We start from the raw sequence: 140,807 nt of genomic DNA, 5'->3' as shown, positions 1-140,807 counted from the left end.
ATGTACTCAACAGCCTCACGACCATCGAGCTGTTCTGTCAAAGTCTACACTTTGTTTCCATACATGGATCCTCTCTCGGATTTTATGGCCTCAAGCCATTTATCGGAATCCGGGCCCACCATCGCTTCTCCATAGCTCGTAGGTTCATTGTTGTCTAGCAACATGACTTCCAAGACAGGATTACGTACTACTCTGAAGTAGTACGCATCCTTGTCATCCCACGAGGTTTGGTAGTGACTTGATCTGAAGTTTCATGATCACTATCATAAGCTTCCACTTCAATTGGTGTAGGTGCCACAGGAACAACTCCCTGTGCCCTGTCACACACTAGTTCAAGAGACGGTTCAATAACCTCATAAAGTCTCCACCATCCTCCCACTCAATTCTTTCGAGAGAAACTTTTCCTCGAGAAAGGACCCGACTCTAGAAACAATCCCTTATTGCTTTCGGATCTGAGACAGGAGGTATACCCAACTGTTTTGGGTGTCCTATGAAGATGCATTTATCCGCTTTGGGTTTGAGCTTATCAGCCTGAAACTTTTCACATAAGCGTCGCAGCCCCAAACTTTTAAGAAATGACAGCTTAGGTTTCTCTAAACCATAGGTCATACGGTGTCATCTCATCGGAATTACGTGGTGCCCTATTTAAAGTGAATGTGGTTGTCTCTAATGCCTAACCCATAAACTATTGTGGTAATTCGATAAGAGACATCACGGTATGCATCATATCCAATAGGGTGCAGTTATGATGTTCGGACACACCATCACACTATGGTGTTCCAGGCTGTATTAGTTGTGGAACAATTTCCACAATGTCTTAATTCTGTGCCAAACTCGTAATTCAGATATTCATCTCTATGATCATATCATAGATCTTTTATCCTTTTGTCACGACGATCTTTCAACTTCACCCTGAAATTACTTGAACCTTTCAATAATTCAGACTCGTGATTCATCAAGTAGATATACTCAACATCTACTCAAATCATCTGTGAAGTAAGAACATAACGATATCCACTACACGCCTCAGCACTCATTGGACTGCACACATCAAAATGTATTACTTCCAACAAGTTGCTTTCTAGTTCCATTTTACTGAAAACGAGGCTTTCAGTCATCTTGCCCACGTGGTATGATTTGCATGTCTCAAGTGATTCAAAATCAAGTGAGTCCAAACGATCCATCTGTATAGAGTTTCTTCATGCATATCTACCAACAAACATGGTTCGCATGTCTCAATCCTTTCAAAAATGAGTGAGTCCAAAGATCCATCAACATGGAGCTTCTTCATGCGTTTTATACCGATATGACTTAAGTGGCAGTGCCACAAGTAGGTGGTACTATCATTACTATCTTATATATTTTGGCATGAACATGAGTATCACTATGATCGAGATTCAATGAACCATTCATTTTAGGTGCAAGACCATTGAAGGTATTATTCAAATAAACAGAGTAACCATTATTCTCCTTAAATGAATAACCGTATCGCGATAGACATAATCCAATCATGTCTATGCTCAACGCAAACACCAAATAACAATTATTTAGATTTTAATACCAATCTCGATGGTAGAGGGAGCGTGCGATGCTTGATCATATCAACCTTGGAAACACTTCCAACACATATCGTCAGCTCACCTTTAGCTAGTCTCCGTTTATTCCGTACCTTTTATTTCGAGTTACTAACACTTAGCAACCGAACCGGTGTCTAATACCATGGTGCTACTAGGAGTACTAGTAAAGTGCACATTAACACAATGTATATCCAATATACTTCTATTGACTTTGCCAGCCTTCTCATCTACCAAGTATCTAGGGTAATTCTGCTCCAGCGGCTGTTCCTCTTATTACAGAAGCACTTAGTCTCGGGTTTGGGTTCAACCTTGGGTTTCTTCACTAGAGCAGCAGCTGATTTGCCGTTTCATGAAGCATCCCTTTTTGCCCTTGCCCTTCTTGAAACTAGTGGTTTCACCAACCATCAACAATTGATGCTCCTTCTTGATCTCTACTTTTGTGGTGTCAAACATCGCGAATATCTCAAGGATCATCATATATGTCCCTGATATATTATAGTTCATCACGAAGCTCAAGCAGCTTGGTGGTAATTACTTCGGAGAACCATCACTATTTCATCTGGAAGATCAACTCCCACTTGATTCAAGCGATTGTTGTACTCAGACAATCTGAGCACAAGTTCAACAATTGAGCTTTTCTCCCTTAGTTTGCAGGCTAAGAAAATCGTCGGAGGTCTTATACCTCTTGACGTGGGCATGAGCCTGAAATCCCAATTTCAGCCCTCGAAACATCTCATATGTTTCACGACGTTTCAAAACGTCTTCGGTGCCTCAACTCTAAGCCGTTTAACTGAACTATCACGTAGTTATCAAAATGTGTATGTCAGATGTTCGCAACATCCATAGACAACGTTCGAGGTTCAGCACACTGAGCGGTGCATTAAGGACATAAGCCTTCTATGAAGTAATGAGGACAATCCTCAGTTTACGGACCTAGTCCGCATAATTGCTACTATCAACTTTCAACTAAATTTTCTCTAGGAACATAACTAAACAGTAGAACTGAAGCGCGAGCTACGACATAATTTGCGAAGACCTTTTGACTATGTTCAGGATAATTAAGTTCATCTTATGAACTCCCACTCAGATAGACATCCCTCTAGTAATCTAAGTGATTACATGATTCGAGTCAACTAGGCCGTGTCCGATCATCACGTGAGACGGACTAGTCAACATCGGTGAACATCTTCATGTTGATCGTATCTTCTATACGACTCATGCTCGACCTTTTGGTCTCTTGTGTTCCGAGGCCATGTCTGTACATGCTAGGCTCGTCAAGTTAACCTAAGTGTTTCGCATGTGTTCCGAGGCCATGTCTGTACATGCTAGGCTCGTCAACACCCGTTGTATTCGAACGTAAGAATCTATCACACCCGATCATCACGTGGTGCTTCGAAACGACAAACTTTCGCAACGGTGCACAGTTAGGGGGAACACCTTCTTGAAATTTTAGTGAGGGATCATCTTATTTACTACCGTCGTTCTAAGCAAATAAGATGTATAAACATGATAAACATCACATGCAATCAAATAGTGAGATGATATGGCCAATATCACTTTGCTCCTTTTGATCTCCATCTTCGGGGCTCCATGATCATCATCGTCACCGGCATGACACCATGATCTCCATCATCATGATCTCCATCATCGTGTCTTCATGAAGTTGTCTCGCCAACTATTACTTCTACTACTATAGCTAACAGTTAGCAATAAAGTAAAGTAATTACATGGCGTTGTTTAATGACACGCATGTCATACAATAAATAAAGACAACTCCTATGGCTCCTGCCGGTTGTCATACTCATCGACATGCAAGTCGTGATTCCTATTACAAGAACATGATCAATCTCATACATCACATATTATTCATCACATTCTTCTTGGCCATATCACATCACATAGCATACCCTGCAAAAACAAGTTAGACGTCCTCTAATTGTTGTTTGCATGTTTTACGTGGCTGCTATGGGTTTCTAGCAAGAACGTTTCTTACCTACGCAAAACCACAACGTGATATGCCAATTGCTATTTACCCTTCATAAGGACCCTTTTCATCGAATCCGTTCCGACTAAAGTGGGAGAGACAGACACCCGCCAGCCACCTTATGCAACTAGTGCATGTCAGTCGGTGGAACCGGTCTCACATAAGCGTACGTGTAAGGTTGGTCCGGGCCGCTTCATCCCACAATACTGTCGAAACAAGATTGGACTAGTAACGGTAAGCATATTGAACAAAATCAACGCCCACAACTACTTTGTGTTCTACTCGTGCATAGAAACTACGCATAGACCTAGCTCATGATGCCACTGTTGGGGAACGTAGCATAAATTCAAAATTTTCCTACGTGTCACCAAGATCAATCTATAGAGTCATCTAGCAACGAGGGAGGAGTGGATCTACATACCCTTGTAGATCGCGCGCGGAAGCGTTCAAGAGAACGGGGTTGATGGAGTCATACTCGTCGTGATCCAAATCACCGATGATCCTAGCACCGAACGGACGGCACCTCCGCGTTCAACACACGTACGGAGCAGCGACGTCTCCTCCTTCTTGATCCAGCAAGGGGGAAGGAGAGGTTGATGGAGATCCAGCAGCACAACAGCGTGGTGGTGGAAGTAGCGGGATTCCAACAGGGCTTCGCCAAGCGCTGCGGGAGGAGGGAGATGTGTCATGGGAGGGAGAGGGAGGCGCCAGGGCTTAGGTGCGGCTGCCCTCCCTTCCTCCCACTATATATAGGGCCAAGAGAGAGGGGGGGCGCAGCCTTGGCCCTTCCTCCAAGGAAGGGTGCGGCCAGGGAGGAGTCCATCCTCCCCAAGGCACCTAGGAGGTGCCTTCCCCCTTTAGGACTCTTTCTTTCCCTTATCTCTTGGCGCATGGGCCTCTTGGGGCTGGTGCCCTGGGCCAAGGCGCACACCCCTACTGCCCATGTGGCCCCCTGGGGTAGGTGGACCCACCCGGTGGACCCCGGGACCCTTCCGGTGGTCCCGGTACAATACCGGTGACCCCGAAACTTGTCCCGATGGCTGAAATAGCACTTCCTATATATAATTCTTTACCTCCGGACCATTCCGAAACTCCTCGTGACGTCCGGGATCTCATCCGGGACTCCTAACAACATTCGGGTTACCGCATACTAATATCTCTATAACCCTAGCGTCACCGAACCTTAAGTGTGTAGACCCTACGGGTTCGGGAGACATGCAGACATGACCGAGATGACTCTCCGGTCAATAACCAACAGCGGGATCTGGATACCCATGTTGGCTCCCACATGTTCCACGATGATCTCATCGGATGAACCATGATGTCAAGGACTTAATCAATCCCGTATACAATTCCCTTTGTCTAGCGGTACGATACTTGCCCGAGATTCGATCGTCGGTATACCGATACCTTGTTCAATCTCGTTACCGGCAAGTCTCTTTACTCGTTTCGTAACACATCATCCCGTGATCAACTCCTTTATCACATTGTGCACATTATGATGATGTCCTACCGAGTGGGCCCAGAGATACCTCTCCGTTTACACGGAGTGACAAATCCCAGTCTCGATTCGTGCCAACCCAACAGACACTTTCGGAGGTACCTGTAGTGTACCTTTATAGCCACCCAGTTACGTTGTGACGTTTGGCACACCCAAAGCACTCCTACGGTATCCGGGAGTTGCACAATCTCATGGTCTAAGGAAATGATACTTGACATTAGAAAAGCTTTAGCATACGAACTACATGATCTTGTGCTAGGCTTAGGATTGGGTCTTGTCCATCACATCATTCTCCTAATGATGTGATCCCGTTATCAATGACATCCAATGTCCATGGTCAGGAAACCGTAACCATCTATTGATCAACGAGCTAGTCAACTAGAGGCTTACTAGGGACATGGTGTTGTCTATGTATCCACACATGTATCTGAGTTTCCTATCAATACAATTCTAGCATGGATAATAAACGATTATCATGAACAAGGAAATATAATAATAACCAATTTATTATTGCCTCTAGGGCATATTTCCAACAGAGGAAAGTAGAACTTGATGAGGTAACTGTACCTGCTCCCTTATTGGAAAGTAGTTCATCACAGAAATCTGTTCCTGTGACTACTACACCAATTAGTGAGGAAGCTAATGATGATGATCATGTAACTTCAGATCAAGTTACTACCGAACCTCGTAGGTAAAACCAGAGTGAGATCCACACCAGAGTGGTACGGTAATCCAGTTCTGGAGGTCATGTTACTTGACCATGACGAGCCTACGAACTATGAGGAAGCGATGATGAGCCCAGATTCCGCGAAATGGCTTGAGGCCATGAAATCTGAGATGAGATCCATGTATGAGAACAAAGTATGGACTTTGATTGACTTGCACAATGATCGGCGAGCCATTGAGATTAAATGAATCTTCAAGAGGAAGACGAACGCTGATAGTAGTGTTACTATCTACAAAGCTAGAATTGTCGCAAAAGGTTTTTGACAAGTTCAAGGTGTTGACTACGATGAGATTTTCTCACTCGTATATATGCTTAAGTCTGTCCGAATCATGTTAGCAATTGCCGCATTTTATGAAATCTGGCAAATGGATAAACAAAACTGCATTCCTTAATGGATTTACTAAAGAAGAGTTGTATACGATGCAACTAGAAGGTTTTGTCGATTCTAAAGGTGTTAACTAAATATGCAAGCTCCAGTGATCCATCTATGGACTGGTGCAAGAATCTCGGAGTTGGAATATACGCTTTGATAAGTTGATCAAAGCATATAGTTTTATACAGACTTGCGGTGAAGCCTGTATTTACAAGAAAGTGAGTGGGAGCACTACAGCATTTCTGATAAGTATATGTGAACGACATATTGTTGATCGGAAATAATGTATAATTTTCTAGAAAGCATAAAGGAATATTTGAAAGGAGTTTTTCAAAGAAAGACCTCGGTGAACCTGCTTACATATTGAGCATCAAGATCTATAGAGATAGATCAAGACGCTTGATAAGTTTTTTCAATGAGTACATACCTTGACAAGATTTTGAAGTAGTTCAAAATGGAACAGTCAAAGAAAGAGTTCTTGGCTGTGTTACAAGGTGTGGAATTGAGTAAGACTCAAATCTCGACCACGGCAGAAGATAGAAAGAGAATGAAAGTTATTCCCTATGCCTCAGCCATAGGTTCTATAAAGTATGCCATGCTGTGTACCAGATCTATTGTATACCCTACACTGTGTTAAGCAAGGGAGTAAAATAGTGATCTAAGAGTAGATCACTGGATAGCGGTCAAAATTATCCTTAGTGGAATAAGGAAATATTTCTCAATTATGGAGGTGACAAAAGGTTCGTCGTAAAAAGTTACGTCGATGCAAGTTTTGACACAGATCTGGATGACTCTAAGTCTCGATCTAGATACATATTGAAAGTGGGAGCAATTAGCTAGAGTAGCTCCATGTAGAGCATTGTTGACATAGAAATTTGCAAAATACTTACGGATCTGAATGTGGCAGACCCGTTGACTAAACTTCTTTCACAAGCAAAACATGATCACACCTCAGTACTCTTTGGGTGTTAATCACATAGCGATGTGAACTAGATTATTGACTCTAGTAAACCCTTTGAGTGTTGGTCACATGTCGATGTGAACTACGGGTGTTAATCACATGGTGATGTGAACTATTGATGTTAAATCACATGGCGATGTGAACTAGATTATTGACTCCAGTGCAAGTGGGAGACTGAAGGAAATATGCCCTAGAGGCAATAATAAAGTTATTGTTTATTTCCTTATATCATGATAAATGTTTATTATTCATGCTAGAATTGTATTAACCGGAAACATAATACATGTGTGAATACATAGACAAACAGAGTGTCACTAGTATGCCTCTACTTGACTAGCTTGTTAATCAAAGATGGTTATGTTTCCTAACCATAGACATGTGTTGTCATTTGATTAACGGGATCACATCATTAGGAGAATGATGTGATTGACATGACCCATTCCATTAGCTTAGCACCCGATCGTTTAGTATGTTGCTATTACTTTCTTCATGACTTATACATGTTCCTATGACTATGAGATTATGCTACTCCCGTTTGCCGGAGGAACACTTTGTGTGCTACCAAACGTCACAACGTAACTGGCTGATTATAAAGGAGCTCTACAGGTGTCTCCAAAGGTACATGTTGGGTTGGCGTATTTCGAGATTAGGATTTGTCACTCCGATTGTCGAAGAGGTATCTCTGGGCCCTCTCGGTAATGCACATCACATAAGCCTTGCAAGCATTGCAACTAATGAGTTAGTTGCGAGATGATGTATTACGAAACGAGTAAAGAGACTTGCCGGTAACGAGATTGAACTAGGTATTGAGATACCGACGATCGAATCTCGGGCAAGTAACATACCGATGACAAAGGGAACAACGTATGTTGTTATGCGGTCTGACCGATAAAGATCTTCGTAGAATATGTGGGAGCCAATATGAGCATCCAGGTTCCGCTATTGGTTATTGACCGGAGACGTGTCTCGGTCATGTCTACATTGTTCTCGAACCCGTAGGGTCCGCACGCTTAAGGTTTCGATGACAGATATATTACGAGTTTATGAGTTTTGATGTACCGAAGGAGTTCGGAGTCCCGGATGGGATCGGGGACATGACGAGGAGTCTCAAAATGGTCGAGATTTAAAGATCGATATATTGGACGACTATATTCGGACATCGGAAAGGTTCTGAGTGATTCGGGTATTTTCGGAGGTACCGGGGAGTTACGGGAATACGAGGAAGAAGCAATGGGCCTTAATGGGCCTTAGTGGGAAGGACCAGGAGGTGGCGCGCGCCCCTCCCAAGCCCAGTCCGAATTGGACAAGGGGTTTGGGGCGCGGCCCCTCTCTCCCTTCCTTCCCCTCTTCCCCCCTTTCCCCCCTTCTCCTAGTTGGACTAGGAAAGGAGGAAACCTACTCCAACTAGGAGTAGGAATCCTACTCCCTGGCGCGCCCCTCCTAGGGCCGACCTCCACCCCCTTGCTCCTTTATATACGGGGGCAGGGGGGCATCCCATAGACACACAAGTTGATCCACGTGATCATATTCTTAGCCGTGTGCGGTGCCCCCTTCCACCATAATCCTCAATAATATTGTAGCGGTGCTTAGGCGAAGCCCTGCGACGGTAGTACATCAAGATCGTCACCACGCCGTCGTGCTGACGGAACTCTTCCCCGACACTTTGCTGGATCGGAGTCCGGGGATCGTCATCGAGCTGAACGTGTGCTAAAACTCGGAGGTGCCGTAGTTTCGGTGCTTGATCGGTCGGGCCGTGAAGACGTACGACTACATCAACCGCGTTGTGCTAACGCTTCCGCTGTCGGTCTACAAGGGTACGTAGATCACACTCTCCCCTCTCGTTGCTATGCATCACCATGATCTTGCGTGTGCGTAGGAATTTTTTTGAAATTACTACGTTCCCCAACAGACGAGTGGCTCGCTGTGGACGCCTGCATCGTCAAGTGGCTCTTCCTCACCATCTCCGGCAGCCTCTTCAACATGGTGAATGCCCGCGATCCGTCCGCATATGCTATGTGTACGCGCCTGTGTGATCTCTTCCTTGACAATCAACTGCAGCGCCGCGTCTTTCTTCAAGGGGAGTTCTTCACTATGCAGCAAAACGATCTTTCGATCGACGAGTACTGCACGTGGCTGAAGGTTCTCGCCGATGAGCTACGCGACGTCGGCATGACAATCGATGACTCGGTCCTCCTCACCAACCACGTCCGCGGCCTCCACCCTGACCTTGGCCAGTCCGCCGCCAACCTCTCCCTCATCACGCTGACGTACGCGAAGGTGGTCACATACCTTCGCATGGAGGAAAAGTGTCTCCATCACACCGCTCGGTAGGCGACCCACGCCGCTCCCCACGTCGGCCTCGCCGCCGGCCACGGCTCTACCCCAATCCAGCCGGGGCCGCGCGCTCCCGCTCCTGCCCCGCCACCCGCGCCTGCGCCCTCCAGCGGCCGCAAGCAAAAGGGTCGCGGGGGCCGGGGCCGCAACTCCAACACGACGTCGCGCCCTCCTGCGCCCGCGGCGGCTGCACCTCCCCCGCCTTGGCTCTCGGGGTATAACCCATGGACGGGAGTAGTGCATGCCTACTCCATGCCCGTCCCCCGCCCACCAACTCCGAGCATCCTCGAGCCATGGCCGAGCACCCCTCAGGCGCTGCTGACCGCACTGGTTCCTGCCGCGTATGGCGCTGCCGCGGCCTACGATGGCCCGTCGGCCTATGGTGGCCCCTCCGCATACGGCGGTGTGCCGGGCTATGGTGCATATGGTGGCGCCCCTCCGGTCTACGACCCGACGCTTCTCTCCGCCCTCCATGCTACCCCCTCGCCGAGCGCCTACAACGGAGGCGGCGATTGGTACATGGACACCGGTGCCGCCGCTCACATGGCCTCCAACCCCGGTATCTTATCCCGTTCCGCTCCCTATCCCTTCTCCTCCCGCATCATGGTTGGTGATGGCAGCTCTCTTCCCATCACCCATCATGGTTCATCCTCTCTTCCGTTACCCTCTTCTTCTTCTTTAACTCTCAATAATGTGCTTGTTTCACCATCCTTAATTAAAAATCTTTGTTCTATTCGTACTCTTACTCGTGAAAGTCCTGTCACTTTTGAGTTTGACGCTCTCGGTTTTTATGTTAAGGATGCTCGCTCCCGGAGGGTTCTGCACCGATGTGACTCTCCTGATGATCTCTACCCATGCGGTGCTTCTACTCGCAGTGGCCCGGTTGCTCTTCATGCCGACGTCTCGCTTTGGCACGCTCGTCTCGGTCATCCCGGCGCCGACGCTCTTCATAAATTTTTGAGAACTTTTCCCTTTTCATTTAATAAATCAGCGGCTCACACTTGTCATGCTTGCCGCATCAGAAAACACGTTCGTCTACCGTTTTCTTCATCTTCATCGATTCCAACTTTTCCCTTTGATGTTATTCATTGTGATGTTTGGACATCCCCAGTGCCTAGCAATTCAGGTTTATCATATTACCTTGTGATTTTAGATGACTTTTCACACTTCACTTGGACTTTTCCGTTACGCCGCAAATCCGACGTCGCCTCCACCCTTCACTCATTTTATGCCTATGTCAACACCCACTTTCATCACACCATTGCTCATCTTCAAACCGATAACGGAAAAGAATTTGATAATCTCGCCATTCGCCATCTTCTATCCACGCATGGCACTATTTTTTGCTTAACTTGTCCATACACATCCCAACAAAACGGCCATGCCGAACGTGTTCTCCGCACCCTCAATGAGAGTGTCCGCGCCTTGCTCTTTCATGCACACATGCCACCTCGCTTTTGGCCCGATGCGCTCGCCATCGCCACTCTCCTTCTCAACCTCCGGCCGTGTAAACCATGTTGGAACTATACCCCTCACCATCTTCTGTTCGGGTCTCCTCCATCATATGATGATCTTCACGTCTTTTGTTGTTTGTGTTATCCCAACATCACCGCTACTGTGCCACACAAGCTCGCACCACGCTCTCTCGCTTGTGTCTTTCTTGGCTATCAACCCAACACCAAAGGCTTTCGCTGCTTCGACCCGATCTCTCGTCGAGTGTTCATCTCACGACATGTTTACTTTGATGAAGCTGTTTTTCCCTTTGAGTAGGTTTCATCGACAGCAGCTCCAACCTTGGACGCTCCCACTCGACGGTCTCGGGGAGCCCTTGCGCTTCCTTCGCCGTGCCCGCCCTCTTCTTCCGTGGGCCCCTCAGGCCTCTCGGCAGGGTCTCACTCACCGGCCCAGGAGGAGCCGGCTTTGCCTCGGTCGGCGTCACCCATGCACGTCGTGGCCTCCCCGCCACCCGCGGCCACTCCGCCACCCGCGGCTCCACCTGCGGCCCTGTCGCTGTCACCGTCGCGGCTACCCATGACCTTGTTGCCATTGTCATCACGGTCACCCGCGGCCTCGTCCGCGGCTTCGTCGCCGCTGCTGGTACGGTCACCCACGGCTTCGTTGATGGCCCCGTCGCCGTTGCTGACGCTGCCAACCGCGGCTTTGCCCGCGGTTTCGTCATTGCCACCTGCGGCCTCGCCGCCCTCATCACCCGCCGTCTCGGCCGCGGTTACTCCGTCATCATCGGCGGTCCCATCTCCGGCTTTGCCTGCCACCTCGTCACCGGATGTCACTATCGCCTCACCTTCTCCCGAGGCTGTGGCTCCTCCTCGACGGCGGCCTTGGCCACCACCTCCGCCGCCTCATCATTCTATGGTGACACGCGCCAAGTACGGGATCCGGCAACCGAACCCTCGCTATCATAACCTCAGTGTCACGGTCGTCTCACCCGTGCCGTGCTCGGTGCGCTCTGCACTGAGTGATCCGCATTGGCTTGCCGCCATGCGCTCTGAGTATGATGCCCTCGTCGCCAACCGGACCTGGACGCTGGTTCCCCGTCCCCCTGGTGCTAACATTATTACTAGCAAGCGGGTATTCCGGCACAAGTTTCTTCCGGATGGCTCTTTGGACAGGTACAAGGCCCGTTAGGTTGTTCGTGGCTTTGCGCAACGTGCCGGCGTTGATTTCTTGGAGACCATTTCTCCGGTTGTCAAACCGGCCACGATACGCGATGTTCTTTAGCTCGCTGCATCTCGTCATTGGCCTGTTCATCAGCTCGACATCAACAACGCCTTTCTTTATGGTCATCTCCAGGAGCGTGTTCTATGTCAGCAGCCCACTGGTTTTGTTGATCCCACTCGGTCTGATGATGTCTGCTTGCTCTCACGGTCTCTCTATGGTCTGAAGCAGGAGCCTCGTGCTTGGTATCACCGCATTGCATCATTTCTCACTGCTCTTGGGTTTTGCAGCACCACCTCGGACACGTCGCTCTTTGTGCTTCATCGAGCTGATCATGTCGCCATGCTTCTCTTGTATGTTGACGACATTGTCATCACCGCCTCTCGCGCAGACATACTTCGCGACATCATCGGTCGTCTTGGTTCTGAGTTTCGGCTGAAGGACTTGGGCGCATTGCACTTCTTCCTCGGCATTAATGTGCGACGTGATGCCTCCGGATTTTTTCTCCATCAAGGACAGTATGTTCTTGATCTCCTGGATCGTGCTGGTATGACCGACTACAAGCCTGCTGCCACCCCTGCCGAGGCTAAGCCGAAGCTTTCTGCCACTGTTGGGCAACCTGCTACCGATGCCGCTCTATACCGCAGTATTGTTGGTGCTCTTCAGTACCTCACGCTCACCAGACCAGACATTCAGTTTGCGGTCCAGCAAGTTTGCTTGCATATGCACTCGCCCCGTGACGTTCACTGGTCCTTGGTCAAGCGCATTCTTCGGTATATTCGTGGCGCACCGACCTTCGGTCTTCGTCTTCGTGCTTCTACCTCCACCGAGCTGCTTGCTTACACTGATGCGGATTGGGTTGGCTGTCCCGACACTCGACGGTCCACATCGGGATATTGTGTCTTCTTCGGTGACTCTCTCATATCTTAGTCCTCCAAGCGGCAGCCCACCGTCTCTCGCTCGAGTGCCGAGGCCGAGTACCGTGCCGTCGCCAATGTTGTTGCCGAGACATATTGGCTCCATCAGTTACTTGGCAAACTTCGGGTTTCCATCCCGAAAGCCACGGTGGTTTACTGTGATAATGTTTCGGCCACCTATCTCGCGGCCAACCCAGTGCAGCACAAGCGCACCAAGCATATTGAACTTGATGTTCACTTCGTCCGCGAGAAGGTACACTTGGGTCAGCTTCGTGTTCTTCATGTACCGACCACCCAGCAATTTGCCGACATTATGACCAAGGGGCTTCCAACCGCTACATTCCAGGAGTTTCGTTCCAGTCTTTGCATCGCCGACGTCGACGCTTCGACTGCGGGGGGGGGGGGGGGGGGGGGGTGTTGAACGTGACATATCTTGTATTTCTAATCTTATCTTCTCTAGCCTTGTATAACTAACTCCTAGAGATATGGTAGGATTAGTTACCTTGTCACGCAAGACATTCTGTGTATATAATGTAACCTACTCCATGGAATACAATGAGTTGCACCAAATATCCTCTCTACAGTGACGAGGCGCTAAGGCCCAGAGGGGCGCTGGTGCGTGGCCAGGCGGGGTTGGTTGCACGCAGGCAGAGGTTGCCTTGTGGCTCAGACGTGAGCAGGCTGGAAGGCTACAGAGCAAAGTGCTAGCGAGTAGTGACACGAGATTTGTGAAGAAAAAAACTGCAACGTGTGGTGTATACGTGTCGTGGACAACAATGGTATAAAAAAGAGGAGCAATGGGACTTGTTGAGGCATGCATGGTGCAGCCACGGAAGATACCATGGAAGTAACTTTTTTTTGGGTTGCATTGCTAATTGCACACGTGGTTTTACCAGGAGGTTTGCAGGTTGGTGACACGTGCATAAGGTTCGGAGGAGCATGGAGCGCATCAGGTTCATGCATACACAGGGCGTTAAAACAATGCACGGAGATGTGCGGGCGGACAAGATGCGGGGTGGAGCATGGTTGCAGTCGAATAATTTCGACTGGGTCGGACTGGATAGTCTAATGGATCGACGTGGATGTCGGTCAAAGTAGAAGATGGCAGTGATTTCAACGACGACGACATAGGAGCGTGATGCTGATGGTGGCCAAATTCTGGGGCGTGGAAACACGTGGTGCAGGCCTGAGGGTTTGTGCGGCTTCGACAAGACTGTGGCGCAGGGTTGATTCAAGGCAGTGTACACATGAGAGCTTGAAGTCGACGGAGCGTGGGATAGCATAGCGCAGCTACATGGAGTCATGTTGAAGGTGGAGCTGGAGTCTGACGGAGGACTTCACTCTCTGCTGATGGAGGGGCTACGACGTAAATGCATGGAGAGTCGAAGCCTATTTTAGCGGGATAACGAGAGACACGTGGATCGGACTGGGTACCAGTGGTCTGATGAAGACGTGATACTCGGCATCGGTCGGTGATGATCGGTGGTTCTCTGTAGTGGGGGTTGAGTGGTGTGGGTTCGCGACCTTGGGAGACTCGACCAGGATAGTAGAGGCTCGACGCAGTGATAGCGGCGAGGCGTGCGGTAAGCACGGGACACAACGACAGACCAAGGCACTAATGGTGAAACATGTGGTCACACAAAGTGTGCAGGGTGCTGAAGCAGTGTTGACGAGTACCAGGTTCAACTTGGTGACTAGATCTATCGAGTTTGACATGTCAGGTGGATTAGAGTGGACCATAGGGAATCTGAGAAAGTGTCGGAAAATTTGAAACTGTCAAAGGCTGAGAGAGTACATGGTCGTATATTCTGTGGTGTTCGGTGCACATGAGAAAAGTGCGAATGACAAATACAGAAGGAGGTGGAGTGCTATAGCCGTGGGACATGTCAGAGACTATCCAGGAAAAGGGTGAGACAAGTGTGGATTTGACTCAGGGTGAGACAGGGCGACGGTGAAATCCCTTCGAGTTCCAAACAAGCAGTCAAGAAAGAGTGGTGACGTTGAGTTCAGATAACTCTTATATGTGGTGTCCAATATGTGAGTTGTTCATTTTCACGCAGACAATGGTCGGTGTGTGATGGCGTTGAACGGATTCTCCGAAAGTTGAGAGCACAAAGTAGAGTAATGAGGAACTTAATTTTGCTCGAGTGTTGACTGTGAAGAAGACGAGAAGGGACTACAGTTGCAGGTGGAGTCATATGGAGTCTGGGAGTAGCAGCGGTGCTCATGGTGTATCTCAAGTCCAATGTACATGGAGGTTCGACGCATGGATGAATCCAAGATGGTGAAGAATATTCGCCAATGTGGAGTTTGTTAGAGTTGTGTCGAATATTATTGTACAAGGTAGGTTACAGTTGGATTTGTAGTTGTATTGTGTTTAGATAGGATATGGAGTTGGTTACAGTTGGATATGTAGTTGTATTGTGTCGAGAGTTGGTTACAGTTGGATGTAACATATATCCTAGGCCTCTCATATATAGCGAGGGTAGACACATGATGTAACCTATGCCAACATAATAGCACAGGCACGCGGAGGAACCGGCGGCGTGTGTCGGCGCCCGGGTGGCCAGGGTGCGGTATTGTGACGGTGCCACGGGGAGGAGCGCCCGTAGTCAGGCCCCGGAAATGTAGCCATATCGGTGAACCTCGTTGACAAATCTCAGTGTCGTGCTTCGTGTGATTGCTTGGTTCTTGATAGATCGACGGTGGCTTCAGATTAATTCTAACACCCCGAAGGGCCAACCTGGTATCTTGGCACCCCTCCCCCCTCTCCAAATTCTCCTACTGCTTTTTCAATGAAATTTCTCACTGTATGAGAGGTGGCTTTGTTCACCCCTCTCTCTTGGATTTGGGAAGAAATCGTCTGCATGCCCAACTAAACTACATGAGAAGTAAAGTATGGTAGATTTTCATTAGTTATCATAGAACACCCGCCCCCTCATTCGAGCTAACTTGAGTTGCACCAATCTTATTAATGGCTCATTAACATTGATCTTCTTACCCCCAATGACTCACCATAAGCGAATCCTTTAGCACTGACATCGACTTTAATCACCTCACCTAACATCTCCACAATTTTTAGTGGCAATGGATGATATCGAAGATTAAATGTCCGCTTAATAATTCTAACTCATATCTACAATTTCTCAAATTTTCAATCTGCTGGGCAAGACCAGTGATAAAAACTCTACAACACACATTTTCCCTCTATCCTATCTCTATCCTATTTTCCCTCAAGATTGGCCACACACATTTTTCTCCAACTGAGTTAAATGAGAAACCTCTCGGGTTACCCCACCCTAGGAGTAGGGAATCTACAATTGTGTTCACATGTAGCATTTTCGGTGCAGAACCTTGCTAATCAGCGCCCACTACGGGAGCCCCTGATTCTCCACCTGGTCATCCACTATCAATTATGTGCTTTACTTCTTCGGCGAAGGCACCCTTCCCACCATTCTCTCCACTCCCCCACCATCCTTGCCCCGATTATCCGAGCTTACCATGTCCGTCGCCCTCCACCAAAACCCTAGTTCTCGACGTGCCCACCAAGGTTGGGTGGGACAATAGGAAACCCCCCACAATCAACCTCAAGTGCGACAACCCAATGGATGAGGCGGGCACTGACCTAACAGGTCAGATAGCACTACCACAGGAATCATGATCGTGCCCCGGAGATCAGAAATCACCATCCATGTTGCCGCTCGGAACCCTAACAAAACGATTCAGGGCTTGCCTCTGGAACAGCCTTGTTAAAACCCAGGAACTTGTAGAAGCAGCGACTGAGAAGTCGTCGATGTAGAGAAGACACTCACGATTGGGTTATGGATAGACCGTCTCTCCTAGAGAAGCTGGTACCAAGGAGGGTCTGAAGCTAACCCGAACTCCATGGGACACAAACCTCGTAAGTTCCCTGGCGGAGCCATATTGGGTCGAGCTTCATCGAACTAAAATGAAACTAGAGAATCAAAACACGTCGCGACGCCATCCCCTTTGCAAGGAGCCGCTGCCGTGGACGTCAGACTGAATGTGTGTTGATGGACACCATCCTCCCGTTACCACTATGAGGAAGGGTATCGACATGAGGAAAGTTGAGGAACCATTACTTTGATAGCACCCGTTGTCCCAACTTCATCGTCGATGAAGAACACAATTTTTTTTCGTTCCCCCATCCCCTCCCGTCGCCGTAGAGGCGAGAAGAGGGCAGGGAACCCATGCCGCCGCCAGCGGGCCGAGGGCAAGTGTTGGGCGCTTCCTACAAGCGAAACCCTATAAAGTTACTGTGCAACACATGACATTACGAGAAACAACATAAACCCATGACAATCTGTGGTTAAAATCGCGAAAACCCACCGTTTCTCATTTGTTTTTCTAGAAAAAAAAAACTACAACTCAGACGCAATGGCCGAGAAAATTTTCTCACAGCTGTCAGGCTAGAAGAGGTAAAATTGCATATAGCAGTGTGGAAAAGGAGCTCGGAATGCTACGGGGATCCGCGTTGCCGTCGGGCTCTGCGCTGGGAAAGACCGGGTAGGGACGTGCAGGTGCATGTAGCACAGTGGCACGATGCCCGCCCTGGCCCTGCGCACCCGGCTGTCTTGCGTGCACAAGCATGTGGCGGATCATGCGTCCATGTGCATGTGCTGCTGCTTCCGCTGGCTGGCACTGGCAGCTGCGCAATCTCACACACACTCACAGCGGCAAAGAAGTTCCCAAAGAAAGGCAGGCGGGCAGGCGCACGACGCCGTGGGAGCACCACATGGATCCGTTGATTGGCGATGCCGGTGCGCTGATCTCGCTACAGCAGAACCAAACCGATTCGTCGCCGCAGAAAGCCAGAAAAGGCTCTTTAACAGAGGGACGAAGCCGAACCCGGCCTTTTTCCCAGAACTGACGCCGAATCCCTTTCCGTGCCCGCCCAACTCGCGCCCCCTGCAGTCCTCCGTTCCAGGTCACCTCTGAAAGCTTCACGAGACTGACCACACGAGCGATGCTGGAGACCACGCGAGCTTGAGAAAATTGGGAAAACCGGGCGCACGAAGCACACCACGGGGACGGGGTCCGGGCGAGTCGACACGTCGCGCGGCATTGATGGGCATGGCAAGATAAGAACTGAAAATGTGGATGTGCAGATCTTCGTGGTGACGTGCGAGTGCGACCGCTGTGTATGTTTACGGGCGGCTGGCCAAGTCTGAGACGGCTGCGAATGGGGTGGCGCTACGCTTGTTCGGAGAAGAAAACGCCGTGGCTCTGCTTGATTGCTTACAGTTACAGACAGTCAAGGTTGCCGGTCTGGTTTGGCGTCGTGCCAGACTGACGTGACGACGGGCCGGGTCAGGGGAGTGGGAGCGGCAGCGGGAGATGGCGGCTTCGATGATTGCGAGGAGGGGAATATGAGACGAGAATATCCGTTTGGCAGGACGCGGATGGCATTGGTAGCAGCATATCCTGATCCTAGTGGGTGCCCAGCTTCTTTCTTTCTCACTCCTGGAAGTGGAACGGGCCAGCCAATCGGTGTCCGTGTGCCCGTGCTGTTAACTCGTTTGGCACCCTGTTCCTAGTTGTTCCTGCGCGATCTCCAAACTCGGGGTCAACCAATGACGGCACCGGTGGTCTTTTTTGTTGAGATGGAAGCACCGGACTACTACCACGTATAAGATTTGTCTAAAGTCAAACTACAAAATGTTTGTAATACTCCCTCCGTAAACTAATATAAACGCGTTTAGAATACTAAAATAATGATCTAAACGCTTTTATATTAGTTTATAGAGGGAGTAGTTGTTTGATACGTACTTGTTCCAATTCACTTTGATTATTTGTTCTACTGTACCTCACTAGCTGCTTTTTTTTTCTCTTCTTCTTCTTCTTTTTCTTTTTGAGCGGACCTCACCTCACTAGTACGTAGTAGCTGCTTGACGGCTGTTACACAAAGCATCAGACTTCAGACAAGAACCTGCGTTCAAGCATGGAAGGTCGTCCGCTTATTATAAGGGAGACGGATGGCCCAGGCCCAGCCCAACAGATGAAAAGGCCGGCTACGTGTCACAGTAATCCGTGAATTAGCACTAACAAAAGTAATCCGTGAATTTCGCTCAAGGATCAGATTAGCACTGTCAGGTCCCTTCAAAAAAAGAAACTAACCGTGGAACGTTCGGTTAAACTACTTCTCCCTCCATCCCATAATATAATATAAGAACATTTTTAGCTGTTACTAAGAAAAAGAACATCTATAGCTTGAAAAATGTTCTTATATTATGAGGCAGACGGAGTGCTGATCTAAAAAAAAGTTCCACTCCTAACTTTTGCTTACCGAAATTTCAAGGGCTAAATACACACCGAGTCACTGTCAAGCACCCAAACAGAATTATAAAGTAGCGCAGTATAATTCTAAATAGCTGACAATGAGTCCAAATGTAAGCATGCCGTGCCTAAGCGCTTTTCGGGACAAATTTTATGCATGCAAATAGTGCACTTGCGACTTCAAATAATGGGCGATCTTGAGCCTTCACATACAATGGAACCTTATTCCTCCGACAGAATGACCACAATACAGCTGAGCTACCAGTTCCTCCGCAAAATGGGGAGCGTCACGTCAAAAAAGATCTAACCATTATACACTGACGGTCAGGGTACACACAAGGAACAACACACGGTGTGGGGAGAATTTCCTATAGCTATGTGCACTGCAAAGCGAGGCGTAAACTATCAACAAGCCGGGGCAAAATTTTACGCGTTGAACAGCTTACGGAACGGCCCGTCCTTCCGGTCTTTGGCCGCCTCTGTCAATGCTAGGAACCTCTTGAACCCCGTCGTGGCGGCGCCGCGCCCGAGCGCTGCGGCGCGGGCGAGCACGTCCTCCCGGTTGGCCAGAGCGCCCGTCAAGGCGGTGGACATGCTCGGTGACGCTGCGACGGCTTGGGTTGGGAGCGGGACTGGTGCCATCGGGACTGATGCTGTGGCTGTGGCAACTGGTGGCGCGGCTGTGGGGGTAATGGTAGGGTGCTTGATGCTGGGACTGTGCTTGTTGAAGTCTTCCAGTATAGCTTGTTGGTCTGCTTTCTTCAAGCCCTGTGGCAACGCGCAAAGAGCAACAGAAACAATGAAGCTGTGTTAGGCAACCATACCGATGGAAAGCTGCACCTGGCGTATAAGGAGTTCAAATTTTTAAGCAAAAACCTTAAGCTCAAGTATCCGCTGAAACTCAAGAGGCGTGCCTTCTGGAAGGAGAGCACGGTAGGTACTGGCAACAGAATCAACTGGTGACAAAATAACCTGCATTGAGTAATGTTATTAGCTTGATCCTATCTGGGTGTAATGCAAAGTGCCTTTCCACAGTACTCATGTAGACCATCGAAACCTAAATTCATTTTTCCCAATTTACCTTGAGGAGTGCTTCAGCTTTGCTCATTTCCTGGGTTACAAACTTTGAGTAGCTAGCCGCAACTGTAGTCTGTTACATGCAATACAAAAAACCAAGTGTGAGGTACGAAAAATAACGCAAAAAAAAAGTCTTTTTGCAACCAAGTATAAAGTGCAAATATGCTGCCTTGTGAAGCCAACAAAGCAAATTTATTGCACTCATTGGCTGCCAACCTTCTTTGAGTAACATTTTGAATTTGAACAATTCTAAACATATTTTACTATTTGCATGGCCAAATTTCTTTCAAAGATTCAATGAAGACTTAGTACAAAATAATTACTACTCCACCTGGCTGGTTTCCTAAACCAGTCACTGTTAACTGAAAATACGTAGGCTATGCAGTATGGCGTGATGATTTTGTTCTGGCAAGACGAGGTTACCTGTTTCCCAAGAGCTGGGATGTCCAATAGAACAGTCTTAACCGCTTGAGTATCCAAAAGCATCTGAAGAAACAATGCAAAGTGATGAAATCTGTGCTAAATAGTAGTACTAAATAGCTTTTTTAAATTCATACGCACCTGCTGTGCACCAGTTTCCGATATGTGCTTGCACTTGTATATATTGAGATAAAACCGAGGACCAAGCGAGGCAGCCAGCTGCAGCACAACAATGAAAAAGGTATAATAAACAACGTTGATAGAAAAACAAGTGATAAGGACCTACAAGGTTTTATCTATAATAAAGAAAATGCTGAACTTACTTTGTCGAGGAAATACTGGAAGTAAGTAGGTGAAAGCAGGCTACCTAGCGCAGGAACGGTACTGGACAAAATAGAGCTGATACCATTCACGTACCTGGAATGGAACAATGTAAAACTTAGCTTCAAATAGAGTAGGGAAAAACTCAGTGAAACCACTTAGCAGTTATTTATAAAGTTGAATAAACTGAAGAATACAGCGTTCCAAACTTTCAATGAACTGATTTTTATGACAATAAATATGTAGTGCAAACATATTTGTGCTCGAGTGTGCTAGTTTTAGCATGAGCCATTGGTTGGACTATTTAGAAAAACCCGATGGGGCGATAACTTCGAATTTTAGGGGATTGCATGCAAATTCTGCATCCATGCTTCTGCCATGAGAGTTGGTGTATATGCATCTCTTTACAAGTAACGGCATGCCGCTTCCCATAATACAGACCCCAATTGGCAGTTCATATCAAATATCCTCTTCTTTTCAGTCAGAGAAAACCAACTACATCAGCTATGAGATATGTGACATCATTGCAATTTTATGGAACAGATACATTTTTCACAGCCCATGAAATATAGGCCATGGGGCAGTGAGTGGCTTAGCATAACTTCATATTACTTTCAAATATTAGTGGGGTGTGTGCTATAAAGGGGATTTGGCAAAATCCTACTCGGATTGATCGCCGACACTTTCAAGAGTCGACCATGGAACGCGAGTCATTGCAACCATTTCAGCGTCAAATTTGGTTTCTACGCCATGCACAAGTGTCATCAATGCTTTTGTGATCACAGCTGAGAATTCATCCTGCAAGCATTGAAGTATTAAGATATTTCCTAGAAATCTAATAGTGATATTAGAATTAGGTAGAAAGAAGAATAAAACAGAAAGATCAGTCACCTGAACGTCAGACACGTCCACCTTGTCAGAAAACTGAGAACTAATTATCTTAGCAACATTCTCAGCTAGCTCACCAGACTGCCAAATTTACAGAGAAAGTTAATTCACATGAGCATACAGAGGCATCACACACATGCAAGCACAGACATAAGGAAAGATTAGGTACATGCTGCTCCGTACTAAGCTTCCCTCTCCTCCAACCAACTTTGCACCGAGACTGACAACAGGCCAGCTATGCTGACAAACCAGCATATATGATGCCGTTTTTTGCTCAATTGCAATCAGAATAGTATACCATCTTTTTTTAATCAAGAAACGTAAAGCTATTGAAGGGACTTTCACCCAGGAAGCACTGTGCGGCCCATCTCTGGTGCCACCCACTTCCAATGCCAGCTTTCCGATGTGAAATGCATGGTGGCTGGGTCTTATGACGAGGGACTGGAAAAGTGCCAGGTGTTATGCTATGGGCATCACAACATGGTACGCTTGGAGAACTGTGGAGAAGGGCTAGGTAACTGAAAATATGCAGGGGTTCGATTCCAAAAGTAACCAATGTTGGCAGCATGTGTTACACACTTGTTTGCAGTGGTTTTTTTTTTAAGTGCGGTAATAATTTATGACACATAGCTAACTTTCCCCAGAAGGGGAAGAAACGTTTTGGTGAACAGCAGAACTGTAAACATTTACTGGAGAATAGAACGCTACTACTTGAATGCATAAACCTAGAATTTATTTAGTCCGAACATGTTGTTTCTGTCTCTCCAAGCAAGTTCCATAATTCTTGTCGTGGACAGTAATTTATTTCTGTTTTCTTCTACACCTACCAGCTATGGCTTAATAGAAAGAAAACTTACCGTTTGGTGACAATATTCTGCGGTATTTACAATGTAACATATCATTTTCTCGTCCCTGTCAGAGGTCTGCAGTGCCCACAGAACATAAAATGCTGTTACCAGATGAGGAAAACAAGTGATCGAAAAGCAACCGGTGCAATGATGATTGTCATACCCTGATCTGCCCGTCGGTGCCAGTAGCAGCTGCAACAATGCCAGTACCACCTTTTGGCAACCTGGCATATAATTTTGCTGCATAGGCCTTAAGTATTCTTTGAAATACCTAAAAACAAATGTATTTCATCATCAATGAATCTGTTTAAATTTATCAGATGTGATAACTTATAAAATCGGCAGACAGAACCATAGTCGCTGAACTAATAAACGTGTGTTCAGTTGAAACATATGGTTGATTATTCAAGGTTATTTCATGGCGCATTCTTGTTCTGTAGGATGATACCTGTCCTATACTCTTTTTAACAATTGAACGGTGGATAAGAATCAACATTAGACATTGCAAGGAAACATATATGGTTCTCCATATGCAGCAATTTTCGGTGATGGAAATGCCAAATCGCCTAATGTCGAGTCCATATTAAATTTTAGCACACCTGGATCAAGCATCATTATACATAGCAAAACAAAATGCTCAATAATCACATATGGAGAAAGTCGATGGAATTGGAAAATTAAAGAAAATCTGAGAGGTGCGCAAACAGTATGCATGAAGGCATAACATTTGGAAAGAACATGGAATTATCCATACAAAGGAAAACTGTTAACAAAATCTGGAAACACTGTATACCTGAAACAAGTTGAATAATGTTTGGTTCTTTGTCAATGCACTGCACCTCTTTAAGCTTCTTCTAATTACCAAGAACACCTGCATAAGAGAAATTGCAAAGCAGATTAACATAATGTTTTGAAATATGTTGTGGACCATCAAATGCAGATTTGCACATGAGATCTGCTACGGACGGCTTCAGGAAAAACAAACATAGTTATAGCACACCGGCAAAGTTTTGACCAATCTTGAATTGCTATTTGCTATCAGTCACATGTAGTAAATTTGCCAGAAACAAGATTTCAAAGTAGCAAGAATTATTTCCCATACCTGCATGCTGCTTGATAGAATGTTTGTTTGACTCCCTTCCTCAATTTCCCATTTTTCTTCCTGCCAGCATAGAAGGGCGAAATCAAGCTAAGCAGGCTCAAACACCAAGAGTTCAAACTTTTAAGTATGTCTATACTTGTCTAGCGTACCTGGATAAGTTTATCTAATTGTTCGACCAAAGATTTCTCCTCTAGTTCTATGTACACAGCCATGTATGGCTCAAAACAAGATGATATAATCCCATGAAAGTTGAACTGCCAGAGTACAGAGCAAAATATGATATATATGAGTATATGACACATAGCTCGTAATTCAAAGAAGTAATAAACATGCACTGGCCCATAGTTGATAAACTACTAACCCCAGCACCAGGAACTGACAAATCTTTCTGCTTCTCTTTGTCCTGCCAGTAAAGAATTGCAGAAGAGTTGGAAAGAAAATATCAACAGAGGAAGAAAACAGTTGAGACTAAGCAAGTAAGCAGCAAATACTTGTTCAGCTTCATCATTGGGCACTCCCAGTTTCTTCTCGTATTTCTTCCGTATATCTGAAACAATTTTATTGTGTTCCGTACCCTCATTTTCATCATCACTTTCCAGCTCTTTATTCCGAGCAGTCGTGGTTCCTCCACTGAATTTCTCAGCCAGTTCTTCCTCAAATTCAAGGGTTCTTTGCAACGCCTGCATTGCACGAATCTCAGAGTGTTTGGCGCAGAAGTTCCATATCGTAAATGAATGATTGCACACTCAGTTAAAACATTCGACATATGTAGTATGACACAGCTCATAATCCAAGATATAAGCTGCTACGGCATTAATGCATTATGTTGTACATAATTCCGTTACTTCATTGATATTTGTCGCATTAAAACCAACAGAAATCTAACAGTATACCAGAAGCAAGATGAAACCAATAGAAAAATCATCCAAAAGATAAAATGATTTGATATGATATAGGTATCAGTCGTCTGCACAAAATGGTAAGACAAAGGGCACATAGTAATTCCCATCTGTCACCCATACTTCCAAGAAATAACAAGCAACTTACCAATAATAAAGTTGCAACATCTGGCTTTTCTTTGAGATTATTCAGGATATCGACAAGTTGGGTCCTGGAAAAGAAGCAATTTGTTACCAGTAAACTAATTCGTCCAGCAGAAGATAATAATTGATCTGACATCTGAATAGTCAAATATAATTAGTGACATGATGCATAAAAGAGGATGTAAACTAAGTTAAGTGATGGTTGCTTTAGTTCTATGTAAAACTCCGTGCTTGGCGAAGAAAAGTAGGAAGTTCATAAAATGCAGAAGTGGAGAAGCAAAATCAAACCTTGTAATCTTGCAGAACTGGATACACAACAGATAATCAACATGCCAGGAAGGTGGAAATATTTTCCAGGTATCTTCATTTGACCGCAATCGACGCTTAATCCATGCATATCTCCTTTCAGTCTTGTCTAACTTGGCCAATTCTGTTCCCCCAAAGAAGCATCAGAATAATAATGGAGCAACATGTACACACATTTGTAATAAAGTGAACTAGACAACTGATGTATGTAACATATACAAGGTTTTGACCTGCTCCGTCAAAGATCTGCTTATACGAGATAAGCTCCTTGCTGCAAAAATTCTTTACTAGTTCTTCCCTCACGGACGGTTCCAGAGCATCAACCACCAAACAAGCATCAGATAGCTGCTGCAATAGATCCTCATCTTCTGTTTCCTTCCCAGTCCCTAAGCTGCAAAGTTATACTAATTTGTGGATCTGTTTCATAGTTTGAATTATATAGCAAACAAAATAGTTGGTTAATAAATACTCCCTCCATCTAAAAATAAGTGTCTTTGATTTAGTACAATTTTGTACTAAAGTTGTACTAAATCGAAGACACTTATTTTGAGATAGAGGGAGTACAACTTTGGCAGTGCTTCAATGTGTTCCCATTTCTCAGGCATGAAATAGTCAGGATTCCCAAACTGCCGGTCCAGCAGGGAAAGTATTTGATAAAGTAGCCTATTTAGGGAATATAAATTTTTATGGCTTTTTCAATCAAGTTATTTGCTATTCACTGGATTCGAACTATAGCCGCTGATAAAACCTCACTCATTGAGTGATAATACTTGAAAAATGACGAGGAAATGAAAAGGTGCCACTTCCCAAGTTTGGACACCTGTTTCTAGCTTACTCAGGGATTAACTGTCATTTGCATTGATCTTACTTGCAGTACCTGACTGGTTTACTACTCCAGATAGTGTTGCTACCAAGGACAAAATAAAGTTCATTTGTTGTGTACCTTGTAAAATCTGAATATACATGAGATTTGAGGATTTTCTTGATGTTCTTGAGTTTCTCTCTGAGCTCTGATATTTTTGGCACATCCCGATAGGCTTCAAAATGACTGCACAGCTGGTTCACTGCCTGAAGGAAAAAAAGGGTAATGAACTTTCCTGAATAACATATGCACACAAATAAAAGCACCAGCATGCCAATTCAAAATGGTTACAGTAAGAGGTAGCATGGAGATCAACGCTAGAAAGTTTGCAGATGTATCGCCGATTAATGTGTCCTACACGCTTACCTCGAGTTGTGCAGCTGCTTCTTTGTACTGACGCTTTGAGGCCATGACCTGAAGTTGCTCGACAGCAGAAACTGGACATGACATATGCACATTATGAATTAGCTTAGGTAGATGTATTTTTTCTGCTGAACATTTCTTTTTAAGCACAGTAGCGCGTACTCCAAATAAAGGGAAGTAAAGAAACTAACCAAGCATAGTAAGGCGGTGAAGAGCCGTTATTGTAGTTGTTATATGCCTCTTGGCGCAATCCAACTTCTTTATGTCCCGGCAGATTTCTTGAACCATTGTTTCACTTTGTTCAGCCTTCGTTTTTATTTCACGTATCTTATACATTAGTTCCTGTTAGTACAGAGCAAAGTTAAACTCCAATCATTCCATAAAGTATTCACTCCAGTACCTGATTAACATCCTACCCTTTTCCCCTAAATAGACATCCTACCCTTTCCAGAGCTAATCCAACTACAGCTTAGTAAGACTTGCCACTCAATCGATTATCGAGTAAGTTCATTGTGGGCAAAATGCAAATCATACAGAAAGGGGGAAGTATAACCTGAACAGCATTTGTGGCTGCAGCAAGTTCTTCCTTGGCCTTGGTTCCCGAGTTACTCTGTGGAGTAGCAATATCTTCCCGTTATCAGATATAGTATAACCATAAGCAACAATAAGCAAATACCAAACAATTCTGGAGCATATTCAAAGTAAATTCACTGCAATTGCATCATCATAATACCACACTACTTCCTCGTACCAAAGTACATAACACATCAGTTCTAAATGCAAAGAGCGTGGATATTGCGAACCACAACACTGCTACAAATGGATCACGAGATAACGAGCCCGAACCTGCTGCCGGACGGCGGCGAGGATGCTGGCGTCCACCCGGCGAATCTCGCTCTGAATCTTCTGCATCAGCGGCTCGACCCCCGACAGCGACGCCTCTGCCAAGCCGCAGAAGAACAAACGCAAGCTGTAAACCCTATAATCCTCGAGCAACCAATGCTAAATCTCGGGACAGCGAAGCTCGAAACGAGCACATTGCCGCCGCCGCAGCAGCAGCATCGCGAGCGAGCAGCCTAGCCGAGGAAACGGGAATCGAATTCGAGCGGCGGGCGTACCGGTGGGGAACATCTGGTTGATGTACTCGAGGGCGCTGGACTTGTCCATGCCGGGCAGAGATCTCGCCGCCCCGAGCGCTGGCTCCCCGAGGATCTGGAGGGTTCTAGAAGGATCTGGGAGCAGGGGAGCGCGACTGGAAGGGGGCCGATCCGATGGGACCCGGGCGGTTGGGGAGCCGGGCTCCCTCCCGCGTGCGCGGGGGAGGAAATGGAAGGCGGGGACTCGTCGGCGGGGTCGTCCGCGTCGGCGTCGGCGTCGCCCGCTCGACCGATTTGTGCTCGGCGGCGGTGGGCGCCGAGTCGTGACGAGTCGGTTGCTGGCAGGTGGAGCCCCGGTATACCCGCTTTCCTGCTCTGAACCCGAACTTCATCACTGGTAGTCAGGCTATTTTTTTTTTAACTTGTTGGTCGAGTAAAATGAAATGCACGTAGTGACTTTCTTGCTAGTGAGGGGGGCATGCAGAATTAGTGAGCTAATAATGGTACGAATATTCAAATATACTTCCTCCGTCCCAAAATTCTTGTCTTAGATTTGTCTAAATACAAATATATCAAGTCACGTTTTAGTATTAGATACATCCGTATCTAGACGAATCTAAGACAAGAATTTTGGGACGGAGGAAGTACATAAGCTTCTAAAACCTACACTTAAAGTTCAAATTTCAAGGTTGGCGAGTTCCAATGAGGTTAGGGTTTGGTGGAGGAAGAGCCGAGCACGTAGCTTCTAACGCATTCACAAAGTAAGGGGGAAAGCCGATTACCACAACATCATCAAGCCCTCGCATGAATGCGTTGTTGATCAATGCTACCGCAACTAAGATCATATAGATGGTAACAAATCCGCTCGTTGCGCTCGTCGCTTTCCCACAATAGTGACTAGGCCCTAACAGTGACTTGGTCTAATTTTTTGAATTTTGCGTGGACTGCAAAGCGGGTATTTGGTGGACTTGGCTTTGCTCATGTAATTGTTGTATGGTCGTCCAAATCTTGGTGGCATAGTCGATACAAGTTTTCATTGTGTCGATTGTGTAGTTCATTTGGTACTGTTCATTGCTCGTGTTCATCTGTATGCTCATATAATTGCTTTTCTTGTTGATGTGTGTAGTTGATGCAGAGGAGAAATTGTTTACTGTGTAGTTGAATATTTCATTTTTTTATTGTTGCGTAGTTGATGCAGGTTTTTTTGTGCAATTTTTTTTTAGTTTCACAGATGGATCGATGTGTCATCTGATCGTAATTTAACTCATGGATCTATGATATGTCATGATTTTTGTGATATATGGTGATCGCTGTGTATGCATGCAAGTTGTTATGCCAGATTGGAACAAAGATTAACTAAAGTAAAATCAGTGAAACATGGCTAAAATAGTGTGAAACCAATACCAGTTAAACAACACACCATTTCAGTTCAGTATAAAACTCAGACGGCAATAACTGAAAAGGACAGGGAACTGGACTTGGTGTCAAATTAAAAGAGCAACAGAGGAAATTTGGTGGAACAAAGGCACCATATGTTGTGGGGAAATAAGTTGCTTCCATAGTACTCCCCCTGTTCACAAATATATGATGTTTTAGATATTTCAAAGACTGCATACGGACTGAAATGAGTGAACACACACACTAAAACATGTCTATATACATCCTATTCAGAAAAGAATTAGAACATCTTATATTTGTGAATAGAGGAAGTAGTGGGGAACCAGGAACTCATACAAACTCTCAGGTGATACTCCCTCCGTCCGGAAAAACTTGTCTCAAGCTTGTCTCTCAAATGGATGTATCTAGCACTAACTTGATGCTAGATATATCCATTTGAGGGACAAGCTTTTCCGGACGGAGGGAGTACTACTGAATACTGATACTGGTGTTAACACAACTTCAAACCGGAGATGGTGTCGCCAAAAAAAAAAAAGAGACGGCGTTGTGACAACTGATCTTACAGTGAAAGTGAGTTGTGTTTGTAGCTAAAACTTTGAGGTGTTATGTACAGGGTACAGGTACAGTCGGTTCATGTTCATGTCGCATGCCTGTTACAAACTTACAGTCAAATCCTACTCCAGAATTTCTTCAAACTCTGCCCTTTCCGAGTGACCGGCCACAGAAAACCTACCAGCGCAACTGCGGAGCCTGGGGGCTGATCCGCTGCACACGGATGGGAGCAGCCTTAGAGTCACCAAGCATAGCTTCTGAGTTGGCCCCTTGAAAGTTGACATTCCAGATACGAGGTTTGCATGGACAGGTCCTTCCTGTTCGAAGCTCCAGCGCAATGGATGAAAGGTCATCACCGTTCATCATCTCTTGCTCTACTGTTTCTTAACCAACGCAAGGGCTTTTGCCAAGTTCGATTTGGCAGCATCAAGCAAGTCGTCAGACTTGACAGCCTTCTCGAAACAGCTTACAGCATCCTCCCAACGGCCCTCCGCGACAAACACAAGCCCCAGGTTGTTGTTGGCTGGGGCGTATCCGGGACAAATTTCCAAAGACCTGGATAACATCTTTCTTGCAAGTTCATACAGCCTGTGCTGCCGATAAAGGATCCCAATGTTCGAGAGGATTGCGTACGACTGCTGGCTTGACGATAGCACTAGTGCCCGTTTATACACAGTTTCAGAGGACGGATCATTCGATAACTGCAACGCAATACCTGTGTAAACAGCCATCGGTGCATACACATTAGTCATGCAGTTAATTCAGAAATAATGTTTAGGGAATCACAGATAATGATTGGGAGTTCTGGTAAATCAACTATGGCGGTGAAGTTCCTTTTCCAAAGGTATGACTTAGAGAGCATTGCTAGAATAATCAGATAACTTGATAAAATTTGAAGATTGATGGAACTTTAACCAAGTATACTAACAAGAAAATGTCAGACCGTTTATTTAAGCATATGACACATGACATTGACAAACATAAAATAATAACATTCTGCTGGCTTGCTTACTCAAGATATATACTCCCTCCGTTCGAAATTACTTGTCGCAGAAATGGATGTATCTAGATGTATTCTAGTTCTAGATACATCCATTTCCGAGACAAGTAATTCCGAACGGAGGGAGTACATGACTAAACTGAGCTTCAAACTTACCGAGATTAGACCAAGCATAGCAGCATTCTGGGGAACGAGCTATTGCAGCCTTGAGAAAATTTACAGATCGACTAAACTGAGTTGTGCACATATTGTATAAGCCAAGCTGATGCCATTGAACAGCATCATCTGGGTCCTCTTGGATTGCCTGCAAATAAGATGTCAATATAATATTATCAATTTTTGCTGCTGTTTTCCAGTACCCATATTTTGCACTTTGTCAGTTCAGGATGAAGTGAATGGTTTCGTGGTGGTGATAGTTTGCAAACGTCACCTGCTTTAGTGTATAAAGAGCTCGCTCTTCTGCCTCATTTAGAATTGTCTGTTCACCATCATAAGCAGCTGCAATTTCATGCTGTGCCCTGTGAGCCATTGCCAACCCCGCCCATGCAACTGGGAGATCAACTACTGAAGTGTCTCCTTCTTTTAGAACCGTTGCCATCTCATTTGCAGCCCAGATAAGCTGATCATCAGAACATTGCAATCTTACAGCACCTCTGATACGGTGAACTGCAATAGCATACCGGGCAGGCATATGATTGGGTTCAAATTTTGCTGCCTGCAAATAATAGAAAAAAAAAAGAATGTGATATCTACTTTGCCCATTTACCAAACCATCAGCAACTTCGTCACAATGAAATGTTGTAACACTGGGACCATCTAGTAAGTAGTACCATAACAAAAAGGAAGTACTTCATGGTATTGAGTACGCTACAGTGTTAGGCAATGGTGGAGCTGGAGGGAGATTGGCTGGTGGACAAGCATTTCTCAACTTGAATATTGTAAATTTCACTGAAGTTACTATACCACAAACTCAGTGATAACAGCCAGGATCCACAGTTTAAACCAGTTGGAAGCTCCGTGACTAGTCCAGTTTGAGGTACTGGCAGGGCAAGCGCCAAGAACTACTACCTCCGTCCCATAATATAAGACGTTTTTGCAAGCTATGTTAGCTTGCAAAAACGTCTTATATTATGAGACGGAGGGAGTAGCTAATAACTCCAATATAACAAGCGCAGGACATCATGTCACAACACACGTGCTAACCAGCTGGCAAACAGGCCACAGTTTATTTGGATGAACCATAGTAGTGTTCTTAGCAATGGACTTCATGCACCTCCCCTCCCCCCCACCTCCAAAAAACACACATACAGAAATTTGCACACGGAAAAGAGACAAGACACATCAAAGAATGAATTGTCATTAAAAAATTACTAAAAACTGGTACCTAGTGTGCTTATAAGATATACAGTATCAATAAACAAGTGTATATGACAACTCATTTCAGCAACACTAAATAACAACAGTTGTTACCTGCTCCAAACACCTCTTCGAATTTCTATGTTCACCAGCCATGTAATATGCATTTGCAAGATTGACCCATATCGATGCAGCTTTAGGATCAGACCTCACAGCTGCAAGTAAGCACTCTTTTGCAGCAACTAAGGCTTCTTTCTGATGCAGATAAGACCCTGCACTGACAGTACCACTTGCCCCTGCTATGTGACAATGTATTAGGCAGCAACTAAAAGTAATATCCACTCATCAAAATACCATGATATAGATAAGCTTGGTTCTAAATGGCGACCACACAGCTTTAAGATAAGATATGAAAAGACTAAAAAGAGAAGACTATGGCAAAGACGTTGCTCGTGTACCTGCGGCCAAAGACCCATATTTACATAGAAGGAGAGCACCGTAGTTCACCAGAGCAGCTGGGTGACTTTGATCTTTCAGAACGAGCTCTTGAAAGCATTTTGTGGACAATTCTAGATCCCCACTGAAAATTGATAAATATATTAACAGTGTGAAACAAAGGAAAATGGGAATGGTAATTTCAAGTTCACACCTTTGAATATATGCAACACCAAGATTGGCAAGCGAGTCCAGGTAATCTGGAGCAACAGTCGTGAGAGTAGAAAAAACTGAGATAGCACTCTGGACAGGGTGAACAATCAGGTAGTATTCCAAGAAATTTCCTTTTAGGCACTGACATGTGACAAATCGAAAGAATCGCACCACAATCAGCATATTGGTACCTGAAGTTGACCACCCCGAAGAAGAACTAAACCGAGAATGTTCCAAACAGCGGCCTGCCTGGGGTCCAATTCAACTGAACTCTTCAGCTTAACAAGGATTTCACTCAATTCACTAGTGTCAAGCTCTTCGTCAAAACTATCACCCATGCTTGCTTGCAAAATACACTGCATGAGAAATAGCTGCATCAAGTGGCAGTTGGGGGAATACACAGCCAGAAGAAGAGTAGCAAGAAAAACATAAACAGAAGGTAGGCTGATGAACCTGAGCATGGTGAATCCTCACTGATGAGAGTAAATCAGGCCTCCGCACTTCTTGTTCATCTTGTAGCAATATTTCAGACGACTTATCATATGCTATTATTGCCTGGCAGATTTCAGGAGTCGATTAAGCTCTATGCATATGTTACAGAGTTTAACTTTCCGAGGTGAAGGAACATTTACCTTCTGTGGCTGACCAAGCCTTTGGTACATCAAACCCAACATAAAATGGGCATGAGCATTCTTAGGCATCTTCCGGGCAACATTTACTAGAGCCTGCAAAACGAACATTAAGTTTGTAACCATAATCATACTGGGAATTCCCCTTCAAATCACCAACTTGCACTCAAAGCGATGGGATGACAACCCCGTGGTCGATACAATATTAAATGGAGTCTAAATGCAGTTTAACCTTTTTTGTATTAGAGATATAAAAAATAACTATGAATGCTCATTCTCCGGTGGCATCTCTGATACTCACAGCTTTCAGGTTGCTAACTTTCTCCTCGCGTGAAACGGAAGCCCCTGGACAATGTTGCTCGACATCTGTTCACAAAGAACCCTAAGTAATCAATTCACTACAGAAAACTTTCCTTCCACTGCTTAGCATGCCTTACCTTCGCATTCAACAGTATCAGGCTCCTTCACCACGGTCGTGTTTTTTGCCAAACTACCCTCCTCGTTGCAACTCCTGCAAGTAAAATATACAAATTATCAATGCATATGGCCTAAGCACTCAACAGAGAACCAGGAAATTACCAGGCAAGTGATAATAAAGGTCATCAAGTGCTGAAGAGATGTGTGCTAAACTGCTAATTCTAAAAGACTGCTAAGCAAGCTTCGAACTTCGTTGGATGAGCATGTGCAGTAAACCTAGCAGTCCATGTAAAGGGATCGTGCTGAACTCAACACAATTCGCCAGAGAAGTTCAATGTTATGGCAGGATCACCCTCCCACGCAAAAAAAGAAAGAGAGAGCACATCCTAGGGTTATGACCTACGAGTGACGACCGTGAGTGCGCGAGGAAGAACGCCCAATTCGAAACTATTTGCAGGGGGGATGAACCCACGAGTAGCAGCAGTCCAGCACAGTCAGATCGAATTCGAACTCTATGCTCGTACCTAGTGGAGGAGTCGACGGGGACCACCGGAGCAGCGGCGGCGGCTGCTACGGCCGCGGCGGCGATGGCGGGGTTGGGTTTGGGGGTTGGTGGGTGATCCTCGCCGTCGCTCTCCGGCGGGTCGACGTTGAGGTCGGCGAGCATCATCGCCCTCGAGGGCGGCGGAGGCTGGGCCTCCAGCATCGTCTCCGCCCGTGTCTCCGGCGAGGGGGCGAGCTCCGGCCTGCGGATGCGCTGCCGCGTACAGTAGCGACGAGATGTCCTCCCTGTGGGTCGATGGGAGTGAGGCCGGGTCTGCGGTGGTACGTCGCCGTGGACTGCGTACAGTGGGCCGAGTGAGACTGCTACGGCGTGTAGCTGTGATGGGCCGCACTGAGGCAGGCCCAGCTACTCGTTGAGGCATGAACAAGGTCGAATGCATGGCAGCAACCATTTCTCAAAGAAAAAACTATTCCCTTTTCCTTGCCTAAAAAAAACCACTGCCTTTTCCGGTTCTAAAAAAAACTGACTCAGCTCGACGTTCCACAGGCATACTGTAGTGTGTGTGCGCCTACATTATAATTGGTGTTTCTAAAAAAAAATGACCGACTCAACTCAACATGAAGCAGACACTACTCGGGTTTAACATGAACTCACTCAAACACACACATCCTAATGCATAAGGCTTACTTATTTAGTACAACGTTCACATACCCATGTCTGTGCGAAATCGATCAACAAGCGTCTGCCTAGAAACTGACGTGGCCTCAACCAACATCTACAGGTTCTCGAACCGCCGCTGCTGGACATTGCCAATGATGCTGATGTCGTTGATGGTCGCAAATGCAACGCATCCTTCGTCCATTAGTGACAGAACTACACAAAAATCTGAGGGAGGCAAAACATGAAATAACTTGTTTGGAGTAAGCAAAACACTTTCATTTTTCTACTGTATTTTCTGTGAGGCTGGGGCAATTGCCCCCCCCCCCCCCCCCCCCCCCAAAAAAAAAAAAAAAAAAAAACAACGTCACACGTTGTGTCATGATGTTGCTTTTCCCGACAAAATCAAAGTAGGTGTTCAAGATGTCGCTCGGTGTTTCGGCTGATAGCAACTGCATCATCTCATCCTTGAAGACCGAGGAGAGCACCACGTACGCCATGGTTGTCACCCGAGTGATGACTGCTCCATGGTGGAGAATATGAACAGATGAATGTCGACCCGCTTCTCAGCCACATTGCTCACTGGAGAAGCACGAAGTTGAAGGTTGGTGACTCTGTCTTTCTGAACATGCGGTCAATGTGAAGGTCGACTAGTCGCCGAGCGCACGAAGTGTGAGGAACCGAAGGAGAGGGGGCGGCGGGAGGCGGTAGGAGAATTGCCTTCTGTAGATCTCATTGTCTGTGACAAGAGCTATTGCCGCCACCAAGCCCTAGGAGACCGTCGAGTTTGTATAATTCTAAAAATATATAAATAAATAAATAAATAAAGTGATAATTCAATACAGACTCAAAGTTTACGAAGTTTGACTTTGTTCCAAAGTATCTAAAGTTTTAGCATTGTCCCAAGTCAAAGTTTTATGAGATTGCCTAGTCTATAGAAATTTTTTTTGCTACCTTTTACTCCTCCATTCCTCTTCATATGTGTCATATGTAAAAAAAACAGGTGTTTAGATTTCGGATCTCTCGTAATATTTGGTAACATATACTAGTATCATAATACTCCTAGATATCACCCCTTGATGCATTGAAGTCATATACTAGTATATATTGAATTATCATTTTGTTTATTTATATATTTGTAGAATCCCAATATAAAGTTATGTCTATGATTTATTTGTTATTATATTTTTCTCGTTCGACACACTATACTATTTTACCACAACGCCTCCTACCTACCAAATTATAGTGTGCATACAATATTTAGATAAAGTCAAGCTTTTTGAACTTTGACCAAGTTTATAGACAAAATGATAAACATTTACAATACCATATGAACTTGGTCAAGTTTTGTTCATAATTATATTTTGTGGATGATACCACATCATATCATAGACCATTTTAGATTTGTCTTAAAATATTGCCTACAATTATATTTTATGAAATGTATCATCAACACCAATAAAAAATAATTTGTTAATAGATGTCGGACACTATATTTCAATAATTATCATCTGAATACATGGTTCATATACTATTTAGATAACTATCAACCCCATTATAACAAACGTTTAGCTTTTCCCATAGTTTTGGTTCCGCCTCATCTTCTTTGCCGTGGGTATGAGCAACAAGGCTGGCCATGTTCACCTTGTCATTTTCAGAACCGAGTGAGGCTGCTACGGCTGTATCAGTGCACTGAGGTAGGCCCAGCTACTCTTTGAGGCGCGGCATGGGCGAATGGATTTTCTGGCAGCAACTATTGCCTTATTCATTTGTTGTTCACAAATGCCTCAAAAGTATTGTTGTTCACAAATACCCCTAAAAAACAAATGACAGTTTGTTGTTTTCTAAAGCAATGTGGGCAGAGTCGGAAGAAGTATATTTTTTGTTGGATTTTCATTAGTAGAAAAAGGATCAAATGTGAAGCACATTAGTGTCGGTTTGAATTTGAGCCGGCACTAATGTGACCATTAGTGTCGGTTCCAACGGCTAGGCGGGCGAACATCATTAGTACCGGTTCGTGGGCAACCTTTAGTACCGGTTCATGCCACGAACCGGTACTAATGAGGCCAGTGCGGCTGTGGTCAGGCTGGGGCCCCCACGAAGACCTTTAGTACCGGTTCATGGCATGAACCGGTACTAGAGTTTCTTATTAAGCTGATTTTTAGTCCCACCTCGCCAAGGGAGAGGCAGTATGAGCGGTTTATAAGCCGTGAGTGCAGAAACAATGACGAAGAGACGCAATGCTCACCTGCACGTTGATAGCTCAGTGCAGTCTACACTATTCCGAAAGGCTTGAAGCAAATTAACCAGCATTGCACATCTTTTTTATTTTTAATAACTTATTTGGACTCTGGACTTCTTGTGTGTTCATTATGCGTCATTCAAAGCGACGTCATCAATTTCCAACATGTTATGACATTATTTGTTATTTTTCAGTCATTTACCTAATTGTTTAGAGAGCTAAATGACCGTGAAATTAAAAATCACTACAAAATGAACTGTGAAAATGTTGAAACTTAGCATGGTATCATCATTTCACCCGCATAGCATGTGCGAAAGAGTAGAGAGGGTCACGGCAAAAACTAGACGCACTTCGTGTACAAACTGAATAATCTCTTTCGGAGTATCAGGGTTTCGGACGAGAACTCATCTGTTACATGGGCACTTCAATGTTTTTTTAAACTTATTTGAACTCCGGACTTCTTGTGCGTTCAGTACGCAGCATTCAAAGCGACGTCATCAATTTCCAGCATGTTCTGACATCATTTGCTGTTTTTCAGTCATTTACCTAATTGTTTAGAGAGCTAAATGACCGTGAAATTGAAAATCACTACAAAATGAACTGTGAAAATGTTGAAACTTGGCATGGTATCATCATTTCACCCGCATAGCATGTGCGAAAGAGTAGAGAGGGTCACGACAAAAACTGGACGCACTTCGTGTACAAACTGGACAATCTTTTTTGGAGTATCAGGTTTCGGAAGAGAACTCTTCTGTTACATGGGCACTTCAATGTTTTTTAAAATTATTTGAACTCCGGACTTATTGTGGGTTTAGTATGCAGCATTCAAAGCGACGTCATCAATTTCCAACATGTTCTGACATCATGTGTTGTTTTTCAGTCATTTACCTAATTGTTTAGAGAGCTAAATGACCGTGAAATTGAAAATCAGAAAATCACTACAAAATGAAATTGAAAATGTTGAAACTTGGCATGGTATCATCATTTCACCCGCATAGCATGTGCGAAAGAGTAGAGAGGGTCACGGCAAAAACTGGACGCACTTCGTGTACAAACTGGACAATCTCTTCGGAGTATCAGGGTTTCGGACGAGAAACTCATCTGTTACACGGGCACTTCAATGTTTTTTAAACTTATTTGAACTCCGACTTCTTTTGTGTTCAGTATGCATCATTCAAAGCGACATCAATTTTCCAACATGTTCTGACATCATTTGTTGTTTTTCGTCATTTACCTAATTGTTTAGAGAGCTAAATGACCGTGAAATTGAAAATCACTACAAAATGAACTGTGAAAATGTTGAAACTTGGCATAGTATCATCATTTCACCCGCATAGCATGTGCGAAAGAGTAGAGAGGGTCATGGCAAAAACTGGACGCACTTCGTGTACAAACTGGACAATCTCTTTCGAAGTATGACGGTTTCGGACGAGAACTCATCTGTTACATGGGCACTTCAATGTTTTTTAAACTTATTTGGACTCCGGACTTCTTGTGTGTTCAGTATGCATCATTCAAAGTGACGTCATCAATTTCCAACATGTTCTGACATCATTTGTTGTTTTTCAGTCATTTACCTAATTGTTTAGAGAGCTAAATGACCGTGAAACTGAAAATCACTACAAAATGAACTGTGAAAATGTTGAAACTTGCATGGTATCATCATTTCACCCGCATAGCATGTGCGAAAGAGTAGAGAGGGTCACGGCAAAAACTGGACGCACTTCGTGTACAAACTGGACAATCTCTTCCGGAGTATCAGGGTTTCGGACGAAAACTCATCTGTTACATGGGCTCTTCAATGTTTTTTAAACTTATTTGGACTCCGGACTTCTTGTGTGTTCAGTATGCATCATTCAAAGCGACGTCATCAATTTCCAACATGTTCTGACATCATTTGTTGTTTTTCAGTCATTTACCTAATTGTTTAGAGAGCTAAATGACTGTGAAATTGAAAATCACTACAAAATAACTGTGAAAATGTTGAAACTTGCATGGCATCATCATTTCACCCGCATAGCATGTGCGAAAGAGTAAGAGTAGAGAGGGTCACGGCAAAAACTGGACGCACTTCGTGTACAAACTGGACAATCTCTTTCGGAGTATCAGGGTTTCGGACGAGAACTCATCTGTTACATGGGCACTTCAATGTTTTTTAAACTTATTTGGACTCCGGAGTTCTTGTGTGTTCATTATGCATCATTTAAAGCGACGTCATCAATTTCCAACATGTTCTGACATCATTTAGAGAGCTAAACGACCGTGAAATTGAAAATCACTACAAAATGAACTGTGAAAATGTTGAAACTTGGCATGACATCATCATTTCACCTGCATAGCATTTGCGAAAGAGTAGAGAGGGTCACGGCAAAAACTGGACGCACTTCGTGTACAAACTGGACAATCTCTTTCGGAGTATCAGGGTTTCGAACGAGAACTCATCTGTTACACGGGCACTTCAATGTTTTTTAAAGTTATTTGAACTCCGGACTTCTTGTGTGTTCAGTATGCAGCATTCAAAGCGACGTCATCAATTTCCAACATGTTCTGACATCATTTGCTGTTTTTCAGTCATTTACCTAATTGTTTAGAGAGCTAAATGATCGTGAAATTGAAAATCACTACAAAATGAACTGTGAAAATGTTGAAACTTGGCATGGTATCATCATTTCACCCGCATAGCATGTGCGAAAAAGTAGAGAGGGTCACGACAAAAACTGGACGCACTTCGTGTACAAAGTGGACAATCTTTTTAGGAATATCAGGGTTCCGGACGAGAACTCATCTGTTACATGGGCACTTCAATGTTTTTATACTTATTTGGACTCCAGACTTCTTGTTTGTTCATTATGCATCATTCAAAGCAACATCATCAATTTCAAACATGTGTTGACATCATTTGTTGTTTTTCAGTCATTTACCTAATTGTTTAGAGAGCTAAATGACCGTGAAATTGAAAATCACTACAAAATGAACTGTGAAAATGTTGAAACTTGGCACGGTATCATCTTTTCACCCGCATAGCATGTGCGAAAGAGTAGAGAGGGTCACTGCAAAAACTGGACGCACTTCGTGTACAAACTGAACAATCTCTTTCGGAGTATCAGGGTTTCAGACAAGAACTCATCTGTTACATGGGCACTTCAATGTGTTTTAAACTTATCTGGACTCCGAACTTCTTGTGTGTTCAGTATGCATCATTCAAAGCGACGTCATCAATTTCCAACATGTTCTGACATCATTTGATGTTTTTCAGTCATTTACCTAATTGTTTAGAGAGCTAAATGACCGTAAAAATGAAAATCACTACAAAAATGAACTATGAAAATGTTGAAACTTGGCATGGTATCATCATTTCACCCGCATAGCATGTGCGAAAGAGTAGAGAGGGTCACGGCAAAAACTGGACGCACTTCGTGTACAAACTGGACAATCTCTTTCGGAGTATCAGGGTTTCGGACGAGAACTCGTCTGTTACATGGGCACTTTAATGTTTTTTAAACTTATTTGGACTCCAGACTTCTTGTGTGTTCAGTATGCATCATTCAAAGCAACGTCATCAATTTTCAACATGTTCTGACATCATTTGCTGTTTTTCAGTCATTTACCTAATTGTTTAGAGAGCTAAATGACCGTGAAATTGAAATTCACTACAAAATGAACTGTGAAAATGTTGAAACTTGGCATGGCATCATCATTTCACCCGCATAGCATGTGCGAAAGAGTAGAGAGGGTCACGACAAAAACTGGACGCACTTCATGTACAAACTGGACAATCTTTTTCGGAGTATCAGGGTTTCGGACGAGAACTCATCTGTTACATGGGCACTTCAATGTTTTTTAAACTTATTTGGACTCCGGACTTCTTGTGTGTTCACTATGCATCATTCAAAGCGACGTCATCAATTTCCAACATGTTGTGACATCATTTGTTGTTTTTCAGTCATTTACCTAATTGTTTACAGAGCTAAATGACCGTGAAATTGAAAATCACTACAAAATGAACTGTGAAAATGTTGAAACTTGGCATGGTATCATCATTTCCCCCGCATAGCATGTGCGAAAGAGTAGCGAGGGTCACGGCAAAAACTGGACGCACTTCGTGTACAAACTGGACAATGTCTTTCGGAGTATCAGGGTTTCAGACAAGAACTCATCTGTTACATGGGCACTTCAGTGTTTTTTAAACTTATTTCGACTCCAAACTTCTTGTGTGTTCATTATGCGTCATTCAAAGCGACGTCATCAATTTCCAACATGTTCTGACATCATTTGTTGTTTTTCAGTCATTTACCTAATTGTTTAGAGAGCTAAATGACCATGAAATTGAAAATCACTACAAAATGAACTGTGAAAATGTTGAAACTTGGCATGGTATCTTCATTTCACCCGCATAGCATGTGCGGAAGAGTAGAGAGGGTCACGGCAAAAACTGGACGCACTTCGTGTACAAACTGGACAATCTCTTTCGGAGTATCAGGGTTTCGGACGAGAACTCATCTGTTACATGGGCACTTCAATGTTTTTTAAACTTATTTGGACTCCTGACTTCTTGTGTGTTCATTATGCATCATTCAAAGCGACGTCATCAATTTCCAACATGTTCTGACATCATTTGTTGTTTTTCAGTCATTTACCTAATTGTTTAGAGAGCTAAATGACCGTGAAATTGAAAATCACTACAAAATGAACTGTGAAAATGTTGAAACTTGGCATGGTATCATCATTTCACCCGCATAGCATGTGCGAAAGAGTAGAGAGGGTCACGACAAAAACTGGACGCACTTCATGTACAAACTGGACAATCTTTTTCGGAGTATCAGGGTTTCGGACGAGAACTCATCTGTTACATGGGCACTTCAATGTTTTTTAAACTTATTTGGACTCCGGACTTCTTGTGTGTTCACTATGCATCATTCAAAGCGACGTCATCAATTTCCAACATGTTGTGACATCATTTGTTGTTTTTCAGTCATTTACCTAATTGTTTACAGAGGTAAATGACCGTGAAATTGAAAATCACTACAAAATGAACTGTGAAAATGTTGAAACTTGGCATGGTATCATCATTTCCCCCGCATAGCATGTGCGAAAGAGTAGCGAGGGTCACGGCAAAAACTGGACGCACTTCGTGTACAAACTGGACAATATCTTTCGGAGTATCAGGGTTTCAGACAAGAATTCAGAACTCATCTGTTACATGGGCACTTCAATGTTTTTTAAACTTATTTGAACTCCGGACTTCTTGTGTGTCAGTATGCATCATTCAAAGCGACGTCATCAATTTCCAACATGTTCTGACATCATTTGTTGTTTTTCAGTCATTTACCTAATTGTTTAGAGAGCTAAATGACCGTGAAATTGAAAATCACTACAAAATGAACTGTGAAAATGTTGAAACTTGGCATGGTATCATCATTTCACCCGCATAGCATGTGCGAAAGAGTAGAGAGGGTCACGGCAAAAACTGGACACACTTCGTGTACAAACTGGACAATCTCTTTCAGGAGTATCAGGGTTTCGGACGAGAACTCATCTGTTACACGGGCACTTCAATGTTTTTTAAACTTATTTGAACTCCGGACTTCTTTTGTGTTCAGTATGCAGCATTCAAAGCGACGTCATCAATTTCCAACATGTTCTGACATCATTTGTTGTTTTTCAGTCATTTACCTAATTGTTTAGAGAGCTAAATGACCGTGAAATTGAAAATCACTACAAAATGAACTGTGAAAATGTTGAAACTTGGCATGGTATCATCATTTCACCCGCATAGCATGTGCGAAAGAGTAGAGAGGGTCACGGCAAAAACTGGACGCACTTCGTGTACAAACTGGACAATCTCTTTCGGAAGTATCAGGGTTTCGGACGAGAACTCATCTGTTACACGGGCACTTCAATGTTTTTTAAACTTATTTGAACTCCGGACTTCTTTTGTGTTCAGTATGCAGCATTCAAGACGTCATCAATTTCCAACATGTTCTGACATCATTTGTTGTTTTCAGTCATTTACCTAATTGTTTAGAGAGCTAAATGACCGTGAAATTGAAAATCACTACAAAATGAACTGTGAAAATGTTGAAACTTGGCATGGTATCATCATTTCACCCGCATAGCATGTGCGAAAGAGTAGAGAGGGTCACGGCAAAAACTGGACGCACTTCATGTATAACTGGACAATCTTTCGGAGTATCAGGTTTCGGACGAGAACTCATCTGTTACACGGGCACTTCAATGTTTTTTAAAGTTATTTGAACTCCGGACTTCTTGTGTGTTCAGTATGCAGCATTCAAAGCGACGTCATCAATTTCCAACATGTTCTGACATCATTTGTTGTTTTTGTTTTTCAGTCAAAGCGGCGTCAGGGCACTCCGCCTCCTCCACCGACTCCTCCTCCGGCGAGTGACGATCAGGGCACTCGACCAACTCCTTCTCCAACGCGTGGCGGCACTCCGCCTCCTTCTCCGCCTGCGCCGACGCGCTCGAGCAGCCAGCCTCCTCCTTCTCCGCCTCGTCAGCAAGGGCGGAAGAGACCTGCTGTTGGTGTCAAAACTGGCGGATCTCGGGTAGGGGGTCCCGAACTGTGCGTCAAGGCCGGATGGTAACAGGAGACAAGGGACACGATGTTTTTTACCCAGGTTCGGGCCCTCTCGATGGAGGTAATACCCTACTCCTCCTTGATTAATATTGATGATATGGGTAGTACAAGAGTAGATCTACCACGAGATCAAGGAGGCTAAACCCTAGAAGCTAGCCTATGGTATGATTGTTGTATATGGAGTTGATTGCCTACGGACTACAACCCTCCGGTTTATATAGACACCGGATTGGGTTAGGGTTACATAAAGTCGGTTACAATGGTAGGAGATCTTGAATATCCGCATCGCCAAGCTTGCCTTCCACTTCAAGGAAAGTCCCATCCGGACACGGGACGAAGTCTTCAATCTTGTATCTTCATAGTCCAGGAGTCCGGCTGAAGGTATAGTCCGGCTACCCGAACACCCCCTAATCCAGGACTCCCTCAGTAGCCTCTGAACCAGGCTTCAATGACGACGAGTCCGGCGCGCAAATTGTCTTCGGCATTGCAAGGCGGGTTCCTCCTCCAAGTCCTTCGTAGAAGATTGTAAACACCAAGAGTAGTGTCCGGCTCTACAAAATAAGTTTCCACATATTGCCATAGAGAGAATAATATTGACACAAACAAAATCTGCCGACGTCCGCAGTGCGTCATCACACTACGGCCAAGTCCTTTACTCGAATCGTTTTTACTTTTCCACCTCAGCATGTTTTGCGAGGCGGTTTCCTTGGCACGTCTTGTCAAAGCAGAGATCGTGTAGCCCCTTTACGGGATTCTCATCAATACGGACGTGGGTAACCCAACCGCGCCATTTATCACGGCGCTTGGGAGGCAAGCGAGTTTTACTAGGCTGGCGGGGACGCACAACCGCATCCGCCCATATAAGGGGATAAGGATCCACCCTTTTACCTCCGCCTTCTTCCTCTTTTGCCTATCCTTCTCCTGCGCACTCGAGCTCCAGCGCCCAAGCCCGCACTTCCCACCTCAACCTTCTCCAGCAATGTCCGGAGCGGGAGGCAAGTGGATGGTCTCCTCCATCACAGAGGGCCATGTCAAAAAGCTAAGGAAGGCCGGATACTTGTCCAAAGACATCACGCACCGGCTTCCCGAGGAGGGGCAGATTCTCCCCACCCCAAGTCCCCATGAGAGGGTAGTATTCCTTCCCCACTTCCTCCGCGGACTGGGTTTTCCACTCCACCCATTTGTCCGGGGGCTCATGTTTTACTATGGCCTGGATTTCCACGATCTGGCCCCGAACTTCGTCCTCAACATCTCGGCATTTATCGTCGTGTGCGAGGCCTTCCTCCGCATCCGCCCCCATTTCGGCCTCTGGCTCAAGACCGTCAACGTCAAGCCCAAGGTGGTGCGCGGCAGCCAGGCGGAATGCTGAGGCGCCATGGCGGGCAAGATGGCCAACGTCCTATTGCTCGAGGGCTCCTTCGTGGAGACCCTGAAGGGGTGGCAATCGTGGTGGTTTTGCATCACCGAGCCACGCGATCCGAAATGGATCGCAACCCCCGAGTTCTGATCCGGACCCCCCACGCGGCTTATGTCCTGGAAAGAGACGGGCCTGTCGTGGGGCGATGAAAAAGAGGTGACCGGACTGCAGACATGCATCCAGTCCCTGGTGAGCAAGCCGATCAAGCTCGTCAATGTAGTCCAGGTTATGCTCGTCCGCCGGATCCTCCCGTGTCAACAACGGGGCTTTAATCTATGGGAGTTCAACCCGGTGCAACACCAAACCCTTAACAGGCTATTTGACACGACGTATGAAGATGTCTGGAAGGTGCTAACCAAAGGCGCTGAGGCTCCCACATCCGCTTCCGAGGACCGCGGATACAGCTCGCAGCGTCACGCTAGCGAGGTAAGCTATTTTCACCTTTTACAGGATGTTAAGTTTTTTCATAGTTTGACTCTATGCGGGATCTAAGCTCCCTTACCTTTGACAGGCTTGGCGGGCGAAGTCCGGATCGATTAACTGTCCGGCTCCCTTGCCCGAAGACCCATCCCCCGCTCTACTAGCGAAGCTGCTGGTTCTGGCACCTTATGTGGTGCCGGAGAAGAAGGCCAAGAAGAAGGCCACGGGGACTCGAAAGAGTTCCCGGCATATGGTGGTGTCAGACTCGTCGTCCGACGAGTCCGAGACACACTCCTCCCGTGAAGACGACGAGGAGGAAGAAGAAACCTCTCCCCCCAGCGGGGGGAGGAGAGAAGAGGAAGGTCGCCCCAACGGGGGAGGCCGAGGGGTCTAGGAAAAGGAAGACCCCTCCGCCGGACTACGCCCCCAACACCGAAGAGAGCAAAGAGGAGTGGCCAAACAGGGCCAAGCGTCCGGCAAAATCGTAAGTTCGGATATCAGAATAACTCATGATGTTCCTTTGTTGCACAACTTTCCCTAATGTCGAACATAATTATGCAGCCCGCCTCGGGCCGAACTCAACGAGTCGTCGAGCGGCTCCCTGGATTCGTCGGACGTGAACTCAGTTCCGCCCGCTGTCTCCCCCCGCACTGTGGACGATGCCGAAGTGGCATCGCAACGAGCTCCGGGGCAGGAGGAGGTGGTCCTGGAGGAGCCGCAGGGCGACCTCCCGGACCCCAGGAGTAAAGGGGACAAGACCCCCCAGGGCTCCAAGTCCGGCTTTGTGCTGGACACCACGCCGAAATCTTCAACAGTTCCGGACCGCGGTAGGCGAACTCCTTCCAAGAGGAGCAAGCCTTCTGAGCCGGCAGCCTCCGTCCAAACGGAGGTGCCGGACAATCTGCTCGAGGTGCTTGACGGCGCCTCCATCGACGAGGAGCACCGTACTATTATGAGTACGGTGATCCAGAAGGTTCAGTCCGCCAAGAGCGGACTGAGTGAAGCTTGCGCTAGCCTCCTAACGGGCTTCGAGGTAAGTAAAAATATGTAAAAATATAACCGCATAGACAGTAGCCCCTGATGCTCTGTTTGGCGTTCGGAAAGAAAAGCCGAATAGAGGATCTAGTAAATTTTGCAGGAGTCTAACAATAAAGAGTCAATATGCATGTGCAGGCTTCGCTGCTATCCACCGCCGCACTGACTGCGGAGGTGGGTGTCCTGAAACAGGACCTCAAGCGGACCGAGCAAGAGCTCGGCCTTGCCAAGCGGCAGCTCGAGGAAAAAGAAGGTAGGAAATACCTTACAGAAAAAGTGCCTATAGAGAGGCATGATTGCAAAAAATAACAGGATTGCACTGCTTATTATAGGGGCCACGACTGAGGTGGCGACCCTCAAGCAGGCGCTGTCCGAGGCCGAAAAGAAAACGGCCGCGGAGCGCACCGAGCGAGAGAAACTTGGGGCTCAGGTCGGCGAGGTGCAGCAAGAGCTTCAGGCTCTCATGAAAAAACATGAGAGTTTGGACCTTGAGTCAAAGACCCAAGCGTCCGAGCTCGCGGCGGCCCTTGAGACTGCCAAGTCTGCCAAGGCCGAAGCCCAAAAGGCCCTCCAAGAGTTGGAGGAGATTAAGAAGATAGCAGCGGGTAAGGCCTTCTTTATGCAAAGCAGAAATATAAAAGTAAACTACTTGTTACTTACCCGAATCTGGAGTTCTCCAGGGGCATTCGCAGATCTTCCCCACAGCGTATCCGACGCCTCCGCATTCTACCGAGCTGAAGAGGGCAGCTCAATGGAGAAGGTGTTCTGGTCTCAGTATGCTGAGGCCGGACACCCTGTGCCCTTGAGCGACCAGCTGAAACAGCTGGTCGAGCTCCACAAGGCGGCCGAACAGGCCATGAAGGGCTTCATAGTTCGGCTGTGGCCCGGAGAGGCCCTGCCTGGGAGCTACTTCGGGCTGGTGCGGCGGCTGGTGGAGGCCTGTCCAAGGCTCGAGGTCATCAAGCGCTCCGTCTGCATCGGAGGTGCCCGTCGGGCCCTTGCCCGTGCAAAGGTGCACTGTGGTAAGCTGGACGGTGAGAAGCTTGTGAAGGACGGGCCGCCGCCGGGGAAGGAGCATTGCAAGCCCGAGAACTATTACAAGGATGTTCTTGCGGGTGCCCGCCTTGTGGCGGATGAATGTACCAAGGATGTAATTTTTGAATAAACTCGCTCGTTTTTATCCTGTGCGCTGAAAACTTGTTCATAAGTGCTTAAGCAATGCTTGTTGAATTTAAAATATTATTTTCTGTGCGGCCGTTTATCAAAAAATTGAGAGATGGCCAGTCGTCGGCTTCTGCCCCCATGCCACTAGTGCTGGGGTGTTTGGGATACACCTGAGCGCTCTTTTTCCCATAGTTGGGTCCTTCGAGGGAGGCGCTCAGCACAACGAACCAGGCAATCGGACTATAATGCTTGAACACTCTCACTTAGCCATAGAACTTTATAATTTTAAATTTCGGCGAAGCCCCTAGTTCGGAAGACCGAGTTCGGGGCGCTATCCACGCCTTGGCCGGACAAATCCGGCTCCTCGCTCGAAGCGGCATAAGTCTTTAGGGACTCGAAAAAACCTCTCGAATAGCGACCAGTCTCTCGCCTCATCATGACAGTCAGTTTTAGCTTTTTCCACTGAGGTGCTTAACCCAGCTCAACCGGGGCACAATCGCAGTGGTTCTCCTAGTGCTACCTTAGCCGATATAGCGGAACGTAAGGCACCAAAACATAGGAGCCGGGCAAACCCAACTATTGACCCAAATCATGATTCGGAGCCGATGCATATAGTGCTATAAGTTCGGGGTGCCGCACTTGCGAAAGTGTACAGACTTCTCACACCATATTAAAGGGTACTGAAGCCCCTGGCGTACTTGCCGTACCACAGTGTACGGGTGCAACATGTCATTAATGAACATATATAAAAGAGAGTAATGTAGAAAATAGACAAAAGCTATGCATTGTTTATATGAAGGCTATTTATCAAAGCCGAACGATACAAATAGTGCGGTAAGCAAAAGATATTGGACTATTCAGTATGTCCTGACCGGGGGCAGGCCGCGGAATTGTATTTAAAACAGGTATACCGCTCATAACAGAGACCACCTGGGAGTTCCATAGTGCGGCATGGCTTGTCTGCCTCCCTGGATCTTGCATCGTTTGTGCGGCAGTCGAATTGCCAAACAGGTCGTCCGAAGTATGGAGTCCTGAAGGTAAGAAAAAATTAAAAAGAGAATCCGGCAGCCCCTAGTACGTTTTAAGCCGTATTCTGGGCGTGCCGTTATTGTGCCCCTTCCCCTGTGCCCATGGTATTTCAAGGGCGTAGTTATGTACGCGAGGTAGTGGTTTCGCTATGTCGCGACAGCTGGGGTTGGGGCCGCATTGCTACGCTTGCTCGGAGTGTGCCAGGCGGTCCTGCTGTGGGTTACTCCGGGCACGCTTGGCAGTGTCTGGCTTTTTAATGGCCGGACTGGAGAATTGCCTGAGAAGGCTACTTCGTACCTCCGCTGCGAGAGTCGCCGTATGCTCCTCCGTACGGAGGGAGCGTTCGGTGTTTCCGTTGACCGTAATTACTCCTCGAGGGCCTGGCATCTTGAGCTTGAGATATGCGTAGTGCGGCACCGCATTGAACTTTGCAAATGCGGTTCGTCCGAGCAGGGCGTGATAGCCACTGCGAAACGGGACTATATCGACGATTAACTCTTCGCTTCGGAAATTGTCCGGGGATCCGAAGACCACGTCAAGTGTTACTGAGCCTGTACAGTTGGCTTCTACACCTGGTATAATGCCTTTAAAAGTCGTTCTTGTGGGCTTAATCCTTGAGGGATCTATGCCCATTTTCCGCACTGTATCCTGATAAAGCAGGTTCAGGCTACTACCGCCGTCCATGAGGACTCTTGTGAGATGAAATCCGTCGATGATTGGGTCGAGAACCAATGGGGCGAAGCCGCCATGACGGATGCTAGTGGGATGGTCCCTTCGATCAAAAGTGATCGGGCAGGAGGACCATGGGTTGAACTTTGGGGCGACTGGCTCTATCGCGTATACGTCCCGTAGCGCACACTTCCGCTCCCGCTTGGGAATGTGGGTTGCGTATATCATGTTCACCATCCGCACTTGTGGGGGAAAGCCCTTCTATCCATTGTTGTTCGGCGGCTTGGGCTCCTCGTCGTCGCTGTGCAGCCCCTTGTCTCTGTTTTCGGCCCTTAACTTGCCTGCCTGCTTGAACACCCAACAATCCCTGTTAGTGTGATTGGCTGGCCTTTCGGGGGTGCCATGTATCTGGCACAAGCGATCGAGTATTCGGTCCAAACTGGACGGGCCCTGAGTAATCTTTTTGAATGGCTTTTTCCGCTGACCGGATTTATAGCCTTTGAATCCGGCATTGACTGCCGTGTCTTCGTTGCTGTCGCTGTTAACGCGGCGTTTTTGCTTATTCCGACGTGTCCTGCCACTTTTGTCCTTGGTATCCGAATTACTAGGGTTCTTTGGTAAGTTGTTACTGCGAGCTAGCCAGCTGTCTTCTCCCGCGCAAAAGTGGGTCATGAGTGTCGTGAGGGCTGCCATGGATTTCGGCTTTTCCTGTCCCAGGTGCCGGGCAAGCCACTCGTCGCGGATGTTATGCTTGAAGGCTGCTAGGGCCTCTGCGTCCGGACAGTCGACTATTTGGTTCTTCTTTGTTAGGAACCGTGTCCAGAATTGTCTGGCCGATTCCTCTGGCTGCTGAATTATGTGGCTTAAGTCGTCGGCATCCGGCGGTCGCACGTAAGTGCCCTGGAAGTTGTCGAGGAATGCGGCTTCTAGGTCCTCCCAAGAACCGATTGAGTCTGCTGGCAAGCTGTTAAGCCAATGCCGGGCCGGTCCTTTAAGTTTGAGCGGGAGGTATTTGATGGCATGTAGATCATCGCCGCGTGCCATGTGGATGTGAAGGAGATAATCCTCGATCCATACTGCCGGGTCTGTTGTGCCATCGTATGATTCGATGTTTACGGGTTTGAAACCCTCTGGGATTTTATGATCCATTACTTCATTCGTGAAGCATAGCGGGTGTGCGGCGCCTCTGTACTGGGCTATATCACGACGTAGCTCGGAAGCGCTATGTCTGTTGTGTTCGGCCCGGCAGGATTTGTTGTATCCGGAGTGAAGATCATTGTCACATGCCGTAGGGCGCCTGCGCGATCCGTAGATCGATCTTGTTTGTCTTGCCTTATCCTCCAGTATGTCTCGCAGGTCGGGCGCATTTTCCCGTGCCTTAGTTGAGCGGCGTCAGGGCATGGCTTGGGTGGAGGGCCGAGAGGCCTCTCTGTCGCGGCCGCGAGGTGGCCGGTCTGCCATGTCATGCGCTGGTGATGTAGGTGCTTCCTCTTCTGATCGGGGTAGCGGCCTGCGCTTTGGGTAACTCTTGGAGGGAAGTTCGAGTTCATACTCTTCGGCCGTAAGGACTTCAGCCCATCTGTCAGCTAGCAAATCCTGGGCAGCTTTAAGCTGTTGCTGCTTTTTCTTGAGGCTGCTTGCCGTGGCTAAAAGCCTGCGTTTAAAACGCTCTTGTTCGGCGGGGTCTGATGGTATGACGAATTCGTCGTCATCGAGGCTTGCCTCGTCTTTGGAGGGAGGCGTATAGTTGTCATCCTCGACCTCTCGGTCTGCCGCTCTCTCATGAGGGCTGGCTTCTCCATCTTCCTGTGCCGAATCTTGCTGAGGTGGGTGTTCTTCGGCGTTATCCGGGGTAGTATTATCTCCCGTGTCGGAATCACCGTTTTTTCTTTGGCGGGATTTAGAGCGGCGCCGCTGACGCTGGCGCTTCGGCTGTTTCTTGGGGGCGTCATCCCCCACTGTTCCATCGCCATCTCCATCTTTTGGAGTATCCACCATATGTATGTCATATGACGAGGTGGCCTTCCAGCGCCCTACAGGTGCTGGTTCCTGTTCGTCTCCTACATCGTCGTCCATGCCGTCGATGTCTTCGGAGATGAAGTCAAGCATGTCGGTTAGATCGTCGACAATGGCTACAAAGTGGGTGGTGGGTGGGCTTTGAATTTCCTTATCGTCCGTATCCCACCCTCGCTGACCGTAGTCCGGCCAGGGCTCTCCTGATAGAGAGACTTAAGAGAGTTCAGGATGTCGCCAAAAGGTGAATGCTGAAAGATGTCTGCGGTGGTGAACTCCATTATTGGTGCCCAATCTGATTCGATTGGCAGGGGCGCGGGGGGTTCGGAGTCCGGATCCTCGGAGTCACGGGCCATGCGGAGTGCGGGGCTGGAGTTCGGCTCGATCGCCTCTGAGATCGCAGCCCCTGAGGCAGCGTCTAACCGCTGATCCTCGATTGGCGCAGTATGCTCCGAATCAATGGTCGAAACCGATGCATATGCGGCCTCCAAGGCGCTGTTCGGCGGCAGAGCTATATCATGCCCATCGAGACAGTGCGGCACGCTTGGCTGTGGCTCAAATCCGTCGAAGATCAAGTCCCCGTGGATGTCAGCCATGTAGTTTAGGCTTCTAAACCTGACCTGATGGCCAGGGGCGTAGCTTTCGATCTGCTCCAGGTGGCCGAGTGAATTGGTCCGCAGAGCGAAGCCGCCGAAGACGAAGATCTGTCCGGGGAGAAAAATTTCACCCTGGACGGTATCGTTGTTGATGATCAAAGGAGCCATCGGGCCTAAAGGCGACGACACAGAGGAACTCTCAATGAAAGCACCAATGTCAGTGTCAAAACCGGTGGATCTCGGGTAGGGGGTCCCGAACTATGCGTCAAGGCCGGATGGTAACAGGAGACAAGGGACACGATGTTTTTTCCCCAGGTTCGGGCCCTCTCGATGGAGGTAATACCCTACTCCTGCTTGATTAATATTGATGATATGGGTAGTACAAGAGTAGATCTACCACGAGATCAAGGAGGCTAAACCCTAGAAGCTAGCCTATGGTATGATTGTTGTATATGGAGTTGATTGCCTACGGACTACAACCCTCCGGTTTATATAGACACCGGATTGGGTTAGGGTTACATAAAGTCGGTTACAATGGTAGGAGATCTTGAATATCCGCATCGCCAAGCTTGCCTTCCACGCCAAGGAAAGTCCCATCCGGACACGGGACGAAGTCTTCAATCTTGTATCTTCATAGTCCAGGAGTCCGGCTGAAGGTATAGTCCGGCTACCCAAACACCCCCTAATCCAGGACTCCCTCACCTGCCGCCGCTCCGGCTGCTCCAGCGCGTCGTAGTCCTTCTCCTCCGCCTCGTAAGCAAGTAAACAAGACAACCGCTCCGTCTGCTCTGCCGGCGTCTAGCAGTACAGCCAGAGGCGGGAGGAAATACAGATTTGGTCCTTCTCTGAAGACTCCAGAGAAGTTACCATACGAGAGGACCCCGGAGGAGAACGCCGAGATCGCACGAGAAGAAGTGAGGAACTACTTTGAAGGGGTGAAAGCAAAGAAACATCCACCTCCGGAGGAGAAGGTAGATCCGGTGAAAGCGAAGCGCACTCTGGCTGGCCTGACAAAACCACCCAAGTCTCCGCTGAAAGGAAACTATGAGCGCATTATTGGAAAGGAATTTACCGAAGCGGAACGGTCGGGAAGTACTGTTAGTGATCAAAGGCTGAAAGAACGACGAGCTGGGAAACAAATTGCCCAGCTCGGCGAACAAGCGAAGCAATCGTGCCCCCCGCTCAAGGTGCCTAGTGACAACGTCGCTAATGATCTGAGGATGGTGCCCGGTTATAGCAATCTTGGCGATTACCTGCCCGACGATGTACATTATGATTTCATGGAGGTGCAGATACAAAGATACGAGTACGGGAAGCCTCTCGTCAAAGATGAAAGATCTCTATCAACGATGATGCGAAGATTGCATGATTGGTACTTGAAAATCTGCAGAGACTCTGGGGGGAGGAGTACTTTGTATGTGAAAGTTAAAAAGGAGCATGACCTCGTTGGAATAGAACTGTTGCCTGTTTCATTTGAGGAGTTCTTTCAGTTTTTCAATCAATTAGCCCTCGATAAAACAACGGTCGCTTGCTACTGTCTGTAAGTAGTACTACTTCTGTCATTAAGTCTCTCTATATAGCTCAGCTCTTTCATTGCATGTATTTATAATCATCCTCAATATATTATGCAGATTGAAGATCGCCGAATTGAAGAAAACACAAGTCGGTGATATTGGGTTCATTAACACATATCTCATAGATGCAACTCAGGTTAAATTTCATGCCACAGATACCGAGGTCAACTTGCTACGATCGTTGGTAATAAATGAAAACAAAGATATAATACTCTTTCCTTACAACTTCAAGTGAGTGTTACTGTCTTGTGCATATTCGGTTTCCCTTATATATTAGTCAAGGTTATAGTAATGTAATTGATGAGTTATGCATGCGTGTGTAGTTACCACTATATTCTCCTAGAGATTAAGCTTGAGCAGGGACTAGTAACTTTCTTAGACTCAAGATGAAAAGATCTGCAGGACTATGCAGACATGACTCAAATGCTCGAGAAGTAAGTTAAATCGATCATTATCCACCATATCAGCAACTTTGTTCATTTCCTGATATATTAAGTAATTGTTTTCTTTGTCTGGCAGGGTTTGGAAAAAATTCTTCAAAAAAGCTCCAGGACTCCAGAAGAAGCTGCAATTTAGACACCCGAAAGTAAGTACTATAGTAGCATGTTCCGTGCATCTCCTATTGATTCAAGCGCTAGTTTCATCAATACCATTTGGCATTCTTGCTTATCAGTTTGATTGACCTCTATTTCTTGTAAAGTGGTTGTGGCAGGAATAAGGGAATGATTTCTGTGGATACTACGTTTGCGAGTCCATCCACCACACGACCTATGAGCGGAGCTACACTGACGAACAATATGAAGTACGTAAATAACAACATTCATAATTTTATTTTATTACCATCATTTGTGTTGAGTTTCATTCATTCATATATATATGTATTGACCCCCTTTTTCAAATTAGATGTTTCGGAAGCGGGATGAACTCCTAGCACCAGCTCGCATGCGAGCAATTCAAGAGGAATTGGCGGCATTCTTTCTTGACCACGTGATCGCTGAAGACGGAGAATACTATGTGGACCATGAGTCTGTATAATTATATTTGTAAGAGATAATTATTGTATATATGTAGCCGGTAGTGTCGGATAGATATACGAGAACTTGTTGTTCGACCAATCTCTCGGAGAAGGAGAGGTGGTCGATATCACTTCTCTCTGTATGCATATATGTTCATGAGGATCTTCTGTTTCCTTCGTTTGCTTACTAGCTAGCTAGCGTGTCTAGTCCTCTCTATACGTATGTATAGTACGTAGCGTCGACCAAGCACAGACATAAGAGATGACACTTCTCTCTATTAATTATAGCTATCTAATGCAATATATGAAACACCTAAATTAACCCTCCAAACCCCCTCCCCCCTTTAAAAAAAATAAAACCCCAGCCACAGAAATGCTGACGTGTGGATGCCTATTGGTCCCGGTTGGTGCCACCAACCGGGACCAAAGGGTCTCTTGTCTGGGCTCCGCGCACAGGCCACGTGGAGGCCCATCTGTCCCGGTTCTGCATTGAACCGGGACTAAAGGAACATGATATTAATACCGACCCTTTAGTCCCGATTCAGGAACCGGGACAACAGGCCCTTTTTCTACCAGTGACGGCCGCCTCAGGCCCCCGACCTCAAGGGGCCCCAACTTGGCATTCCTTGTATGGGCGTGGCCCAAAGTGGCTGCACGCACGCATACAGAATACACTAAAACTCGTTTGTTTCCAAAAATTGAATTGCCCTCGTAACTGCGGCGCTTAATCTCCGGGATTTCTGTTCGTGGTGCCTTTTGGAAGCTGATGCGGTCAGGCACTACGGCTGCGTTAAAGATCGAAGGTCTGGGAAAATTAGGATTTTGCGACAACCAAATATGTATGCGCCATGTTTGATCTAGGTGGTTCTTCTCCTAGATCGACCACTAATTAGGATACTGCGACAATCAGGTATGTATCCGCCATACTTGATCTTGGAGGTTCTTCTCCGCTGATAGGTCGTAGACTTGGGTCTAAAGTGTAAAGTCATGTTCAAAATCCTTGGACTGGTTTCGATTCAGCTCTACCCATTAACTTCTATTTCATCAAATCGGTCTAGTTCAGGTGACTGCGGTTGTGCTTCTAGAAATAGTATGAACTTATAGAAGTGAGGGAAAATGATTTCGCCAAAAGAGAAGGTCTGTCTATCTGTAACTTGAACAAGAAAAAAGAGAGTAAATACACCCGAAGTCATAGAACTTGCACGCGAAGTTTGGTGCACAAACTTGTAAAATACATGTTTCCGGTCATCAAACTTGTACAAGCGTTCATATACGATCACATTTCATGTACACGGACGTATCCATGGGCTATGTGGCATTCCAGTGTGGACAGGGCCCATTGTCATCCGCTGTAGCATGTAGATCTGCAGAGAAGCCTTTGGCTTTTTTTATTTTCGTATTAAGCCCCTAAAAATAAAATGAAAAAACAAGCGATGTGGGGTCTTGAAGCTGCACTGCAACGTGCCCTAGTAGTCATACGTGGACAACCACCAGACTACTGATCATTCATGTCTATGTAGCATGACTAATTTCTGTATCATATAAACATTGACTGAAAATAATTTTTACAAGAAATGTAACACGAAAAAAATGAGCACCGTGGCTCGACCATGTGACCTTGTGCTCAAGGTTAACTAACATTACCACTGACAACACAACACGTCCAGATGTAAGAAAACAATTTATATTCTTGTGTTTGTGACATTCAAAAAATATTTATGTGTTACAAAAAAGGTACGCGGCATTTTAAAAAGTTTCAAAAACTTGTATTTGGAAAAATGTTAATCAACACAACACGTCCATATTAACATTTTTTCAAATACAAGTTTTGAAACTTATGTGTATTGAAACATATACTCCATGTGATACATATATCTTTTGATGTTTTAAATACTCCAGTATACATCTATGTTTTGATACACATATATTTTAAATACTCCAGTATACATCTATGTTTGGCGTATTTAAAAAATATATGCTTAATACTTTTTAAGTGTATGATTGGCATTTTTTTCAAATACAAGTTTTGAAAAGTCTTGAAACTTTTTTCAACTATGTTTTTAACATTTTCGGATGGTACGAAACATTTTAAAGCTACACAAACTGTTTTATACATTGTATAGGCATTTAAAAAAAATGTCATGACCAGTTTTTTTGGAATGCATGAACATTTTTAAAATGCAACGTATCATTTTTAATTACACAAATGTGGTTTACAATGTTTATTTTTTTTAAATGTCACACACCTTTTTTTGTAACACATAAACATTTATTAAATATCACAAACACAATAATATTTTTTTCTTACATAGAACAAGAAGGAATAACAACATGAAAAATATTTATCCCATTTGATATGTTGTGTTGTCGAAGCCCGGTGGTAATCTTAGTTAACGTTGACCACGAGGTCACATAGTCGAGCCATGGTGCTCCCTTTTTTGGGGTTACATTTCTTGCAAAATTGATTTTTTGGCCGTGTTATATGATATAAAAACTATTCGTGCTATCTAGACATGAATGGTCATTGGTTTGGTGGTTGTTAACCCAAGCCTAGTAGGGGCACGTCCCTAGTTTCTAACCGAACCATCCCTTATTTTTCCATTTTATTTTAGGGGCTTTATACGTAAATAAAAAATCATTTTATTTTAGGGGCTTAATAAGTTAAAAAATAGGTGCATAATACGTAAATAAAGAAAAAGCCTACAGATCTACCATGCGTGGTGGGCTTATAGTGGGCCCTGGCCATACTGGCATGCCACATAGGCCATGGATACGTCTGCGTACATGAAATGTGACCGTATATGAACGTTTGTGCAAGTTTGATGACCAGAAACACGTATTTTACAACTTTGTGCACCAAACTGACCGTCACATGCAAGTTCTATGACTCCTGGTGTATTTACCTCAAGAAAAAAATATGAAAAAACCTTATAGCATACCATTATTCTTTACATGAATTTGAATCGATAGCTACCATGTTGCCTATTATTTGCTTCATCTAACACCCATGTGCGAGACCACAGATGTTTGATTCGGTTGTATTGATGCCATCTTGTAGCATTGTGGGATGAATAACCTCACAAATATTATTTGGATATGCTCTATTGACATGTTCATGAAGTCTTGCCTCGTCGTCATTTTTTTATCAGTTGGACTACACCATGTTATTGATTGTTATAGAAGCAAAAAAAAATGTAGACATCACGTTTGTTGACATCTATTCGCTCATGCCATATTCCGCAAGTTAAGGGCCCCTTTTTATAGCTCGCCCCGGGCCCCCGAAATCTTAGGACCGGCCCTGCTCTCACTAGTTGATGATCTTGGTGTTCATCATCTCTATATAGCGTCAGATTACTTGAGCGTCATCAAGAACATTAAGGAAGGAGGGGTGGCCAGTACAGGGCAATCAAGGAAATCACAAGTCGAAAGTTTTTTTTGCTACTTGCATTTTTGTTCAAGAATCTAGGAGCTCAAACTATGAGGCTCACCATATTTGTAGGCATGTGTTTTCTCTAGATTAGAGCCGACATATTTGGCTAGGTCAAACATTATCCTTGTAACCATTGGTATTGTCAATAAAGCCTCACAGATTGTTCTAAAAAACTATTGCATGTTCCGGTTCTATCCGATTGAAGATGGTCCTAGTGAGCTTGTTCTCTTTTGCTATATGATGTAACTATGATTACAAGTAAATAAAGAGGAGATCTTAGTTATAAAAACATAACAATTGCTCAAAAAACACATACATGTCATATTACACACCGACTCATCTTGATGTCCAACAGAAGTAGCGACTCAACTCAATACGAAGCCAATCTAGGCACTCCTTAGGTTTAACATGAAACCACACTAACACACATAGTGACCCACACTAGAACTCATCAAGATCCTAATGCACAAGACTTGCTTATTTATAACGTTCACCATGCACATGTCTGTGCGAGAGCGATTAATAGGCGATGACCCAAAAACCGATGAGGCCTCGGCCGACATTGTACAAGGCCTCAGAAGTGTGTTGCTGGACATTGTCAATGATGTTGATGGCAATGGTGGCCAAAAAGGCGAGGTAGCAGTCGTCCATTAGTAGCGGAGATAGCCAACAATCGAGGAGGGGGTTGAAAAGAAAACAAACTTTGGGGGGAGGGTGAAAAATACTTTTCTTTCTATTCCATTTCCTCTAAGGCTAGGGGGCAATGCCCCCCCCCCAAAAAACCAAAGTACACATAACTCTAGCATTGTTGTGCCATCGAAAACCCGTTGGACGTAGACCCACTGGATGGGGTGAAAAGAAAACAACCCTTTTTGGTGTTGAGCTCCACCATCACGTTGTCGTTGAACAACAACGCCACACGTGGTATCGTGATGTTGGTCTTGCCAGTGACATTGAAGCAGGTGTCTCGGGTGCCGCTCGATGGCCCCGTTGAGTACTGCATCATCATGTTCTTGAAGATTGAGGAGAGCGTCCTAGAGTCCAGCATCGACCCGACAGAGGAGCAGACAAGGTCCAACAATAGTTCGAACAGTGTGTCAGCCTGGGCGTTACAACGCACCGAGGAGATGTCGCTAACGGTATGACAAGGAATGTCAAGGACACAATCCCAATGGTCACCAAGTACTCCATCGAGCCTAGCGCAACTCCCAGGAGGGTCGGCACGCTCACGTTGACTGGTGCAACCTGTCAGCAACCCATTGGATGTAGCCCTCTCGGGCGATGTCAAGGCACGGCCGCTCCGCCAAGCTTCACTCTTTAATGGATACATATGAATATGTGTTCAGTTCACAAGCTGTTGGTAGTTCACAGTCGCTCTATCGTATGAGTATTTCTTATAATTCTCAACCATGTTAAGATATTAGCATTCTTGGGCCATCTGTGCATGTGAACAAGCCTTACTGTAAACTGTTTGTTTGCTCTAAGTTTATATAAGCTTGTTCTTCGCTATCTAATAAAGGGTATATAATTCGGTCTGTGTTTTTAAGACATTGGATGTGTTGTATATTTATGCTCTCTTATACTTTCTTTTTCTTTCCCCCCTTCTTTTTATGAGGCACATTTCCTTAGCAAAATTAAGAAGTGGCGTGCACCTTCAACTCGCTTGGAAGGTTAGGGCAGAAAGAAAAACTCAGATTTTTTTACTTGGCTCTTGCTGCAAATCTGTTTTTGCGGCAAAGTGAGACATGTAATTTGTGCTTCACACCTAAAGATGTCTTGCCCTTTCTCCAAAGAAGTTTGTCTTTCTTTTCAAGCTAGTCATCTGTCGGTATGTCATGTTGCGACATTTGTGCAAGTGCGGGAACAACATTTCCACGGGAAAATGGGACGATGAGAAGAAGAGAAACCACAATCTGCTTGTTTATCCCACCCGCAAAAAAAAATCTGGTTGTTTATTCACAGTGGCATTTGTGGAAGGAAGGAAACAAGAGAATATTTGAGCGCAAGGAAGGCACCCCTCCCGCGATAGTTGCAATGATCAAGGGTGATATCAAGGCTCTTGACTCTTGAGGACACGTTCACTGTGTAATTAAATTGAGTTTGTGTGGGCGTGTTAGCGTGTGTGTTCCTTCTTTTTTCTCCTTTTTCTTGTGGCCTAGCGACACCTCGGTAACATGGAGTAATTTACAAAGATCTAATGATTTTCTGGGGTTCATCGATTTAGCAGATAGTAAGTGGGAAAACATGGTTTGTTCAAGCGATCAGTGGATGGTTAACAGAAAGAAATGGAAAGAAAAGGGAGAAATGCCCGTAGGCTCCTTGTGCAGTCCAGTTTTTCACGCTATGTCCCCAAACAGGCTCTCCATGCATTTTACACATGCAAGGCCGCATTTCTCGACGTTTCTTGCCAATGACATCGCTTTGGGCCGGCAACTTCTCTCTCTGAATGTGCAGTTGTTCCGTTCATGCCAAATTTCCCAGGAGATCAAGATCACCATGGATCTAGTACCTCGTCCTGCAGATGTGTCAGTTCCAAATGGCGATCGCAAAACCGTGGTTCCAGAAGAGGTGTAGGGAGGATCAGAGGTTAGGCATGCACAAAGGGAAGAAGTATCCATTGATCCAGCCCCTCCGTTGCGGTCTGTATTGCACCATAGGTGGTTTTGGTGCAACAGCCATATGAACAACTTTGCCACACGCTTTCAAGAAGATCTTGTTGTATCCCGTGGCTTCTGTCGTTGCAACTTGCAGACGGTATGCACAACTTGTGGTGTATGCAGAACATCTTATGTCCCTGTGAAGAGAGTAATTGACAAAAAACTATCACATTTCACGTATCCGTCCCATAGAACTAACACATTTTGAAAACTGACCGAAAACTCCAGATTAATACTAATTTTATGACAAAAAACTACCAAGTTGAGTTGATGACCGTTTTTATGATTTTAAACCTGTTTATGACATGTGGGACTAGCAACAAAGTTAACTCTGTTTATTTTGACCATGAAGTTAACCGTTATGACAAATGAGACCCACACGTCATCATCAACCTTCTTCTTCCTCCCCTCCTTCCCTGTTTGACATTTCAACAAGCACCTTATGTGCATCGGGCAGCACCACCGTGCCGACGCGTCGACGCCGGTGAGCAGCGGCAGCCCGTGGCACCGGCGACCTTCTTCCTCCTCCTCTTGCTCCCTGCTCCCCGTGGCCTTGTTTGCGCGGCAGCGAAACGTGATGCTTGCTTCATGCCGTCACGCGCGACGAGCCACCCGCGGGCAACCAACCAGAGCGGCCGGGAGGGCGGCGGTCTTCACCGACGCAGCAGCCGTCCGCCTCCTGGTCGTGGCCAAAACCTAGCGCTGCGGCTGTGGTCGCTTCCCTCCTCCTAGTCCAAGCCAAGGTGGTCTCGCCGGCGCGTCGCCTCCGTGATGATGGTGCTGGAGGACGCCTGGGGCTTCGGCGCATACCTCCGCCACCCTCCGCTGCCGGGGCTCGCGCTCGCTGGTCTCCCACATCTGACCGATGCTGCTGCTACTCTCCCGCATCTGGACGGTGCTGCGGCCTGCTGCTTGTGCAGCGTGATGGAGACGGTGGTGGTGACCGGATCCACGCCGGCGGCATGCGGGGACGATGGTGGCTACCAGATCCGCGGCTCGATGCACCGGGGCGCGAGGAGGAGGTCCTCAGCGAGCGGCAGCACCGATTAATTTAGCTGACACCGGTGTCCTGCTCTGCTGCTGGTAAGGTGTTCGAGAAAATGCCAACAAGAAGGAGAAGAGGAGGAAGAAGAAGGTTGGTGCTGATGTGTGGGCCGTTAGCCGTTAGCGCGGCAACCGTCCCGACAGATGGGCCAGCTCTGTCAGAAAAGGGTTTAAAACGGTTAAATCGGTCGTCAACTCGACCTTGTAGTTTTTTGTCACGAAATTAATACTAATCTGGAGTTTTTGGTCAGTTTTCAAAATGCGGTAGTTCTGTGGGATGGATATATGAAATGTGGTAGTTTTTTGTCAATTACTCCTGTGAAGAACATGCAAAAGCTCCTGTTGGTTCGGGTCAAGTGATATGTTCTTCTTTTTGTTTCTGTATATACAAATCATATATACATATATTCCAGTGACCGCAAAATGCTTTCTGCCGCAAGGAATTAATACCCTCAACACAAGAAGTTCTTTAAAATTCGCCGTTTATCTTGACGGATCCACTTCCATTATAGGCCGAAGACCCAGACTAGTGAGATCAACAGGAGAGCCATAATCTTGGCACGCCTCCACTACGGTGTCATACGACTTTGCAGAGAGCTTGAGCCCTTGGTTGGAGGCCCTGATATACATCTCATAGGCAAGCTTGGGCTTACCATCCTGCACAAGGGCTTCGATCAACACCTTATATGTGACCTCACTCGGCTCAACCTTGTGCATCTTCATCCTGTGGAACCACTCGAACGCCGCGCCGCTCCTCGTGCAAGCGGTGATGATCGCGTTGAAGGTCACGACGGTCGGCTCTATCTTCGCGGACACCATGTCCCGAAGAACTGCGTCCGCCTTATCATGGTCGCCCTTGCCGGCGTAAATGGACGCCAGGATCGTGTACGCGTGCAGGTTCGGGTCGACGCCGACCTTGCGCATGTGCTCCCACACCCTCAGCGCCTCGTCGTACAGCCTGCCCTTCTCGAGCGCGCTGAGCAATGCTCCATAGGAGACCACGTCGGGTTTCAGCCCCCGCTCTATCATCTTCTTGAATGTGTCCACTGCGGCGGACGATTCGGCCGCTCTGGAGCAGGCGAGGAGCACGGCGTTCCACTCCCGGCCTCCGGGCTCCAGGCCCTTCTCCTGCATCTTCTCGAGCAGCCTCAGAGCCCACCTCCAGATGCCCCTCCTCTTGGCGGCGCTGAGCAGGACGTTGAAATGGGACCTGATGAGCTCGTGTGACAGATTGTTCGGCCTCGGGCCTTTCTCCAGCAGGTCCTCGTAGATCTCCAGAGCCGCCCACCACTTCTTGGCCCTGCCCATGAGCCAGATCAGGTGGTTGCACACTGACAAGCTTATCATCTCCCCGTCGTCGCGCTCGCGGATCCTCTGGTACAGCTCCTTGGCAATGGTGTAGTGCTCCTCCCCCGTGCAGGCCCACACGAGGCGCTCGTAGTAGCTCCTGTCCGGCCTCACCCCTGCTTCGTCCATGGCGAGAAGCACCTTCAATGCCGCACCGGCTGGGTTGCCCGCACTTGCCAGTGACCGCCGCATCGCCATGTGACATACCCGGATGGCCAGCTTCTCATACTTGACAAAGTCTTGCTCCCAATCCGCCGGGTTCCCCACGAGATCGCCGTTCTTGTGCCTCTCCCTGAGCTTGACGAAGAACTTGAGCGCGGCGAACCCGTCCCCGGCGCTCTTGTACGCCGACATGACCGTCGAGTACGTCGCGGCGGTCGGCACCAGCCCGCGGCCCTCGATGTCGTCGTACACCCTGAACACCTCCTCGACCTTGCCTTGCTCGACGTAGACGGACATCAGGGTGTTGAAGGTCACTATGTTCGGGGAGATCCCCTGCGCCTCCATGTCCGCGAGAACATCCTGGATCCTCCCGAATTCCCCGGAGTTCTTCACCGCGCCTAGCAGGCAGTTGTACACGAACTGGTTGAGGCTGCTGCCGTCTCCCCTTCCTTTGAGATGCTCCACGACGGCGAAGGCGGCGTCGAGGCGCTTCTCCTTGCCGAGCCCCCGAATCACCGAGGTGTATACCTGGAGGGGCAGGTGCTCGTCGCCGCCGCCGAGGAAGTCCTCCACCGAGAGCTTCACATCCTCGGCCGTCTTCGCTTCGCGCAGCGCCGCGGAGACCGCGACGACATCGACGGCCCCTCCCCTCCTCCTGCCGCCGCCGCCGCCGCCGACGGCTGCGGACTCGGCGGCGAACCCGCGGGGGCGGCGGGGCGACGCGGAAGCCGGGAGATAGAGGAGCTTCAGGGAGGTGCGCGGGCATGCGTGGTTTCGTGGACGGCGGGGAGAAGGGAGCTGGCCGGCGGGGTGAAAGACGGCGAGGGAGGGAGCCATTTGGCAGGTTGCCGCCGCAGTGGCCGGACGCTGGTGACTGCGGAAGGTCTAGAGGGCTCCCACGTGGCATGGTTTAGGATTTTCTTCAGGATAACGCGAGATCCTATTTCTTTCTCCACCGAGCACTGGCTCGTCTTATGGCGTGCTGTCACAGCTCGCGCGCGCACGATCCCAATCGTGCGGTCGAGGGGATGCGCATTAATTTTTCCGCGTATAATTTATTTTATTTTCCCCATTGGCATAGAGGGGTTGACAAAAGATGAGCAAAATGAGAACTTACATATCTTTTTTTATAAAACTTACATATCTTTTAAATAGGGGAGAGAAGACACTATCTTTCTATGTGTGTCTTTTTATTGTTCTCATCAATTTTCTTTGGGTTATTTTTCTCATTTTTTTCTGTGTTTGTCTTTCAAATACATGTCGACTTCTTTCAATACACGTTGTACATCTTCTGTATACATGTGTAATATTTTTTATGTAAGTTCAACATTATCCAAATACATGTTTGATTATTTTCCTGTTTTCATGTTAAACATTTTTCAAATACACGTTGTACAACTTTTTAAATGGTATGGAATATTTTTTACATTGTATAAACATTTGGTAAAAAGCCACGGATATATTTTTGAACCACATGAACATTTTATTTAATTGTCATGATGGTAGAACCCAGGGTCCTACCGGACCTGCTCCTTAGGTTGTAGGGGCAGGCAGGGGGAAGATGGAGGCGAGGGCGACGTGGCCGGCGTGGGCGCTGTCCTGATTGGGAGAGGGAGACGGCGGCGAGAGGGAGGTGGTGCGGCTAGGGTTAGGGTTCCGGCTCCTTCAGGGAGCCGGGCAATAGAATATGTCTTATTGCTTAATCTTAAAAATAGTCTTACAGCTAGTATATATAACCACAATGCTGAAAATAAGATAATTTGTGGGCCAAGCCCCTAATCTAAACTTGCCTGGTGGGCCTCCTACGGCCATAAGTCTGCCCAGTCATAACACATGAACATTTATTTGAATAGTATTGAACATTGCTTAAAATTATTAACACTTTATTACATCGTATAGGCGTGTCGCAACTTGCATACGGTATTAGAAATAATTCAAATATGACATAGATACCTACCATTCCAGTTCAACGGAGGGTGTCTGGATATGAAGACTCTGTCTGAGAGCACGCTTTTTCTCAACTTCCTTGAAATGACCTCAAATTTTTCGCATGGCCTTGTACGACAAATTCAAGGCACCATTCTAAGTTGTTTTAGTTTTTGATGAATTTTGCATTTTCTGAAGTTTTCTCGGATAAAAAAGGCTGATAAGTGGTCGGACTTGTCACAACTTCTATACGATATCAAAAGTCGTTCAAACCAGACATGGATGCCTACCATAGGCATGCCCACCTGCTTCCAAATTTGGGTTCATTTGAAGGATGCCCACAAATATACCATGTGCAATGGAAGTTGTTCGGGTATAGCCAGAAGGGTTTGTTTGAAAAGCACGTTGTTTTTCGACATTTATCAAATGGCCCCAAATTTTTTCCACTAGCTTCTATGATGAATTCAAGGCATCATGCTAATTTTTTTTAGATTTTTGCCAAGTTTGCAATTTCTGTCAATATCAATCAAGATGAACATTTTCTTATATCCTAACAATTTCTTGAAATTTATCAACAATTTTGGAATTTCAAATTGTATACACAAATTTAATAAACTTGAACAAATTCCCAACAATTTATGTCGTACACAAATTGCAAACCATGTAGTTTTTTTAAATGTATCAACTTTATTGAAACGCAAACATTTCTTAAATTCTGATTTTTTTTTCAAAAATGCAACATTTTTTTAAATTGCAGAACATTTTTTAAATTGTAAAAAATATTTAAAATTTGAATTTGGTATTCCGAAAAATATTTAAAAAAATTAAACGGGTTACAAAAATAATAATAAAGTTCAAAAAGGAAACAAAATACGAATTAACGCAAAAATGAAAAAATAGAAAGAAAAAAAACGCTTGGGCCTTAGCTCTACTAGGCGACGTCATCACTCTGCCTGTTGGGCGGGCCCAATCGTTCACGGATTTGAAAAAGGTTCATAAATTTTGAAAACAAATGTCCATGCATTTGAAAAAAAATCACAGGCTTTGGAAAAATCTCGTAGAAGTTTAAAATAGTTCTTGTATTTGGAAAAAAAGTTCACATATTTAAAACAAAGTTCATGACTTTAGAAAAATATTTACGAATTTGAAAGCTTTATGGATTTAAGAAAAGGTTCACGATTTAAAAATAGTTCATGAATTCCTAAAAAAGGAAAGGAAATGAAAAATATAAAAAAGGAAAATGGGACAAGTAAAAACCGAAAAAAATAAATGCAGAATTTTTAAAAAATTGTTTATGTTATAAAAGATGTTTTGTAATTTTGTTCAGATTTCAAAAAAATGTCTGCTCAAATTATTTTTATAAATTCAAAACTATTCTGCATGTCAAAATTCTTTACATTTTTTCAATAAAAGTTCCAAATTTTTTCTGCAAATATTTCATATGTATGTATGTTGTTGTGTTTTCCTATATATTTCGCGCTAAAAATACCACAAGCATTGGGTGAAGTGGCTAGCAACGTGCACCTTTAAGTGCGAGGTCTCGAGATCAGGTCCTCATGAATTCTCCTTTTTCTCTGTATTTTTACGTCAGGAAATTGTAAAGTTATGTCGCCAAGATCACCCTGGCTTGATTAATAACTTTCTTAATTCGAAAAAATACATGTAATGAAGATATCATGAGTGTAAGTGTTACATCCTACTTGGATTTTTTATGCTTTGGTTCCAAGGTGTAATAAAGTTGCATAGCTCAAACTCCAAGGATGACATCAAGCATGAACTCGGCCGCTGCATCAAGCACGGTAAAGGAGAATTCAAGCAAAAGTCTGGTTGCCAGTTCAAATGACGACATGGACATCTTGCTGCAACCAGTTGTATCTATAATTTCTGCACATGTTAGTTTCTGATTAGTATTGCCTATTCTTTGTCATATGGTTGGACATGTCATGTTAGAGTTATTTACAAGATGATTAATTTGTGGCAACACATTTTAGAACGACTAAGTTCTATAAGTCCACGCAACAATACTTTATTGAGTGGCTTATACTGTTATACTCCCTCCGTTCCAAGCTAGTACAAAGTTGAGTCACTTATTTTGAAACGGAGGGAGTACATGGTAATGAATATAGTATGAGTGCAAGTGTTACATCCTACTTCACTATTTTGGTAGAAGAACTGCCTCCAGTATGCAATAATAAAACTAAGGTTGGAGGGGGGGGGTACCCCCTACCCCACCTTAGGGCTCGTTTGGTAACCCGTGATCCCGGGGGGATCCCCGCTTATTCCTTGGCCCGAGAAGCTCCTTTCCACGACCTTTACATGGGAAAGAGTTCCACGCCTAGATAGATCAGGTAGGAAAACCTTCGCTCACTCGCTCTCGCGTTCGAACGTCGATGGTCCTTCGGTGCGGTGCCTCTCGACCTTCTTTCTCTAGCGACCGGGGACAATGGCTCCACTCCCCTCCGGTGTCGACCCCTAAGCTCTACAACTGCACGCTCCTCTGCCCTCCGGCGCTGGCGACGCTGAAGGCTCCAGACCGATGTTCGTGTTTCTCCTTCTCGCAAGATCCACTCCTCTCAAATCTTTGTCATGTCTAGCATTCGTGTCCCTCCTCCTTCGAAAAAGGTAAACCCCCTCCTTCTCCCCCCTTTTAGTGTCCAAACCTTACCGTGGACTGTTTGTTTGCGTCGAAGCCTATCTAAGCTTGTTATTTGCTATATCTAGTAAAGGGTCTATAATCCAGTATGTGCTTTTGAAACATTGGGTGTGTTGTATATGTATGTTCTCTTCTACTCTCTTTTTCTTCCCCTTTCTGTTTTTTACCTCCGACAACATGGAGGTTGTTGGTTGACATGCATAAGTGATGGCTTGTAATAATCTTATGGAACCGTACTTTTCTTAGGCAATAAATTTTATGAGCAGAAGGAACCAAAGGAAACAACATAGTGGGAGAGTGGAGGAGGGGACCTTTAAATGTATCCCATCTGACTCTTTCAGCCACTAAGGACTAGTTGAGTTAGGGCTAGGGGCAGTAGCCCCCCCCCCCCTCACACATACCCCTTCGCTCCAAAATATATGAAGTTCTAACATTTGTCATAAGTGAAACCTTTATTAATTTGATGTAGTCTATAGAAAAATGTCCTGTTGGTGTGTTATGGTGAAATATGTTGTTTCTTTTTTACTTGATGAATTTGAATGTAAGACAAAAAGAATTACATGCATAATTTGGGCTCTGCAATAAATGAATTAATGCATAAAGGCGAATTGAAAATCATAGGTTGTTAATTACATGATAGCTAGCCCGCAAAAAAAAACATGATAGCTACATTTTACAAAGTAGGAAGTACACATTGCTATGCATAATTTATATCATTCTAGTGCGCCTCCTGCATGATTGTTGCTTGCAATAAAGTGTTATACAGCTTCTGCCAATTGCTGCATACAATTTTGTGGTGGTTTACTACCAGGCATTGTCGATGCTTTATGTTGAAGTTTCATATGTGGTAAAGAGAAGACTCATGTGTTAATTTTTGACTATTCAATTAGTTGCTAGTTTGGCCACCATTATTTTGCTCACTTGGTCAGTTATATGGACGCATAACAATGTTGCGCCTCACTGATTGTTTTGTGTGTAGTCTTCTATGTTTTGTATCCTATTTAAGATTCTATGTATTCGATCTTATTTTACTTGGGCATTTTTATTGGTTTTTTGTATCATGGGGTTCGGTGAACTCCCTTCCTCCACTCAACCCCCCACAAATCCCGCCATAGAGATTTAACAAAAAATCCAAATGCTAGAGATTTGATCTTGGATACTACTTCATACAAATTAAAACCATGCTATGATCAGCTTATTTGTTCCCCATTTTTATTCCCAAAGTGGAACTTATATTAGATATACGTACATCCACTGACCACTGCTCAAACTACCATTTTCATGTATTCATCATCGTGACAGCATCTCTGCCGTCTAGGGAGTGGCGAGCTACTATTCCTACGATTTTATTTATCTTTGATTGTTTGTTGACAGGTTTGCTCGCATCAGACTGTACATTGACAAACTTGTCTCACCACCAGCTCGCTTGTCTTGTCCCTTCCTTTCGTTAGGATGAATAGACATCATCTCTCTTTGCTGCTAGGAGCTTGATCATGCAAGTTACATGCAGTGTGACTATCAAACAGAATAAAATTCAGCGTCCAAAAACAGAAATTGGATCAATGCGCGCATTTGCAGAAATATAGAGTAGCTCTGCTTGACCCTCTTCCATGAACAACCTGCTTGACGCCCTTGCGGATGTTTGCCTGCCAGCAGAAATGTTTTTTTCCATTATTGCACTTGCATATGTGATGTGAAACCCTTGCATATTAGTAGCAGTGAGGAATTTAGCTAACAAGGCACACCCCAGTGGTTCTCATCCTATATTGTTGTGAAACTTTAGTGCTATAAGAAGAACAAGAGATAACTTCCTTTCATTAGTTTCAGTGTATGAAGGCAGCATTAGCCCAGGAAGTGTCATATCAGTAGTTAACAGGATAGAATTGAATATATGGGACGAATAATGTGCATGAACCTGTGCCTGAATCAGTAATTTATCACCATATAGACTTCAACTGTACAACAAGATACATGTCTATATAAAATTAGTGATACCAACTCTTATTTATAGGAAAAATACCAATAGGTACGCCCAGCTGTTGCAGGTTTTTTCTTTGCCTTACTGCCAGCTAACTTGCATCCATGGCATGGCAATTGGAAAACATTTTCTCAGCCAGGCGAAAGTAGAACACACATTTCACTGAGCTTTTAGACTGGTCATTATCTTACAAAGTTCAAATACATAAACAAAGAGACATAGCTAGTGCGATGGCAACACACCACACAATGATCGCAATATAAATCAGTAGACTGCGCATACAAAGCTAGATTCACAAACTAAAGTTTATTTTCGCCAAAATATGCACTGGGAGAGAAAGGTAAGCTTTCCAAATCGCACACCGGGGAAAAAATGTAAGTTGTCTCTGTAAAGTTGGTCTTCTGCAAAAAATTATGAATACTGAAAATAACAACTCACAACAACATCTTGCATTATCCTGTTGACATGGTAAGCATTTTAACACAGGTAGGACATAACAGTACTAACTTTACAGTTTTCATATGAATAAAATCTGACCCAACCTGAATCTAAAATAAGTAGCAGGTCAAGAGGGCCATTAAAATGCATATTGCTGTGTTCAGCTTAATAAAACAACAGTTTTTTTTTTTGCTAATACATTGACACTGCTTGCATTTTTTGTACCTTTAAGGATCTTATGTAAGCTAACAGGAAAAGGTTCTTAAACAAACTTTACATGAAATCTGTCCAAGGAAAAAGATAGACTAAATCTAGATCCACTAAACTAACCACCGGCATAATCACCTAATCATGACGAAATCCACATGGCATAGTATATGCAAGTAAGGCATTGTTAAGGCGCCATCACATCAATAGGAGATTTTGCATCTGGGCGAAGCAGAGGGACAAATTCAGAGCAAAACTTCCTGTCCAGCTGAGTGGACCTTCTTACCAGGAACGGTTCAGAAGATAAAACTACCTGGGCATCTTAGTCCAAGTTTATCTCATGAAGAGCCAATGTAGAAGCAGGTACATGCTCCTACATGGAAGGATAAAATAAGTTCAAATGACATGGCAAGAAATAACCCCATCGGTGCTGTTAAAATTTACGCTTATTCAACAAAGAATAATTCAGTATATTAGGATAAGTAAAAGGAGTGAAAGGATGTCGTATTATGATATATTATCAGTTCAAATACATAACCAAAAGTTGGAAGTTAGCAAAGAGCGCCTCAAGGAAAATAACCGATACATAAGCATTCACTGTGCTGCATGATAAAAAAATCTTTAGAAAATGAACACAACTATAGTCATCAGAAGACATACATGTAGCAGGTTGAAAATCTGATTAGGATATATTGGAATACTTCCATTCAATCCAATTGTTTCCGGACTGTTGATATAATCATTGTATCCACTTTTATGGAGTATCAAATCAAATATAAAAACGCTCGTACTCATGCACACGCAACCTAACCAGATTCGATCTTTTTTTCAGATCGAAAATCAGATTTGGTCTTGCTATACTAAAGAAGAGATCATTCTATTATATTAAAGAAGAGATCATTCTATGAATGCAGATGCACCAACCCCATACCGATTTTTGATAAAAAATATTTTACTACGACGATGCATTCTCTATCAACAAGACAAACTGAAGAAAAAAAAACAGTATGCATGGATAAGACAGGATCACATCATGATATATCTGAGTGAGCATGAACCTCGATACAAATAGAAAAGAAAGACCATGAACAATGAAAATATATCTTTGCTCAATTTTTATTACCAACAAATAGCAAATAAATCTGCTTACTTATGCAATGATTTTTCTTGAAATTTAAGGTATCAGCAAATTTAAGCAAGTAAAACCTGAAAAGCCTTTTGAAAGGATCGATATGGTTGACTAGAGGGGGGGGGGGGGGAATAGGCAACTAACAATTTTTAGCTTTTCTTTAGCAATTTAAACTTTGCATGAAAGTAGGTTGTCTAGATATGCAACTAGGTGAGCAACCTATATGATGCAACAAGGATAGGAACACAAGCAAGCAAGATATATGAAACAAATAAGCTTGCACAAGTAAAGGCACGAGATAACCAAGAGTGGAGACGGTGGAGACGAGGATGTGTTGCCGAAGTTCCTTCCCTTTGAGAGGAAGTACGTCTCCGTTGGAGCGGTGTGGAGGCACGATGCTCCTCAAGAAGCCACTAAGGCCACCGTAATCTCCTCACGCCCTTACACAATGCGAGATGCCGTGATTCCACTATTGGTGCCCTTGGAGGCGGCGACCGAACCTTTACAAACTAGGTTGGGGCAATCTCCACAACTCAATTGAAGGCTCCTAACGACACCACGAAGCTTCACCACAATGGACTATGGCTTCGCGGTGACCTCAACCGTCTAGGATGCTCAAACACCCAAGAGTAACAAGATCCGCAAGGGATTAGTGGGGGGAATCAAATATCTCTTGGTGGAAGTGTAGATCGGGGCCTTCTCAACCACTCCTGAGCAAATCAACAAGTTTGGTCGGCTAGGGAGTGAGATCGGGTGAAAATGGAGCTTGGAGCAATAATGGAGCTTAGAGGTGGAAGAGGTAAGTCAACGGGGAAGAAGGGGACCCCTTATATAGTGTGGGAAAAGGATCCAACCGTTACCCACCAACCAGCCCGCGGCCAGCGGTACTACCGCAAGGCCGCGTGGTACTACTGCTTGCAACCAAGCGGTACTACCGCACGGCTGTGCGGTACTACCGTACCGACCCACAGTACTGCCGCAATCCCAGCAACATAAAAGATAAACAGACGCGCAGGAGCTGGGGGCGGTACTTCCGCACGCGCGGTACTACCGCGAGGCAAAAATCCCAGCCAGGGAAAGGGAAACTTCCATGCCTACTTCCACAAAGAAACGGAAGTAGCAAAAACCCGACACAGTAGTACTGCTGAGGGGCGGTACTACTGCCTGACTGCATAGCGCGGTACTACCGCTCGGCGAAAGCGGTACTACCGTGGGCACCCGCGGTACTACCGTTGTCCTGGGAGCAGTACTACCGCAACCAACAACAGCAGCCAGACAAGGGAGGCAAGAAGACGGAGGAAGCTCCAAGGAAAAAGGAGGGGACAAGAAGGAGACGTGTACGTGATGATTCCACCCAAACCTTTCCAACGCGGACCCCCTCTTAATAGTACGGCTTTCCTACGACTCAAATCCACCAAAAAGAAACATAGAAAAGACGCCGTCTTCATCAGTCTTCGAGGGGCACCCAATCGTCTTGTGCCTAGCAATGAAGTGTCTGGAATACTCATGGCACACGATTAGTCCGCAAATGCGTTGTCATCAATCACCAAAACACTTAGGGATAAATATGCCCTTACACCTTCTTTTCTTGTTCCATCTCATTTAACTTCATCTCATAATGTTGCTTCAGAACAGAGGTGTCACTCTTGGCAAATTGTTTCATCTCCCCCATCAGGAATTGAAAACAAAAAAGGTATGATTAAATTTCCAGGTGGAACAAAGAACCCAATACCAGACCACAGTTCTGACTATTAGAATCGTAGGTCAAATGTGGTTATCTTTGAACACGAGTTTACGATGGATGGTGGAATGAAGATTATTCTTACATGTGAACAAAATGTCCAGGCTGAGCCATACGAGTTGTAAATTCGTATATGAACAATTACAATCATAAGGAAAGAAAAATAGTACCTCCTTTCTTCTGAAGTCCTTTATTTTGATCTTGCAGCTCCATATCCGGTGTTTCCGAGATGGATGAGTGTTCTCTTTTCTTTTCTTCTTCATCAACTTCACCTGAAAAAGAAGAGTGCTTATTAGAGAAAGTGTCACGAACACGTGGCATTGTTTCAGTAACTTAATTGACACTTCGAGTGCTCCTATTCTTCTCATGGATCAAACCACCTCTAAACTTTAAACCGGATAAATCACTCCCTAAATTTGTTAAAACAGGATAAATCAGCCCCTAGATGGATGTGCACAGAATTGCAGGTGGTTTTTGATGTAATGTTGCTCGCTGACTGAGCTTGCCCAACTTTATAAATAAAGCCATTAGGCACGAGCCACAACGTCATACAAACACAAACTAGATAAATTTGGTTCAGAAGTTGCAAACGCGGCAGCGAGTACAAATAACTGGGCACGTAGGTCGACAACCTACGCAGTAAGAGGATGACACCAACAAAGGGCTACAAAATGCTAAACTACACTAAATGATCTTGATTACGCCGGATGAGAGAGAACGTTGTTCCCCGAACACGAGAAATCAGAAGCTCCGTGGCATCCTCGTCGGAAGTTTTAACCAGTGGCTTCCACTTCTGTAAAATGATGAATGGTTTGAAAATACGGTCAACAGGTTTGTTAGGGAAGACATGTTCAATAGTGAATTTGTTACTAATGGTCCATAAAACCCAATACATCGCAGCAAAGCCAAACCAGAAAACATGTTTCACTTGAATGGACAAGGTCTTGGCAAGCTCAAGCAACTTAACAAAAAGAGTTAGGGGCTCAGTTTACATCCAACCACGGCCGAGTACAACTCCAAAGTAAAGCAGCTAAATTACATTTGAAAAAGATATGATCAGAATCCTCACGCCCAGCACAGCTCACAAAATCCAGATGCCGGCCCATTATGTTTACAAGAACATGAAAAGAGTCACAAAGTGGGGTATCGTCATGCCATCAGTCAAGCCAAAACTGGACAGACTTTGCTGGCATGGACGACAAACTTGACCAAAGAACGAAAATCATCACGAACTTTAACCAAGTCAAGCCAAAATTGAGAACCTCCAGCAAAGGCTAGCATGGGGCTAAAAGTTCAAAAGTATTGAGCTTTAAGAATGTCATACCACAACAACCCAGGAGAAGAACTGAGAATCCTCCACCATCACTTAATAATGAAACATTTGTTCATGATAGAGGTGTTAATAATGCCAAGCCTCCCAAAGCTCTTTGGCATGCACATGATAACCATTTAACCAGGCGGTAATTTTTCTTGTTGCTAGTGGTATTCCAGTAAAATTCACTACGGTGTTTATTGAAACCAGCATGGAGATAAGAGACCTAAGATACGAGTGTTCTATTAAGACACAACTCCTTTGTTTACACATAGTATGACTCAAAGTCCATATATAACCTCCCTTGTACATAACATTCGACACAACTCTAACACGTTAGCCTTAACTTCCTTTTGAAGGTGGTGTCTCCAACACAACAGTGTGTGTAAAACTTTCGTATGAAGATGCTCTCCATACTTTAATCTGGATAACCGAACAATCTGACTTTCTCAGGACAATGTTGCGTATAAAAAGGGAAATGCCGCTTTGGTGCGCCGTTGGATCAGTATAAATCGTGTGTCCCAGTTATGTTCCAATCCAGCGAACCACATTTTCCACCCAACTTATCTTCTCTACCATCGTTCTCCTCCACACATACATTCCTCCTCCAAAATCAAGCCCCCTGTCTCTCTCCTCAAATCAGCTCCTGGCCGCGCCATCGCCCAACCTAGGCTCGACTTGCACGGGAACCGATGGCCGGAGCACCGAGGAGGAGACGGTAGCCGAGCCCATGCAACACGCGAGCCCTAGTCCTCCCAGTTTGTGGTCTCGAGCGAAGGCCGCTGGCCCTCCTGGAGTTGACCAGAGTGGAGGCTGCAGCGGCGATAATGGACGGTGGGGTAGCGCAGGTGAGAATCCGGATTGCGACGTCGCCGGTAATTTTTTCTGTAACAACACATGTGTTGCAAAAGTTATTTTCACAACATCTATGTTGCCAAAAGTAAAGACTAAAAAAAAAGAAATTCTGCAACATCTCTTTTGTTGCTTTTGCAACAAAAACTCTATTGCAAAGTAAAAAAATCTGCAACAAGATTTGGTTGCAAAAACACCCCACAAGACAATCTTCGTTACAAATATTTCTGCAACAAAATCTTTGTTACAAAGCAGAGGAAAACGTTCAACCGCTATATTGTGTCAGATCTGCCGGCTCGTGAGGCAGCGGATCTTTTAGCTATAGCCGCCGTTAAGCGCCCACCACGATCCATCAGCGTGCGTCGAGCTGGTGCCCGTGGGGTACTTCTCCTTGGGTGGCCTCCGCCGTCCTCGCAGCTATGTAAACATCGGTTATATGCAGTGGCCCGTGACCCGGGGCCATCAGATATCCCTCAAGCAGTCGAGCTACTTCCTGTAGACGTCGAGGAGCGCCTGGTCGCTAGTGGTTCGAGGCAGGGTGCACACATATGTCGTGACCAGTGCGATTGAACAGGCTCCGACGCGGTGATGTGATGAATTTCATAGCATACGGCTGCTGCTACGCGCGGCGTTCTACCACGAATGCAGGGATCAGTACGAGAAGATCAACATTAGGGCAACTCCAACGCGGCGATTCAAACAGACATAATTTTTGTCCTTTTTTTATCTGTTCAGGTAGATCAAGCGGACGCCAATGTTCTTTTATTGTCCGCCGGCCTGTATGTCTGCCTGACACGACGGACTCATTTCGCATTTGCGCTAGATTTCGGAAATTTAGAAAATCAAAAGAAGTCGAGTTTACATTAATTAAAAGTAAACAATATTAAAGAGAACATTAAAATAAAAAAAGCCAACAACGGCTGTAGATCTAGGCGTCGTTGTTGTCCTCCTCCTTGGTCAGGTCGACGTAGACTGGCGCCTCCATCCATGGTAGCGTCTGCTGGAAAGCTACAAGCGTAGCCGGTTGCGCTGCCTGTTGCTACTCCGACTGCCCGCCCCGACGAGGAGCCGGCCTCATAGTCATGATTGCCGCCCTTGCCGAAACCCATGGTGGGCGGCTGCTAGGTCTGGGTGTCGGGCGGCTGGGGGGCAAGAGGAAGAAGACGAGGTGGAAGTGGATTAGGCGGCCCCCTCTGCCGCATCCGTGACATTAAAAAGACGCGCGGCAAGAGGTTTGATGGCTGACATGCAGACCCCAACGCAGACGTGAACTTAAAAAGGACCGATTGATGGTGATTGGGTGGCTGACACGGGTCTGAGACAGACACCAAGCGGATGTGCGACGCGTTCGTCTTGTGTTTATGTGGACATAAATCAGACGCAAATTTGAGCAGGATTTGCGACAAAATATGTGTTTGTGTCGGAGGCAAACAAAATATTTGTTTGTGTCGGCGCGTTGGGCCACGTTTTGGTCCATGCAGACTGAAACAGACGCAGGAGGACGAAATGATCGCCGCATTAGAGTTGCACTTCCAATAGAAGCAGTAGATTGATGATGCTGATTGGGACCTTGCGTTGTCCGTGACTTCATGACTGGGCACAGGAGTTGGACGTTGTGTTTGAAACTTTGAATCCTTTAGGTTGAGGCTTTCTTTGGTTTATAGGATAGGGTTATTATAGGAATAGAAAACTTGTAGGAAATGTGATAACATATATCTTAAATTTTATAAGTATGATTAGAAAAAGAGATGTCATTTGATTCATATTATATGATTTTTTTCATTGAGTCTAGACTCATGTTTATTTTTCTTTGAAATGCAAAAGATAGGAACCAATCCTATGAAGTAATAGGAATCCATTTCTATGAACCAAAGGGTTTTAAAGCAAAAATTCCTACAAGAATCCTATCTATATAATTCATGTGAAATTCCTCCAAACCAAAGAAGGCCTGACATAGGAAGGTTGGCGTGATGATACAACAACAAGTGATCGCAGAGAAGCTACGAGGCCGATGTTCACCGTTGGATCGATCCTGCGATGACTTATTTTTTAGGGAAATCATGCCCTGACTTTAAATGCTCGCTAAAGCGTGTTCAATTCTGCAATGCCTGTAATGTTCTGTGTAATGTCCAGTTCCTATAGTTCTGTTATGTGGGTAGTTTCAGGTTCTTCAAAGATTCCTTCATCTCTCGAGAATAGAGTGCGTGACTGGGCAACGAGGGAAATGCAAGAGATGCAACATTGCCCGTGCACCTTCCCAGTGACATACAACAAAATAGAGTCAAACGATATATTCATAGGGAAAACACAAAGAACCAGAATAAATGGTAAAGGGGGAAAACAAGAGGAGCAATCTATTTGAAAACACCACCACACCAGTACACATTGCCATGAGATAGATCGTAGAACGTAGATATAAGGGGACGGTCAGAAAGAATCAAGTGATGCTTTTATCTAGATGGACATATTACGTCACCCCTAAGTCATTGCAAAATTTATTCTTATTTTATTGCATTTGATCTCCTTAACTCTATTAAATATAACACTTTTTTCCTAATTGTTTGCACTTATTTTTCTTCTAAATTCAGTACAGTTGTTGTCTTTACCGACACGAATCAAATAAGTATCTTTTCAGCTTATTGCGCGATCTTGTTCTTAATTTAACAAATATTCTTCGGCTCTTATTTATTCCTAATTGATTGCAAATGATCTCTGCTCATGTTAGCACACATCCACTATAAAAAGAGACGACTTATCATTTCGTTAGCCCAACAATTCATAGCGCCCTGTAAGTCTGCAATTCATAGTCTCCTCACTTATAAGTCTGCAACCAACAGATGAAGAACATGAAGATTTTATTCTTCACCCTTGCGCTCCTCATGCTATCTTCAGGTATATATATTTTTAGGGAACTATCTTCAGGCATCTACTCCCTCCGTTCCGAATTACTTGTCGCAGGTATAGATGTATCTAGATGTATTTTAGTTGTAGATACATCCATTTTTACGACGAACAATTTGAAACGGAGGGAGTAGGAAGTAGACGTTGTTATCTTTAACACTTACGCCTGAGAATTGTGTGTATGTATATGTTGGGCTGCTCTAACTTTTCCTATTTTCTCTTTTGATTTTGATACCTCTAGATATGGCAGCCTCCCTCCAGTGCAGGCATGTCCTCAAAAGTGGCCCATGTAAAATCGATGATTGTAGAGCTTACTGCAGTAAGATACCTAGAGTGCCCTCATCCAAAAATCCTGACGTGTGTGTTCCTGAGGGATGCAAATGTGTCGTGTGTATATGGGCGCAAGAAGGGATGTAGTGTTTCCTCTAAGGTTGCTTAACTAATAATAATGGTCTCACATACCATGTGGCCTTGTATAATTGTCAAGGTCAATATTGATGATAGAATAATGAAAATGTTATAATATTGCATTGGGCTCTTAACTTATGAATCGTATTGTATTTATCAATTGTCTATCTATCTATCTATCTATATATATATATATATATATATTATGTATCGAATTTATGATATAGAGGAAAATATGGAGATGAGCTACTTTTTTATATAGAAAGGCAAAATACCAGGTCATCGATGTGGTGAATCATCTCATTTTGGAAGACAATGACCATTAGACCCACCTAACTGTAACATAAACAGACTACACCATTCAGATCTACATCAATAACTTGTTTGATAAAAACAAGGGACAACGAAACAATTTTTTTATGAAGAAGACCATAGAAATAAACAAATAATAATCCCATAAAGAGTTAGACTCATCTAGATGAGAATTAATTACATCTTAGGGAAAGTAGTGGCTGCGCCCACTTTCGGTGCACCCACGCAAGAAAACATATCAAAACATTTAGAAAAAATATGAAACTTCGTGAAAATGATCATCAATAAATGTTATGAGGGCTTGCAAAGTTTGGTGGTCAAATAACATTCGAGAAGCGCTCTACAAAAAAGACAAAATTGCAAAATCTGCTCAAACAGTGCACATACATTTTGACTAATTTTCAGTGATTTTGTCTTTTTGTAGAGAGCTCCTCGAATGTTATTTGACCACTAAATTTTGCAAGCCCCCATAACATTTGTTGATGATCATTTTCACGAAGTTTCAGATTTTTTCGAAATGTTTTGATATGTTTTTTTGCGTGGGTGCACCGAGAGTGGGTGTAGAAGAACCACTCTTGACATTAACTTGAAAAAATATCGCAAGAACCTCCGTGTAGACTCAAATGTCATAGAAGTTTGATAGGACATTATTAATTATCATCTAACTGAGAATTAGCAAATTTATTGTTTCTAAACTGCTATATGATCTCATCTTTGTGATCTGGGATCCAAAGACGAACGGAAGTTTTGCGCACACAAGGAGTAATAATCAATAGAAATACCAAGAAATCATATAAAAGGAAAAGAGAGAAAAATTGTTCCAAGTCCGACTTGCCGGATTCGAACCAGCGATCTAAGGATTAATCTGCACAAACTACAGTCCTCCGCTCTACCAACTGAGCTAAAGTCGGATTGTGCAGATGTTCATATTGTACGGTTAATAGACAAAAGACATATTCGATTTACACGTCCAATGCATGATGCTAAATGGATCATCAGTACTTTTATTCTTGAGCAGGTACTTGATTTCCGTAGTTTGTAGTGACTAATTATCAAAGCACTTCTCCATCAGATTACGCATGGACATTTTCTTTTGAGAAACGACTATTTATGTTTCATACGATCTGTTGATAGTTTTGTGCACATTATCAGTATAACATCTAGATCAATAAAAATAGAACACCATGATTTATAGCAAGAGAAAGCGCGAAACCCATTCCCCACAAGAGTCATCTGTCATCCCCGGACGGTTTCGCTCCTTTTTGCCCCCAGTGACTTCGATGCTCGCTGCGGAGTGCTCAATTCTACAATGCTTGTGATGTTCTGTGTAGTGTCCAGTTGGTACTTTCAGGTTTTCTGAAGATTTCTTCGTCTCTCCACAATGCAGTGCGTAGCTGGGTAACAGGGAAATGCGAGAGAAGCAGCATCGCCTTTCGCCAGTGCACCTTGCCCGCTACACAAACAAGGACACAAGGTGGATTGTCAAAAAAGAGTCAACCGATATTAAAGTAGGAAAATGAAAGGAAACAGAGCAAGATAAGATAAGGTAGACGGTCATAGAAGAGTCAAATGATGCTTTATCTAGATGGAACATATTAAGTCGCCCCCAATTCACTGCAAATTTTGTTCAAAACTTAATTTATGGCAATTGATATCCTTAACTGTATCCTATATCATTTTTCCTAGTTGCCTGTACTTATTTTTTTCTTAATTCAGTATAGTTGTCAGTTGATCTCTTTATCAGCATGAATCAGATTACACCAACTTATCGCGTAATAGTGTTCTTAATTTAGCACCTTATCTTTGGTTGTGTATTTATTCCTAATTAATTACAAATAATATTCTTCGCTTATATGAGCACACAACCACTATAAAAAGAGCCTACTTATCATTTGGCTAGCCCAACAATTCATAGAGGCAAAAAAAAAAGAATCCCCTCTGTAGCGACTTGTAAGTCTCCAATTCATATCCTGGGGCTTGGACATTTGCAACAAAAAGACGAAGAACATGAAGGTTTTACTCTTAGAGCATCTCTAGTAGACCTCTTAAAATCGCAAACTGTAAAACTGAGATACGGATTGGAAAAAAAATGCATTTTAAGGGTTTATTTTAGCTACGACCGAACAGATACCGTAAAACAAACTGTAAAACTGGGATAAAGAACTCCTTCCTCCAGTCCGCTGCTGCCGCCCCTTCCCCAAGCCGATCATGCCCAACCCCGTCGGCAGCGCCCCATCGCCCGTCGGCCGCGCCCCATCAGCACGCCGGCCGCACCCAGCCTCGCCGGCCATGCCCCGTCGCCTCCGCCGGCCGCGCCCAGCCTCACTGGCCACGCCCCGTCGCTTCCGCCGTCCGCGCCTTGCTCTATTGCCAGCTGCACCGACCGAGCCATGCCCCTTTGCCTGCGCCGGGAGGATTCCGGCGGCCAGGCTGAGGTCATGGGAGGCCACGGCGATGTCGAGCTCGTCCAATTCAAACCGGCGGCGATCGATTGCGGCGTCTAGCGGCCTTTTCCGGTGTGCGGTGATGAATTCCAGCGAGTTTAGGACGGATTTCGGCAAACTCCGCGGCGGCGTATTTGCTCCGACGAGGTTTGACCGGTATACGCCCCCCCCCCCCTAGGCTCGGCCTTCCAACCTCCAAATATAAGGGTTTCGGGTGTGCATTTTCCGTGGCCCTTAAAATTTTTACAGGTTGGACCACTTTTACGGTTTCTGTTCTGGACACTTTTTTGGACAAAAATTGTAAAACGCAAAAATTATAAGGGTTTGACCACTTATACGGGGTCTGGTAGAGATACTCTTAGCCATTGCACTCCTCACACTATCTTCAGGTATCTCGAGAGTTTGCACTATCATCTTCAATATCCACACTTAGGGAATCATAGTATATTTATGTTGTTGGGCCAAGCAACATTACAACTAATGACTGGTCCGCTTTAACTTTTCTCATTTTCTCTTTTGATATATGTAGATATGGCAACCTCACTCGAATGCATGTTTGTCTACAAAGATGGCTCATGTCAAATCAATGAATGTAGATCCTACTGCAATCAGTTTTTTAGAGCGGAGCCCTCACCCAAAAATCCAAACATGTGCATTCCTCGGGGTTGGGGATGCAAGTGTGTAATATGTGGAGGGGTGCAAGAAGGGATGTAGTGTTTCTTCCAAAGTTGTTGAAGTAACAACATAATAGTGACGTCACATGTTTTGGCATATTGATGAGAGATTAATGAAAATTATTGCCCTTTCCTTTCTTCTTGTATCTAATTCATCAGTACTCCTTTGGGTGTTATCCTTGTTCATTTCTTCAGACAACCGAAATACACTGCTAAAAGTCATTGTATGCACCGACAAAGCTCTAAATTAAATGCCCTGTATTGATGGATTAATTATCTGATATGTTTGGTAGCTGCCCCACTGTGTTGATGATTGCTGACTGCACTTTTTTCTTACTTGTGTGCAAGGAGACGGCATAATAATATTAACAAAGTTGCTTTGCATAGACTGAACTGTTGATATAATGTGCCAAAGAAAATTGTGCTGATCCTTATGTTCGAACCATGTCATCCAGATTAAACACTTGCCTGTTGGAGATGCTCTTTGGATTGCTCGCCATAAAGAACTTGACACGGATTATGTTCTTGATTTCATTGTTGAAAGGAAAAATTTACTTGGCTCAGTTAAAGGCAACAGATACAAAGATCAAAAACCAAGACTGAAGGTACCATCTAAAAATAGCTTTGATTTTTGTCATTAATATTACAAACCTTCCATCGTAACTTTCCCAGTTCTTCATGCTTTCAATTTCTCACTGATAGTAAAAAGGGCAGCCCGGTGCACGTAGCTCCCACTTGCGCAGGGTGCGGGGAAGGGTCCGACCGTTTTGGGTCTATAGCTCGCAGCCTTTCCCTACATTTCTGCAAGAGGCCCGTGACCTCATGGTCACAGGGTAACAACTTTACCGTTGCGCCAAGGCTTCCCTTCCAATTTCTCATTGATAGTGATAAAAAAAAATTGCATCGTAGATTACCATTTGTTTCTTGTGACAATCCTGATCAGCAGTTGTGGCAACAGAACACATTGTTTTGGTCATGTTGCAAATAAGTTGATGGGCATAGTCATTAGCCTGTTTGGCGGCACAATGGAGGCATCTCTAAACAGTTAGATAAAGAACTTCTTATTTTGACGAAGAGCAGCAGCGCATCAGATCTGTGCTTTTTTTAGGTGAAGAACTTTGTGATATATTGTTTATTTTAGATTTCAATTGGGTTCCAGACATGCTGAATACGAAAGGAATATTTCCCTGCAACGTGCTGAGCGTCTTTTGACCAGCCATGTTTTATGCCCGCATGCTATCCCGTGTGATTTCTTGTTGCTTCAGTTTAATACGAAATAAGGTTTCCCCCCATTTTGTATTATAAACTATACCACCAATCCACAAGCTCAATGTTCACGGGCAACAACAACAATAAAATAAAATAGGTCTGGCTGGGGGCACAACACAACAAGCCACCAAAAAAAGCAACTAGCTAATCAGGCTCCGGGGGTGGAGGAGGTAACGGTGGCGCGAGGGAGATGGCGGTGGAGCGAATTTCGGTGATGATGGTGTTGATGCCGTCCCGATGACGTCGCTTGCTAAGCGGCCGCCAAAACTGCAAGAATCCGCACATTTTGTAAATGGCGTCAGTCGTCCGAAGTGAAATCACATGCCGAGGAGTTTTTTTTTCTTATTCTTTGTTATCATTAATTGAAAAGCATAGCCCATATTTGGGTATGATATGATGAAGGACGATGTTATTAGCAGACATAAGCTTGAGCCTGTAGATTGTGCATCTCTTCCCAAAGAAATTGTATTTCTTGTCCATATATATGAGTTTGTTGTGGTTATTTTAGCAACAATACGACGTGATACCTCCATTTGTTGTATCCTTTGCAGAAATGTGGGCTAAGGAAGCTGATATATCTAGTTGAAGGGGATGTAAACACTATAGATGGATCAGAGAGCATTAAAACAGCGTATGTACTCTTCTCATGAAGCCTGGACGATCATGTTAACCCCTGAATGGCAGTACTTTTTTCTCGTTGTTTAACATTATTAAATATTGTTCCCAATGCTTTAACTGTCAGCCGTATGCCTACTAGTGGAAAAAGTGTTAGCCACAACTTTTGTTGGTAGAGCGCCATTTTGGTGTAGGCCAAATCAGCACGTCAGCTTTACAAGCATAGCGCTGGCGTTGCTTTTTTGAAAACGTCACAAATCTATTGGCCCATATGCACTCACCGTTTGGAAAGCACTGGTGACGTTGGTTTTCTTTGCACGCCATAGTTAATTTGTTAGTGCTGGCGTTCTTTTTCTTTGCACGTCAGAAACACTTTTCCTATTTGATCAAGTGTTTCAAGTATTTAATTATATTATGCTTTTTTGTCATCATTATTTTTACAATTTTTATCATTTAGGAATTTTATTTCTTTACCACAAGTTAAATTTTGAGTCTTTTATTTTGTCAAGTCTTTCATTAATTTTAGTCTTTTTATTTGGCATGTGATTAGCTATGGCGTTGCCATTTTATCCAACGTCAGCAATAACCTATCTGAGTCAACTTAGTAAAAGACCTAAGTCACCGCTCTCTCTCATTTCACATCCCATCCGGCCCGGTCGTAGACACAACTCCCCCTGGACCAAAGCCGCCGCCGCCACCCCTCGCCGGCACCAAGGTTAGATCCACTACTCTTCCGTTCGCGGACATGCCAAACGACCGGGATTTGCTTTGTGTCATGTAGATTCCAAAGTTAGTTGCATGGATTGCTTTGTGTAGAAATTGTAGTGATAATCGTCCTATTGCTATTGTGTAGAATCCGATATTTATAATGCATTTTTACTTGTATGTCTCCCCTCCGTTGGCGGATCTGAACTAGTTTAGTAGAAATTGATATATAGAATGTGTTATGTTTAAAAATCAGGGCAATTTGCTGTTGTAGGGCTAGTCTTCTATGGGACTCTTATACATTCATACAGTATTTGATTCATCCAAATTTAATACTTATCTGCTGCTGGCAGTCGACACCAGACTTCCATCTCTATATTCTTCAAAGTTATCATTTTAGTTTTTTTCTTCACATTTTTGTATAGGTTGATTGGTATATGTAAATCAAATAGCTTTGCATAAAGAAGTTACTCTTATATATGATAGTATGTGTGTATAGAAGTCAGTTTTCTATATCTTATTTATCAAAATAGATTCATAATTTTATCTATTCTACTTAACTAACAAAATCATGTCTTTCCAACACATGCACTATTCACTATAAAAGTATCTGATTTTGTTTTGATAAAGCTCACACCAAGTATTTGATAATGAAACTTTACAAATCATGTATTTCCAACATGTCGTGGGGTTAACACGACAGATGTCCTAGTGTGAGAACTTAGTCATGAGGCCAACACATCTAAGTGGTAGTTTGAACAGGGTTGAGCAGGACGAGAGACGCGAGATTTTATCCAAGTCCGGCCCCTCACGGTGGAGGTAATAGCCTACATCCTGCTTGATTGGTATTGATGATGACGATGATCTCGATTACAAAGGCGGTGTTTTGCTACCTCTATCTCGAGAGCATCTACTCTGATCTTGTCTAAGACTTATCTGTCTAAGACCTATCTATTGTGACCTGTCAAAACTCTGACCCTCTTGGGGTGCCCCGCCCCTCTTTATATAAGTTGAAGGGGTGGGTTACATGTAGAGACCTAGTAGGATTAGGACTTAGCCTATTTCTGGCTTCTTCTTATAGGCTTCTTATCTCTGGGATTCTCTTCGTGGGCTTCTTAACGCATGGGCTTCTTATTTCCAGGCAGCTCATTTTCATGGCCAAGTACTTGCCGGGTTAGGATCTGTCTATCGGCTTACAACTGTCTGTCGGGTTACAACTGTCTGCCAGGTTACAATATGTCTGTCGGGCTAAAATTGTCTGCCAGGTCAGGATCTGCCGGGTTAAGTCCAGAGATGACTTAACGCCATGAGCCGGGTTAAACCATAGGTAATTCCCCCGACATAACACATGAACTACTTTACATTGCATATTATCTTGATCGTATATATACGCGGTGTGTTTGTGGTCATGGCCAATTCTGAACGCAACAAGGAGTCGGTGTGCGATGTAGACATGGTCAACAATGAATTCTTAAACACTTTTGAGTATGTCATCAAGAGCGTGCAAGGGGCAAATGACGATCTAAAGGGGGAGATTAAAGAGCTACGCAAGGATGCTGTTCGGCTCGTTCATGAGACTAATCAGTTTAGGGACGAGAGGGATAAGCTCGTCGAGGATCGGGATAAACTGAAGTAGGAGAGGAGACGCCTCAGGGCTGAGAGGATTGACCTGAAGATGGACATAGATCATTTCAGAAGAGAAGGAGAGGCAGATAGAAAGAAGCTTCTCTAGCTGGGCATACTCCTTGATGAAGATTAGTTTTTTAAGTAGCTAGCTAGTTAATCTTATTAGTTGATGATGATCGAGTAACTAGAGTACTTGAGTGAACTTTTGTGAAGTTTAATATCAACTTGTTGAATTCATGATCCTCTTATGTAATGATTATCTGTTAAGTAAGTACATAGTGTCCTCTTTTCCTTTCAACTTATACAATGTTCATTACGTATACAACTTATACAATGTTCTTTACGTATACAACTTATACAATTTTACTTGTGAGTCCTCTTTTCCTTCCAACTTATACAATGTTCTTAATTTACATATACAACTTATACAATGTTCTTTACGTATACAACTTATACAATCATAGTTACTCATTGGAACGGATGTGACCAGTGTATGTACACACACATCCTTAGCTGCTCCTCGGTCTATTAATGTACAGAACAATTCAACATGTCTGTAGAACAGTGGCATCCGAGCCAGGTCTATGCGTAGGTGTTATATGCACTTGTAGAACACAAAGGACTTGTGGGCGTGGGTATATATATATTGCTTGCCGTCACTAGTTGATTCTTGATTCAGCGGTATTGTTGGATGAAGCGGCTCAGACCGACATTACGCGTACGTTTACGCGAGACTGGTTCTACCGACGTGCTTCGCACATAGGTGGCTAGTGGGTGTCAGTTTCTCCAACTTTAGTTGAATCAGATTCAATGAACAGGGTTCTTTCTAAGGATCAAAAAGCAATCACTATACTACGTTGTGGTTTTTGATGCGTAGGTAAGAACGGTTCTTGCTCAGCCCGTAGCAGCCACATAAAACTTGCAACAACAAAGTAGAGGACGTCTAACTTGTTTTTGCAGGGCATGTTGTGATGTGATATGGTCAAGACATGATGCTAAATTTTATTGTATGAGATGATCATGTTTTGTAAAAGAGTTATCAGCAACTGGCATGAGCCATATGGTTGTCGCTTTATTGTATGAAATGCAATCTCCATGTAATTGCTTTACTTTATCACTAAGCGGTAGCGATGGTCGTAGAAGCAATAGTTGGCGAGACGACAATGATGCTTCGATGGAGATCAAGGTGTCAAGCCGGTGATGATGGTGATCATAACGGTGCTTTGGAGATGAAGATCAAAGGCACAAGATGATGATGGCCATATCATATCACTTATATTGATTGCATGTGATGTTTATCCTTTATGCATCTTATTCTGCTTAGTTCGGCGGTAGCATTATAAGATGATCTCTCACTAAATTTCAAGGTATAAGTGTTCTCCATGAGTATGCACCGTTGCTACAGTTCGTCGTGCCGAGACACCACGTGATGATCGGGTGTGATAAGCTCTACATTCACATACAACGGGTGCAAAGCCAGTTTTGCACACGCAGAATACTCGGGTTAAACTTGACGAGCCTAGCATCTGCAGATATGGCCTCGAAACACTGAGACCGAAAGGTCGAGCATGAATCATATAGTAGATACAATCAACATAGTGATGTTCACCATTCAAAACTACTCCATCTCACGTGATGATCGGACATGATTTAGTTGATATGGATCACGTGATCACTTAGATGATTAGAGGGATTCCTATCTAAGTGGGAGTTCTTAAGTAATATGATTAATTGAACTTTAATTTATCATGAACTTAGTACCTGGTAGTATTTTGCATGTCTATGTTGTTGTAGATATATGGCCCGTGCTGTTGTTCCGTTGAATTTTAATGCGTTCCTAGAGAAAGCTAAGTTGAAATATGATGGTAGCAATTACACGGAGTGGGTCCGTAACTTGAGGATTATCCTCATTGCTGCACAGAAGAATTACGTTCTGAAAGCACCGCTAGGTGACAAACCTGCTGCAGGAGTAACACCAGATGTTATGAACGTCTGGCAGAGCAAAGCTGATGACTACTCGATAGTTCAGTGTGCCATGCTTTACGGCTTAGAACCGGGACTTCAACGACATTTTGAATGTCATGGAGCATATGAGATGTTTCAGGAGTTGAAGTTAATATTTCAAGCAAATGCCCGGATTGAGAGATATGAAGTCTTCAATAAGTTCTATAGCTGCAAAATGGAGGAGAATAGTTCTGTCAGTGAACATATACTCAGAATGTCTGGGTACCACAACCACTTGACTCAGCTGGGAGTTAATCTTCCTGATGATAGTGTCATTGATAGAGTTTTTCAATCACTGTCACCAAGCTACAAGAGCTTCGTGATGAACTATAATATGCAAGGGATGGATAAGACGATTCCCGAGCTCTTCACAATGCTAAAGGATGCGGAGGTAGAAATCAAGAAAGAGCATCAAGTGTTGATGGTCAACAAGACCACCGGTTTCAAGAAAAAGGGTAAAGGGAAGAAGGGGAACTTCAAGAAGAACGACAAACAAGTTGCTGCTCAAGTGAAGAAGCCCAAGTCTAGACCTAAGCCTGAGACTGAGTGCTTCTACTGCAAAGGGACTGGTCACTGGAAGCGGAACTGCCCCAAGTATTTGGCGGAGAAGAAGGATGGCAAAGTGAAAGGTATATTTGATATACATGTTATTGATGTGTACCTTATAATGCTCGTAGTAGCGCCTGGGTATTTGATACTGGTTCTGTTGTTAATATTTGCAAGTCGAGACAGGGGCTATGGATTAAGCGAAGATTGGCTAAGGACGAGGTGACGATGCGTGTGGGAAATGGTTCCAAAGTCGATGTGATCGCCGTCGGCATGCTACCTCTACATCTACCTTCGGGATTAGTTTTAGAGCTAAATAATTGTTATTTGGTGCCAGCGTTGAGCATGAACATTATATCTGGATCTTGTTTGATGCGAGGCGGTTATTCATTTAAATCAGAGAATAATGGTTGTTCTATTTATATGAGTAATATCTTTTATGGTCATGCACCCTTGATGGGTGGTCTATTTTTACTAAATCTTGATAGTAGTGATACACATGTTCATAGTATTGAAACCAAAAGATACAAGTTTAATAATTATAGTGCAACTTATTTGTGGCACTGCCGTTTAGGTCATATTGGTGTAAAGCGCATGAAGAAACTCCATGCTGATGGACTTTTGGAATCACTTGATGCTTGCGAACCATGCCTCATGGCAAGATGACTAAGACTCCGTTCTCCAGAATAATGGAGCGAGCAACAGACTTGTTGGAAATAATACATACTGATGTATGCGGCCTGATGAGTGTTGATGCTCGCGGTGGGCATCGTTATTTTCTGACCTTCACAGATGATTTGAGCAGATATGGGTATATCTACTTGATGAAACATAAGTCTGAAACATTTGAAAAGTTCAAAGAATTTCAGAGTGAAGTGGAAAATCATTGTAACAAGAAAATAAGGTTTCTATGATCTGATCATAGAGGAGAATATTTGAGTTACGAGTTTGGTCTTCATTTGAAACAATGTGGATTAGTTTCGCAACTCACGCCACCTGGAACACCACATCGTAATGGTGTGTCCGAACGACATAACCGCACTTTATTAGATATGGTGTGATCTATGATGTCTCTTACTGATTTGCCGTTATTGTTTTGGGTTTATGTTTTAGAGACGGCTGCATTCATGTTAAATAGGGCACCATCAAAATCCGTTGAGATGACACCTTATGAACTGTGGTTTGGCAAGAAACCCAAGTTGTCGTTTCTTAAAGTTTGGGGCTACGATGCTTATGTGAAAAAGTTTCAACCTGATAAGCTCAAACCCAAATCGAAGAAATGAGTCTTCATAGGATACCCAAAGGAGACTGTTGGGTAAACCTTCTATCACAGATCTAAAGGCAAGATATTCGTTGCTAAGAATGGATCCTTTCTAGAGAATGAGTTTCTCTCAAAAGAAGTGAGTGAGAGGAAAGTAGAACTTGACGACGTAATTGTACCTACTCCCTTACTGGAAAGTAGTTCATCACATAAATCAGTTCCAGTGATTCCTACACCGGTAAGTGAGGAAGCTAATGATGATCATGAAACTTTTGATCAAGTTACTACCGAACCTCGTAGGTCAACCAGAGTAAGATCCGCACCAGAGTGGTATGGTAATCATGTTCTGGAGGTCATGTTACTAGACCATGATGAACGTACGAACTATGAGGAAGCGATGATGAGCCCGGATTCCGCAAAATGGCTTGAGGCCATGAAATCTGAGATGGGATCCATGTATGAGAACAAAGTGTGGACTTTGGTTGACTTGCCCGATGATCGGCAAGCCATAGAGAATAAATGGATCTTCAAGAAGAAGACTGACGCTGACGGTAATATTACTGTCTACAAAGCTCGACTTGTTGCAAAAAGTTTTTGACAAGTTCAAGGAGTTTACTATGATGAGACCTTCTCACCCGTAGCGATGCTTAAGTCCGTCCGAATCATGTTAGCAATTGCCGCATTTTATGATTATGAAATTTGGCAAATGGATGTCAAAACTGCATTCCTTAATGGATATCTTAAAGAAGAGTTGTATATGATGCAATCAGAAGGTTTTGTCGATCCAAAAGGTGCTAACAAAGTATGCAAGCTCCAGCGATCCATTTATGGCGCTTTGATAGTGTGATCAAAGCATATGGTTTTATACAGACTTTTGGAGAAGCCTGTATTTACAAGAAAGTGAGTGGGAGCTCTATAGCATTTCTGTTATTATGTGTAGATGACATATTGTTGATCGGAAATGATACCGAATTTCTGAATAGCATAAAAGGATACTTGAATAAGAATTTTTCAATGAAAGACCTCGATGAAGCTGCTTATATATTAGGCATCAATATCTATAGAGATAGATCAAGACGCTTAATTGGAATTTCACAAAGCACATACCTTGATAAAGTTTTGAAGAAGTTCAAAATGGATCAAGCAAAGAAAGGGTTCTTGCCTGTGTTACAAGATGTGAAGTTGAGTCAAACTCAATGCCCGACCACTGCAGAAGATAGAGAGAAAATTAAAGTCATTCCCTATGCTTCAGCCATAGGTTCTATCATGTATGCAATGCTGTGTAGCAGACCTGATGTGTGCCTTGCTATTAGTTTAGCAGGAAGGTACCAAAGTAATCCAAGAGTGGATCATTGGACAATGGTCAAGAACATCCTGAAATACCTAAAAAGACTAATTCTCGTTTATGGAGGTGACAAAGAGCTCGTCGTAAACGGTTATGTCAATGCAAGTTTTGACACTGATCTGGATGACTCTAAGTCACAAACCGGATACGTGTTTTTATTGAATGGTGGAGCTGTCAGTTGGTGCAGTTCCAAGCAGAGCATCATGTCGGGATCTACGTGTGAAGCGGAGTACATAGCTGCTTCAGAAGCAGCGGTGAAGGAGTCTTGATGAAGGAGTTCATATCCGATTTAGGTGTCATACCTAGTGTATCGAGTCCAATGAAAATCTTTTGTGACAATACTGGTGCAATTGCCTTGGCAAAGGAATCCAGATTTCACAAGAGAACCAACCACATCAAGAGACACTTCAATTCTATCCGCGATCAAGTCAAGGAGGGAGACATAGATATTTGCAAGATACATACGAATATGAATGTTGCAGACCCGTTGACTAAGCCTCTCTCACGAGCAAAACATGATCAACACCAAGACTCCATGGGTGTTAGAACCATTATAATGTAATCTAGATTATTGACTCTAGTGCAAGTGGGAGACTGAAGGAAATATGCCCTAGAGGCAATAATAAAGTTGTTATTTATATTTCCTTATATCATGATAAATGTTTATTATTCATGCTAGAATTGTATTAACCAGAAACTTAGTACATGTGTGAATACATAGACAAACAGAGTGTCACTAGTATGCCTCTACTTAACTAGCTCCTTAATCAAAGATGGTTAAGTATCCTAGCCATGGACAAAGAGTTGTCATTTGCTAATGATGTGATTGACTTGACCCATCCATTAGCTTAGCACGATGATCGTTTAGTTTACTGCTATTGCTTTCTCCATAACTTATACATGTTCCTATGACTATGAGATTATGCAACTCCCGAATACCGGAGTAACACTTAGTGTGCTATCAAACGTCACAACATAACTGGGTGACTATAAAGATGCTCTACAGGTGTCTCCGATGGTGTTTGTTGAGTTGGCATAAATCGAGATTAGGATTTGTCACTCCGTGTATCGGAGAGGTATCTCTGGGCCCTCTCGGTAATGCACATCACTATAAGCCTTGCAAGCAATGTGACTAATGAGTTAGTTACGGGATGTTGCATTACGAAATGAGTAAAGATACTTGCCGGTAACGAGATTGAACTAGGTATTGAGATACCGACGATCGAATCTCGGGCAAGTAACATACCAATGACAAAGGGAACAACGTATGTTGTTATGCGGTTTGACCGATAAAGATCTTCGTACAATATGTAGGAACCAATATGAGCATCTAGGTTCCGCTATTGGTTATTGATCGAATATGAGTCTCGGTCATGTCTACATAGTTCTCGAACCCGTAGGGTGCATATGCTTAATGTTCAGTGACGATCGGTATTATGAGTTTATGTGTTTTGATGTACCGAAGGTAGTTCGGAGTCCCGAATATGATCACGGACATGCCGAGGAGTCTCGAAATGGTCGAGACATAAAGATCGATATATTGGAAGGCTATGTTTGGACATCAGAATGGTTTCGGGTGAGTTCGGGCATTTACCGGAGTACCGGGGGTTACCGGAACCCCCCGGGGAGTATATGGGCCTTAGTGGGAGAGAAGAGAAGGAAGCCTAGGAGGGGGCGCCCCCCCAAGCCCAATTCGAATTGGGTGAGGGGGCCAGCCCCCCTTTCCTTTCTCCTTCTCCCTCTTTCTTCTATTCCTAGTGGGACTAGGAAAGGGGGGGGTCCTACTCCTACTAGGAGGAGGACTCCTCCCCCCTTGGCGCGCCTAGAGAGGGCCGACAGGCCTCCCCCTCCTTTATATAAGTGGGGAGGGGGCACCCTAGAACACAAAAGTTGATCTCTTAGCCATGTATGGTGGCCCCCTCCACAGATTTCCACCTCGGTCATATCATTGTAGTGCTAAGGCGAAGCCCTGCGTCGGTAACTTCATCATCACTGTCATCACGTCATCGTGCTGACGAAGCTCTCCCTCGACACTCAGCTGGATCTAGAGTTCGTGGGACGTCACCGAGCTGAACGTGTGCAGATCGCGGAGGTGCCGTACCTTCGGTGCTAGGATCGGTCGGATCATGAAGACGTACGACTGCATCAAACGCGTTGTCATAACGCTTCCGCTTACGGTCTACGAGGGTACGTGGACAACACTCTCCCCTCTCGTTGCTATGCATCACCTAGATGGATCTTGCGTGTGCGTAGGAATTTTTTTGAAATTACTGCGTTCCCCAACACCCCATACTTAGCCGGTCTTTTGGTCACCATCGTGGTGATTTCGGACCGCCTACGCAAGTTCCAAAGGCGAAAATAGGCGGGGCCCTTTTTGTGATGTGCTTGGTGCCTTGGAGAAGAGAAAGTCTCTAAACTTGTAACCGCCACCTAAAAGAACGCCTTAGCGTAGCCTTACTCCCCGTTTAAATTACTACTCGTACGTCGTATAATTGCATGCCCCAAAATTATGGAGTTGTCGTGTTAATGTAGTGCATTACACATCATGTGGTGTGTATGCTAATATTATCTCTTGCCTCTTGACTCAGTTGCTTGGATCATGTGTTGTCTCTGTTGTCTCGGCCTTGCTTGCATGGAAGCATACAAGGCAGTTACTCGAATTTAGCATGCTGGCAAAGTGAGAGTAGACTCGCTAGACCCTATGGTTTTTGATCCATGTGATTGATGGAACCTGAAAGCGTTCTTTGGTCGGCAACATGTCCATGTTCTACAAGAACGACATGTTGAGCAGATTCAGTTCTATGAAGACTGTGGTGTTGAGACAATTTAACATGCACTTTTCTCTTGCACCCGGGCCAAGCTGTTCTGGTCTAAACTTTGTTGCTTCCTTCAAAATCCCTTCTCTTCATTTGGATTTATCGGATGTAGATATTGTTGATGGCAAAAAAGTTTCAGAGCCATGGGTGCTAGACGATTTGGACAGAAAGAAACAATAGAAGACATGGAGAACTTCAAATGGGCCACTGGTACCATCCACGATCTAGCTGCGCTAGTGGGCTCGAAGACGGCACGAGAGCTGAGGAATCCGTCTGGACACGCCCCGAGATCATCAAGGTCAATGTTGATGCGAGCTATTACGAGCAAGATGCCTATGGTAGTATGGGAGTTGTTCTTCGGGACCATATCGAGGCACTGGTTTGGGCACAAGCCATTTGTATTGATTTGCACAAAATGCAAGCACTATCGATGCCTTGGCGCTCCGTGATGGCATTCATCTTACTCTTGGAGATCTCAAGGTGATCATCGAAAGTGGTGCTCAAGATGTTGTGCGAATGCTAAATGAGGCAAATTTTTCAAGAGCAGACCTGGCTCCATTATCCATATCAACCGAAAAGCAGATTTGGACGCGAGATCAAGTTTTCAATCTTGCTCCATTGTCCATATCAACCGAGAAGCAAATGAAGCAGCACACATGTGTGCCAAATAGGCCGGTGAGGATCGTAGAAGATGTATCTTGGTGAATTATGCCCCTGCTTTTCTTCTAGGATGTATTCACACATACTAGCCTACTGAGTAATTCAATATAGCGTGTTGTTGCAAAAAAAATTGTTCGACCTACTTAGAGCATGCCTTTGTTGTCATTCAGGTGGTGATCTTACGGAGAGGTGCCCTTGGAGTGCAGGGGCATGAGACATGTAAGGACTGTAAAGAAAGAAGAAAGCAAAGAATCACAGGCCATACCGCTTTGGCGCAAGGCGCCAAGAGGGACAAACCGCCGCCCCTTGGGTCCAAGGGGAGCTCCTATAGGACCACGGTCGGATTTAATGAAGTGTTTCTCAAATTTGAAAAAACCAAATTTGAAAAACACTTCATTAAATCTGAAAAAAAATCATAAAATTTGAAAAACACTTCATTAAATCTGAAAAAAAATCATCAAATTTGAAAGGAAGTTCATCGAGCACCCCGAGCACGCACCTTCGGAATCCGCATAGCCGCCGCCGCAGCCCTGCCATCTGCCCCCGCTACCAACGCACCCGTCTGACTCGGTGCCACCACACCCCCGACACGATGCCGCATTCCATATTGCGCACGCCATCAGGAGGGGAGAAATGCCCCCCCGCCGCCTACACCGACCGGGCTTATCTTGGCGGCGGGAGGGAAGGAGAGGCCATGAAGGGGAGGGAAGCAACAGAAGGTAGAGCGGGCGACACGAGTTCTCGATCAACTCGGATACGTACTAGCTGGGCAAAAAGAAATTACACTTAATAAGTTGGTGCTACCGAAATGAGTACATCGAATGTTTTAGTTCCCCGTGCTGTGCGTATATGAACGTGGCTTTTTTTGGCAATGGTAGCATGTTTCTAACACGAACACGAACCCATTCATTTTCACAACACTAAAAAAAGAACACATTTGTTTTCGCCATGCAATCAATCGAAAAAGAAAGGAAAGAGGCATGGCAACGACACGCATGGGCATCAGCTGCCTGGAAAACTCCCCGCTCCGCCGCCGCCGACCCCCGCTCCACTTACCTTTCGTATCCTTGTCTCATGAAAAAAACTTACCTTTCATATCCGGCAAGGACAAGGCCCCGCCCGCCGCCACCGCCTCCGCCTCGGCTATAAAGTTCCACCCTTTGGCCGGCCCGCTCCTCCTCTCTTCGTCCGGGCAGCGCCTCTTGCCTCCTTCATTCGTCCTCGGCCCGTCCTGGCCGCGTGGTGGTCTCCGTTCCGGTCGCCGATTCCAAATCCACCCGCCCGCGTGCCCTTCTCCCTCTCCGCCTGCGGGGCTCGGCCAAGTGTGGCGGGCGACCGGCGGCGGGGGCACCAGCGTCGTGCGCCAGCTGCGCGCGCTCGTCCTCGATTCGTGCCTCTCCTCCTCTGGTGTCTGGTGAGGCGACTTGTCCTCAATTCTTGCCTCTCCTCTCGCCTGGCTCAATTCGTCCTCGCTCGTCCTATGTTGCTCGTCCTCGCTCGATTCGTCCGTTTAGAGTAGAAGAATCGCGTATGATTTGTTTCATTTTGCTCATCCTCGATTTGTCTATTCTGAAGCGCGTCTAATTTGGTTGATTTTGCTCGTCCTCGTTGTCGGCCGTTTAGATAGAAAATCGCGTCCGGTTTGATTTGCTTGTCCTCACCGTCGTCGTCCAGTCGCGTGTGATTTGATTCTTGCTCGTCCTCGCCGTTGTCCCGCGTGTTCTTGGGGCTGTCTCGTCGGGGGTCTCCGTCCCTGCGACTCTGGGAGGAAGCGAGAGAGCGCGGTATTTGGGTCACCATCTAGTTTGTCAGCTAACAAGTCTGTTTGAGAAACTTGTGCGTGTGCTTTTGTTATCTGACGATCCTGCGTATCGTTTCTGTTTGAGAAATTTGTGTGTGCGCTTCTGTTATCTGATGATCCTACGTTTCGTGTTCGCGTCGGGGCGACCGTTGCAGGAATGATGGGTTCTGGTTTCGAAATTGGAGCGGTGTCAAATCGGTTCCTCTGTTCTATCACCTGCGTTGTTCGTCGGTTATTTTCGGGTCTCAAACGCATGCGCCCTTGTGATACTTTGGTTGCCCTCTGTCGATTCTTGTTCTACCAGCAGGCGTGTGTGTTCTCATCCTAGATATACCTAATCTTGTTCTTGTCTGTTACGGTTGTTCTGATGGTGTTCTTTTCAACTTGTTTCTTGCTATCATGCTTTGCTTATGTTCCAATATATGATGATGTGTGTTCAACTTGTTTCTTGTTATCATGCTTTGCTTATGTTCCACTATATGACCGTGTTCAGGGGCGCAAACCATGTAGGCCGTGGGTACCGTGATGTGAGGCTTCTCTCTTGCTGATAAATTAGGATGATAGGCTGAGCAGAGAAGCTTGACTCTTGTAACAATCACTTGCTTGGTTTCCACTTCTTTGCGTGACCGATTTGGCATCAAATGCAGCATAATCACGTTTTCCCTGTTTGTTTTCATACCCAATGCATCCACTCATCAGAGCACCCTTTTCCATGTTTGTTTTTCCTTCTTTTCCTAATCAATTATCATGTTTACCATGGTGTGTGACAATACTGCGTTTCTACTGTTGTTCTTTGTTCCCTTTTGAAGTTCACTGATTCAAATCTGATGTGGAAGGTAGGAATATTGATATCACTTGTTGTTAGTATACTAGCCATGGTGTGTTTTATTCAAGTTATTAACCATATCTCTTAAAAATTTGCCTTGAGATGCTACATGTTTATATGGCATGATTGATTGCTGTTTGTGTATGGTTATTAAGATTGATTGATTGCTTGCTTGCTATTTGTTGATTGATTGATTGATTGTTGTTTGTTGTTTGTTGATTGATTGATTGTTATTTGTTGATTGGTATCTAACTTTGGTATTGGTAGTTCCCAATCATAGATAACAGACCTTGCACTATTCTTTTTTCTGAACTTTTTTGTGATTATGTCTTATGTGGATATCATATTCTCTTTTTGGTATTATGTCCTTGGAATAATGCATTTCTAAGTATTTAAGGTACATGACGTATCACATTTGCTCTTTATTGTGTATCTAAGGACACTGATGGGTTGAGTTGGCATATAACGCAGGTATATTGACATTCCTTACATTTTGTGATGCTGATTCCTGTAGTCCCAAAGCGTTTATGTAACCAAATTGTGCTACTGGAACTTTTGTTTTTAGATATTGGCACCTGATATTTGCATGGATGTTTCCATGATGGCTAATTTGATTCATTACTGTTGTTCTGATGGTGTGCTTCTGGTGTTTTACTGAAGTCGTAGATCGCTCATCAACCTGGTATGTGTTTGGATGAAAATCCCTCTCAAATTTAACTCGTTCCTATATTTTACACAATGTTTATCTCATGGCTGGTAATGGTAACCTTATGAATGAATAGCCCACATTTTAGCTAGTTATATAGTAACATCGTACTTCATTGGATGATGTTCTGTATATGCAAGTGTGGTGAGCTCACATATTGTGTCGGTATCTACCTACGTAGCTGAGCTCTTTCTGGATAGGACAGAGGTACAATATTTACATCCATGGCAGAAGGTTCTTAACAATGAACTCATCAGAGGTCCTTGGACTCAAGAGGTTTGGTAGTGCACTCCTGACTTTGCTCGAGAAAAAACCTTTTGCACATTTTATAATTATATTTATGATTATGATATTTTTTCTACAGGAAGATGACAAAATTATTGTTCTTGTAAGAAAGTATGGACCAACAAAATGGTCTCATTGCAAGGACCTGCAGAAGGAACCTCCCACCTCACGCAGCACAGGTGATTTCCCCTTTGCCCCGTTTGATTCTGTCTAGATCTTGCCCCGAATTGTATTGCGTCTGGATGAGCGCGCCGTTGGCATGGTCTGGTTGTTAACTGTTGTTACTGGTCATGGGGTTAGGTTGTCAATTGTTTAGCTGTGCTCGCGCAATGCTTTTAGGGTTGCTAGATTGATTGGTGGAGAATACTTACTGCTTATGAATTATACATGGACTATTGATATGATTGACTCATGTCAAGTGTGTGATGTATCTTCTGAGCAGGTCATTAAAAAAACCTTGGATTTTGTTCTGTTAGAAAGTATGCCAACCTTATTACAGTTACAGTCAACAGCTCATTACGTCAGTACCACATGGGCAGAACATGCGCCACCTTGTAGCACTATATGATTCTCAAGTTCTTAACTGCCATAACCAAAAGAAATTAAAATTGCCAAGGACTTCACAGTTTATATGGACAGTTAGGCATGACTAGCACTATATAAGAAACATAAACAATACCAATCTAATCTGTTAGGCATGGACTAGACTATTTAAGAAACATAAGCAGTACCATCCAAATCAATAGGGAGAATTTTTGAGATTGAACTATGTTTTAGGAGGTGAGGTGGCAATGGTCACCTGTCTTCCTTAGTCTATTAATGCATACTGGAATAAATATGATTACAGAAGCAACTTTATCTTTGGTAATTGAGGGAGTCCTGGATTAGGGGGTGTCCGGATGGCCGGACTATACTTTCAGCCGGACTCCTGGACTATGAAGATACAAGATTGAAGACTTCGTCCCGTGTCCGGAAGGGACTTTCCTTGGCGTGGAAGGCAAGCTCGGCGATACGGATATGCAGATCTCCTACCATTGTAACCGACTTTGTGTAACCCTAACCCTCTCCGGTGTCTATATAAACCAGAGGGTTTTAGTCCGTAGGACAACATACAGAACAACAATCATACCATAGGCTAGCTTCTAGGGTTTAGCCTCTCCGATCTCGTGGTAGATCTACTCTTGTACTACCCATATCATCAATATTAATCAAGCAGGACGTAGGGTTTTACCTCCATCAAGAGGGCCCGAACCTGGGTAAAACTTCGTGTCCCTTGCCTCCTGTTACCATCCGGCCTAGACGCACAGCTCGGGACCCCCTACCCGAGATCCGCCGGTTTTGACACCGACATTGGTGCTTTCATTGAGAGTTCCTCTGTGTCGTCGCCGTTAGGCTTGATGGCTCCTACGATCATCAATAGTGATGCAGTCCAGGGTGAGACCTTCCTCCCCGGACAGATCTTCGTCTTCGGCGGCTTCGCACTGCAGGACAATTCACTTGGCCATCTGGAGCAGATCAAAAGCTATGCCCCTGGCCGTCAGGTCAGATTTGGAAGTTTAAACTACACGACTGACATCTGCAGGGACTTGATCTTCGACGGATTCGAGCCACTGCCGAGCGCGCCGCACTGTCACGACGAGCATGATCTAGCTCTACCGCCGAACAGTGCCCTGGAGGCCGCACCCGCATCGGCTTCGACCCTTAATTTGGAGCCAACTGCGCCGATTGAGGATGGGTGGTTGGACGCCGCCTCGGGGGCTACGATCCCAACGGCGATCGAGCCAAACATCAGCCCTAGACTCCGCGAGACTCGTGACTCCAAGGAGCCGGACTCCTCCCCAGACTTCGAACCCTCCGCGCCCCTGCCGATCGAATCCGATTGGGCGCCGATCATGGAGTTTACCGCCACGGACGTCTTTCAACACTCGCCTTTCAGCGATATTCTGAAGACACTAAAGTCTCTCTCTTTATCAGGAGATCCCTGGCCGGACTATGGTCAGCAAGGTTGGGATACGGACGATGAAGAAATTCAAAGCCCACCCACCACCCACTTTGTAGCCACTATCGACGATTTAATCGACATGCTCGACTTCGACTCTGAAAACATCGACGGTATGGACGACGATGCGGGAGGCGAAGAAGAACCACCGTCCACCTCACCATATGACGTATACATGGTGGACACACCAAAAGATGACGACGAGGAGCGGAAGGACGCACCAAAGGCTTGTTCCCTCGAGAAGCAGTCAAAGCGGCGACGCAAGCGCCGCCCCAAATCCTGCCTCGATAGAAATAACGATCACATAGACCCAGCGCTGGAGCAGGGTGAACCGCTGCCGGACAACGGCAATCCGGATAATCAAACCGAACAAACAAATTCTATCAAGGATAATAGTCCGGACGACATAACACCGGACAGGCACCCGGAGCAGCAGAATGCCCGTAAAGGCTTGTTGCCACTGCGAGAAGTCTTAAAAAGCATAAGCAAAGGCTCAAGGCTGCGCAAGACACACTCCAAATCAGATGGAGTAAAATACTCAACACATCAGCGAGGTACGGTGACAATCGCCCCTCCAAGAGCTACCCAAAGCGGAAGCTGCTACCTGAATTCGATGAGGAGGCCTCAGACCCCCCACAACCAAATATCAAAGCAGCCACCTGGCCGGATAGACGACCCCTCTACCAACACAGAGCGGCATACAACTGTTGGGGAACGTTGCAGAAAACAAAAAAATTCCTACGGTTTCACCAAGATCCATCTATGAGTTCATCTAGCAACGAGTGATCGGATTGCATCTACATACCTTTGTAGATCACGCGCGGAAGCGTTCAAAGAACGGGGATGAGGAAGGCGTACTCGACGTGATCCAAATCACCGGAGATCCTAGCGCCGAACGAACGGCACCTCCGTGTTCAACACACGCACGGTCAGCATGACGTCTCCTTCTTCTTGATCCAGCAAGGAGGAAGGAGAGGTTGAGGAAGATGGCTCCAGCAGCAGCACGACGGCGTGGTGGTGGTGGAGCTGCAGTACTCTGGCAGGGCTTCGCCAAGCACTATGGAGGAGGAGGATGTGTTGGAGAGGGAGAGGGAGGCACCAAAGGCGTGGGGTGAGAAGTCCTCCATCTCCCCACTATATATAGGAGGGCCAAGGGGGGGCGCCGGCCCTAGGAGATCCAATCTCCTAGGGGGGCGGCGGCCAAGGGAGGAATCCCTCCTCCCCAAGGCACCTAGGAGGTGCCTTCCCCCTTTGGGACTCTTCCCTTCTTGAACCCTAGGCGGATGGGCCTCTTGGGGCTGGTGCCCTTGGCCCATGTAGGCCAAGGCGCACACCCCTACAGCCCATGTGGCCCCCCGGGGCAGGTGGCCCCACCCGGTGGACCCCCCGGGACCCTTCCGGTGGTCCCGGTACAATACCGGTGACCCCGAAACTTGTCCCGATGCCCGAAATAGCACTTCCTATATATAATCTTTACCTCCGGACCATTCCGGAACTCCTCGTGACGTCCGGGATCTCATCCGGGACTCTGAACAACATTCGGGTTACTGCATATACATATCCCTACAACCCTAGCGTCACCGAACCTTAAGTGTGTAGACCCTACGGGTTCGGGAGACATGTAGACATGACCGAGATCGCTCTCCGGTCAATAAACAATAGCGGGATTTGGATACCCATGTTGGCTCCCACATGCCTCATGATCTCATCGGATGAACCACGATGTCGAGGATTCAATCCCGTATACACAATTCCCTTTGTCAATCGGTATGTTACTTGCCCGAGATACGATCGTCGGTATCCCAATACCTCGTTCAATCTCGTTACCGGCAAGTCACTTTACTCGTACCGTAATGCATGATCCGTGACCAGACACTTGGTCACTTTGAGCTCATTATGATGATGCATTACCGAGTGGGCCCAGTGATACCTCTCCGTAATAGCAGGTTGACAAATCCCAGTCTTGATCCGTGTCAACCCAACAGACACTTTTGAAGATACCCGTAGTATACCTTTATAGTCACCCAGTTACGTTGTGACGTTTGGTACACCCAAAGCACTCCTGCGGTATCCGGGAGTTACACTGATCTCATGGTCTAAGGAAAAGATACTTGACATTGGAAAACTCTAGCAAACGAACTATACGATCTTGTGCTATGTTTAGGATTGGGTCTTGTCCATCACATCATTCTCCGAATGATGTGATCTCGTTATCAATGACATCCAATGTCCATAGTCAGGAAACCATGACTATCTGTTGATCAACGAGCTAGTCAACTAGAGGCTTACTAGGGACATGTTGGTGTCTATTATTCACACATGTATTACGATTTCCGAATAACACAATTATAGCATGAATAAAGACAATTATCATGAAAAAGGAAATATAATAATAATGCTTTTATTATTGCCTCTAGGGCATATTTACAACAGTCTCCCACTTGCACTAGAGTCAATAATCTAGTTACATTGTGATGAATCGAACACCCATGGAATTCTGGTGTTGATCATGTTTTGCTCTAGGGAGAGGTTTAGTCAACGGATCTGCTACATTCAGAGTCTGTATGGACTTTACAAATTTATGTCTCCATCTTGAACATTTTCATGAATGGAGTTGAAGCAACGCTTGATGTGCCTTGTCTTCTTGTGAAACCTGGGCTCCTTGGCAAGACATAGCTCCAGTGTTGTCACAAGAAAAGCTGATCGGCCCCGACGCATTAGGTATGACTCCTAGGTCGGTGATGAACTCCTTCACCCAAATTGCTTCATGCGCTGCCTCCGAGGCTGCCATGTACTCCGCTTCACATGTAGATCCCGCCACGACGCTCTGCTTGCAACTGCACCAGCTTACTGCCCCACCATTCAATATATACACGTATCCGGTTTGTGACTTAGAGTCATCCAGATCTGTGTCGAAGCTAGCGTCGACGTAACCTTTTACGATGCTCTTCGTCACCTCCATAAACAAGAAACATTTCCTTAGTCCTTTTCAGGTACTTCAGGATATTCTTGACCGCTGTCCAGTGTTCCTTGCCGGGATTACTTTGGTACCTTCCTACCAAACTTACGGCAAGGTTTACATCAGGTCTGGTACACAGCATGGCATACATAATAGAACCTATGGCTGAGGCATAGGGGATGACACTCATCTCTTCTATATCTTCTGCCGTGGTCGGACATTGAGCTGAGCTCAATTTCACACCTTGCAACACAGGCAAGAACCCCTTCTTAGACTGATCCATATTGAACTTCTTCAATATCTTATCAAGGTATGTGCTTTGTGAAAGACCTATGAGGCGTCTTGATCTATCTCTATAGATCTTGATGCCTAATATATAAGCAGCTTCTCCAAGGTCCTTCATTGAAAAACTCTTATTCAAGTAGGCCTTAATGCTGTCCAAGAGTTCTATATCATTTCCCATCAAAAGTATGTCATCTACATATAATATGAGAAATGCTACAGAGCTCCCACTCACTTTCTTGTAAACGCAGGCTTCTCCATAAGTCTGCGTAAACCCAAACGCTTTGATCATCTCATCAAAGCGAATGTTCCAACTCCGAGATGCTTGCACCAGCCCATAAATCGAGCGTTGGAGCTTGCACACCTTGTCAGCATTCTTAGGATCGACAAAACCTTCCGGCTGCATCATATACAATTCTTCCTTAAGGAAACCATTAAGGAATGCCGTTTTGACGTCCATTTGCCATATCTCATAATCGTAGAATGCGGCAATTGCTAACATGATTCGGACGGACTTTAGCTTCGCTACCGGTGAGAAAGTCTCATCGTAGTCAACCCCTTGAACTTGTCGATAACCCTTAGCGACAAGCCGAGCTTTATAGATGGTCACATTACCATCCGCGTCTGTCTTCTTCTTAAAGATCCATTATTTTCTATGGCTCGCCGATCACGGGCAAGTCAGTCAAAGTCCATACTTCGTTTTCATACATGGATCCTATCTCGGATTTCATGGCTTCCGCCATTTGTCGGAATCTGGGCCCGCCATCGCTCTTCATAGTTCGAAGGTTCACCATTGTCTAACAACATGATTTCCAGACAGGGTTGCCGTACCACTCTGGTGCGGAACGTGTCCTTGTGGACCTTCGAATTTCAGTAGGAGCTTGATCAGAAGTATCTTGATCATATCATTAACTTCCTCTCTAGTCGGTGCAGGCACCTCAGGAACATTTTCTTGAGTTGCGCCATTTCCGGTTCAAGAGGTAATACTTCATCAAGTTCTACTTTCCTCCCACTTACTTCTTTCGAGAGAACTCTTTCTCTAGAAAGGATCCATTCTTGGCAACAAAGATCTTGCCTTCGGATCTGAGGTAGAAGGTATACCATAGTTCTTTAGGGTATCCTATGAAGACGCATTTTTCCGACTTGGGTTCGAGCTTTTCAGGTTGAAGTTTCTTGACATAAGCATCGCATCCCCAAACTTTTAGAAACGACAGCTTAGGTTTCTTCCCAAACCATAATTCATACGGTGTCGTCTCAACGGATTTCGACGGAGCCCTATTTAAAGTGAATGCGGCAGTCTCTAAAGCATAGCCCCAAAAAGATAGCGGTAAATCGGATAAGAGACATCATAGATCGCACCATATCTAATAGAGTGCGATTACGACGTTCGGACACACCATTACGCTGAGGTGTTCCAGGCGGCGTGAGTTGTGAAACTATTCCACATTTTCTTAAGTGTGTGCCAAACTCGTGACTCAAGTATTCTCCTCCACGATCTGATCGCGGAACTTGATTTTCCTGTCACGTTGATTCTCAACCTCACTCTGAAATTCCTTGAACTTTTCAAAGGTTTCAGACTTGTGTTTCATTAAGTAGACATACCCATATCTACTCAAGTCATCAGTGAGGGTGAGAACATAACGATAGCCACCGCGAGCCTCAACACTCATTGGACCGCACACATCAGTATGTATGATTTCCAATAATTTGGTTGCTCGCTCCATTGTTCCTGAGAACGGAGTCTTGGTCATTTTACCCATGAGGCATGGTTCGCACGTGTCAAATGATTCGTAATCAAGAGACTCTAAAAGTCCATCAGCATGGAGCTTCTTCATGCGTTTGACACCTATGTGACCAAGGCGGCAGTGCCACAAGTATGTGGGACTATCATTATCAACCTTACATCTTTTGGTACTCACACTATGAATGTGTAGCATTACGCTCGAGATTCATTAAGAATAAACCATTCACCATCGGAGCATGACCATAAAACATATCTCTCATATAAATAGAACAACCATTATTCTCGGATTTAAATGAGTAGCCATCTCGAATTAAACGAGATCCTGATACAATATTCATGCTCAAAGCTGGCACTAAATAACAATTATTGAGGTTTAAAACTAATCCCGTAGGTAAATGTAGAGGTAGCGTGCCGACGGCGATCACATCGACCTTGGAACCATTCCCGACGCGCATCGTCACCTCGTCCTTCGCCAGTCTCCGCTTATTCCGCAGCTCCTGCTTTGAGTTACAAATGTGAGCAACCGCACCGGTATCAAATACCCAGGAGCTACTACGAGTATTGGTAAGGTACACATCAATTACATGTATATCACATATACCTTTAGTTTTGCCGGCCTTCTTGTCCGCTAAGTATTTGGGGCAGTTCCGCTTCCATGACCACTTTCCCTGCAATAAAAGCACTCAGTCTCGGGCTTGGGTCCATTCTTGGCTTCTTCCCGGCAGCTTGCTTGCCGGGCGCGGCAACTCCATTGCCGTCCTTCTTGAAAATTTTCTTTCCCTTGCCTTTCTTGAACTTAGTGGTTTTATTCACCATCAACACTTGATGTCCTCTGCTGATTTCAGCATTGCAAATAATTCGGGAATGGTCTTTTCTATCCCCTGCATATTGAAGTTCATCACAATCTTGTAGCTCGGTGGAAGCGACTGGAGGATTCTGTCAATGACCGCATCATCCGGGAGATTAACTCCCAGCTGAGTCAAGCGGTTATGTAACCCAGACATAGTGAGTAGACAGAACTATTTTCCTCCATCTTACAGTTGAAGAATTTGTCGGAGACTTCATATCTCTCGACCCGGGCATGAGCTTGAAAAACCATTTTCAGCTCTTCGAACATCTCATATGCTCCATGTCTCTCAAAACACTTTTGGAGCCCCGGCTCTAAACTGTAAAGCATGCCGCACTGAACGAGGGAGTAGTCATAAGCACGTGTCTGCCAAGCGTTCATAACGTCTTGGTTCTGGGGGACAGGCAGTTTACCTAGCGGTGCTTGTAGGACATAATCTTTCTTGGCCGCTATGAGGATGATCCTCAGGTTCCGGACCCAGTCCGTATAGTTGTTGCCATCGTCTTTCAGCTTGGTTTTCTCTAGGAACGCGTTGAAGTTGAGGACTACGTTGGCCATTTGATCTACAAGACATATTGTAAAGATTTTAGACTAAGTTCATGATAATGAAGTTCATCCAATCAAATTATTCAATGAACTCCCACTTAGATAGACATTCCTCGTTTAGTCATCTAAGTATAACATGATCCGAGTCAACTAGGCCGTGTCCGATCATCACGTGAGACGGACTAGTCAACATCGTGAACATCTTCATGTTGATCGTATCTTCTATACGACTCATGCTCGACCTTTCGGTCTTCTGTGTTCCGTGAGGCCATGTCTGTACATGCTAGGCTCGTCAAGTCAACCTAAGTGTTTGCATGTGTAAATCTGTCTTACACCCTGTTGTATGTGAACGTTGGAATCTCACACCCGATCATCACGTGGTGCTTAAACAACGAACTGTCGCAATGGTGCACAGTTAGGGGGAACACTTTCTTGAAATTATTATGAGGGATCATCTTATTTACTACCGTCGTTCTAAGTAAACAAGATGCAAAAACATGATAAACATCACATGCAATCAAATAATAATAGTGACATGATATGGCCAATATCACATAGCTCCTTTGATCTCCATCTTGGGGCTCCATGATCATCTTGTCACCTTGGCATGACACCATGATCTCCATCAATCGTGTCTCCATGAAGTTGCTCGCCAACTATTACTTCTACTACTTGGCTAACGTGTTTAGCAGTAAAGTAAAGTAATTTACATGGCGTTTTCACAATGACACGCAGGTCATACAAAAAATAAAGACAACTCCTATGGCTCCTGCCGGTTGTCATACTCATCGACATGCAAGTCGTGATTCCTATTACAATAGCATGAACATCTCATACATCACATATATATCATTCATCATTCATCACAACTTTGGCCATATCATATCACAAAAGCACTTGCTGCAAAAACAAGTTAGACGTCCTCTAATTGTTGTTGCAAGTTTTACGTGGCTGAAGTAGGGTTCTAGCAAGAACGTTTCTTACCTACGTGAAAGCCACAACGTGATTTGTCAACTTCTATTTACCCTTCAATAAGGACCCTTTTCATCGAATCGCACTCCAACTAAAGTGGGAGAGACAGACACCCGCCAGCCACCTTATCAACTAGTGCATGTCAGTCGGTGGAACCGGTCTCACGTAAGCGTACGTGTAAGGTTGGTTCGGGCCGCTTCATCCCACAATACCACTGAAGCAAAATAAGACTAGTAGCGGCAGGAAAGTTGACAACATCTACGCCCACAACAAGTGTTCTACTCGTGCAAGAGAACTACGCATAGACCTAGCTCATGATGCCACTGTTGGGGAACGTTGCAGAAAACAAAAAATTTCCTACGGTTTCACCAAGATCCATCATGAGTTCATCTAGCAACGAGTGATCGGATTGCATCTACATACCTTTGTAGATACGCGCGGAAGCGTTCAAAGAACGGGGATGAGGAAGGCGTACTCGACGTGATCCAAATCACCGGAGATCCTAGCGCCGAACGGACGGCACCTCCGCGTTCAACACACGTACGGTCAGCGTGACGTCTCCTTCTTCTTGATCCAGCAAGGGAAGGAGAGGTTGAGGAAGATGGCTCCAGCAGCAGCACGACGGCGTGGTGGTGGTGGAGCTGCAGTACTCCGGCAGGGCTTCGCCAAGCACTATGGAGGAGGAGGATGTGTTGGAGAGCGAGAGGGAGAGGGAAGCACCAAAGGCGTGGTGTGAGAAGTCCTCCATCTCCCACTATATATAGGAGGGCCAAGGGGGGCGGCCCTAGGAGATCCAATCTCCTAGGGGGGCGGCGGCCAAGGGAGGAATCCCTCCTCCCCAAGGCACCTAGGAGGTGCCTTCCCCCTTTCGGGACTCTTCCCTTCTTGAACCCTAGGCGCATGGGCCTCTTGGGGCTGGTGCCCTTGGCCCATGTAGGCCAAGGCGCACACCCCTACAGCCCATGTGGCCCCCGGGCAGGTGGCCCCACCCGGTGGACCCCCGGGACCCTTCCGGTGGTCCCGGTACAATACCGGTGACCCCGAAACTTGTCCCGATGGCCGAAATAGCACTTCCTATATATAATTCTTTACCTCCGGACCATTCCGGAACTCCTCGTGACGTCCGGGATCTCATCCGGGACTCCGAACAACATTCGGGTTACTGCATACATATCTTCTCAACCCTAGCGTCACCGAACCTTAAGTGTGTAGACCCTACGGGTTCGGGAGACATGTAGACATGACCGAGACGCTCTCCGGTCAATACACAACAGCGGATCTGGATACCCATGTTGGCTCCCACATGCTCCTCGATGAATCTCATCGGATGAACCACGATGTCGAGGATTCAATCAATCCCGTATACCAATTCCCTTTGTCAATCGGGTATGTTACTTGCCCGAGATCGATCGTCGGTATCCCAATACTCGTTCAATCTCGTTACCGGCAAAGTCACTTACTCGTACGTAATGCATGATCCGTGATCAGACACCTGGTCACTTTGAGCTCATTATGGATGATGCGCATTACCGAGTGGGCCCAGTGATACCTCTCCGTAATACGGAGTGACAAATCCCAGTCTTGATCCGTGTCAACCCAACAGACACTTTCGGAGATACCCGTAGTATACCTTTATAGTCACCCAGTTACGTTGTGACTTTTGGTACACCCAAAGCACTCCTACGGTATCCGGGAGTTACACGATCTCATGGTCTAAGGAAAAGATACTTGACATTGGAAAACTCTAGCAAACGAACTATACGATCTTGTGCTATGTTTAGGATTGGGTCTTGTCCATCACATCATTCTCCTAATGATGTGATCTCGTTATCAATGACATCCAATGTCCATAGTCAGGAAACCATGACTATCTGTTGATCAACGAGCTAGTCAACTAGAGGCTTACTAGGGACATGTTGGTGTCTATTATTCACACATGTATTACGATTTCCGGATAACACAATTATAGCATGAATAAAGACAATTATCATGAACAAGGAAATATAATAATAATGCTTTTATTATTGCCTCTAGGGCATATTTCCAACAACAACGCCACTCACAATACAACACGCAACCCATGCGAGGGCTCGCACCCAAAGGACGGCGCAACAAGATCCATCTATGGACCACGCAAGCGCGCCCCAGCATACAATGCAACACAACAAACATCCGAACAACGCGGTACACCCAGCTACAGGGGTGCCACACACCCCCTATGTTTCACCGATGAGGTGCTGGACCATGAATTTCTAGAGGGATTCAAACCCATAAACATAGAGGCATACGATGGAACAACAGACCCTGGGGTCTGGATTGAGGACTACATCCTTCATATCCATATGGCTCGAGGAGATGATCTCCACGCCATCAAGTACTTACCCCTCAAGCTCAAAGGGCCAGCTTGTCACTGGCTTAAAGGCCTCCCCGAAAGCTCCATTGGAAGTTGGGAAGAGCTCGAAGATGCCTTTCAGGAAAAATTTCAAGGGACTTATGTCCGACCCCCGGATGCGGACGATTTGAGTCATATAACTCAATAGCCCAGAGAGTCAGCCCGAAAGCTTTGGAACAGGTTTCTTACTAAAAAGAACCAGATTGTCGACTGTCCGGACGCCGAAGCCTTGGCAGCTTTTAAGCATAGCGTCCGTGACGAATGGCTCGCCAGACACCTCGGCCAAAATAAGCCGAGAACGATGGCCGCATTAACAAACCTCATGACCCGCTTTTGCGCGGGTGAAGACAGCTGGCTAGCCAGATGCAGCACCAGCGACCCCAGTACATCTGAAGTTAGGGATGGAAACGGGAAATAACGGCGCAACAGCAATAACAAACGCCGGAATAAAGAAGATAGCACGAAGGGCACGGCAGTAAACGCCGGATTCAAAAGCTCTCGGCCAGGTCAACAAAAGCGCCCCCTAAAGGCACCAGGGATGAACTGTCCAGCCTCAACAAAATTCTGGACCAAGTATGTCAGATCCATAGTACCCCTGGTAAACCTGCTAATCATACCCACAGAGAATGTTGGGTCTTCAAGCAGTCCGGCAAGCTCAACGCCGTACACAAGGGGGAGGATACACCAAGTGAAGACGAGGACGAGCCTCCCAAGCAAGACACTGGGGAACAAAAGAAATTTCCACCAGAAGTCAAAACAGTAAACGTGTTACACGTGATCAAGGGAAAAAACAACGCGGCACTCCCAGGAAAATATACCCAAGTGCCTGTCACCGCGAAGTCCTGCCACTGGTCGTCTTAACCGATCACTTTTGACCATCGCGATTACTCAGCAAGTATCCGACACGCAGGATGGGCCACCCTGGTATTAGACCCAATAATTGGTGGACATCACTTCACACGAGTCTTGATGGACGGTGGCAGCAGTCTAAACCTCATATATCAGGATACAATCCGCAGGATGGGGTTAGACCCAACAAAAATTCGCCATAGCAATACTACCTTTAAAGGAGTAATGCCAGGCCCAGGGGCTCGTTGTACGGGCTCCCTCCTACTACAAGTTATATTCGGCTCCCCCGATAACTTCCGTCGCGAGCATTTAACCTTCCACATCGCTCCGTTCCAAAGTGGCTATCAAGCACTGCTCGGATGCGAAGCTTTCGCTTGCTTCAACGCAATACCACACTACGCCTCCCTCACACTCAAGATGCCCGGTCCACGTGGCATCATTTTTGTAAAAGGAAATATCAAGCGATCTCTGCGCGCTGAAGAGAGTGCGGCTGCCTTGGCAGTCGCACACTAAAGGCGCCCGGACCAGCAAAAGCATCCAATAGGTCGTCAAGACCTCAAACACAACTAATCAAGTCCGGCGCCGCTATCTATACCGAATAAATGGTCACACCCCTATTTGTCAATACAAGGGGCTCAACGCGCGCAGACAAGTGGCAATTTCTTCTCATCTTGAATTATACATGGTTTCTTTAAAAACTATCTTTTCGCACGACAACTTTTTCACCTAAATTCCTCTCTTTTACAGACGATCATCATGCTACACCCGTCCAGGATACGGCACAACGGAGACACAGGCGCAGACGTGCAGCGGGGACCCGCTCCAAGGATACTTTTTAGATTAAGACCCTGCGTAAACCTTTTTTACTGTCTCTTGTTGATACATATCCACCATTGAGAAGGATGCTGACGTCTTGGCATGTGGCCATGCCCGAACAATGCATGTACCTGGACACAAGGGGCTTCTTACAAAGGCCATTTTTAGGCCCGGTTTATACCACAAAGACCGAATACCTTAGGGAGTGTTCGGCGTCGCGAGTTTGGCCTTATGTGCATCAGCTCCAAATCATTGTCTTTGGTCAAATGTTGGGTTTACCCGGCTCCTGTGTTTTGGTGCCTTACGTTCCACTTTACCGGCTAAGGTAGCACCAGGAGAACTACTGTGATTGTGCCCTGGTTCATCTGGACGAGCACCTCAGTAGAGAAAGCCGAAAATTGATTGTCATGATATAGCGTGAAACTGGTCAAGCACTCGATGACCTGTTGGAATGTTAGAATTCCTCCGCCTTAACGAAGGGCCGTTTTCCGGCCAGGCATGTACGCACCCCGGATCGGGAGAGTGCGGAGCCACCAGGGGCTATCTAGTAGCCCCACTGTCAAACTCCTATGGCTAAGTGAAAGTGCTAAATCATTATAGTCCGGTTGCCCCGCTTGCTCCGCTATCACCTCCTTAATAGGACCAAGACGTTGGGTTAAGTGTGAACGCGTGTTTTTGCGAGCACCTCCGCATTAAATGCGTGGGGGTTGAAGCCGACGGCTGCAATCTTTCAGGTTATACACATGTATACATAAACGGCCGCCCAGGAGGCATCATATTACTTTTAGGAAAAAGTATAAAAATAGCCTCATAAAAATTTATAAAAGCATTTCGCTTACAATGAGATTACATATCACTCAAACATAATATTTTTTGAGCACTGGGTCTCTATCAAACGAGCACCCTCAAGAACTTCAAAGTAGTGCTCAGCAGCCATTCGACCTATGGCCGAATCCCGCGCTGCAACAGTGGTAGCATCCATCTCCGCTCGGTATGCTTTAACACGGCAAAGGCCATCTATGAGCCCTCTATGCACGCCGACCTCTTCATCGCATTAATGCGCGGCACCACGTCAAGGAGTTGCTGCACCAAGCTGAAATAGCTGTTCGATTTTGGCCTTTCCGGCCATAGCTGATCCACAACAGACCTCATGGCGAGTCCGGACAACCTATTTAGTTCGGCCCATTCGGCTAATTGGTCAGTCAATGAAAGCGGACGCTCGGGAGAATGGAATTGTGTCCAAAATAGCTGGTCCACTTCACGGTCCGTCTGACCCTAGAAGTACTTGGCCGCATCGGCAGCGCTCGCCGCCAAATCCATATACACATCCTCCGAACTCCACAACCTATCCAAAGAGGCATACCGTGGATCTCCGAACTTCCTCCGCAACATAAAGGATTTCCCAGCTACAATATCCCCGGCTTCCCACAGCTCCTCCTTCTTCGCCCTCATAGCAGAGCGAATGTCTTTTCTCGTCACAGCAGCCTTCTCAAGGTCCGATGCCTTCGCTAGGTTTTCCTTTTTAAGAACCCGGCAACGGTCGGCGGCAGCTTTTAATTCTATGGCCATTTTGGCCATCTTATCTCGGCTCTCGCCATGCGCGGCGTTCTCGGTTTTCAACTCTTCGGCCGCCTTCAAAGCAGCCGCATTACTAAACCTCGCTTGTTCCTTGGCTCGGGCAAGTTCTGCCCGCAAGGCTTCAACAGTGGCAGCTCCATCTGCAGTCACAACATATTAAAGATACTGGCATCATGCTGCTCTTACTATGTGGTGTTTACCAGATAATGACACTTACCCTATGCCTCGTCAAGCCTTTTGTTAACAAGCTCGATGTCGGCGTCTGCCGCATCCAATTGCCGTTTTAAATGGGCAAACTCGCTAGTCCGGCTAGCCACCGGAGCTTCCATCACCTGCACATAAAGGCAGTATGGTTATTACCTGGGAATATGATCCTCTGTTCGTCGTCGTTTCCGACGACCACCAGAGTCTCAGGGGCTACTATCTACACAGGGCACACCCAGCATGTGCAGGACTATGATACGTTATTTTACATACCTCAAAGCATGTCAGTAGACTCATAAAAGCTTCATGCAATCCTCTTTCGGCGGACAAAATTCTCTCCATCACAGTATTCATCAGCACACGGTGTTCATCTGAGATGGCCGCTCACCCCACCAACTCCGTCAGAACATCCGATCGCACACCAGACGGTGCCGGACTCTTTTTTCCGCTCTCTTCGGGAGCCGGAAACTGGGAGCTTCGGGGGTCAATGGGATTATCTTCTGGCCTCACCGGACCCAGAGAGGCCCTCCGCGACGACACTGGGGTCGCCCGCTTCCAGAGCGGAGGAGTCCGGAGGGGCGTTTCGCTCTCTATCATCTCTGGAAGAAGATCCCCCGAAGACGAGCTCATTTGAGAGGGGCTAAGGCCCGAACTGCAAAGATATATGCGGTGGTTATTTTCTTAGAAGTAAAAGATGGCATACCTGTACTATTAAAGTATTTCGGGTCACTTACGACTCGCTGGAGAATCGATCCCCCCGCAGACTTTGTGCGGCAAAAGCGGGTAGGACCCTCTGTGGGAGACTTCTTCTCCCGTTTGGAAGCTTCGGCGTCCGAATCCCCAGGCGCAATCCTTTTCCTCCGCCGGTCGTCTTCCTTCGCTCCCTCGGTTAGAATGGGCAGCGTTGGGGGCCCGCGTCCACCCGTATTATCCTTCCCAGTATCTTCCTTCAAGGGCTCTGGGCAAGGTGCGACCTGGAGCATCTTTTCCAATACCGGATTATCCAAACCCTTAGGGAGGGGGGCCGAACACCGAATCAACTTCGCCTTTGTTATCCAGTCCTGGTCAAAAAGCAAACTCTCAGAAATAACTTCGTAACAAATGAGAGATAGTATGTTCGGCCGGAAGATTCCTTACCTGTTCGGCGGCGCGGTTACTGCTCAGGCCCACGTCCTCGGTGATTTCCGGACACTCTACCTGAGGTCCGAAGAATGACTTGTACATCTCCTCGTGCGTCGGCCCGAGGAAATTTTGAATGACACGCGGTCCCTCGGGATTGAACTCCCACAAGCGAAGGGGCCGGCGTTTGCAAGGCTGGACTTGACGAACCAGCATAACTTGTATTACCGCAACCAAACTAAAATCTCCATTGAAGAGATCTCGAATGCGGCTTTGCAGTATAGGCACGTCCTTGGCTGGACCCCAGCTCAGACCTCTGCTGATCCATGACATCAGTTGTGGTGGAGGGCCCGAGCGGAAAACAGGGGCGGCCGCCCACTTGGCACTTCTAGGAGCCGTGATGTAGAACCACTCCTGTTGCCACAATTCAGACACCTCTAGAATGGAACCTTTGGGCCATGGAGCTCCCGTCATCTTGCGTATTTAGGCACCTCCACACGCTGCATGTTGCCCCTCGATCATCTTCGGCTTTACTTCAAAGGTCTTGAGCCACAGGCCAAAGTGAGGGGTAACCCGGAGGAAGGCCTCACACACGACAATAAATGTCATGATATGAAGAAAGGAGTCCGGAGCTAGATCATGGAAATCTAGCCCGTAATAAAACATCAAACCCCTGACGAAAGGATCCAGAGCAAGGCCTAGACCTCGGAGGAAGTGGGAGACGAACACGACGCTCTCGTTGGGTTTGGGGGAGGGGACGGCCTGCCCTCGGGCAGGCAGCCAATGCACAACCTCGGCGGTCAGATATCTGGCCTCCCTCAACTTTTTGATGTCTTCTTCCGTGACGGAGGAAGGCACCCATCGGCCTTGAAGGATAGATCCAGACATGATTAAAGGTTCGGAGCACCTGACCTGAACTTTGGGTGTTTGAGCTTGAGGTAGGGGAAGGATTCGATTGAGCACGGGAGGAAAAAAAAGTAAAAGCCTTGTCCCTTTATAAAGAGGGTGAATATCAAGCGTCCTCTCCGTGGCCGTTTGGACTTGCCTATAGTCTAGGAGTCCTAGAAGCGGTTGGATTACCCACGCCCGTATTGATGAGAATCCCGGAATAAGGGGACACGATCTCTGCTTTAACAAGACATGCCAAGGAAACCGCCTCGCATGACACGCTGAGGTGGGACAATAAAACGATTCGAATAAAGGCTTGGCCGTGGTGCATCACACTACAGAATACGTCAGCAGATTATATTTGTGTAAATATTATTCTCTCTATGGCAATATGTGGAAACTTATTTTGCAGAGCCGGACACTATCTTTGTGTTCAAAATCTTCTATGAAGTACTTGGAGGAGGAACCCGCCTTGCAATGCCGAAGACAATCTGCGCGCCGGACTCGTCGTCATTGAAGCCTGGTTCAGGGGCTACTGAGGGAGTCCTGGATTAGGGGGTGTCCGGATGGCCGGACTATACCTTCAGCCGGACTCCTGGACTATGAAGATACAAGATTGAAGATTTCGTCCCGTGTCCGGAAGGGACTTTCCTTGGCGTGGAAGGCAAGCTCGGCGATATGGATATGCAGATCTCCTACCATTGTAACCGACTTTGTGTAACCCTAACCCTCTCCGGTGTCTATATAAACCAGAGGGTTTTAGTCCGTAGGACAACATACAGAACAACAATCATACCATAGGCTAGCTTCTAGGGTTTAGCCTCTCCGATCTCGTGGTAGATCTACTCTTGTACTACCCATATCATCAATATTAATCAAGCAGGACGTAGGGTTTTACCTCCATCAAGAGGGCCCGAACCTGGGTAAAACTTCGTGTCCCTTGCCTCCTGTTACCATCTGGCCTAGACGCACAGTTCGGGACCCCCTACCCGAGATCCGCCGGTTTTGACACCGATAGTAATGTTGTTCAAATCTGATTTAAGAAACACAAACAGTACTAGCCTGATCAATAGAGAGAATTGTCACAAGTGGCCTCTGTTTTAGTAGGCTGCAATGATCACCTGTTTTCCTTGGTCTATCAGTGCATACTGGAAGAAATATAATTACTGAAGCACCTTTAGCATTGTTAATGTTGTGTAAATATGATTTGAGAAACATGAACAGTACCATCCCAACCAATAGAGAGAATCATCAAGAGTGGCCTATGTTTTAGTAGTTAAGGTTGTAATGGTCACCTGTTTTCCTTGGTCTATCAATGCATACAGGAAGAAATATAATTACTGAAGCAACTTTAGCATTCATAATGTGTGTAAACCTGATATTATGTGTTTTTGTGGAGAATAAGTGGCTTCAGTGGATGTCCTGGCCTCCTGGGTGACTTGATGTTTTTAATACATCAGTTGGTTCCACTAACATCTTGAAATTAAGATCAATGAATTTTGAATTATTCTAATCATTATACTGGATGGGTATATGATGGATAACCCTTGGTAACATAATTTCATGCCTAATTCTGAACTTGTTCACACATAACTAAAGCTGGCCGCTGTTTGGTCTCGCAGTAAATATGACTTGTTTTATACTCCTACTTGACTGGCTTCATACAAATGCTTGTCTGACTGTTGTGTAATACTATATTACTTTCCTTTTATTCGGGCAGGTCCTGCAGGTGAGGACATGTTTCACTGGCAGGGCACTATCATGGGACCCTCGGACAACCCATTTACTGGTGGTCTAGTGAACATCCATTTCCCACCGGATTATGCCTTCAAGCCCCTGAAGGTAATTTCCGGTGTACCGAGCTAACCTTTGTAAAAAAGAGAGTTCATATTGATTCTATGATATTGGAATTGCTGTTACACAAATGTCTTGGGGTCCTCAAACAACTAGTTTGCTGCTGCTTGCTATCTTATCTATTTTTAATGACATTCAGACATGAACATAGTTCAGGTCTCTTTCCGCACCAAGGTGTTCCACCCAAACATCAACAACAACATCAACATTTGCCTTGACATTCTCAAGGAACAGTGGAGCCAGCTTTGACCATGTCAAAGGTGATATGTATTCCTAGATTGGTTGTTCCATGTTTTCTTAAAGCTTGTTGCTGATATAAGCTTGGTTCCTCCAGCAACTTAATCTCACAGAAATTCTTCATTTATGTTTCTCTAACATTTACCCGTCTCTGTTAATAGGTCCTCCTGTCAATCTGTTCGTTACTGACGGACCCCAACCCCGATGATCCTCTGGTGCCTGAGCTCACATGTACAAGACTGATGGGGCCAAGTATGAGTCCACGGCACACTCCTGGACACAGAAGTACGCCATGGGGGGATGTATAGGCAAGCAATGTCGAGAGAGGTATTCTTTTGATTGTTTTATTTATGGTTTGCTGAAATGCATTTCCCCCGTCCGTGCAAGACAAACGGTGGGATGTTTGCTAATTTCAAAACACACTGGTTACTTCCATCTGTGTACTTCTATTTGTTCTTAGTTCTTCTCACCTATAGCTAAAGTCAAAAGACGACAAACCAGGTGAATTATTGGAGTTGCAGGACGATAAATCATCGGTAAGTTTCTATGCTTTCAAATGGTCAGAGTATGAATTTTGATCATTTTGTCTGACTTGTTTTATACTGAATCCTTGATTCCTTGATAACTTTGATATACACACATGAATAATTACTTATGCTGTTATGATCGTAAACTGATTTCTAAGTATCTTTGACTCATGCAATGCTTATTACATAACAGGTCATCCAAATCTTTATTTGTACATATGACTGCTGGTGCTGCTGATGATGTAAGCTACTTTTCTTGCTTCAAGAACAATAGAAACATCATTTACATTACACTCACATTTTAAGTTGCTCATGTCATTTCAGACTAGCCATCGGCTTGGAACTGATGAGAGGCAACCGATGTTGCCAACTTGAAACATATATTGTTTAGGTATGAATGGCCTACCTTAACCAAAATTTCTATAAGAGTGTTGCCCATGATATTTGAATTACGAACCAAATTGTAAACAAATAAGCATATGTCTCTCCGCCTACAAACTTGCGGGTAGTGATGAAGATAATCACTTAATCAGCCTCTAACTAGCTTCCAATTTTCACGAATGAAGATCTGAATCACCCTCGCCCCTCAGAAATCAGTTTACTCATTCAGGTCCTGGAATTTCTTTATAGCTTTCTGAATTTACTTCGTTCTTGCATTTATTAGCTTTCTGTTTGTGCCCCAATCTATGTCTATTTATTTCTGTTTCTTGTGTGCAAGCGATCCATTGTGTGTGTGACCCTGTGCGTGTGATGTACCCCTATCTATCTCTATTTCTTGTGTGCAAGCGCTACTGTGTGTGTGACTGACTGTGTGTCTGTGTGTGAATGTTGCATTTGCTTGTGTGTGTGACCCTGTGCGTGTGATGTACCCCTATCTATCTCTATTTCTTGTGTGCAAGCGCTACTGTGTGTGTGACTGACTGTGTCTATGTGTGAATGTTGCATTTGCTTGTGTGTGTGACTCTCTGTGTGTGTGAATGTTGCATTTGCTTGATGGTGTGGCCTGTATGCTTTGTTTGAATGATTGGTGTGGCCTGTATGCTTTGCTGAATGATTGGTGTGGCCTGTATGCTTTGCTGAATGATGATTGGTGTGGTTTAACACCGCATTTGCCGGTCCCAAGCCCGGATGTGAAAATGTAGAGGGAGCTGCAGTTACCTTCTGAATTTTGTGGCTGATGGCATTCTAGTTTACTTAGATGGTTAGCTTGTTAATTAGTTTTGTGCATGCAAGACTTGAAATCTAGCTGATGTAGTGTTTTAGTTTCTGTGCATGATAAATGGTTTTGTTGTGCACCTTTTTAAAGATGTGGCCCGTTTTCCCCTTTATTTTCCTATTTTGGATGTTAACTAGCATTTAATGTGTTGCTGAATTGATTATCTATTATAAGATATGGTTAGCATATATAGTTCAGAGATAAATGTCTTTGTTTGCAGCAGTACATTTTATTCATCCCAATGGTGATTTTACTACTGGTTTTTGTGTGTTGGAACTCTTGCGGAAGTTCTCTGTACCCCAGTACCAATGTATATCTATTTCAGTGTCTTTTTGTACTATAACATCACTGAATCTAGTGGTATGTTTTATTTGAGATGAGTGATGTGGTTACATTGTACCAGACAGGTGATTGCAGCAGCTCAGTGTATGAGTATGTGCCCCGCAACATCGATTATCTAGTTACTTTAACAGGACTTTTGAACAATCATGTAGTTCACAATATGCAGTTTTACTTATATTCAGGAATGGAGCTTCTTCACTTCCTAGATGCAGCAGGTTGTCCATGTTGTGTGTTTCAATTCTTTAATTCACCTGTATTTTCATTTCAACTGGTTGTCCATGTTGTGTGTTCCATATTGATCAGACGTTGTCGACTACTTCGTCTTCGATGCCGCAGCTCCTCGTTGCGTCTTTAATTAGCTGTACTTCTTCTGCGTGTTCAATTTTTAATCCCCTTTCTGTGTGATGCTCTTTGTTTCTGTGTAATTTGAACCTGTGGTTGTGCTCATGTGAACGGTGTCTCTGCTCGTGTGGACAACCATGATTTGAGCCGCAATTTTGAGCTGTGATTCTGCTAGTGAGGCAAGCATGATTTCAGCGGTGTTTTCATGCGATTTTGAACCATGATCCTGTGCTATTTTGGGTCTGGATTCCCTTGTGTGGCAAGCTTGATTTGAACCGTGTGCTATGGTTACTGTTCATCCCTCTGTCATTTCGAAGTCAGACCGTTCTTCGAGAGTTAAAACATTGATCTCTCATCTTCAGTTGCCTTTAGTGACTCCCTCAAGAATCCTGGGAACGTTGGTTGTAACTTGTAAGGTTTGTGCGATTTTTGTACACTCTAGTTGATTTTTATTTCCAATACTTTTTACAAAGTAAGTTTCATACTTGATGAATATATTCATGACAAAAGGAAATGTGTATGGGACATGGAGTTTCTAAGCCCGACATATTAGCTCGGGTGAACAGTAAAAATAGAATAATAATAATAATAAATTCATAAAAATCTGGAATTTTTTGGTGACAAACATTGACAAAAGTTTCAACGCTTGCAAAATTTTATCGTGAAATGACATTTGTAGAAGCCGTGGCTAAAAAAGTCAATGATCCAAAAATGTCATTTCCAAAAGCATTTTGAAGTGATGATTTTTTCCCCACAGGGTCTATAAATGTCGTTTCTCGTTGAAATGTTAGTATACGAATTCAGAATTTTTTCAATATTTTTTGTTTTCGATGCGTATGTTGTCAATCCATCATGTATTTATTACCTTCTCTTAATTAGGTTTGTGTTATGCTACATTTTTATGGTAAACTAGAACATGAAGGCGCGCGTTGATGCGCCTCGTTCATTCCGATGACAACTGTTATATATATTTTGAAAAACCAAGACAATACATATATGAGAATTGGAAGTTTCAAATTAAAGCACCTTCCATTTTTGGCATATTTGTTGAGACTTTAGGGTTGACCCAAGTGTCAGAAAGCTTTGGAGTTGATGTTTAACTTGTTTGAGAAAGAAGGCTTCATGTCGTTCCTCGGTATTCATTGAATTTCCTTATTCTCGACTAAGCATACTTTGTTGACTCTTTATTTTTGAATGATTCATATCTATCACTCTCTACAAAGGCGAATGTTCAGGTCATCGTCCTTCTTACCCAATGCTTTCGTCTTTTGTTCGCCCTGTCGTCCGCCCAATCCCCTCCCGCTCGCCCAATTGATGATTCAGTCAATTCCTTAAATCTCGATACCTTCGTCTGTAACCTCATCAGATCGTGCCCCGTGCATCGGCCATTCTGCGTGCCACCAGAGCATTGTTGCTCCCCTACCAACCCCGTTCCCTAGTTGTGCCGCCGTCTGCTCTGCGTGGCCGCACTGCCTGTACTCACGGTCACCCTCGCTCAGCACGGCGCGCACTGCTCGCTGCCGGTGTTGTCCAAGTCCACTCCTCTCCCCCCCCTCTCTTCTCCCATCTTCCTCTCTCGGCGTGGCCCGAGCGCCTCGATCGACGCTCGCCCGCGCGTGCTTGTCCACCAACGGCTGCCCCCCATGTGTGTCGCGCTGGGTCACACTGTTGGATCATCACATAAATGCATTTTTCAAAATCACACCATTGGATCATCTTATTATATTATAGTGAGGCTCTCCTATTTATTTCATATTTTTAATAACTTTTAAACCATTAAATGTTTAGCAAACCTTAACTAGTCCTGTGTCAAGCTATGATGGACATAGTTTTACCTACCTAGCATACACACACACTAGCAAATATGCTCGTGCGTTGCAACGGGAGAAAAACAATCAGATTATGCAGATATTATAGAGATAAAAAAGTCTAGATCAAATGCCGGCATGAGATAAGGATTTTCAATATGTCATTTCACAAACTATGTCTGAGTGATGTCATCATGAGAAGGGATTTTTAGAAAGTCATTTCAAAAACTGAAAATGCGATGGTCTCATCATGGCCTAGCGTAGTTGTGTTTTCCATAATCAGTAGAACTGTGGTACCAGAATAGCTGTATATGGAGGCAAAATAGACATTTAGTTATTTTCATATAGCTTACAAAAACTAACCCATAGGAAGGTGTGTCAATTTTGGGGGTGCTCAACGCTGTACAGAACACAAAAATCTTTTTTTACCCGACGTGCGAGGGACTAAATAAAATCATAAAATGACCTCTATAGATCCCATAATAAAACCTCTACCTAGGCGATGGTTCGTTTTGTTCATTACTTACGAAACGGTTTTAATTTTTGTGAATTTTCTCATGGACACTGTTTTCAAATTTCTGCATATGTTTTGAATACACGATCATAAATATCATGAACATTTTTTTGGAAATCATGATCTTTTTATAATATGCGATTTTTTTCAAATCACGAACATTTTATGATTTCGCGAATGTTTTTTCAATTCACAAACATTTTACAATTTATCTATATCTATATATTTTTTCAGTACTCGCAAATATTTGAAATTTAGAGTTTTTGGAAATCCTAGATTAATTTAAAGAAGAAAAAATAGAAACAAAAATGAGAAGGTAAAAGCAAAAAGAAAAAGGAAATAGAGGGTGTCACGACCGGCATATGGGCCGCCCCATTACCGCATGCAGGGCCTGCTATATATAAGAGAAAAGGGGAGAAGCCTGGTCTCCCGTGCGGAAGGTCAAGGCCTTAGCCATTGCGCTGGTTTCATGCTTGCGATATATGTGTGTATCAGGTTTTATAAGAACCATACTGCATGGCGATCCTGACACAAAATCAAATCGTTTTTCTTCCGTCGCATAGTGAGTATTTATAGGCAATTCCGGAGGTAATGTTCGTGATGCATCACCAGAAGCAATAGGTACTTTATTATTAGATAAAGATATAAGGAAAAAGGGCCCTCCCGTGCGATCTAACAATCTGCACGGTAAGGCCAAGTCTCTCGCTAACTACCGATGATCTTTCTTGGACCAAAAGCAATCCAGAAGACTTGGAGTTGAAGTCTAGAACTCTGCGAGGCGGCCACGAGGAAGGAGGGCGCGCCTAGGGGGGTAGGCGCGCCCCCACCCTCGTGGGCCCCTCGTAGCTCCACAGATGTACTTCTTTTGCCTATATATACTCTTATACCCTAGATCGATCGCAGAGATCCATGAAACCACTTTTCCATCACCGCAACCTTCTGTACCCATAAGATCCCATCTTGGGGCCTCTCTCGGCGATCTGCCGGAGGGGGAATCGATCACGAAGGGCTTCTACATCAACATCATAGCCTCTCCGATGAAGCGTGAGTAGTTTACCACAGACCTTCGGGTCCATAGTTATTAGCTAGATGGCTTCTTCTCTCTCTTTGATTCTCAATACAAAGTTATCCTCGATGTTCTTGGAGATCTATTCGATGTAATACTCTTTTGCGGTGTGTTTGCCGAGATCCGATGAATTGTGGGTTTATGAACAAGATTATCTATGAATATTATTTGGTTCTTCTTTGAATTCTTATATGCATAATTTGATATCTTTGCAAGTCTCTTCGAATTATCGGTTTAGTTTGGCCTACTAGATTGATCTTTCTTGCAATGGGAGAAGTGCTTAGCTTTGGGTTCAATCTTGCGGTGTCCTTTCCCAGTGACAGTAGGGGCAGCAAGGCAGGTATTGTATTGTTGCCATTGAGGATAAAAAGATGAGGTTTATATCATATTGCTTGAGTTTATCCCTCTACATCATGTCATCTTGCTTAATGCGTTACTCTGTTCTTATGAACTTAATACTCTAGATGCATGCTGGATAGCGGTCGATGTGTGGAGTAATAGTAGTAGATGCAGAATCGTTTCTATCTACTTGACACGGATGTGATGCCTATATTCATGATCATTGCCTTAGATATCTTCATAACTATGCGCTTTTCAATCAATTGCTCGGCAGTAATTTGTTCACCTACCGTAATACATGCTATCTTGAGAGAAGCCACTAGTGAAACCTATGGTCCCTAGGTCTCTTTCTTATTATATTGCATCTCTTTTATTTACATCGCATCTCATTTACTATTTTGCAATCTTTACTTTCCAATCTATACAACAAAAATACCAAAAATATTTACTTTATTATCTTTATTAGATCTCTCTTTTGGGAGTGATCGTGAAGGGATTGACAACCGCTTTATCGCGTTGGTTGCAAGGTTCTTGATTGTTTGTGCAGGTACTAGGTGACTTGTGCGCTGTCTCCTACTGGATTGATACCTTGGTTCTCAAAACTGAGGGAAATACTTACGCTACTTTGCTGCATCACCCTTTCCTCTTCAAGGGAAAATGAACGCATGCTCAAGAGGTAGCAAGAAGGATTTCTGGCGCCGTTGCCGGGGAGATTTACACCAAGTCAAGACATATCAAGTATCCATCATAAACTCTTTTCCTTCGCATTACATTATTTGCCATTTGCCTCTCGTTTTCCTCTCCCCCACTTCTAAAACGATTTTCGAAAACCTTTGCCTTTTCTTCGCCCTCTTCCGTTCGTCTCTTTCCGCTTGCCTCTTGTGTGTTCGTTCTTATTGTGGTTTGTTGCCAGCATGTCTAAAACTGGGTAGGTTATCGTTGAAAAGGATAGTAGTAACGATGGGAGAAACTTTGATGCTTTTGATTATCCTCATAAAGAACCTACTATTTTACACACTAAAAAAATTCGGATCGATAGTGGTAATATTATTGGAAAAGGAGTTATTTAAGATATCTTTACTTGCGTCGGTGCTTTTCCCACTATGGGTGGGTCTATTCTTCATAGAACTAGCAGTCTTGTAGATGCTATATCTTTGCTCGTTGTTGAACTTGAAAGACAATTTATCCACATGCATCCTTGCATACAAAGGATTTTTCTAGAATTTTCCAGTATTGAGCATTCTTCTGTTAAGCGAGCAGCTACCATCTTTTTAGCACATGAGTTCAGATTTATAATAAAAGAGGCCAACGAAATTTTTGCGCATTATAGGGTGGATGCTGGTCGTCCTCCCATAGAAGCAATCCTTTTTAATCAAGAAGACATAATGCGTTTACGATCTTTAGATCATGTTGCTTATAGTGAAAACCTTAGAAAAAAGGTTCCTACCGATGTTCTAGTTGATAGGATTTCTGAACTTAATGATAATTTTGCAATTCAGAACAATGGGTTAGGTTTTTATCTTGAACAAAGGCCCATGACTTTTTGCCAAAAGAATGCTTATAATGATGAATTGGTTGTGCAATATGAGGGGCCAAAGGAGGAACCAATACCTCCCGAGCTTAATCTTGGGGACTTTTGTCCCATTAAATTTAGCCCTTTTGATTACATTTGCCTGCCACAAAGAAAACTTGATGCTGAACGTTGGGAGTATGAGATGAGTTTTTGCGATTTGCCTTATCATTATTATGGCAATACCTAGATTTATTCTTGTTTTTATGCCTAGCTAGGGGCATTTAACGATAGCGCTTGTTGGGAGGCAACCCAATTTTATTTTTGTTTTTTGCTTTTTATTCATGTTTAGTAATAAATAATTCATCTAGCTTCTGTTATGATTGTGTTTTTTATGTTTTAATTAGTGTTTGTGCCAAGTAAAGCCTTTAGGATCTTCTTGGGTGATTGTTGTTTGATCTTGCTGATAAAAACAGAAAGTATGCACTCACGAAAATAATTATCATTTTTACCAGAGAGCGATAAAATACCAATTCCAATTGCAGTAGATCAATATACTTTTTATCCTGGTCTTCCTAATTTTCCGAATTTTTGAAGTTACAGAAGTATTCGAAACCTCCAGATTGCTACAGACTGTTCTGTTTTTGACAGATTCTGTTTTTCACGTGTTGTTTGCTTATTTTGATGAATCTATGAGTAGTATCGGGGGTTATGAACCATAGAGAAGTTGGAATACAGTAGGTTTAACACCAATATAAATAAAGAATGAGTTCATTACAGTACATTAAAGTGGTGGTTTATTTTCTTATACTAACGGAGCTCATGAGATTTTCTGTTGAAGTTTTGTGTTGTGAAGTTTTCAAGTTTTTGGGTAAAGATTTGATAGATTTTGGAATAAGGAGTTGCAAGAGCCTAAGCTTGGGGATTCCCAAGGCACCCCAAGGTAAAATTAAAGGACAACCAAAAGCCTAAGCTTGGGGATGCCCCAGAAGGCATCCCATCTTTCGTCTTCGTCTATCTGTAACTTTACTTGAGGCTATATTTTTATTCACCACATGATATGTGTTTTGCTTGGAGCGTCTTGTATGGTTTGAGTCTTTGCTTTTTGGTTTACCAAAATCATCCTTGATGTACACACCTTTTGGGAGAGACACGCATGAATCGGAATTTATTAGAATACTCTATGTGCTTCACTTATATCTTTTGAGCTAGATAATTTTGCTCTAGTGCTTCACTTATAAATTTTTTAGAGCGCGGTGGTAGTTTTATTTTATAGAAATTATTGATCTCTCATGCTTCACTTATATTATTTTGGGAGTATTTTATAACAGCATGGTAATTTGCTTTGGCTATAAAACTAGTCCTAATATGATGGGCATCCAAGATGGGTATAATAAAAACTTTCATATAAAGTGCGTTGAATACTATGAGAAGTTTGATGCTTGATGATTGTTTTGAGACATGAGGATGGTGATATTAGAGTCATGCTAGTAGATTAATTGTGAATTTTAGAAATAATTGTGTTGAGGTTTGCAAGTCTTGTAGCATGCACGTATGGTAACCGTTGTGTAACAAATTTGAAGCATGAGGTATTTCTTTGATTGTCTTCCTTATGAGTGGCGGTCGGGGACGAGCGATGGTATTTTCCTACCAATCTATCCCCCTAGGAGCATGTGCATAGTGCTTGGTTTTGATGACTTGTAGATTTTTGCAATAAGTATGTGAGTTCTTTATGACTAATGTTGATTCCATGGATTATACGCACTTTCACCCTTCCACCGTTGCTAGCCTCTGTAGTACCGCATAACTTTCGCCGGTACCATAAACCCACCATTTACCTTCCTCAAAACAGCCACCATACCTACCTATTATGGCATTTCCATAGCCATTCCAAGATATATTGCCATGCAACTTTTCACCGTTCCGTTTATTATGACACGCTCCATCATTGTCATATTGCCTTGCATGATCATGTAGTTGACATCGTATTTGTGGCAAAGCCACCATCCATAATATTTTCATACATGTCACTCTTGATTCATTACACATCCCGGTACACCGCCGGAGGCATTCATATAGAATCATATTTTGTTTTAAGTATCGAGTTGTAATGCTTGAGTTGTAAATAAATAGAAGTGTGATGATCATCATTATTAGAGCATTGTCCCGTGTGAGGAAAAAAAGAGGCCAAAGAAGCCAATGAAAAAAGGGGAGGCCAAATAAGCCAAACAAAAAAAAGGAGAGATAAAAAGAGAGAAGGGACAATGCTACCATCCTTTTTCCACACTTGTGCTTCAAAGTAGCACCATGATCTTCATGATAGAGAGTCTCTTATTTTGTCACTTTCATATACTAGTGGGAATTTTCGTTATATAACTTGGCTTGTATATTCCAATAATGGGCTTCCACAAAATGCCCTAGGTCTTCGTGAGCAAGCAAGTTGGATGCACACCCACTTAGTTTCTTTTGTTGTGCTTTCATACATTTATAGCTCTAGTGTATCCGTTGCATGGAAATCCCTACTCACTCACATTGATATCTATTGATGGGCATATCCATAGCCCATTAATACGCCTAGTTGATGTGAGACCATCTTCCTCCTTTTTGTCTTCTCCACAACCACCACTCTATTCCACCTACAGTGCTATGTCCATGGCTCACGCTCATGTATTGCGTGAAAGTTGATAAGTTTGAGAATACTAAAGTATGAAACAATTGCTTGGCTTGTCATCGGGGTTGTGCATGATTTGAATATTTTGTGTGACGAAGATGGAGCATAGCCAAACTATATGATTTTGTAGGGATGAACTTTCTTTGGCCATGTTATTTTGAGAAGACATGATTAGTTTGTTAGTATGCTTGAAGTATTACTATTTTTATGTCAATATTAAACTTTTGTCTTGAATCTTTCGAATCTGAACATTCATGCCACAATAAATAAAATTACATTGATAATTATGTTAGGTAGCATTCCACATCAAAAATTTTGTTTTTATCATTTACCTACTCGTGGACGAGCATGAATTAAGCTTGGGGATGCTTGATACATCTCCAACATATCTAGAATTTTTTATTGTTCCATGCTATTATATTATCTGTTTTGGATGTTTAATGGGATTTAATATGCTCTTTTATATTATTTTTGGGACTAACCTATTAACCGGAGGCCTGGTGCCAGTTTCTGTTTTTTTTGCCTATTTTAGAGTTTCGCAGAAAAGGAATACCAAACGGAGTCGAAACGGAATGAAACCTTTGCGATGATCTTTCTTGGACCAAATGCAATCCAGAAGACTTGGGGTCGAGGTCTGGAACTCCGCGAGGCGGCCACGAGGCAGGAGGGCGCGCCCCCACCCTCATGGGCCCCTCGTAGCTCCACAGACGTACTTCTTTCGCCTATATATACTCTTATACCCTAGATCAATCGCAGAGAGCCACGAAACCACTTTTCCACCTCCGCAACCTTCTGTACCCGTGAGATCACTGATCTGTTGGAGGGGGAATCGATCACGGAGGGCTTCTACATCAACACCATAGCCTCTTCGATGAAGCGTGAGTAGTTTACCACAGACCTACGGGTCCATAGTTTTTATCTAGATGGTTTCTTCTCTCTCTTTTATTCTCAATACAAAGTTCTCCTCGATGTTCTTGGAGATCTATTCGATGTAATACTCTTTCGCGGTGTGTTTGTCGAGATCCGATGAATTGTGGGTTTATGAACAAGATTATCTATGAATATTATTTGGTTCTTCTCTGAATTCTTATATGTATGATTTGATATACTTGCAAGTCTCTTCGAATTATCGGTTTAGTTTGGCCTACTAGATTTATCTTTCTTGCAATGGGAGAAGTGATTAGCTTTGGGTTCAATCTTGCGGTGTCCTTTCCCAGTGTCAGTAGTGGCAGCAAGGCATGTATTGTATTGTTGCCATCGAGGATAAAAAGATGGGGTTTATATCATATTGCTTGAGTTTATCCCTCTACATCATGTCATCTTGCTTAATGCGTTACTCTGTTCTTATGAACTTAATACTCTAGATGCATGCTGGATAGCGGCCGATGTGTGGAGTAATAGTAGTAGATGCAGAATCGTTTTGATCTACTTGACACGGACGTGATGCCTATATTCATGATCATTGCCTTAGATATCTTCATAACTATGCGCTTTTCTATCAATTGCTCGGCAGTAAGAGAAGGCACTAGTGAAACCTATGGTCCCCGGGTCTCTTTCTTATTATATTGCATCTCTTTTATTTACATCGCATCTTGTTTACTATTCTGCAATCTTTACTTTCCAATCTATACAACAAAAATACCAAAAATATTTACTTTACTATCTTTATCAGATCTCACTTTTGTGAGTGACCGTGAAGGGATTGACAACCCCTTTATCACGTTGGTTGCAAGGTTCTTGATTGTTTGTGTAGGTACTAGGTGACTTGTGCATTGTCTCCTACTGGATTGATACATTGGTTCTCCAAACCGAGGGAAATACTTACGCTACTTTGCTACATCACCCTTTCCTCTTCAAGGGAAAACCAATGCATGTTCAAGAGGTAGCACTCTACACTCATGGAGGTTCACGGCAGCTGCATGGAGCCCCCTCAGTGCTGGCGGCGATGCTGCTACTCATCACGTGATCCTAGTGCTGTCCTCCCCCAGCCATGGAGGACTCAAGATGCAACCATGGACTACTAATAGATTTACAATGATTCCGGTTAGTACCTAATCTTTCGCATATGTATTTTGTTGTTCTAATCACGAGATTAAGATCATGTCATGTTAATCCTAAATATTTACACTAATATGTCGCCCCACAACCACCTCCGCGCCCCTCTGCGACGCAGACATTGGGCACCACCGCGCAGCCCCACTAGTCAGACCAGCTAGTGCCGGAGGCCCAAGCAGCCACCATCTCCTCCTCATCGGCCAGCCCACTTCTCTAGCAATTGTTGCTTGTCATTCTGCCCCCTCCATCGGTTACACAACGATGCCCCGAGCCCCTACTTTTCCCCAATCACGCTATGAACCTTCCCATCGGCCACATCGGAGCACTTTTGAGGCCGCCTTTGCATGTCTCCGGCACGACGGGAACCTCTCTTGCACCGTCACCATGAAGACCCATACCTTGACGACCATCAATATTCATATCTCGAAATAGGCTTTCGCGCCACTTTATAGATAAAACAACATAACAAAGTACACGACAGAACGATACATTATGGTGAGGAGGCTGTTTTACAAAGCAGATCGAAAGATACAACAAGAACCTAGAACAGGCTATCACCTCACCAAGACCCGACTGAAGACTCCTGAGCTCCATGACAACGGCCCTAAGAAGGTGACGGCGCCAAGCATCATCGTCGCAGAATCCAAGCAAACAGACATCGATTTTCACCCGAAGCCCTGGCATAATGAAATTCACGATGACGGCTCCAAGAAGCATGCGACTGCCGACGTCGGTGCCAGATAGCACGAAGCTTTCGCTCAGACACTCGCCAACGCCAGCAGGAGGGGTCCTGATCAACAACTCCATGATACGTGTCCATAGTATCTACTTTTCCAAACACTTTTGACCTTGTTTTGGACTCTAACTTGCATGATTTGAATGGAACTAACCCGGACTGAGACTGTTTTCAGCAGAATTGCCATGGTGTTATTTTTGTGCAGAAATAAAAGTTCTCGGAATGACCTGAAACTTCATGGAGAATATTTTTGGAATTTATAAAAAATACTGGCAAAAAAATCAACACCAGGGGGGCCACACCCTGTCCACGAGGGTGGGGGCGCGCCCACCCCCCTGGGGCGCGTCCCCTGTCTCGTGGGCCCCCTGAGGCTCCACCGACCTCAACTCCAACTCTATATATTCACATTCGGGGAGAAAAATAGGAGAGAAGGATTCATCGCGTTTTATGATACGGAGCTGCCGCCAAGCCCTAATCTCTCTCGGGAGGGCTGATCTGGAGTCCGTTCAAGGCTCCAGAGAGGGGAATCCATCACCATCGTCATCATCAACCTTCCTCCATCACCAATTTCATGATGCTCAGCATCGTGCGTGAGTAATTCCATCGTAGGGTTGCTGTACGGTGATGACTAGGGTTTGATCCCTAGTATCCATTATGTTCTGAGATTGATGTTGCTATGACTTTGCTATGCTTAATGCTTGTCACTAGGGCCCGAGTGCCATGATTTCAGATCTGAACCTATTATGTTTTCGTGAATATATGTGAGTTCTTGATCCTATTTTGCAAGTCAATAGTCACCTACTATGTGTTATGATCCAGTAACCCCGAAGTGACAATAATCGGGACCACTCCCGGTGATGACCATAGTTTGAGGAGTTCATGTATTCACTAAGTGTTAATGCTTTGGTCCGTTACTCAATTAAAAATAGGCCTTAATATCCCTTAGTTTCCAATAGGACCCCGCTGCCACGGGAGGGTAGGATAAAAGATGTCATGCAAGTTCTTTTCCATAAGCACATATGACTATATTCGGAATACATGCCTACATTACATTGATGAACTGGAGCTAGTTCTGTGTCACCCTATGTTATAACTGTTGCATGAGGAATCACATCTGACATAATTATCCATCACTGATCCATTGCTTACGAGCTTTTCACATATTGATCTTTTCTTAGTTACTTTTACGTTGCCATTGTTACAATCACTACAAAACCAATATTGTTACTTTTGCCACCGTTACCGCTGCTTCCATATTACTTTGCTACTAAATACTTTGCTGCAGACATTAAGTCTTTCAGGTGCGGTTGAATTGACAACTCAACTGTTAATACTTGAGAATATTCTTTGCCTCCCCTTGTGTCGAATCAATAAATTTGGGTTGAATACTCTACCCTCGAAAACTGTTGCGATCCCCTATACTTGTGGGTTATCAAGACTACTTTCTGGAGCCATTGCCAGGGAGCATAGCTCTATTATTTGAGTCACCTGGGATTTATATCTGCTGATCACTACGAGGAACTTGAAAGACAAAAAAACCAAGATTTATCCCTCAACTACGAGGGGAGGTAAGGAACCGCCATCTAGCTCTGCTCTTGATTCACCTTCTGTTTTGAGTAAACTTGCGACACCTACTCCTTCTATTCATTCTGATATGTTGCATGTTATTGATGATGCCACTTCTGCTATGTATGATGCTTATGATGAAACTACTTCTATGCTTGATAATATTGTGCCATTAGGTGAATTTCTTGATGAACAACTTGCTAGGGTTAGAGAGAATGAAATTATTGAAACTGGTAATATTGATGAAAGTGATGATGAAGATTCTCCCCCTAGATATGAATTGCCTGATGTTCCTGAGGGTTATGTTATGTATGAAGAAACTACTAGAGATCTTTTCTCTTGCAAAGATAGATATGATCTTAAGGAACTGTTAGCTAAGCTGAAAGAAAAATCTTTGAATGCTAGAATGAAATATGACCCTGCTTTTTCTACTTCACCTATTTGTATTTTTGATAAGGATTATGATTTCTCTGTCGATCCTAAGATAATTGCTTTGGTTGAATCTGATCCTTTTTATGGCTATGAATCTGAAACTGTTGTGGCATATCTTACTAAATTGAATGATATAGCCACCCTATTCAGTAATGAGGAAAAAATTCGTTACTACTATATCCTTAAGTTATTTCTGTTCTCATTAAAGGGTGATGCTAAAATATGGTTTAATTCTCTTGATCCTGGTTGCGTGCGTAGTCCCCATGATATGATTTATTATTTCTCTGCTAAATATTTCCTCACTCATAAGAAACAAGCTGCCTTAAGGGAAATATATAATTTTGTGCAAACTGAAGAAGAGAGTCTCCCACAAGCTTGGGGGAGGCTTCTCTGATTACTTAATGCTTTGCCTGATCATCCTCTCAAGAAAAATGAAATACTTGATATCTTTTATAATGGACTAACCGATGCTTCCAGAGACCACCTAGATAGTCGTGCTGGTTGTGTTTTCAGAGAAAGAACTGTTGATCAAGTTGAATTTCTATTGAATAATATATTGAGTAATGATAATGATTGGACACTTCCTGAACCAACTCCTAATCCAACTCCGAGGAAAAGGGGTATTCTATTTCTCAGTCCTGAAGATATGCAAGAGGCAAATAAATCTATGAAAGAAAAGGGTATTAAAGCTGAAGATGTTAAGAATTTACCACCTATTGAAGAGATACATGGTCTTGATATCCCTACACAGGTAGTAAAGGTAAATTCTCTCTATAGATTTGATAAGGGTGAAATCCCATCTACTAAGTTTGCTAGCCAATGCTTGGATGAGTTTGATAATTTTATTGTTAAACAAGAAGATTTCAATGCTTATGTTGGCAGACAATTGAAATGTAATGCTTATATGATTGAACACTTGAGTGATTATATGTCTAAAGTTAAAGGTGAGCTTAAACTTATTAGTAAACATGCTTCTATGGTTACCACTCAAGTAGAACAAGTGCTTAAAGCTCAGAATGATTTGCTCAATGAATTAAATAATAAGAAAAATGATAATGTTGTTAGAGTTGTGACTAGAGGGGGTAAAATGACTGAGGAACCTTTGTATCCTGAGGGCCACCCTAAGAGAGTTGAGCAAGATTCTCAAAGAACTAATGTTGATGCACCTAGTTCTTCTAAGAAGAAGAAAAAGAAAAATGATAGGACTTTGCATGCTTCTAGTGAACCTATTGTTGACACACCTGAGAATCCCAATGATATTTCTATTTCTGATGCTAAAACACAATCTGGTAATGAACATGAACCTAGTGATAATGGTAATGATTATGTTCATGTTAATGCTCAACCTAGCAATAACAATGATGTAGAGATTGAACCTGTTGTTGATCTTGATAACCCACAATCAAAGAATTAACGTTATGATAAGAGAGACTTTGTTGCTAGGAAGCACGGCAAAGAAAGAGAACCATGGGTTCAGAAACCCATGCCTTTTCCTCCTAAACCATCCAAGAAAAAGGATGATGAGGATTTTGAGCGCTTTGCTGAAATGATTAGACCTACCTTTTTGCGTATGTGTTTGACTGATATGCTTAAAATGAATCCTTATGCTAAGTATATGAAAGATATTGTCACTAATAAAAGAAAGACACCGGAAGCTAAAATTTCCACCATGCTTGCCAATTATACTTTGCTATCGTTACCGCTGCTTCCATATTACTTTGCTACTAAATACTTTGCTGCAGATATTAAGTCTTTCAGGTGCGGTTGAATTGACAACTCAACTGTTAATACTTGAGAATATTCTTTGGCTCCCCTTGTGTCGAATCAATAAATTTGGGTTGAATACTCTACCCTCGAAAACTGTTGTGATCCCCTATACTTGTGGGTTATCACTCCACGAGGGCCAGCCCATGCACACCAGATCCGGGCACTGCCAGAGCAAACCAAAACCTCCCACCACTCCACCCCTTGCCGCCCACATGACCAAGAAGCAGAGTCACCACCACCACCACGGAGCCCGCCAGAAAAAAGCCAACTGTGAGGCCCACCATTTGAGGCCACCGCCCCAGCAACCATGGCCCTAGACACCATCAGCCATCCACATCACTCCCCCCCCCCACCACCACGGTAGTAGGAGTGAAAGGGATCACCTTTCATTCCTAGATCGGCATCAGCCATCAGGTCTGGGTTAGCGCCTCCACAGTAGGAGGCACCTAGACCTGCCGGTCCCGATGGACCGTGGGGATGCAACCTAGTAACTGCTGATGACCGACAAGCAACTCGAATGGACACAAAGTGTGACGCCCCTGATTTGACCATACACTAATCATACACGCAAATGTGTACGATCAAGATCAAGGACTCACGGGAAGATATCACAACACAACTCTAGACACAAATTAGAATAATACAAGCTTTATATTACAAGCCAGGGGCCTCGAGGGCTCGAATACATAAGCTTGATTACACAAGAGTAAGCGGAAGCAACAATATCTGAGTACAAACATAGGTTAAACAAGTTTGCCTTAAGAAGGCGAGCACAAAAGTAGCAATGATCGAAAAGGCGAGGCCTCCTGCCTGGGACCTCCTAACTACTCCTTGAAGCCAAACTCCACGTAGAAACATCCTCAGGATCCTCTGGCTCCTGGACTCCATCATATGATCGCAATAATAGGGAAAAGGGAAAAAGAAGTAGCAAAGCAACCGTGAGTACTCATCCAAAGTACTCGCAAGCAAGGATATACACTACATATGCATTGGTATCAATGAAAGGGGTAGTATATGTGGACTGAACTGCAGAATGCCGGAATAAGAGGGGGATAGCTAGTCCTATCGAAGACTACGCTTCTGGCAGCCTCCATCTTGAAGTAGTAGAAGAGAATAGATGGTAAGTTCACCGAGTATCATCGTATAGCATAATCCTACCCGGCGATCCTCCCCTCGTCGCTCTGTGAGAGAGCGATCAGCGGGTTGTATCTGGCACTTGGAAGGGTGTATTTTATTAAGTATCCGGTTCTAGTTGTCATAAGGTCAAGGTACAACTCCGGGTCATCCTTTTACCGAGGGACACGACTATTCGAATAGATAAACTTCCCTGCAGGGGTGCACCACATATCCCAACACGCTTGATCCCCTTTGGCCAGACACACTTTTCTAGGTCATCTCTGGCCTCGGAAGGGCAACACGTCGCAACCCCACCTAGGCACAACAGAGAGGTCAGCACGCCAGTCTAAATCCTATGCGCGCAGGGGTCTGGGCCCATCGCCCATTGGACACCTGCACGTTGCATACACGGCTGGTGAGCAGACCTAGCAACCTCCATTACAAAGGAAATTGCGTTACGTGGTCCAACCCGGCGCGCGCTGATACGTCCATTTTGCATCATGCTTTTATATCGATATTTATCGCATTATGGACTGTTATTTCACTTTATATCACAATACTTATGGCTATTCTCTCTTATTTTACAAGGTTTACATAAAGAGGGAGAATGCCGGCAGCTGGAATTCTGGTCTAGATAAGGAGCAAATATTAGAGACCTATTCTACGCAACTCCAAAAGTCTTGAAACTCCACAGAACGTCTTAGAAGAAATAAAGAAAAATCCATGCCAAAGATGAAGGCCAGGGGGCCCACACCCTACTCACGAGGGTGGGGGGCGCGCCCCCTACCTCGTGGGCCCCCTGGTGGCTCTCCGATGCCCATCTTCTCCTATATGAGGTCTTCCGACGAGAAAAAAATAAAAGGGAACTTTTCGGGACAAGACTTCGCCGCCACGAGGTGGAACCTTGGCAGGTCCAATCTAGAGCTCCGGCAGAGCTGTTCTGCCGGGGATACTTCCCTCCCGGAGGGGGAAATCATCACCATCGTCATCACCAACGCTCCTCTCATCGGGAGAGGGAAATCTCCATCAACATCTTCACCAGCACCATCTCATCTCCAAACCCTAGTTCATCTCTTGTATCCAATTCTTGTCTCAAAGTCCAGGATTGGTGCTAGTAGGTTGCTAGTAGTGTTGATTACTCCTTGTAGTTTATGCTAGTTGGTTTAATTGGTGGAAGATCATATGTTCAGATCCTATATGCATATTATTACCCCGCTGATTATGAACATGAATATGCTTTGTGAGTAATTACGTTCGTTCCTGAGGACAAGGGAGAAGTCTTGCTATGAGTAGTCATGTGAATTTGGTATTCGTTTGATATTTTGATAAGATGTATGTTGTCTACCCTCTAGTGGTTTTATGTGAACGTCGACTACATAATAGTTCACCATTATTTTGGCCTAGAGGAAGGCATTGGGAAGTAAGAAGTAGATGATGGGTTGCTAGAGTGACAGAAGCTTAAACCCTAGTTTATGCTTGCTTCGTAAGGGGCTGATTTGGATCCATATGTTTCATGCTATGGTTAGGTTTACCTTAATACTTTTGTTCTAGTTGCGGATGCTTGCAATAGAGGTTAATCATAAGTGGGATGCTTGTTCAATTAAGAACAGCACCCAAGCACCGGTCCACCCACATATCAAATTATCAAAGTATCGAACGCGAATCATATGAACGTGATGAAAACTAGCTTGACGATATTCCCATGTGTCCTCGGGAGCGCTTTTCCTATTATAAGAGTTTGTTCCGGCTTGTCCTTTGCTACAAAAGGATTGGGCCACCTTGCTTCACTTTATTTACTTTTGTTACTTGTTGCTTGTTACAATTTATCCCGTCACAAAACTATCTGTTACCACTTATTTCAGTACTTGCAGAGAATACCTTGCTGAAAACCGCTTATCATTTCCTTCTGCTCCTCGTTGGGTTCGACACTCTTACTTATCGAAAGGACTACGATAGATCCCCTATACTTGTGGGTCATCAAGACTCTTTTCTGGCGCCGTTTCCGGGGAGTGTAACACCTTTGGTAAGTGGAATTTGGTAAGGAAAAATTTATATAGTGTGCTGAAATTTACTGTCACTTGTTACTATGGAAAGTAATTCTCTGAGGGGCTTGTTCGGGATACCTTCGCCCCGTCCAGTAGAGCAAAGAGTTGCTCCTCAACCTACTGAACCTATGGAAAATGAAACTCCTTTTGAATTTCCTTCGGGTATGATGGAAAGACTGCTAGCTGACCCTTTTACAGGAGATGGAACAAAGCATCCTGATGAGCACTTAATATATGTGGATGAAGTTTGTGGATTATTTAAGCTTGCAGGTATACCCGATGATGTTGCTAAGAAGAAGGCCTTCCCTTTATCTTTGAAGGGAGACGCATTGATATGGTATAGGCAATGTGATGATATAAGATCATGGGACTATAAAAGATTGAAGCTGGAATTTCATCAAAAATATTACCCTATGCATCTTGTTCATCGTGATCGCAACTATATATATAATTTCTGGCCTCGCGAAGGAGAAAGCATCGCTCAAGCTTGGGGGAGGCTTAAATCAATGTTATATTCATGCCCCAATCATGGGCTCCAGAGATAAATAATTATGCACAGTTTTTATGCTCGGCTTTCTGAAAACAATCGCACCATGCTCAATACTTCTTGTGCTGGCTCTTTTATGATGAAGACTATTGAATTCAGATGGAATTTATTGGATAGAATTAAACGTAACTCTGAAGATTGGGACCTCGATGAAGGTAAGGAGTCAGGTATGACACCTAAGTTTGATTGTGTTAAATCTTTTATGGATACCGATATTTTTCGTAAGTTTAGCACTAAATATGGACTTGATTCTGAGATAGTAGCTTCTTTCTGTGAATCTTTTGCTACTTATGTTGATCTCCCTAAGGAGAAGTGGTTTAAATATCATCCTCCCATAGAAGTAAAAGTAGCTGCACCTGTTAAAGTTGAATAAAAGACTGTCACTTATAATGATCCTATTGTTCCTACTTCTTATATTGAGAAACCACCTTTCCCTGTTAGAGTAAAGGATCATGCTAAAGCTTCAACTCTTGATCGTAAAAGCAATATTAGAACATATGCACCTCCTGAGCAAGTTAAATTAGAACCTAATATTGCTATTGTTAAAGATCTCTTGTCTGATAATATTGATGGGCATGTTATTCAGTTCGAAGGTGAAACTGCTAGAATTGCTAAACCTTGTGCTAAAGATAAACATAGACATGTGGTAGGCGTGCCTATTATTTCTGTTAAAATAGGAGATCATTGTTATCATGGCTTATGTGATATGGGTGCTAGTGTTGGAAATATGCCCTAGAGGCAATAATAAAATGGTTATTATTATATTTCTTTGTTCATGCTATAATTGTGTTATCCGGAAATCGTAATACATGTGTGAATACATAGACCACAACACGTCCCTAGTGAGCCTCTAGTTGACTAGCTCGTTGATCAAAAGATAGTCATGGTTTCCTGACTATGGACATTGGATGTCATTGATAACGGGATGACATCATTAGGAGAATGATGTGATGGACAAGACCCAATCCTAAGCATAGCTCAAAGATCGTGTAGTTCGTTTGCTATAGCTTTTCCAAATGTCAAGTATCATTTCCTTAGACCATGAGATTGTGCAACTCCCGGATACCGTAGGAGTGCTTTGGGTGTGCCAAACATCACAACATAACTGGGTGACTATAAAGGTACACTACGGGTATTTCCGAAAGTGTTTGTTGGGTTGGTACGAATCGAGACTGGGATTTGTCACTCCGTATGACGGAGAGGTATCTCTGGGCCCACTCGGTAATGCATCATCATAATGAGCTCAATGTGACCAAGTGGTTGATCACGGGATCATGCATTACGGTACGAGTAAAGTGACTTGCCGGTAACGATATTGAACGAGGTATTGGGATACCGACGATCGAGTCTCGGGCAAGTAACGTACCGATTGACAAAGGGAATTGTATATGGGATTGATTGAATCCTTGACATCATGGTTCATCCGATGAGATCATCGAGGAGCATGTGGGAGCCAACATGGGTATCCAGATCCCGCTGTTGGTTATTGACCGGAGAGTCGTCTCGGTCATGTCTGCGTGTCTCCCGAACCCGTAGGGTCTACACACTTAAGGTTCGGTGATGCTAGGGTTGTTGAGATATTAGCATACGGTAACCCGAAAGTTGTTTGGAGTCCCGTATGAGATCCCGAACGTCACGATGAGTTTCGGAATGGTCTGGAGGTGAAGATTTATATATAGGAAGTCAAGTTTCGGCCATCGGGAAGGTTTCGGGGGTAATCGATATTGTACCGGGACCACCGGAAGGGTCCTGGGGGTCCACCGGGTGGGGCCACCTATCCCGGAGGGCCCCATGGGCTGAAGTGGGAGGGGAACCAGCCCCTAGTGGGCTGGTGCGCCCCCCCATGGGCCTCCCCTACGCCTAGGGTTGGAAACCCTAGGGGTGGGGGCGCCCCACTTGGCTAGTGGGGGGAGGGAGGGCAGCCGCACCCTAGCCCCTGGCGCCTCCCTCTCCCTCCCGTGACACTCCTCCCTCTCCCTGAGCTTGGTGAAGCCCTGCCGAGATCACCGTTTCTTCCACCACCACACCGTCGTGCTGTTGGATCTTCATCAACCTCTCCTTCCCCTTGCTGGATCAAGTTGGAGGAGACGTCTTCCCAACCGTACGTGTGTTGAACGCGGAGGTGCCGTCCGTTCGTCGCTAGGTCATCGGTGATTTGGATCACGACGAGTACGACTCCATCAACCCCGTTCTCTTGAACGCTTCCGCGCGCGATCTATAAGGGTATGTAGATG

The 140,807-nt window shown here is 44.6% G+C and overlaps 3 protein-coding genes, 1 long non-coding RNA gene, 1 other non-coding gene and 1 pseudogene across 8 annotated transcripts; 2 read left to right on the top strand and 4 right to left on the bottom strand.

Moving 5' to 3' along the window:
* Positions 1–19,526: 19,526 nt before the first annotated feature.
* LOC125545462 (vacuolar protein sorting-associated protein 53 A) lies at positions 19,527–28,051 on the bottom strand. The gene is made up of 24 exons (XM_048709401.1): positions 27,696–28,051; positions 27,424–27,518; positions 27,131–27,187; positions 26,769–26,919; positions 26,581–26,651; positions 26,296–26,420; positions 25,583–25,743; positions 25,335–25,476; positions 25,051–25,114; positions 24,495–24,683; positions 24,365–24,406; positions 24,153–24,257; positions 24,004–24,063; positions 23,695–23,772; positions 23,065–23,172; positions 22,911–22,976; positions 22,057–22,134; positions 21,830–21,963; positions 21,168–21,261; positions 20,986–21,063; positions 20,848–20,910; positions 20,429–20,497; positions 20,224–20,319; positions 19,527–20,115 (listed from the first exon to the last, which is right to left on the bottom strand). Exons 1-24 carry the CDS (start codon positions 27,742–27,744, stop codon positions 19,774–19,776), a joined length of 2,517 nt encoding a protein of 838 aa, XP_048565358.1. The 5' UTR covers positions 27,745–28,051; the 3' UTR covers positions 19,527–19,773.
* Positions 28,052–29,631: 1,580 nt separating this feature from the next.
* On the bottom strand, positions 29,632–34,492 carry LOC125545460 (UDP-N-acetylglucosamine--peptide N-acetylglucosaminyltransferase 110 kDa subunit). Of its 2 annotated transcripts, none has more exons than XM_048709399.1 (12): positions 34,199–34,492; positions 33,695–33,768; positions 33,559–33,623; positions 33,261–33,353; positions 33,082–33,183; positions 32,820–32,984; positions 32,630–32,718; positions 32,439–32,560; positions 32,095–32,279; positions 31,055–31,339; positions 30,781–30,928; positions 29,632–30,339 (listed from the first exon to the last, which is right to left on the bottom strand). In XM_048709399.1, the coding sequence occupies exons 1-12, from the start codon at positions 34,378–34,380 to the stop codon at positions 29,999–30,001; spliced, it is 1,851 nt and encodes a 616-aa protein (XP_048565356.1). In that variant the 5' UTR covers positions 34,381–34,492; the 3' UTR covers positions 29,632–29,998. The 2 variants fall into 2 exon arrangements, with proteins under 2 accessions (XP_048565356.1, XP_048565357.1); XM_048709400.1 differs by having other exon boundaries at positions 32,095–32,276; positions 34,199–34,491.
* A 27,593-nt stretch (positions 34,493–62,085) lies between these two features.
* LOC125545459 (protein LOW PHOTOSYNTHETIC EFFICIENCY 1, chloroplastic-like) lies at positions 62,086–64,170 on the bottom strand. Its single transcript, XM_048709398.1, has one exon. The coding sequence runs from the start codon at positions 64,083–64,085 to the stop codon at positions 62,223–62,225; it is 1,863 nt and encodes a 620-aa protein (XP_048565355.1). The 5' UTR covers positions 64,086–64,170; the 3' UTR covers positions 62,086–62,222.
* Positions 64,171–79,930: 15,760 nt separating this feature from the next.
* TRNAY-GUA lies at positions 79,931–80,016 on the bottom strand. The gene is given in 2 exon segments: positions 79,931–79,966; positions 79,980–80,016. It is a non-coding gene; the product is annotated as a tRNA-Tyr (tRNA).
* A 16,075-nt stretch (positions 80,017–96,091) lies between these two features.
* LOC125545458 lies at positions 96,092–99,666 on the top strand. Of its 3 annotated transcripts, XR_007300042.1 has the most exons (6): positions 96,092–96,484; positions 98,095–98,168; positions 98,263–98,379; positions 98,585–98,679; positions 98,768–98,867; positions 99,577–99,637. It is a non-coding gene; the product is annotated as an uncharacterized LOC125545458 (long non-coding RNA). The 3 variants fall into 3 exon arrangements; XR_007300043.1 differs by having other exon boundaries at positions 96,094–98,168; positions 99,536–99,666; XR_007300041.1 differs by having other exon boundaries at positions 96,094–98,168.
* Positions 99,667–117,605: 17,939 nt separating this feature from the next.
* Positions 117,606–118,470, top strand: LOC125545457 (annotated as a pseudogene).
* Positions 118,471–140,807: the final 22,337 nt, after the last annotated feature.

The sequence above is a fragment of the Triticum urartu genome, chromosome 3 (assembly GCF_003073215.2).
Source record: "Triticum urartu cultivar G1812 chromosome 3, Tu2.1, whole genome shotgun sequence".
Classification (NCBI taxonomy): domain Eukaryota; kingdom Viridiplantae; phylum Streptophyta; class Magnoliopsida; order Poales; family Poaceae; genus Triticum; species Triticum urartu.
This window is presented reverse-complemented; position numbering and strand designations above follow the sequence as displayed.

Bases quoted from the DNA above. Each gene is read 5' to 3' on its own strand.
- LOC125545462 (XM_048709401.1), bottom strand. From the start codon at position 27,744: ATGGACAAGTCCAGCGCCCTCGAGTACATCAACCAGATGTTCCCCACC. The intron at 26,652-26,768 runs GTTAGTTTCTTT...TGTCATGTCCAG, and splicing joins TCACCGCCTTACTATGCTTG to TTTCTGCTGTCGAGCAACTT. The intron at 24,407-24,494 runs GTATTTGCTGCT...CTTTACTGGCAG, and splicing joins CCAATGATGAAGCTGAACAA to GACAAAGAGAAGCAGAAAGA.
- LOC125545460 (XM_048709399.1), bottom strand. From the start codon at position 34,380: ATGCTGGAGGCCCAGCCTCCGCCGCCCTCGAGGGCGATGATGCTCGCC. The intron at 32,719-32,819 runs GTACCAATATGC...CACCCTGTCCAG, and splicing joins TTCGGGGTGGTCAACTTCAG to AGTGCTATCTCAGTTTTTTC. The intron at 30,340-30,780 runs GTAAGTTTGAAG...CTGTTTACACAG, and splicing joins CTATGCTTGGTCTAATCTCG to GTATTGCGTTGCAGTTATCG.
- LOC125545459 (XM_048709398.1), bottom strand. From the start codon at position 64,085: ATGGCTCCCTCCCTCGCCGTCTTTCACCCCGCCGGCCAGCTCCCTTCT.